Consider the following 144,179-nt stretch of genomic DNA (forward strand, 5'->3'; position numbering starts at 1 on the left):
CTTGATGACTTGGAAGATTAAGAAGTGAAATCATGAAAAGAAACAAAAGTTGTAAGTAAGTTTATATCTTGATTTAAGATAAATAACTTACATGAATTGAATCAAAGTTTAAACATAGTTTTACCTTGATTATGAAGCTAAAAGATGGTGAAAATGCTTGGAGATGATCAAGTATGATGTTAGGTGTATTTTTAGAGAGAATTTGGAGTGTAAGTATGAGAAAATGGAATGGAAAAATGGGGTGAAATCCTAAAAACGAATTTACTTGTTATATAGAAAAAAAATCCTTAAGTTCGTTTTTTAGCTCATTAGTCATACAAGTTGATAAATAATGGTTCTACATGTTTTTGACTCTAAGATGGCTGATAAGAATGAATGATTAAAGGTGTATATAACAATAGTAAATACATCTAGAAGCTGCGTACAATACGGTTACATATACCCTAGGTTTACGTGTAAAAATCTTAAGGAAACGGAACGAGAATTCAAATATAACTATCTTTTGTGAATATACTTATATTGTTTTATGTATTTAAGCCCTTTATGAAATGTCCCGTTCTTATTGATTAAAAACGTTCCATATTAATTGATTTCGTTGCGAGGTTTTGACCTCTATATGAGACGTTTTTCAAAGACTGCATTCATTTTAAAACAAACCATAACCTTTATTTCATCAATAAAGGTTTAAAAAGCTTTACGTAGATTATCAAATAATGATAATCTAAAATATCCTGTTTACACACGACCATTACATAATGGTTTACAATACAAATATGTTACAACAAAATAAGTTTCTTGAATGCAGTTTTTACACAATATCATACAAGCATGGACTCCAAATCTCGTCCTTATTTAAGTATGCGACAGCGGAAGCTCTTAATAATCACCTGAGAATAAACATGCTTAAAACGTCAACAAAAATGTTGGTGAGTTATAGGTTTAACCTATATATATCAAATCATAATAATAGACCACAAGATTTCATATTTCAATACACATCCCATACATAGAGATAAAAATCATTCATATGGTGAACACCTGGTAACCGACAATAACAAGATGCATATATAAGAATATCCCCATCATTCCGGGACACCCTTCGGATATGATATAATTTCGAAGTACTAAAGCATCCGGTACTTTGGATGGGGTTTGTTAGGCCCAATAGATCTATCTTTAGGATTCGCGTCAATTAGGGTGTCTGTTCCCTAATTCTTAGATTACCAGACTTAATAAAAAGGGGCATATTCGATTTCGATAATTCAACCATAGAATGTAGTTTCACGTACTTGTGTCTATTTTGTAAATCATTTATAAAATCCTGCATGTATTCTCATCCCAAAAATATTAGATTTTAAAAATGGGACTATAACTCACTTTCACAGATTTTTACTTCGTCGAGAAGTAAGACTTGGCCACTGTTGATTCACGAACCTATAACAATATATACATATATATTAAAGTATGTTCAAAATATATTTACAACACTTTTAATATATTTTGATGTTTTAAGTTTATTAAGTCAGCTGTCCTCGTTAGTAACCTACAACTAGTTGTCCACAGTTAGATGTACAGAAATAAATCAATAAATATTATCTTGAATCAATCCACGACCCAGTGTATACGTATCTCAGTATTGATCACAACTCAAACTATATATATTTTGGAATCAACCTCAACCCTGTATAGCTAACTCCAACATTCACATATAGAGTGTCTATGGTTGTTCCGAAATATATATAGATGTGTCGACATGATAGGTCGAAACATTGTATACGTGTCTATGGTATCTCAAGATTACATAATATACAATACAAGTTGATTAAGTTATGGTTGGAATAGATTTGTTACCAATTTTCACGTAGCTAAAATGATAAAAATTATCCAATCTTGTTTTACCCATAACTTCTTCATTTTAAATCCGTTTTGAATGAATCAAATTGCTATGGTTTCATATTGAACTGTATTTTATGAATCTACACAGAAAAAGTATAGGTTTATAGTCGGAAAAATAAGTTACAAGTCGTTTTTGTAAAGGTAGTCATTTCAGTCGAAAGAACGACGTCTAGATGACCATTTTAGAAAACATACTTCCACTTTGAGTTTAACCATAATTTTTGGATATAGTTTCATGTTCATAATAAAAATCATTTTCTCAGAATAACAAGTTTTAAATCAAAGTTTATCATAGTTTTTAATTAACTAACCCAAAACAGCCCGCGGTGTTACTACGACGGCGTAAATCCGGTTTTACGGTGTTTTTCGTGTTTCCAGGTTTTAAATCATTAAGTTAGCATATCATATAGATATAGAACATGTGTTTAGTTAATTTTAAAAGTCAAGTTAGAAGGATTAACTTTTGTTTGCGAACAAGTTTAGAATTAACTAAACTATGTTCTAGTGATTACGAGTTTAAACCTTCGAATAAGATAGTTTTATATATATGAATCGAATGATGTTATGAACATCATTACTACCTCAAGTTTAGTAGGTAAACCTACTGGAAGTGACAAGAAATGATCTAGCTTCAAAGGATCTTGGATGGCTTGAAAGTTCTTGAAGTAGGATCATGACACAAAAACAAGTTCAAGTAAGATTTTTGCTCGAATTAAGATAGTTTATAGTTATAGAAATTGAATCAAAGTTTGAATATGAATATTACCTTGAATAAGAAAGATAACCTACTGTATATAACAAAGGTTTCTTGATCTTAGATGATTACTTGGAATGGATTAGAAAGCTTGGAAGTAAATTAGTAAACTTGAAGGGATTTTTGAAGTATTCTTGAAGTGTTCTTCCTATGATGATTATAGCTTGATTCTTGAAGTGATTTTTGATGAAGATGATGATTAACTACTGGAAAAATACGTTCATAATAGTGTGGGTGTGTTGAGAGAGAATTAGAAAGAGATTTGGAAGTGAAATGGAGTGAATGATGAGTGTTAATTGGTGAGTGGTGAGTGGGGTTAAAAGGAGTTCTAGTTAGTTGACTAGCTCATGGTAGAAGTTAAAATTAATTAGTCATACATGACATAATCAAGAGTGGAATCCCATGCTAGTTCCTATTGGTATATACCCATAGTAAGTACGTTTTGAAGCTGTGTATAATACGGGTAAGAATACGACTAGAATTCTTGATGAAAGAAAAGAATGGGAAAGTAACTGTAACCATTTTCGTTAAGTATGAGTGTTTCGATATATGTCTTGAAGTCTTCCAAAAGTATTTTAATACATCTAAATACACTACATGTATATACATTTTAACGGAGTCGTTAAGTCATCGTTAGTCGTTACATGTAAGTGTTGTTTTGAAACCTTTAAGTTAACGATCTCAATTAATGTTGTTAACCCATTGTTTATTATATCTAATGAGATGTTAAATTATTATATTATCATAATATTATGATATATTAATATATCTTAATATGATATATATACATTTAAATGTCGTTACAACGATAATCGTTACATATATGTCTCGTTTAAAAATCATTAAGTTAGTAGTCTTGTTTTTACATATGTAGTTCTTTGTTAATATACTTAATGATATGTTTACTTATCATAATATCATGTTAACTATATATATAACCATATATATGTCATCATATAGTTTTTACAAGTTTTAACGTTCGTGAATCACCGGTCAACTTGGGTAGTCAATTGTCTATATGAAACCTATTTCAATTAATCAAGTCTTAACAAGTTTGATTGCTTAACATGTTGGAAACGTTTAATCATGTAAATATCAATCTCAATTAATATATATAAACATGGAAAAGTTCGGGTCACTACAGTACCTACCCGTTAAATAAATTTCGTCCCGAAATTTTAAGCTGTTGAAGGTGTTGACGAATCTTCTGGAAATAGATGCGGGTATTTCTTCTTCATCTGATCTTCACGCTCCCAGGTGAACTCGGGTCCTCTACGAGCATTCCATCGAACCTTAACAATTGGTATCTTGTTTTGCTTAAGTCTTTTAACCTCACGATCCATTATTTCGACGGGTTCTTCGATGAATTGAAGTTTTTCGTTGATTTGGATTTCATCTAACGGAATAGTGAGATCTTCTTTAGCAAAACATTTCTTCAAATTCGAGACGTGGAAAGTGTTATGTACAGCCGCGAGTTGTTGAGGTAACTCTAGTCGGTAAGCTACTGGTCCGACACGATCAATAATCTTGAATGGTCCAATATACCTTGGATTTAATTTCCCTCGTTTACCAAATCGAACAACGCCTTTCCAAGGTGCAACTTTAAGCATGACCATCTCTCCAATTTCAAATTCTATATCTTTTCTTTTAATGTCAGCGTAGCTCTTTTGTCGACTTTGGGCAGTTTTCAACCGTTGTTGAATTTGGATGATCTTCTCGGTAGTTTCTTGTATAATCTCCGGACCCGTAATCTGTCTATCCCCCACTTCACTCCAACAAATCGGAGACCTGCACTTTCTACCATAAAGTGCTTCAAACGGCGCCATCTCAATGCTTGAATGGTAGCTGTTGTTGTAGGAAAATTCTGCTAACGGTAGATGTCGATCCCAACTGTTTCCGAAATCAATAACACATGCTCGTAGCATGTCTTCAAGCGTTTGTATCGTCCTTTCGCTCTGCCCATCGGTTTGTGGATGATAGGCAGTACTCATGTCTAGACGAGTTCCTAATGCTTGCTGTAATGTCTGCCAGAATCTTGAAATAAATCTGCCATCCCTATCAGAGATAATAGAGATTGGTATTCCATGTCTGGAGACGACTTCCTTCAAATACAGTCGTGCTAACTTCTCCATCTTGTCATCTTCTCTTATTGGCAGGAAGTGTGCTGATTTGGTGAGACGATCAACTATTACCCAAATAGTATCAAAACCACTTGCAGTCCTTGGCAATTTAGTGATGAAATCCATGGTAATGTTTTCCCATTTCCATTCCGGGATTTCGGGTTGTTGAAGTAGACCTGATGGTTTCTGATGCTCAGCTTTGACCTTAGAACACGTCAAACATTCTCCTACATATTTAGCAACATCGGCTTTCATACCCGGCCACCAAAAATGTTTCTTGAGATCCTTGTACATCTTCCCCGTTCCAGGATGTATTGAGTATCTGGTTTTATGAGCTTCTCTAAGTACCATTTCTCTCATATCTCCAAATTTTGGTACCCAAATCCTTTCAGCCCTATACCGGGTTCCGTCTTCCCGAATATTAAGATGCTTCTCCGATCCTTTGGGTATTTCATCCTTTAAATTTCCTTCTTTTAAAACTCCTTGTTGCGCCTCCTTTATTTGAGTAGTAAGGTTATTATGAATCATTATATTCATAGATTTTACTCGAATGGGTTCTCTGTCCTTCCTGCTCAAGGCATCGGCTACCACATTTGCCTTTCCTGGGTGGTAACGAATCTCAAAGTCGTAATCATTCAATAATTCAATCCACCTACGCTGCCTCATATTCAGTTGTTTCTGATTAAATATGTGTTGAAGACTTTTGTGGTCGGTATATATAATACTTTTGACCCCATATAAGTAGTGCCTCCAAGTCTTTAATTCAAAAACAACCGCACCTAATTCCAAATCATGCGTCGTATAATTTTGTTCGTGAATCTTCAATTGTCTAGACGCATAAGCAATCACCTTCGTTCGTTGCATTAATACACAACCGAGACCTTGCTTTGATGCGTCACAATAAATCACAAAATCATCATTCCCTTCAGGCAATGACAATATAGGTGCCGTAGTTAGCTTTTTCTTCAATAACTGAAACGCTTTCTCTTGTTCATCATTCCATTCAAATTTCTTCCCTTTATGCGTTAATGCAGTCAAGGGTTTTGCTATTCTGGAAAAGTCTTGGATGAACCTTCTGTAGTAACCAGCTAGTCCTAAAAACTGGCGTACGTGTTTCGGAGTTTTCGGTGTTTCCCACTTTTCAACAGTTTCTATCTTTGCTGGATCCACCTTAATACCTTCTTTGTTCACTATGTGACCGAGGAATTGAACTTCTTCCAACCAAAATGCACACTTTGAAAACTTAGCGTACAATTCTTCCTTCCTCAATACTTCTAACACCTTTCTCAAATGTTCACCGTGTTCTTGGTCATTCTTTGAGTAAATAAGTATGTCATCAATGAAAACGATGACAAACTTGTCAAGGTATGGTCCACACACTCGGTTCATAAGGTCCATGAACACAGCTGGTGCATTAGTTAAACCAAACGGCATGACCATAAACTCGTAATGACCGTAACGTGTTCTGAAAGCAGTCTTTGGAATATCATCTTCTTTCACCCGCATTTGATGATACCCGGAACGTAAGTCAATCTTTGAATAAACAGACGATCCTTGTAGTTGATCAAATAAGTCGTCGATTCTCGGTAGTGGGTAGCGGTTCTTGATGGTAAGTTTGTTCAACTCTCGGTAGTCGATACACAACCTGAATGTACCATCTTTCTTCTTGACAAACAAAACAGGAGCTCCCCACGGTGATGTGCTTGGTCGAATGAAACCACGCTCTAAAAGTTCTTGTAATTGGCTTTGCAGTTCTTTCATCTCGCTGGGTGCAAGTCTGTAAGGAGCACGAGCTATTGGTGCAGCTCCTGGTACAAGATCTATTTGAAATTCAACGGATCGATGTGGGGGTAATCCCGGTAATTCTTTCGGAAATACATCGGGAAATTCTTTTGCAATGGGAACATCATTGATGCTCTTTTCTTCAGTTTGTACTTTCTCGACGTGTGCTAGAACAGCATAGCAACCTTTTCTTATTAGTTTTTGTGCCTTCAAATTACTAATAAGATGTAGCTTCGTGTTGCCCTTTTCTCCGTACACCATTAAGGGTTTTCCTTTTTCTCGTATAATGCGAATTGCATTTTTGTAACAGACGATCTCTGCTTTCACTTCTTTCAACCAGTCCATACCGATTATCACATCAAAACTCCCTAACTCTATTGGTATCAAATCAATCTTAAATGTTTCGCTAACCAGTTTAATTTCTCGATTCCGACATATATTATCTGCTGAAATTAATTTACCATTTGCTAATTCGAGTAAAAATTTACTATCCAAAGGCGTCAATGGACAACTTAATTTAGCACAAAAATCTCTACTCATATAGCTTCTATCCGCACCCGAATCAAATAAAACGTAAGCAGATTTATTGTCAATAAGAAACGTACCCGTAACAAGCTCCGGGTCTTCCTGTGCCTCTGCCGCATTAATATTGAAAACTCTTCCACGACCTTGTCCATTCGTGTTCTCCTGGTTCGGGCAATTTCTAATAATGTGGCCCGGTTTTCCACATTTATAACAAACTACATTGGCATAACTTGCTCCGACACTACTTGCTCTGCCATTACTCGTTCCGACACCATTTGTTCCTTTCGTTCTATTAACCCCTGGTCCGTAGACCTCACACTTCGCCGCGCTATGACCATTTCTTTTACACTTGTTGCAAAATTTGGTGCAGAACCCCGAGTGATTCTTTTCACACCTTTGGCATAGCTACTTCTGATTGTTGTTTTTGTTGCGGTTATTATTGTTGTTAGGATGATTGTTGTAGTTGCTGTTGTTGTTGTTGTTGTTGTTGTTGGGCCGTTTGTTGTAGTTGCGATTGTTGGGATAATTGTTGCGATTATTGTTGTAATTGCTGTTGTTGCTGTATTGGCGATTCTTATCACCGTTTTCCTCCCACTTTCTTTTGACTTGCTTCACATTGGCCTCTTCAGCAGTCTGTTCTTTAATTCTTTCTTCAATCTGGTTCACTAGTTTGTGAGCCATTCTACATGCCTGTTGTATGGAGGCGGGCTCGTGTGAACTTATATCTTCTTGGATTCTTTCCGGTAATCCTTTCACAAACGCGTCGATCTTCTCTTCCTCATCTTCGAACGCTCCCGGACACAATAGGCACAATTCTGTGAATCATCTTTCGTACGTGGTAATATCAAATCCTTGGGTTCGTAACCCTCTAAGTTCTGTCTTGAGCTTATTGACCTCGGTTCTGGGACGGTACTTCTCGTTCATCAAGTGCTTGAATGCTGACCACGGTAGTGCGTACGCATCATCTTGTCCCACTTGCTCTAGATAGGTATTCCACCATGTTAATGCAGAACCTGTGAAGGTATGCGTAGCGTACTTCACTTTGTCCTCTTCAGTACACTTACTTATGGCAAACACCGATTCAACCTTCTCGGTCCACCGTTTCAATCCGATCGGTCCTTCGGTTCCATCAAATTCCAAAGGTTTGCAGGCAGTGAATTCTTTGTAGGTGCATCCTACACGATTTCCTGTACTGCCAGATCCAAGGTTATTGTTGGTATATAGCGCAGCCTGTACTGCGGCTATGTTTGAAGCTAGAAAAGTACGTAATTCCTCTTCATTCATATTCACGGTGTGTCGAGTAGTCGGTGCCATTTCCTTCAAAATAGTCAAATGGAACAAGTTAATCATATAGAATATTAAGAGTAGTTAATAATATTTCGTAGCATAATATGAACTCATTTATAAAAGATTTTTCTTCATATTAGCGTTTTATAAGTTTAAATTCGGGTAGTACCTACCCGTTAAGTTCATACTTAGTAGCTAATATACAATTCAACTACTACAATTCTATATGAAAAACTGATTATAATAATATTTCGCGTTCAAACTTTTATACAATATTTTACAAACTTACAATACCGCTTATTTTACATAAAGCATGAAATATAGCACACAATAACTTTGATACAAGATAGTTGTGAAGATAATTCTAGCTAGTACACAAGTTGTTCAGCAAAGGTAATAAAGACACGTAATTCATACGTCCAGAAACAAGTCATGCATTCTGGTTTTACTAGGACTACTTCCCATCCTTGGTCTTGTGGAACATAACCGTTATGGCCGTTGATAAGACAGCGTGTTGTAACGTCGTCAAAGGGACGAGGGTTACGTAATGACCAACAGTCTCGTAATAACCTAAAAACCTCATTTCTTACCCCAATTACCGACTCCGTCACTTGAGGGAACGTTTTGTTTAATAGTTGTAGCCCGATGTTCTTGTTCTCACTTTGGTGAGAAGCGAACATTACTAACCCGTAAGCATAACATGCTTCTTTATGTTGCATGTTAGCCGCTTTTTCTAAATCACGAAGTCCTATATTTGGATATACTGAGTCAAAATAATTTCTTAACCCGTTGCGTAAAATAGCATTTGGGTTCCCCGCAATATATGCGTCAAAGTAAACACATCGTAACTTATGGATTTCCCAATGTGATATCCCCCATCTTCCAAACGAAAGCCTTTTATAAACCAAATCAATCTTGGAACGTTCTTCGAATGTCTTACAAACTGATCTCGCCTTAAATAGTTGTGCCGAGGAATTCTGACCGACTCTAGACAAGATTTCATCAATCATGTCTCCGGGTAGGTCTCTTAAAATATTGGGTTGTCTATCCATTTTGTGTTTTTATACTGTAAAATAGACAAAAGTTAGATTCATAAAAAAAAAAATACTTATTAATACAAGCAATTTTTACATATATCATAAAGCATAAGCACACTATATTACATATATTACACCACACGAATACAACTATCTTATTCCGACTCGCTTGTTTCTTCTTCTTCGGTTTTGGTTCGTTTTGCCAAGTTTCTAGGGATATATGATGTTCCCCTAATACGAGCCGTAATTTTCCACATTGGTTTAGAAAAACCTGGTGGTTTAGAGGTTCCCGGGTCATTGTTACAACTTAAGGACTTCGGGGGTTGACGATACATATAAAGTTCATCGGGGTTGGAATTAGATTTCTCTATTTTTATGCCGTTTCCCTTATTATTTTCTTTTGCCTTTTTAAATTCAGTTGGGGTAATTTCTATAACATCATCGGAATTCTCGTCGGAATCCGATTCATCGGAGAATTGGTAATCCTCCCAATATTTTGCTTCCTTGGCGGAAACACCATTGACCATAATTAACCTTGGTCGGTTGGTTGAGGATTCTCTTTTACTTAACCGTTTTATTATTTCCCCCACCGGTTCCGATTCTTCTTCCGGTTCCGATTCTTCTTCCGGTTCTGATTCTTCTTCCGGTTCCGACTCTTCTTCCGGTTCCTCTTCGGGAACTTGTGAATCAGTCCACGAATCATTCCAATTTACATTTGACTCTTCATTATTATTAGGTGAGTCAATGGGACTTGTTCTAGAGGTAGACATCTATCACATAATATCAAACACGTTAAGAGATTAATATATCACATAATATTCATATGTTAAAAATATATAGTTTCCAACAAAAATGTTAAGCAATCATTTTTAAAGAAAACACGGTCGAAGTCCAGAATCACTAATGCATCCTAACAAACTCGATAAGACACACTAATGCAAATTTTCTGGTTCTCTAAGACCAACGCTCGGATACCAACTGAAATGTCCCGTTCTTATTGATTAAAAACGTTCCATATTAATTGATTTCGTTGCGAGGTTTTGACCTCTATATGAGACGTTTTTCAAAGACTGCATTCATTTTAAAACAAACCATAACCTTTATTTCATCAATAAAGGTTTAAAAAGCTTTACGTAGATTATCAAATAATGATAATCTAAAATATCCTGTTTACACACGACCATTACATAATGGTTTACAATACAAATATGTTACAACAAAATAAGTTTCTTGAATGCAGTTTTTACACAATATCATACAAGCATGGACTCCAAATCTCGTCCTTATTTAAGTATGCGACAGCGGAAGCTCTTAATAATCACCTGAGAATAAACATGCTTAAAACGTCAACAAAAATGTTGGTGAGTTATAGGTTTAACCTATATATATCAAATCATAATAATAGACCACAAGATTTCATATTTCAATACACATCCCATACATAGAGATAAAAATCATTCATATGGTGAACACCTGGTAACCGACAATAACAAGATGCATATATAAGAATATCCCCATCATTCCGGGACACCCTTCGGATATGATATAATTTCGAAGTACTAAAGCATCCGGTACTTTGGATGGGGTTTGTTAGGCCCAATAGATCTATCTTTAGGATTCGCGTCAATTAGGGTGTCTGTTCCCTAATTCTTAGATTACCAGACTTAATAAAAAGGGGCATATTCGATTTCGATAATTCAACCATAGAATGTAGTTTCACGTACTTGTGTCTATTTTGTAAATCATTTATAAAATCCTGCATGTATTCTCATCCCAAAAATATTAGATTTTAAAAATGGGACTATAACTCACTTTCACAGATTTTTACTTCGTCGAGAAGTAAGACTTGGCCACTGTTGATTCACGAACCTATAACAATATATACATATATATTAAAGTATGTTCAAAATATATTTACAACACTTTTAATATATTTTGATGTTTTAAGTTTATTAAGTCAGCTGTCCTCGTTAGTAACCTACAACTAGTTGTCCACAGTTAGATGTACAGAAATAAATCAATAAATATTATCTTGAATCAATCCACGACCCAGTGTATACGTATCTCAGTATTGATCACAACTCAAACTATATATATTTTGGAATCAACCTCAACCCTGTATAGCTAACTCCAACATTCACATATAGAGTGTCTATGGTTGTTCCGAAATATATATAGATGTGTCGACATGATAGGTTGAAACATTGTATACGTGTCTATGGTATCTCAAGATTACATAATATACAATACAAGTTGATTAAGTTATGGTTGGAATAGATTTGTTACCAATTTTCACGTAGCTAAAATGATAAAAATTATCCAATCTTGTTTTACCCATAACTTCTTCATTTTAAATCCGTTTTGAATGAATCAAATTGCTATGGTTTCATATTGAACTGTATTTTATGAATCTACACAGAAAAAGTATAGGTTTATAGTCGGAAAAATAAGTTACAAGTCGTTTTTGTAAAGGTAGTCATTTCAGTCGAAAGAACGACGTCTAGATGACCATTTTAGAAAACATACTTCCACTTTGAGTTTAACCATAATTTTTGGATATAGTTTCATGTTCATAATAAAAATCATTTTCTCAGAATAACAAGTTTTAAATCAAAGTTTATCATAGTTTTTAATTAACTAACCCAAAACAGCCCGCGGTGTTACTACGACGGCGTAAATCCGGTTTTACGGTGTTTTTCGTGTTTCCAGGTTTTAAATCATTAAGTTAGCATATCATATAGATATAGAACATGTGTTTAGTTAATTTTAAAAGTCAAGTTAGAAGGATTAACTTTTGTTTGCGAACAAGTTTAGAATTAACTAAACTATGTTCTAGTGATTACGAGTTTAAACCTTCGAATAAGATAGTTTTATATATATGAATCGAATGATGTTATGAACATCATTACTACCTCAAGTTTAGTAGGTAAACCTACTGGAAGTGACAAGAAATGATCTAGCTTCAAAGGATCTTGGATGGCTTGAAAGTTCTTGAAGTAGGATCATGACACAAAAACAAGTTCAAGTAAGATTTTTGCTCGAATTAAGATAGTTTATAGTTATAGAAATTGAATCAAAGTTTGAATATGAATATTACCTTGAATAAGAAAGATAACCTACTGTATATAACAAAGGTTTCTTGATCTTAGATGATTACTTGGAATGGATTAGAAAGCTTGGAAGTAAATTAGTAAACTTGAAGGGATTTTTGAAGTATTCTTGAAGTGTTCTTCCTATGATGATTATAGCTTGATTCTTGAAGTGATTTTTGATGAAGATGATGATTAACTACTGGAAAAATACGTTCATAATAGTGTGGGTGTGTTGAGAGAGAATTAGAAAGAGATTTGGAAGTGAAATGGAGTGAATGATGAGTGTTAATTGGTGAGTGGTGAGTGGGGTTAAAAGGAGTTCTAGTTAGTTGACTAGCTCATGGTAGAAGTTAAAATTGATTAGTCATACATGACATAATCAAGAGTGGAATCCCATGCTAGTTCCTATTGGTATATACCCATAGTAAGTACGTTTTGAAGCTGTGTATAATACGGGTAAGAATACGACTAGAATTCTTGATGAAAGAAAAGAATGGGAAAGTAACTGTAACCATTTTCGTTAAGTATGAGTGTTTCGATATATGTCTTGAAGTCTTCCAAAAGTATTTTAATACATCTAAATACACTACATGTATATACATTTTAACGGAGTCGTTAAGTCATCGTTAGTCGTTACATGTAAGTGTTGTTTTGAAACCTTTAAGTTAACGATCTCAATTAATGTTGTTAACCCATTGTTTATTATATCTAATGAGATGTTAAATTATTATATTATCATAATATTATGATATATTAATATATCTTAATATGATATATATACATTTAAATGTCGTTACAACGATAATCGTTACATATATGTCTCGTTTAAAAATCATTAAGTTAGTAGTCTTGTTTTTACATATGTAGTTCTTTGTTAATATACTTAATGATATGTTTACTTATCATAATATCATGTTAACTATATATATAACCATATATATGTCATCATATAGTTTTTACAAGTTTTAACGTTCGTGAATCACCGGTCAACTTGGGTAGTCAATTGTCTATATGAAACCTATTTCAATTAATCAAGTCTTAACAAGTTTGATTGCTTAACATGTTGGAAACGTTTAATCATGTAAATATCAATCTCAATTAATATATATAAACATGGAAAAGTTCGGGTCACTACACTTTAAAAGTAATTAAATACGTATTTATACGATACTTATATAAGCATTATAGGTTATAGGTATATATATCAAAGAACGTTACGTATAGTTACCGTTTTGAAAACTTTAGTTAGTAGTCTCAAAGTATACTTATAACTCATTGTTATTAGTACACATGATATGTTAAACCATCCTTAGGTCATGTTAAATATGTATAAATATGTATATGTACTCAATCGTATAATTATCGTATGTTATATAGTTCGTGATAACATCGGTCAAATTGGACGGTCAAACGTTGTGTAAAACTCTTTTCAAAAACACAAGACTCAACAATTTGGATTGCTTATCATGTTGGTAATGTTTAATTTATGTAAATATTAATCTCATATGTATAAAACGATCGGAAAAATCTGGGTCGTTACAGTACCTACCCGTTAAATAAATTTCGTCCCGAAATTTTAAAGTTGTACCTATTTTGTGTTCTCGGGAAACAAATGTGGGTACTTTTGTTTCATCTGATCTTCTCATTCCCAAGTAAACTCGGGACCCCTTCGTGCATTCCAATGAACCTTAACGATTGTTATGTTGCTCTGCTTGAGTTGTTTAACTTCACGGTCCATGATTTCGACTGGTTCTTCTATGAATTGTAGTTTCTCGTCGACTTGGATTTCTTCAAGAGGAATGGTGAGGTCTTCCTTTGCAAGACACTTCTTAAGGTTTGAAACGTGAAATGTATTATGTACTCCGGCGAGTTGATGTGGTAACTCGAGTCGATAAGCTACCGGTCCAATGCGTTCGATGATCTTGAACGGACCTACATACCTTGGGTTCAGTTTACCCCTTTTTCCAAAACGTATTACACCTTTCCAAGGTGACACCTTTAGCATAACCATGTCACCGATCTGAAACTCTAATGGTTTCCTTCGGACATCGGCGTAGCTCTTTTGGCGACTACGGGCTGTTTTCAATCTCTCCTTGATTTGTACTATCTTCTCAGTAGTTTCGTGTATGATCTCGGGACCAGTTAATCGTCGATCTCCTACTTCATTTCAACAGATAGGGGATCTACACTTCCTTCCATACAGTGCTTCGAATGGTGCAGCTTTAATGCTCGCATGATAACTATTATTATACAAGAATTCTGCTAATGGTAGATATTTATCCCATCCGTTTCCAAAATCGATCACACATGTCCTGAGCATGTCTTCAAGAGTCTGAATTGTTCTTTCACTCTGCCTATCAGTTTGCGGATGATATGCGGTGCTCATATTCAAACGAGTTCCCAGGGCCTTCTGTAGTGATTGCCAGAACTTTGATGTAAATCTACTATCACGATCGGATATAATGGAAATAGGTATTCCATGCCTTGAAACAATTTCCTTTATGTATAATCGTAATAGTTTCTCCATTCTATCCGTTTCCTTTATAGGCAAGAAATGTGCAGATTTGGTGAGACGATCAACTATTACCCAAATGGTGTCATAACCCCATGCAGTCTTAGGTAACCTCGTGATAAAATCTACGGTAATACCGTCCCACTTCCATTCTGGGATTTCTGGTTGTTGAAGTAACCCTGACGGCTTCTGATGTTCTGCTTTGACTTTGGAACAAGTTAAACATTCCCCGACATATGTTGCAACATCTGTCTTTAAATTAGGCCACTAATAATGCATCTTAAGATCTTGATACATCTTTCCAACTCCAGGATGTATCGAGTATCTTGTCTTATGTGCCTCGTTCAATATCAACTTCCTTAATCCACCCAACTTTGGTACCCAAATACGTTTTGCAAAATATCGAATTACATCTTCCTGTATAACAAGTTGCTTCTCATACTTCTTCATTATTTCATTTCCTATGTTTTCTTTAGTAAGAGTTTCTCGTTGAGCCTCTTTGATTTGTGAGTTAAGATTCATGCGAATTTTTATGTTCATTGCTCGTACTCGAATTGGCTCTCATTCCTTTCTGCTTAGAGCGTAGGCCATTACATTCGCTTTCCCGGGATGATAGCGAATCTCACAATCATAGTCGTTTATCAGCTCGACCCATCTGCATTGCTTCATGTTCAGCTGTTTCTGATCGAAAATATGTTGAAGGCTTTTATGATCGGTAAACACAGTGCATTTAACCCCATATAAGTAGTGTCTCCATATCTTCAATGCAAACACGACTGCTCCCAGTTCTAGATCATGCGTCGTATAATTTCGCTCGTGAATCTTCAATTGTCAGGATGCGTACGCAATAACTTTCTTTCGTTGCATAAGGATGCAACCAAAACCTTGTCGCGAAGCGTCACAATATATCTCAAAATAATCGTTCCCTTCAGGTAACGATAAAATAGGCGCCGTAGTCAACTTCTTCTTCAGTAATTGAAATGCACTCTCCTGCTCAGAGGTCCATTCGTACTTCTTCCCTTTTTGTGTTAACGCTGTTAATGGTTTAGCTATTCTAGAAAAATCTTGAATAAACCTTCTATAATAACCGGCTAGGCCCAAAAATTGACGTATCTGCATTGGTGTCTTAGGAGTCTCCCATTTTTCAATGGCCTCAATTTTAGCTGGATCAACCTGAATTCCTTTGCTACTAACAACGTGGACAAGAAATTGCACTTCTTTCAACCAAAAAGCACATTTAGAAAATTTGGCATATAACTGTTCTTTTCTTAACAATTCTAATACCAACCTTAAATGCTGCTCATGCTCTTGCTCATTTTTAGAATAGATGAGAATATCGTCAATGAAAACGATAACAAACTTATCTAAATACGGACTACAAACTCGATTCATGAGGTCCGTGAATACAGCTGGCGCATTCGTCAATCCAAACGGCATGACCAAAAATTCATAATGACCGTAGCGTGTCCGAAAAGCAGTTTTTGGAATATCTTCTTCTTTGACGCGTAGTTGATGATAGCCTGATCTTAGGTCGATTTTCGAATAAACACATGATCCTTGCAGTTGATCAAATAAGTCGTCAATTCTCGGTAGTGGATACCGATTCTTGATAGTTAACTTATTTAATTCACGGTAATCTATACACATTCGGAAGGATCCATCTTTCTTCTTGACGAATAAAATCGGAGCTCACCACTGTGAAGTGCTTGGTCGAATGAACCCACGGTCCAGTAATTCTTGTAACTGGCTTTGTAACTCTTTCATCTCATATGGTGCAAGTCTGTATGGAGCACGAGCCACTGGTGCAGCTCCTGGTACTAGATCTATTTGAAATTCTACAGATCTAAATGGAGGTAATCCCGGCAACTCTTCCAGAAAGAATTCAGGAAAATCTCTTGCCACAGGCACGTCATTGATGCTCTTCTCTTTTTCCTTCGTTTTGACTTTATTAACATGTGCTAAGATTGCATAGCACCCTTTCTTCAAGCACTTTTGGGCTTTCAAACAGCTAATGAGTTTTAGCTTTGAGTTACCCTTCTCTCCATAAATCATTACCGGCGTTTTATCCTTACGAGGAATGCGAATTGCCTTCTTGGCACACACAACTTCAGCTCCTATTTTGGACATCCAGTCCATGCCAACTATTACATCAAAACTTCCTAATTCTACGGGTATCAAATCAATTTTAAACGTTTCTCCGGCTAAATTTATTTTACAATCACGGCAAATTTTATCGGCTTTAATTAGTTTACCATTAGCTAACTCAATCATGTACTTAGCATCTAGAGGTAATGATGAACAATTCAATTTAGCGTAAAAGTCTCTACACATATAACTTCTATCGGCACCAGTATCAAATATAATAGATGCTGATAAGTTATTAATGGTAAACGTACCCGTAACAAGCTCCAGGTCTTCACGCGCCTCTCTAGCATTAATAATAAATGCTCTTCCACGTGCAGGTCCGTAATTCTTCTCTGGATTCGGGCACTGGCTCTTATAATGACCCTGTTTCCCACACCCATAACAAGTAACAGTGGCCAAGGCAGTTCTATTTGCATTGGTGGCAGGAGTCTTGGTGTCATTTGTAATTGTAACGGGAACCCTACAATCTTCAGTAAGATGACCCCTTCGATTACAATTGTTGCACACCACATTACAATAACAGAGTGATGTTTGTGGCATCTGTTACATAAAGGATTTCGTCCCTTATAACCTGAGCTCGAACCGCTACCCGCACCTTACGTGGTTTCTTGTTTCTTGTTGGATTGTTGATGATTACCTTCCCACTTTCTTTTGTTTCACGATGTCTTGACATCGGTGTTCTTATCCAGAATAATCTGGTCCATCAACTCGTTTGCCATAGTGATGGCTTCATGAATAGTCTTGGGTTTCGATGCTGTAACATTTGTCTTGACATTTTTAGGCAACCCATCTTTGTACAGTTCAATCTTCCGTTCTTCGGTTGGTACCAATTCAGGACATAGCAAAGCTAATTCCATGAATCGCTGATTGTAGTTGGTGAGTTCAGTACCAACAACTTTCAGGCTTCGTAATTCAGTTTCCAACTTCCTAACCTCGTTCCTTGGACAATACTCATTGATTAGCATTGTTTTGAATTCTTCCCATGGAGTATCATAAGCTACATCTCCTCCTACGGCCTTCACATAGTTTTTACACCATGTGAGTGCACTATATTGTAGGGTGCTCGATGCATACTTGGTCATGTCCTTCTCGATACAACCACTGATTTTAAACACAGACTCAATCTTTTCGATCCACCGGGTTAAATCGACCGGTCCTTCTGTTCCAATGAATGATGAGGGCTTGCAACCTTGAAAAGTTTTGTAGGTGTATCCCACACGAGGATTTGGGTTAACTGCAGTACCTCTTGCATCCTTGACCCATAACATGCTGTCGTTCACTCACTGATTGATGAGTTCCTAGATTTCTTGTTCCGTCATTCGGTTCAATCGCGTCATAATCTTCAATAAGAATGAAAAAAATAATTATTCACATGAAATATTATAGATGTAGTGTGTATTTACAGTACATCGTAGCTTATTAATAATATGAACCAGTTATTATTATAAAAGCCTTTTCTTCTTATTAGCGTTTTATAATTATATCTAGGGTAGTACCTACCCGTTAAAGTTCATACTTAATAGCTTAGTACGAAAATCAATTACTACCACCCAAATAATACTCAACCATGGAAAATTATTGCATTTCACACTTCACTATTTTACATATGCTTATCTTACATCAAACATTAAACAAACCACACTAGTAATATTATACAAAACGTTATATGACCCCATGGTTTAAAACAACAACGCATCATTTAACCCAAAACGTTTGTGTTCAAAGAAATCGCTTAAAGGTTATCCTGGCTGTCTCCCTGCGTTTTGGCTGAGGGACCGAAGAACTGGATGTCGGGATAGAACTAATAGGAATAGCGGGAATAGGGGTGGAAGTGTCTGGTGGAGTTGGTGCCACAACATCCTCACTAAACTCGGGATTTGGATTTTCCAATTCAGTAGCCTTTCGTTTCTTTCCTCGTTCGAACTTGTCTTTCGTAATTTCCTGTATTTCTTCCTCAAAATGCAAATTTTCTGGTTCTCTAAGACCAACGCTCTGATACCTGATGGAATTCAACATACCAACAAGTTCATAATGTTAACTTGATCATAAAACCCATTCATGTAAAGTTATAACAAGCGGAAGCATGATTATTAAGAAAACAAGTTTATATGTTTAACCATTTAAATTGAATTCCATTTAAATATCAAGTCTTGAAATATGCTTACATATAACAACAAGTAAGTAAGAGTTATACCTCCTCAAGCTAGTTGAGGGTTGTTTCAAAGTTGCAAGATGAAGATGGAGATGAAGAAGAATGGAGCTTCAAAATGATGAAACCTCAAGGAGAAATACCCCAAACTTATACACTAACACTTAGCCTTTAGTTAGGATTTAATTAGACACATAAATTACTTGTAAAATGAGCTTGAATAATTCCCTTTGGAGCTCCAAACCTCACGGCCAAAACTGTAGCAGAATGCAGTTTTTTTTTTGCACTTAAGCTTGATATGTTCTCATGTGTGCATGGCTTTTAGTCAACGAGCATGCTTATAGAAACTTGGAAAAGTATGGGCCATTCAATGAAAAATCTCTAACATGTGTCTTGAACCTCCAATGCCACTACCAATGATCTTATTATAATATACTTTTATAAAAAAACTGAATTTATAAAATCAGTTTTTATAAAACATGATTTTATAAAACACATTTTATAAACTTGTATATTATTTGTTATGTATATTTTATAAAACCAAATTTATAAAATGTAACATAACTTAATTAATTATTTAATCTATAAATAATTAAATCCTTGTTATATAAGTTATTCCATAACTTATATAAACATATCAAGTAAAATTATTTAAGAAACCTTTTTCTTAAAATTCAAGTGTCGCGTATTCAATCAATGATACAATTGTTAAGATCAAATACAAATAAAGTGTCGGTAAGTTTGTTATTGGGTATGACCCGACTTGGATCATAACACATTAGCCGCATTACTTTAATATGTCTCTCGGGCATACGAAATACCTTCAATCTCCCACTTGCACGAGAAACATAATAAATTAATGCAAGCGATGGATACCACCTAACGACCGTCCATCACCCCCAATATGTCATGACTTTATGCCATTCAATAACATCATCCCTTTCGAGTTCCCATCTCGAATATGAATAGGTGAATCTTTCATTCTATCCTTTCGTCCTAGATGTCATGTTAAATCCAAGAGACACAGAGTGATCACTCTCTTTTAGATTTAACTTTATCAGGCCTTAGACATCTGACTCTCAACGGATAAGAGGGACAAATTCCATCTTGATTACATATGTCCTAGATATATACTTTGCATTACACCTGAGCTCTTCCTTATGAACTACCATATTTCAGAATAGTGAAGGAAAGAATCAAGGCACAATACTTGGTAAATATCTGAACCCAATATGTATCTCAAGTCAGAGGATACAATGATATTCGCCTTTACTCAAGATTACATGTGATCAACCACAAAGGCTCCATTTAGTAAATCTTGAGGGCGGGTCTTCCAATATTTGTATCCCACAAATATCTATGAATCTTGATTGCAACCTTGCCCCACATTTATCCCGTGAATGTATACCAATCCAAGTTCATAATAGTCTAAACCTCACACTTGCTCCCACAAATGTGATCGACTACGGAATTTAGAATAATAGCTTATTCATGGATAAAATATGCAAAATAGGAACCTGACTCAAGATTAATAAATTAACACCATAATTATATTAATGAGTTTGAACAATTTCGTTCCGTTACAATACTTAAAATAGATCATGACCAATCACTAGAATATCGAAGCCCTAAAGCACAAACATGTCCTGCATGTTTTGATCCATGTAAGAGCTTCGTGAGTGGATCCGCTATGTTAAGATCTGTGTGAACTTTTCGAATACATATCTTTCCCTTTTCAACTTCATCCCTTATATAGTTGAATCTTCGCTCAATGTGACGGGTCTTTTGGTGAGCACGAGGTTCTTTGATTTGAGCAATCGCACCCTCGTTGTCACAAAAGATCTCAAGAGGGTCCTGAATGGAAGGGACTACTCCTAAGTCGTCGATGAATTTCTTCATCCATGTAGCTTCCTGAGCTGCCAATGATGCGGCGATGTACTCCGACTCTGTAGTGGATAAAGCAACAACATCCTATTTTGAACTCTTCCAAGAGACCGCACCTCCATTTAACGTGAAGACATAACCGGATTGTGATCGAGAATCATCTCGATCAGTTTGGAAACTCGCATCCACGTAACCTTTTACAGCGAGTTCCTCCTCACCAGAGCCATATATCAGAAACATATCCTTAGTCCTCCTAAGGTATTTCAATATACTTTTGACAGCAATCCAATGACTGTTTCCTGGGTTATTCTGGTTTCTAATTGTCAGGCTAAGAGCGCATGACACATCCGGTCTAGTGCATATCATTGCATACATGATTGACCCAATGGCAGACGCATATGGGACTTTCTTCATTCTCTCCTGTTCATCTTTCATGGTGGGGCACTGAGATGAACTGAGAAGTGTTCTCTTTTGAATAGGTACCAAACCTATCTTAGAGTTCTCCATCTTGAACCTTTTCAAGATCTTTTCAATGTATGCACTTTGATTCAAACCTATCAGTTTCTTGGATCTATCCCTGTAGATCCCAATCCCCAAAACGTATTGTGCTTCTCCAAGATCCTTAATGGAGAAGCATTTACTTAGCCAAGTTTTAACACCTTGCATTTCCGGAATATCGTTCCCAAATAATAATATATCATCCACATATAATACAAGGAACATGATAGTGCTCCCACTAGCTTTCTTGTATACACAGGCTTCATCACCATTTTTAATGAAGCCAAATTTCTTGGCCTCCTCATTAAATCGATGATTCCACATTCTAGATGCTTGTTTCAATTCGTAGATTGACTTCTTTAACTTGCATACCTTTTTAGGATATTTCGGATCAACAAAACCTTCAGGCTGAACCATATAGATATCTTCCTCAAGATGTCCATTTAGGAAAGCGGTCTTGACATCCATTTGCCATATTTCATAATCATAATGAGCAGCAATGGCAAGTAATATCCTAATAGACTTTAGCATTGCTACAGGCGAAAAGGTTTCATCATAGTCAACCCCTTGAGTTTGAGTGAAACCTTTTGCTACAAGTCTAGCTTTATATGTATCCAAGTTTCCATGTATGTCGGTTTTCATTTTGAAAAGCCATTTACAATCAACTAGCCTAGAGCCAGGAGGTTGCGCAACAAGTTCCCAAACTTGGTTGTCATACTTGGATTGCATCTCAGCGTTCATGGCTTCCTGCCATTTATCTTTATCAATCCTTGATAAAGCATCTTGGTAGTTTGTTAGTTCATCCAAATCAACCACATAGCAACCATCCATGAGAAACCCATATCTGTCAGGAGGATTACTAATCCTACCAGATCTGCGAACGTCTTGTGTATTTTGATCATCCATTTGATCATTCTCAACATTTTCATGTTGAGTGCTAGTGTCAACCAATTGTGTATCATCTGCTTGATCTTGAACCTCTTCAAGATCTATCTTCCTTTCACTATTTCCTTCCATTAGGAACTTAGTTTCAAGGAATTCAGCCTTTCGAGCAACAAATATATTTTGCTCGGTTGGATCATAGAAATAGTATCCCATATCATCCTTGGGATATCCTATGAAGATACACTTCGTGGATCGAGCATTCAACTTATTAGGGACGTAACACTTAGGAGAAGCTTCACATCCCCATACCTTTAAGTATGATAGGGATGGAGGTTTTCCAAACCACATCTCATGAGGAGTTCGTTCCACTTTCTTGGTTGGGGCCATATTTAGAATACGAGCCGCGGAGCATAGACAATAACCCCAGAATGATAGAGGTAACGAGCTTCTAGCCATCATAGATCGAACCATATCCATTAAGGTTCAGTTCCTCCTTTCGGACACACCATTAAGTTTTGGTGTCCCGGGTGGAGTAAGTTGCGAGATAATCCCACAACTTCTAAGATGATCTTGGAAAGCATCGCTTAGGTATTCACCTCCTCTATCGGTACGAAGTACCTTGATTGTCTTATTGAGTTGATTTTGTACTTCGTTTTGATATTCCTTGAATGCTTCAAAAGTTTCGTCCTTATGTCTTAACAAGTAGACATATCCGAAACGACTAAAGTCATCAATGAAAGTAACAAATTATTTTTCACCTTTCCTAGTCATGGGCTTAAAAGGTCCACATACATCCGAATGTATTAATCCTAATAAGTCTTTAGCCCTTTCATAGGTCCCTTTGAAAGGTGCTTTAGTCATTTTGCCTTGTAAACAAGATTCACATACATCAAATGAGTCTAGTTCATTTGATTTCAAAAGTCCATTCTTTTGAAGTGTATGCATTCGATTCTTGTTTATGTGACCAAGGAGGCAATGCCATAAGTAGGAATCACTCAAATCCCTTTTGAGTTTCTTGGTGTTTGCATGGAACACTAAGCTATTGTATGATGTGTCATCATGAACCAATTCATAAATACCATTCGAAGGCGAAGCCTTGAAATAGAACACATTATCTAAAGAAACATGGATATCATCATTAATGAAATTAAGATTAAAACCATATTGTTTCAAACGGGATACAGAAATAATGTTTCGAGATAAATCGGGTGCATACAAAACATTTTTCAAAGTAAGCTCCAGCCCACTTGGAAGCTTTAAAACAAAGTCTCCTTGAGCTTTCACTTGCACCCTTGCTCCATTTCCCATGAAGAGACTTGTTGTTCCCGCATCTTGATCACTTCTTTTGAACTCCTGCAAAGAATTGCAAATGTGAGTTCTACATCCTGTGTCTAATACCCATGTATTAGAAGAAGTAATACTAAGCTCAATGTATACCATATATACATTACCCGAGGTTTGCCCTGCATCCCTCTTTTCCTTCAACTCCTTTAGGTAGACCGGACAGTTGCGTTTCCAGTGACCCATTTCACCGCAACCAAAACACGGATCTTCCTTGGGGTTAGCCTTTCCGGTAACCTTTTGCTTCTTGTTGTTGATGGTTGGGGTAACCATCTTCCCCTTTCCTTTTCCCTTGCCTTGGAAGGCAGGTCCTTTCCTCTTAGCCGCCTCCGGCTTGGAAGTGTTATTATTTTTGGACCCGCCTTCATTGATCGTAAACACGGGTGAAACCCTTTTACCCATGCTTGCTTCTGCCGTCTTAAGCATGGCGTGTAATTCGCCAATGCTCTTATCCCATCTATTCATGTTGTAATTCATTACAAATGTGTCAAACCTCTTTGACAAGGAATTTAGGATAAGGTCCGTGGCTAATTCATTAGACATGTTGCAATTTAGATGATTTGCTCGATCAATTAGGCTTTTCATCTTAAGGACATAAGATGAAACGGATTGGGAGTCGTCCATCCGACATGCATGAAGCGCTCGGACCGTTTCAAAGCGCTCGACACAAGCTTGTTAAAGGAACATCTCCTTCAACTGTGTGATCATGTCGTATGCACTATGATGCTCGAAATCCTTTTGGAGTTCGGGTATCATAGTCCCAAGCATTAGGCTAGAAACTTGCAACGAATCGGTGCAATATTTCTCCCAATAAGCTATGCCTTCCGTATCATCCTCGTCCAGTTGATCGAGAATGGGGTCTTCCAACACATACGCCCTATCCTCAAGTTTGAGGACAATTCTTAGATTGCGGAACCAATCCATGAAGTTCGTATGGTTGAGTTTTTCCTTTTCGAGGATTGACCTCAACGATAGGTTGTTAAAGTTGATAGGTGCGTTTGGAATGTTGTTGTTATTATTGGCGGCCATCTACAAAATTTAACAAAGTTGTTTAAGTATTAATTTTAATTTAACAATCAATACCCTTTAAATCCAATTGATATTTATTAAATTTTAGAATCCAACGGTAAACCAAATTTCGGTTAGGTGACCTTTATCCCGTCATTTGATTTAGCTAGGTAGTCATTGCGTGACAATTGCAATCCTCTTGCAACTTCTAAGTTATGGGATCATGCAATCCTTTTGCATGGCATATTTATCCCATCAACGCCTATTTGTTTCTCATGCTTCGGTGACCCTAAGTTCATGATTCCCAAATCAAGTCGTCCTACTTGTGTAAATGTGTAAATTTAACATACAAGTGGTTAGGTGACCTTTATCCCTCAAGTGTGCGAAATTCACCTTAATCATATTAGTTTGCTCATAACGGTTATGTGACCTTTATCCCATTATGAGTTTCCTAATATTTTAAGTGTTGTACAAAAGGAGGGCGTTTAACTTGTTTACCTTATTAATAAGTGATTTTAAGTTTTCATTAATTCTAGTTTGAGAAAACAATCATGCCATACACCAACATGCATTTAGTGTATGGTTCATTTGAAATCCATTTTCAAGTCTTGTAATTTTAGCCAATTACTTGATATAAACCATTTTATATATATGATCCTTATCATGTTCTTAACAACCGATTATTAATGTCCTTTTAGCCATTTTTAATTTAACCATTCAAATTGACGTTTTGCATGTCGTTAATAATGTTTTAATTTAACCAATTAAATTGCCATTTTCCAGTTGTTGACTTGTGTGATTAACTTGTAGCATACAAACATACAATCCACATAATCATACAAAACAACCACGCATGCAAAATCATATGTTCACAATCAAACCATTTTGGTGGACATTTGTTTAGCCGAAAACAAATGTCACCGGTAAAGGGGTTATAACACAAAGTAGGAGATTTTAAATCTCCCACTTAATCTTGCATCTAAATGCTTCTTCATGCATTCTTCAAGTCTTCATCATCTTCATCATTTTACAAAATATATCCTAATACATTTTGTCTAAAAAAATGAAAATACAACCTAATCTATTTTACATACCAAATATAAAATAAATTACATAACCAAATGAATAATTATTACAAACCAAATTGAATAAACCAAATGAATAATTATTACAAACCAAATTGAATAAATTATTACAAACCAAATGAATGAATAAATCAACCAAACGAACATCCATTCAAACACAAGGTCGTAGCTATGATTGTGAACAACAAATATGACCAAAATGGAACAACCTAAAACCCATTTTGGGTGTCCAAGAATTTGGCCAAACCAAGCAACCCTCCAAACCCGAAAAGTTTTTGTAATCTACTTTCATGCATGTTTATAGATTACAAAATTCATGGGTTTATAAACCATATAAGTGTTGGGTTTAACAAGTTGCATAATACTTAGAACATTTTAAGAAACAAATTAAAGCGGAAGCATGTAAGTATTAACATTTGGAACTTGTAAACCTTTAACCAATTAAAGTTAAAACCCAATTAGGATCAAGTTATGAAATATGCTTACAAACTACAAGCAAGTAAAGAGATTATACCTTCTCCTAGCTTGTTGTTAGATGATGATGAAGATGATGATGAATGGAGCTCCAAAACAATGAAACCTCAAGTAGCTATACCCCAAGCTTGACACCAACACCTTGTACTTTGGTTAGGATTTAATTAACACTTGAATTAGCTTGCAAAAAAAATGAAATGAACCCTCTTTGTTGCTCAAAACCCCACGGCAGTTTCAGCTCAAAGGGAGCAGATTTTTGCAAGTTTTTTTCTCGTATTTTGATGTGTATAGCATGTGTTTTTAGTCTCCCACATTCCTTGGTACTTATGCCCATGATACTTGAAGAAACCATACACATGGCTAGTCAAAGTGCATGCTCCAATGCCACTTACTAGTTAGTTTTTAAATAAGTTTTATAAAAGTTAAATTTTTATAAAACTAATTTATAAAACTTCCATCTTTAATTTATATACACATTACATTATATAAAACCAATTTATATAAAATGTAATATAAGTTAATTAATTATTTAACCTATAAATAATTAAATCCATATTATATAAATTATTCCATAATTTATATATATATACACATCAAGTAATATTTAAGAAAACCATTTTTCTTAAAGTTCAAGTGTCGCGTATTTGATCAATGAACCAATCGTTAAAATCAAATACTAATAAGGTGTCGGTAAGCTTGTTATTGGGTATGACCCGACTTGGATCATAACATGTTAGCCACATTAATTTAATATGTCTCTCGGGCATACAGAAAAACCTACAATCTCCCACTTGCACGAGAAACATAAGAAATTAATGCAAGTGATGGATACAGCCTAACACACCGTCCATCACCCCTAATATGTTATGACTTTGTGCCATTCAATAACATCATCCCTTTCGAGCTTCCTACTCGAACTGATATATGTAGGTGAATCTTTCATTATATCCTTTTGTCCTAGATGTCATGTTAAATCCAAGAGATACAGAGTGATCACTCTCTTATAGATTTAACTTTTCAGGCCTTAAACATCTGACTCTCAACGAATAAGAGGGACAAATTCCATCTTGACTACATACGTCCTAGATATACACTTTGTAATATACCTGAGTTCTTCCTTATGTACTACCATGTTTCAGAATAGCGAAGGAAAGAATCAAGGCACAGTACTTGGTGAATATCCGAACCCAATATGTATCTCAGGTCAGAGGATACAATGATATTCGCCTTTACTCAAGATTACATGTGATCAACCACAAAGGCTCTATACAGTAATTCTTGAGAGCGGGTCTTCCAATATTTGTTTCCCACAAATATCTATGAACCTTGGTTGCAACCTTGCCCCACATTCAACCTATGAATGTATACCAATCCGAGTTCATAACAGTCTGAACCTTACACTTGTTCCCACAAATGTGATCGACTACGGAAATTTAGAATAATTGCTTATTCATGGATGAAATATGCAAAATAGGAACATAACTCAAATAAATTAACACCATAGTTATATTAATGAGTTTGAATAATTTCGTTCCGGTACAATACATAAAATAGATCATATCCAATCACTAGAATATCGAAGCCCTAATGCACAAACATGTCCCTCATGTTTTGGCCCATGTAAAAGCTTCGTGAGTGGATCTGCAACATTTTGATCTGTATGAACTTTGCGAATACATATCTTTCCTTTTTCAACTTCATCCCTTATGTAGTTGAATCTCCGCTCAATGTGACGAGTCTTTTGATGGGCACGAGGTTCCTTGATTTGAGCAATCGCACCCTCGTTATCACAAAAGATCTCAAGAGGGTCCTGAATGGAAGGGACCACTCCTAAGTCGTCGATGAATTTCTTCATCCATGCAGCTTCCTGAGCTGCCAGTGAGGCGGCAATGTACTCCGACTCTGTAGTGGATAACGCAACAACCTCCTGTTTCGAACTCTTCCAAGAGACCGCACCACCATTTAACATGAAGACATAACCGGATTGTGATCGAGAGTCATCTCGATCAGTTTGGAAACTCGCATCCACGTAACCTTTTACAGCGAGTTCCTCCTCACCAGACCCATATATTAGAAACATATCCTTAGTCCTCCTAAGGTATTTCAATATGCTTTTAACAGCAATCCAATGACTGTTTCCTGGGTTATTCTGGTATCTACTTGTCAAGCTTAGAGCGCATGACACATCCGGTCTAGTACATATCATTGCATACATGATAGACCCAATAGCAGATGCGTATGGGACTTTCTTCATTCTCTCTTGTTCATCTTTCGTGGCAGGACACTGAGATGAACTGAGAACGGTTCCCTTTTGAATAGGTACCAAACCTCTCTTAGAGTTTTCCATCTTGAACCTTTTCAAGATTTTATCAATGTATGTACTTTGACTTAAACCTATCAATCTCTTGGATCTATTCCTATAGATTCCTATCCCCAATATGTATTGTGCATCTCCAAGATCCTTAATGGAGAAGCAACTCTTTAGCCAAGTTTTGACTCCTTGCATTGTGGTAATATCATTCCCAAATAATAATATATCATCCACATATAGTACAAGGAATATGATAGTGCTCCCACTAGCTTTCTTATATACACAAGCTTCATCACCATTTTTAATGAAGCCAAATTTCTCAGCTTCCTCATTAAAACGATGATTCCACATTCTAGATGCTTGTTTCAATCCGTAGATTGACTTCTTTAACTTGCATACCCTTTTAGGATATTTTGGATCAACAAAACCTTCAGGCTGGACCATATAGACATCTTCCATAAGATATCCATTTAGGAAAGCGGTTTTGACATCCATTTGCCATATTTCATAGTCGTAGTGAGCAGCAATGGCAAATAATATCCTAATAGACTTTAGCATTGCCACTGGCGAGAAAGTTTCATCATAATCAACCCCTTGAGTTTGAGTGAAACCTTTTGCTACAAGTCTAGCTTTATATGTATCCAAGTTTCCATGTATGTCGGTTTTCTTCTTGAAAATCCATTTGCAGTCAACTAGCTTAGAGCTAGGAGGTTGCTCAACAAGTTCCCACACTTGATTTTCATACATGGATTGCATCTCGGCGTTCATGGCATCCTGCCATTTATCTTTATCAATCCTTGATAAAGCATCTTCGTAGTTTGTCGGTTCATCCAAATCAACCGTATAGCAACCATCCACGAGAAACCCATATCTCTCGGGAGGATTACTAATCCTACTAGATCTTCGAACGTCTTGTGTATTTTGATCATCCACTTGATCATTTTCAACATCCTCATGTTGAGTACTAGTGCCAACCAATTGTGTATCATCGGCTTGATCTTGTACCTCTACAAGATCTATCTTCCTTTCACCATCACCTTCCATAAGGAACTTGGTTTCAAGGAATTCCGCCTTTCGAGCAACAAATACCGTTTGCTCGGATGGATCATAGAAGTAATATCCCATGTCATCTTTGGGATATCATATGAAGATACACTTTGTGGATCGATCATGTAGCTTATTTGCTACATAACGCTTAGGATAAGCTTCACATCCCCATACTTTCAAGTATGAAAGAGAAGGAGGTTTTCCAAACCACATCTCATGAGGAGTTCGTTCCACTTTCTTGGTTGGGGTCATATTTAAAATAAGAGCCGCGGAGCTTAGACAATAACCCCAAAATGATAGAGGCAACGAGCTTCTTGCCATCATAGATCGAACCATATCCATTAGGGTTCGGTTCCTCCTTTCGGAAACTCCATTAAGTTGGGGTGTTCCGGGTGGAGTAAGTTGTGAGATAATCCCACAACTCCTAAGATGATCTTGGAAAGCATCGCTTAGGTATTCACCTCCTCTATCGGTACGAAGTACCTTAATTGTCCTATTGAGTTGATTTTGTACTTCGTTTTGATATTCTTTGAATGCTTCAAACGTTTCGTCCTTGTGTCTTAATAAGTAGACATATCCGAAATGACTAAAGTCGTCAATGAAAGTAACAAAGTATCTTTCACCATTCCTAGTCATGGGTTTAAAGGGTCCACACACATCCGAATGTATTAATCCCAATAAATCTTTAGCCCTTTCATAAGTTCCTTTGAAAGGTGCTTTAGTCATCTTGCCTTGTAAACAAGATTCACATACATCAAACGAATCCATTTCATTTGATTTCAAAAGTCCATTCCTTTGAAGTGTATGCATTCGGTTCTTGTTTATGTGACCAAGGCGACAATGCCATAAATAGGAATCACTCAAATCCCTTTTGAGTTTCTTGGTGCTAGTGTGGTATATAGAGCTTGATGATGCGTCATCATGAACCAATTCATAAATTCCATTTGAAGGTGAAGCCTTGAAATAGAATACATTATCTAAATAAATGTGGATATCATCATTAACAAAATTAGGATTAAAACCACATTGTTTCAAACGGGAAATAGAAATAATGTTTCGACATAAGTCGGGTGCATACAAAACATCATTCAAAATAAGTTCCAAGCCACTTGGAAGTTTTAACACAAAGTCTCCTTGAGCTTTCACTTGCACTTTAGCTCCATTCCCCATGAAGAGACTTGATGTTCCCGTTTGCTTGTTACTTCTTTTGAACCCCTGCAAAGAATTGCAAATATGAGTTCCACATCCCGTGTCTAATACCCATGTATTAGAAGAAGTAATACTAAGCTCTATATATACCACATATATATTACCTGAGGTTTTCCCTGCATCCCTCTTGTCCTTCAACTCCTTAAGATAGACCGGACAGTTTCGTTTCCAATGACCCATCTCACTGCAACCGAAACATGGGTCTTCCTTGGGGTTTGCCTTCTCGGCTACCTTTTGCTTCTTAGCCTTGTTGATGGTTGAGGTAACCATCTTCCCCTTCCCTTTGCCTTGATAGGCAGGTCCTTTTCTCTTAGCCACCTTTGGCTTAGAGGTCTTACCTTTGGACCCACCTTGATCGATTGCTAACACGGGTAAAGCCCTTTTACCCATGCTAGTTTCCGCCGTTCTAAGCATACCGTGAAGCTCACCTATGCTCTTATCCATCCCATTCATATTGTAATTAATTACAAATTGATCAAACCTTTTTGATAGGGAGTTAAGGATAAGATCGGTGGCTAACTCATTTGATATGTTCAAGTTAAGACGGTTAGCTCGATCAATAAGGCTTTTCATCTTAAGTACATAAGATGAAACCGATTGGGTGTCGTCCATACGACAAGCATGTAGCGCCCGAACCATTTCGAAGCGTTCGACACGCGCTTGTTGGAGGAACATCTCCTTCAATTGCGTTATCATGTCGTATGCACTATGATGCTCGAAATCCTTTTGGAGTTCGGGTATCATAGTCCCAAGCATTAAGCATGAGACTTGAAGGGAGTCGTGGCAATACTTATCGTAAAAGGCCATTGCCTCCTCATCATCCTCATCCGGTTGATCGGGAATGGGGTCCTCAAGTACATACGCTTTATCCTCTTGTTTGAGGACAATCCGAAGATTGCAGAACCAATCCATAAAGTTGGTATGGTTGAGTTTGTCTTTCTCTAAGAGAGACCTTAATGATAGGTGGTTTAGGTTAAGTGGTGCGTTTGGAATGTTGTTGTTGTTATTGGCGGCCATCTACAAAATTAACAAAGTTCGTTTAAGTATCGATTTTAATTTAACATTCAATACCCTTTAAATCAAATTGAATTATTAAATTCTAGAATCCAACGGTAAACCAAATTTCGGTTAGGTGACCTTTATCCCGCAATTTGATTTAGCTAGGTAGTCAATAAATGACAATTGCAATCCATTTGCAACTTCTAGAGTATGGGATCATGCAATCCTTTTGCATGGCATATTTATCCCATTAACGCCTATTTGTTCCTCATGCTTCGGTGACCCTAAGTTCATGATTCCCAGATCAAGTCGTCCTACTTGTATAGACTTGTAAATTTAACATACATGTGGTTAGGTGACCTTTATCCCACAAGCATGCGAAATTTACCTTAATCATATTAGTTTGCTCATAACGGTTAGGTGACCTTTATCCCATCATGAGTTCCCTAATACTTTTAAGTGTCACACAATAGGATGGCGTTTAACTTGTTTGCCTTGTTAATAAGGGATTTTAAGTTTTCATTAATTCTAGTTTGAGAAAACTTTTGCACCATACACCAACATGCATTTAGTGTATGGTTTATTTGAAAATCCATTTTCATGTTTTGTAATTAAGCCAATTACTTGATATAAACCATTTTATATGTATGATCCTTATCATGTTCTTAATAAGCGTTTATTAATGTCCTTTTACCATTTCAATTTAACCATTTAAATTGTCGTTTTGCATGTTGTTAATAGCGTCTAATTTAACCAATTAAATTTTAGTTTTGTTTGTTGTTTACATGTGTGATTAACTTGTAGCATACAAACATACAATCCACAATCATACAATAACAACCAAGCATGCAAAACAATATGTTCACAATCAAGCCATTTTTGGTAAGCATTTTGTTTAGCCGAAAACAAAATGCCACCGGGTAAGGGTAATAACACAAAGTAGGAGATTTTAAAACTCCCACTTAATCTTGCATCCAAATGCTTCTTCTTGTGTTCTTCATCTTGCATCTTCATTTTTACAAAAAATATATCCTAATACATTTTTCTCTAAAAAATGAAAATACAACCTAATCTATTTTACATACCAAATATAAAATAAATTACATAACCAAAGTAATAATATTACAAACCAAATTGCATGAATATTACAACCACATGAATGAATTAATATTACATACCAAATGAATGAATTAATTCAACCAAACATGCAACCATTCAAACAAAAGGCCAAGGCTTGATTGTGAACTTCAACATACAACAAAATGACCAAAATGGAGCAACCAAAACCCATTTTGGGTCCATACAAATTCGGCCAAAAAATTAATCCCACCCAAACCCAAAGTTTTTGCATTTTACTTGCATGCATGTTCATAAAATGCAAAATATAGTGGGTTTAATAAATCATCTCGAAGCATATTTCAACAACTTCGGCTCTAGATACCATTGTTGGGTTTAACAAGTTGCATAATACTTAGAACATTTTAAGAAACAAATTAAAGCGGAAGCATGTAAGTATTAACATTTGGAACTTGTAAAACTTTAACCAATTAAAGTTAAAACCCAATTAGGATCAAGTTATGAAATATGCTTACAAACTACAAGCAAGTAAAGAGATTATACCTTCTCCTAGCTTGTTGTTAGATGATGATGAAGATGATGATGAATGGAGCTCCAAAACAATGAAACCTCAAGTAGCAATACCCCAAGCTTGACACCAACACCTTGTACTTTGGTTAGGATTTAATTAACACTTGAATTAGCTTGCAAAAAAAATGAAATGAACCCTCTTTGTTGCTCAAAACCCCACGGCAGTTTCAGCTCAAAGGGAGCAGATTTTTGCAAGTTTTTTTTCTCGTATTTTGATGTGTATAGCATGTGTTTTTAGTCTCCCACATTCCTTGGTACTTATGCCCATGATACTTGAAGAAACCGTACACATGGCTAGTCAAAGTGCATGCTCCAATGCCACTTACTAGTTAGTTTTTAAATAAGTTTTATAAAAGTTAAATTTTTATAAAACTAATTTATAAAACTTCCATCTTTAATTTATATACACATTACATTATATAAAACCAATTTATATAAAATGTAATATAAGTTAATTAATTATTTAACCTATAAATAATTAAATCCATATTATATAAATTATTCCATAATTTATATATATATACACATCAAGTAATATTTAAGAAAACCATTTTTCTTAAAGTTCAAGTGTCGCGTATTTGATCAATGAACCAATCGTTAAAATCAAATACTAATAAGGTGTCGGTAAGCTTGTTATTGGGTATGACCCGACTTGGATCATAACATGTTAGCCACATTAATTTAATATGTCTCTCGGGCATACAGAAAAACCTACAATAAGAAGCATATTCCAAAGACCTCGGCTCTAGATACCATTGATGGAATTCAACATACCAACAAGTTCATAATGTTAACTTGATCATAAAACCCATTCATGTAAAGTTATAACAAGCGTAAGCATGATTATTAAGAAAACAAGTTTATATGTTTAACCATTTAAATTGAATTCCATGTAAATATCAAGTCTTGAAATATGCTTACATATAACAACAAGTAAGTAAGAGTTATACCTCCTCAAGCTAGTTGAGGGTTGTTTCAAAGTTGAAAGATGAAGATGGAGATGAAGAAGAATGGAGCTTCAAAATGATGAAACCTCAAGGAGAAATACCCCAAACTTATACACCAACACTTAGCCTTTAGTTAGGATTTAATTAGACACTTAAATTACTTGCAAAATGAGTTTGAATAATTCCCTTTGGAGCTCCAAACCTCACGGCCAAAACTGCAGCAGAATGCAGTTTTTTTTTTGCACTTAAGCTTGATATGTTCTCATGTGTGTATGGCTTTTAGTCAAGGAGCATGCTTATAGAAACTTGGAAAAGTATGGGCCATTCAATGAAGAATCTCTAGCATGTGTCTTGAACCTCCAATGCCACTACCAATGATCTTATTATAATATACTTTTATAAAAAAACTGAATTTATAAAATCAGTTTTTATAAAACATGATTTTATAAAACACATTTTATAAACTTGTATATTATTTGTTATGTATATTTTATAAAACCAATTTTATAAAATGTAACATAACTTAATTAATAATTTACCCTTTAAATAATTAAATCCTTGTTATATAAGTTATTCCATAACTTATATAAACATATCAAGTAAAATTATTTAAGAAACCTTTTTCTTAAAATTCAAGTGTCGCATATTCAATCAATGATACAATTATTAAGATCAAATACAAATAAAGTGTCAGTAAGTTTGTTATTGGGTATGACCCAACTTGGATCATAACACATTAGCCGCATTACTTTAATATGTCTCTCGGGCATACGAAATACCTTCAATACCACCTGAAGCATCCCGTTCATATCGAATATAAACGTCACGTACTCATTGGTGTCATTGCGAGGTATTGACCTCTATATGTGATATTTTTCAAAATCTGCATACGTTTTTATAATACAAACCATAACCTTTATTATAATCGAAGGTTCAAACAGCATAATAATGATTATAATTTAGTGATAATCTTAGTTTTACAAACTTTACATTTGATAATAACAATACGATTTCCAACATATTTCACATTACAAATCTTTCGATATGCAGTTTTATTTTTGACACAAATATGCATACTCCAAATCTTGCTTAAATTAAGCATAATGCAGCGGAAGCTTTTAATTATCACCTGAGAATAAACATGCTTAAAACGTCAACATAAAGTTGGTGAGATATAGGTTTAATGCTAGCAGCGTTATAAATATAGACCACAAGATTTCATATAAACAAACATTTTAATAAAAATATTCTAAGTGGTTGAGCACTTGATAACCATACTTAACATTTAATCAACGTCGCATATTTCCTTTATTATGAAATCTCACTACACCGTACCAAGTATAGTTACCGAAACGAAGTACTGTGCAACCGTTGAATATTGGTCGTCCAGTCCGGTTGGGGTTGTCAGGCCCGATAGATCTATCAGCAGGATTCGCATTTACAATACCGCATGTAAATACTAGTTACCAAGTTACAGGGAAGTATGCCAGTGGTACAACTCAACGTAGAATATATATATTTTTATCACTTGTGTCCATAACGTAAATCATAAAATGCATGTATTCTCATCCCGAAATATTTAGAGTTTAAAAGTGGGACTATATACTCACTTTTGTCTTGAAGATATACGACTTGGTCTCCGATAGATATCACGAACCTAACCATATATAATATATCAACATGTTTTCTTTTCAAATAATCGTTACATGTATACTTATAATACTTTTAATATCTAATTGTCTGTAATTAACAGTCCGATATTAGTGGTCCACAATTAGTTGTTCAATAAAATAAATAAAGACCCCATCATATTCTTATTGATCGAAATTAATCTCGACCCATGGTACCATGTTGTCAAATAACGTGTTGTGTACATAAAGTACCGTGTTGTCAAATGACGTGTTGCGTACTGTAACGACCCGTCAAAATCGCTATTGACGCGGCACGTTAATCATTGATTCCACAGTGAGGTTTTGACCTCTATATGATACGTTTTGATAAAATATTGCATTCATTAAAATAAGTGACTTTCTAAACATAGAAAGTTATAAACATGTGGGCGAGTGCTTAGGTATAAGCAAAACCCCGAAATACATAAGTCTTTAATTTACAGGTTGACATCACAGTCCAATTATTTATTACACAACGCAGTTTTATTTTGAATGCAACAAACTTTGTACAAAGCATGAGAGACTCCATGCAGGCAACAAGCACATCACAGCGGAAGCATTCTAAGGACCTGAGAATAAAACATGCTAAAAAGTCAACACGAATGTTGGTGAGTTATAGGTTTAATTGCTCGAGTCATAAACATATATAAAGATATTCCACAAGATTTCATCAAAAGCTTATCAATAGATTCTACGTAATAGAGCACCCTGGTAACTAAACTTAACGCTATAGTGATAATTACCCCATTCGTTTTAATACACGCAAACCAACGTGTCTTAAACTCAAATAACATACGTCCGTTAAAAGGCTAGCGCTCTAACTCGGACAGGGATGTCAAGCCCTATGGATCCATATACAATTATTCGCTCCCACCAGTCCATATCCTATGTACTGGCAGCTACTAGTTACCAGAGCTAAGAGATTTTCGGTTTAACTCAGTGTAGAATTTAGTATGAACTTGTGTCTTATCGCGTTTAAAATAAATTGCATGTATTCTCAGCCCAAAAATATTTAAAGTATTTAAAAAGGGAGACTATAACTCACAGTTCAATATTGCGATTCAATATTGTAGGCAAATTACGTAGACGTAATGATGGTAGACGACTGTATGGTTGGCCTTGGATTCAAGAACAATACCCCGAATAATAACCAATATTTCCTTAGCTTAAAGCGGTTTGAAACCCGAAATAAAATGCCCTCGAATATACTTTATTATTATTAAACTTAAATTTAAAATTATAATTATAATATAATTATAAATAAATTACAGAAGAATGATTATGAAAAATTCGTCGAGCAAAACTGACCTTTTATAGTACTTTTCGATTTATTGTAGCTCATGCGATCACATGAGTTTTCAGTGTTTTTGCCATGCGATCGCATGGCCGCCTTTTCCGTTTTTGTTTGCTAGTTCGTCGACATCAAATAGTGTACTGTAGCAAATAGTGCACTGTAGCAAATAGTGTTTACTGTAGCAAATAGTGTTTACTGTAACAAATCACTGTAACAAAGTCGTTTTCACTGTAGCACTGTAGCAAAATACGGTTTCACTGTAGCAAATAGTGTTTTACTGTAGCAAAGTCATTTTTACTGTAGCAAAGTCATTTTTACTTGTACATATATATATATATATATACATACATATATATATATATATATATATATATATATATATATATATATATATATATATGTATATGTATATGTATATTTACATAATATTAAATCATATAGAGAATTGGTTTAAATTAGTCGAAATTTTCCGGGTCATCACATAACCTCCCCGTTAAAGAAAATTTCGTCCCGAAATTTTGAGTAGTACCTGTTTCATGAGCGATATCAGTGAACAAATGTGGATACTTTTGCTTCATTTGATCCTCACATTCCCAAGTAAACTCGGGTCCTCGTCTAGCGTTCCAACGAACCCTAACTATTGGTATTTTGCTTTGTTTTAATTGTTTGACCTCACGGTCCATGATTTCAACAGGTTCTTCGATAAAATGAAGTTTATCATTGATTCGTATTTCGTCAAGAGGAATTACGACATCCTCTTCAGCTAAACATTTCTTCAAATTTGACACGTGAAATGTGTTGTGAACACTACTAAGTTCTTGCGGTAGCTTTAATCGATAAGCAACTATTCCAATTCTTTCGGTGATTTCAAAGGGTCCTACGTACCTAGGACTTAGCTTTCCTCGTTTACCGAATCGTACAACGCCTTTCCAGGGTGACATTTTCAACATGACTTTTTCGCCCACTTGAAATTCTAGCAGTTTTCTTCTTACATCAGCATAACTCTTTTGGCGACTCATGGCCGTTTTCAATCGCTGTTGTATTTGAATGATCTTGTCGGTGGTTTCATGAATAATTTCTGGTCCAGTAAGTTGTCTTTCTCCTACTTCACTCCAACAGATAGGAGATCTGCACTTTCTACCGTAAAGTGCTTCAAATGGCGCTGCGTTGATGCTCGTATGATAGCTGTTATTGTATGAAAATTCTGCCAACGGTAAGTGTCGATCCCAACTGGTTCCAAAGTCAATCACGCATGCCCGTAACATGTCTTCCAATGTTTGTATTGTTCTTTCACTTTGACCATCTGTCTGTGGGTGATAAGCGGTGCTCATATCTAATCGAGTTCCCAATGCTTTTTGTAATGACTGCCAAAAATGTGATGTGAATCGGGTGTCGCGATCAGATATGATGGAGATAGGTACACCATGCCTGGAAACTACTTCCTTCAAATATAGGCGTGCTAATTTCTCCATACTGTCTGTCTCTTTTATTGGTAAAAAGTGAGCTGATTTAATTAGACGATCAACTATCACCCAAATAGTATCATGACTACTTGCAGTCCTTGGCAATTTCGTAATGAAATCCATGGTTATTCTTTCCCATTTCCACTGCGGAATTTCCGGTTGTTGCAGTAATCCTGACGGCTTTTGGTGCTCAGCTTTGACCTTCGCACATGTCAAACATTTGCTTACATAAGTAGCAATTTCTGTCTTCATATTAGGCCACCAATAGAACTTCTTGAGATCGTGGTACATTTTCCCATTTCCTGGATGAATTGAGTACCTCGTTTTGTGTGCTTCATCCAGTACTAGTTGCCTTAGGTTACCATGTCTTGGTACCCATATCCTACCAGCAAAATACAGGGTTCCATCGGCTTTTACTTCAAGTTGTTTTTCTAACCCTTTGCTCATTTCGCCTTTTTCGGTTTATGCTTTTAAAGCCTCTAACTGTGCTGCTTGAATTTGTTTTGTGAGATCAGTACGAATTGTAATATTCAAAGCTCGGACCCTAAGAGGTTTTACTCTTTCTTTCTAACTTAGGGCATCAGCTACAACATTAGCCTTTCCGGGGTGGTAACGGATTTCACAATCGTAATCGTTTAACAACTCTACCCAGTGACGTTGCCTCATATTGAGTTGTTTTTGATCAAAAATATGCTGAAGACTCTTATGGTCAGTGTACACTGTACACTTGGTGCCATATAGATAGTGTCTCCATATTTTGAGTGCAAAAACTACTGCTCCAAGTTCCAAATCGTGCGTCGTATAGTTCTTTTCATGAATTTTTTGTTGTCGTGAGGCATATGCGATAACTTTTGTGTGTTGCATTAATACACATCCTAAACCTTGGCGCGAAGCATCACAATAGATCACGAAATCATCATTTCCTTCCGGTAATGACAAAATGGGTGCAGACGTTAACTTCTTCTTTAATAACTGGAATGAGGATTCCTGTTCCGTGGACCAATCATACTTCTTTCCCTTTTGAGTCAATGCAGTTAAGGGTTTGGCGATTCTAGAGAAATCTTGAATGAATCTTCGGTAGTAACCAGCAAGACCTAAGAATTGGCGGATTTGTGTTGGAGTCTTCGGTGTTTCCCATTTACTAATGGCTTCGATCTTGGCAGGGTCAACTTTAATTCCATGTTTACTGACAACATGGCCCAAAAACTGTACTTCTTGTAACCAAAAATCACACTTCGAAAAATTTGCGTGCAGTTCTTCTTTCTTGAGTATCTCCAGTACCAGTCTTAAGTGTTGTTCATGTTCTTCCTTGTTCTTCGAGTAAATCAATATGTCGTCGATAAAAACAATGACAAATTTGTCTAAATACGGTCTACAGATGCGATTCATTAGATCCATGAATACTGCTGGAGCATTAGTCAATCCAAAAGGCATGACTAAAAATTCATAGTGACCGTAACGGGTTCTGAACTCGGTTTTAGGAACATCTTCTTCCTTCACTCTCAGCTGATGATATCCGGAGCGTAGATCAATCTAAGAATAAACACTTGATCCTTGCAATTGATCAAACAAATCATCAATCCTCGGTAATGGATACCGATTCTTGATCGTTAATTTGTTTAATTCTCGGTAATCTATGCACATTCTCATAGATCCATCCTTCTTCTTGACGAACAGAATAGGAGCACCCCAAGGTGAAAAACTAGGACGAATAAATCCACGGTCCGATAATTCTTGCAACTGGTCTTGTAATTCTTGCATTTCTGAAGGTGCAAGTCTATATGGAGATCGGGCTACAGGTGCAGCTCCTGGTATGAGATTAATCTGGAATTCTACACATCTGTGTGGAGGTAGCCCCGGTAATTCTTCTGGAAATACTCCGGGATATTCTCTTACAACCGACATGTCATCAATGCTTCTTTCTTCAGTATTGATCTTCTTTACGTGTGCCAGAATAGCATAACAACCTTTTCTTATAAGTTTCTGGGCCTTCATACAGCTGATAAAGTTCAGCTTTGAGTTGCTCTTCTCCCCATAAATCATTAATGACGTTTCATCCTTACGAGGGATGCAGATTGCTTTCTCAGCGCAAATAACTTCCGCTCTTGTTTTGGACATCCAGTCCATGCCAACGATTAGGTCAAAACTTCCTAATTCTACGGGTATCAAATCGATTTTGAAGGTTTCACCAGCGAGATTTATTTCGCAACCATGGCAAATTTTATCGGCTTTTATCAGTTTACCATTAGCTAATTCAATAGTATATTTATCGTCTAGAGTCAATGATGCACATTTTAGTTTAGAACTAAAGTCTTTACACATATAACTTCTATCAGCACCCGTATCAAACATAATAGAAGCTAGTTGATTCTTAACGGTAAACGTACCCGTGACAAGATTAGGATCCTCACGTGCTTCACTGGTACTAACATTAAATGCCCTCCCACGTGCGGGTTCTTTGTTCTTCTCCTTATCAGGGCATTGATTTATAAAGTGACCAGACTTCCCGCATCTATAACATTTCTTGACATCGGTCCATTTTTTCTTTACTTCAGAAACGGTGGCATAACAATCTTTCGCCACATGTCCTTTCTTGTTGCACTTATCACAGACCACTTGGCAATAACCTGCATGATGTGTGTAACATCTTTTGCAGAACGGATGGGGTCCCTTATAGTTTGGACTAGCAGTTGCCCCATCTTGTTTACCTTTAAAAGTTTCTTGTTTCTTCAGTTGAGTACTTTTGCCCTTATAGTCTTCCCATTTCCTCTTTCCTTCAGTTGTCTTGACTTCGGTAATTGGTACCTTAATCGAACTCTCTGTGATCTGGTCCATGAGTTGGTGTGCCATTGTCATGGTTTCCTGCATCGTATTTGGTTTGGACGATGTAACATTTCCTTTAATATTGATCGATAAACCGTCAATATACATTTCCATCTTTCGTTTCTCGTTTGGCACCAATTCGGGACACAACAAGGCTAGTTCCATGAAACGCTTTTCATAGTTATTGAGATTCGCGCCGATAACCTTCAGATTACGTAACTCAGATTCCATTTTTCTGATCTCGTTTCGAGGACAGTACTCCTCGATTAGCATCTTTTTCAGTTCTTCCCAAGAGATATCATATGCCGTATCTATTCCTTCTGCTTTAGCATAATTGTTCCACCAAGTAAGTGCATCGTCTTGCAACGTGCACGAAGCATACTTTGACTTGTCTCCGTTCGCACAATTACTGATTTTGAAAACGGACTCCATCTTTTCAAACCATCGGGTTAGACCGACTGGTCCCTCGGTTCCACTAAACGTCTGTGGTTTGCATCCTTGAAAAGTTTTGTATGAGCATCCGTTTCGTGAGTTTGTGTTTACGGCTGCTGCTTTGGCTGCTGCTTCGGCTATTGCTTTTTGCTGCCTCGGCTGCAGCAATTCTTTCATTCACACGTTTCTCGACTAGTTGCTCAAACTCAGCATCCGACATTTGAGACATGTTTCTTCAATAAACACAACAGATATAATTTAATCATATAGAATATTATAGGTAAAATGAGTTGTCAATAGTTAATCGTAGCATATTAATAATATGAACCGATTATTATAAAAGCCTTTTCTTCTTATTAGCATTTTATAATTATTTCTAGGGTATTACCTACCCGTTAAGTTCATACATAATAGCTAGTTCAAGGAATTAACTACTAAAATCCTAATAATATTCCACTATGAAAAATTATAGCGAGTTATTATGTAATAATAATAATAAGAAGTAGTAATAATACAAATAATCATTCCATGCATTTATTATTAATAAACTAAAATAATACAATACCATACAATACCGATATTTTACATATGCTTATTTTACATAACAAGATCGAGTAGCACACATAAGCAATAAAATAGCGTATGGAAGATTTATGGTTGCGAGGTCGTTTATTCAGAACTATTAGAAACTTCTTCCCATTTGGTTCTCTCTGCCAATTGTTTGTGTGCACATGGTCTGACAGACATTCTGGCAGTGTATTTTATTTTTGGTTGGGGTTTTGAGGTACCCGTTGCCTCAGTTTGTTTAACACAATAAGGGTGGTTACGGATCGAATGGTCATGTTCCTTTTTAATAATTAAGGACTTTTTATTATTATGGTTGTTTTTATTATCTATAGCAAGTTGGAATTTCTCCTTAGTGACCTCTTTTATTTCATTAGCGAAATCCTCCTCCTTACTGATTTCATCTGATGACGAACTGTCTGAGTCATGCATAGGAGAATATGATGACGAACTGCGAGAATATGTACCGGTGGTCATGAACCAAAATCTGCCAGGCGTAATCGGCACAACCCACCCGTCGGTGGTATATCTGGACCAATGTCCATATTTGTTTAGAAATGGACGATCCTCGTTTACTCCAAGGATCATGGGTCCATGCCAACAATACTGTGGCTCCGGAAAACTAAAGCTGAGTGGAGCTGGAACCTCCTCTGGGTTTACCGGGAGTTGAGATTCCCCGGCTAACACAATTTCTTCTTTAATAGGTATTGGAACGCCCTTTTCAGTTGTGGATAGAATAGATTCAGTGTCCGATTCCGAGTTGTACAAAATGATAGGATTAGAAGAAGTCATCTATCACATAATTGAAACAACAATTACGTTAGCATATAAATATATCACATATAATGTTTTTGACCAAATAATAAGCAAAAATCTGTAAAAACAGATATGGTCATAGTCCAGACTCACTAATGCATCCTAACAGTTACCAGTTAAACACACTAATGTAATTTCTGGTTCCCTATGACCTCAAGCTCGAATACCAACTGTAACGACCCGTCAAAATCGCTATTGACGCGGCACGTTAATCATTGATTCCACAGTGAGGTTTTCACCTGTATATGATCCGTTTTGATAAAATATTGCATTCATTAAAATAAGTGACTTTCTAAACATAGAAAGTTATAAACATGTGGGCGAGTGCTTAGGTATAAGCAAAACCCCGAAATACATAAGTCTTTAATTTACAGGTTGACATCACAGTCTAATTATTTATTACACAACGCAGTTTTATTTTGAATGCAATAAACTTTGTACAAAGCATGAGAGACTCCATGCAGGCAACAAGCACATCACACCGGAAGCATTCTAAGGACCTGAGAATAAAACATGCTAAAAAGTCAACACGAATGTTGGTGAGTTATAGGTTTAATTGCTCGAGTCATAAACATATATAAAGATAGACCACAAGATTTCATCAAAAGCTTATCAATAGATTCTACGTAACAGAGCACCCTGGTAACTAAACTTAACGCTATAGTGATAATTACCCCATTCGTTTTAATACACGCAAACCAACGTGTCTTAAACTCAAATAACATACGTCCGTTAAAAGGCTAGCGCTCTAACTCGGACGGGGATGTCAAGCCCTATGGATCCATATACAATTATTCGCGCCCACCAGTCCATATCCTATGTACTGGCAGCTACTAGTTACCAAATCTAAGGGATTTTCGGTTTAACTCAGTGTAGAATTTAGTATGTACTTGTGTCTTATCGCGTTTAAAATAAATTGCATGTATTCTCAGCACAAAAATATTTAAAGTATTTAAAAAGGAAGACTATAACTCACAATTCAATATTGCGATTCAATATTGTAGGCAAATTGCGTAGACGTAATGATGGTAGACAACTGTATGGTTGGCCTTGGATTCAAGAACAATACCCTGAATAATACCCAATATTTTCTTAGCTTAAAGCGGTTTGAAACCCGAATTAAAACACCCTCGAATATACTTTATTATTATTAAACTTAAATTTAAAATTATAATTATAATATAATTATAAATAAATTACAGAAGAATGATTATGAAAAATTCGTCTAGCAAAACTGACCTTTTATAGTACTTTTCGATTTACTGTAGCTCATGCGATCGCATGAGTTTTCAGTGTTTTTGCCATGCGATCGCATGGCCGCCTTTTCCGTTTTTGTTTGCTAGTTCGTCGACATCAAATAGTATTTTGCTATAGCAAATAGTGTTACTGTAGCAAATAGTGTTTACTGTAGCACTGTAGCAAAATACGGTTCACTGTAGCAAATAGTGTTTTACTGTAGGAAAGTCATTTTTACTGTAGCAAAGTCATTTTTACTTGTACACATATATATATATATATATATATATATATATATATATATATATATATATATATATATATATATATATATATATATATATACATACATACATACATATATATATATGTATATTTACATAATATTAAATCATATAGAGAATTGGTTTAAATTAGTCGAAATTTTCCGGGTCATCACACGTACAATCATGAGGTCTTATGATTAATCTTCTCGTGTTGTTTACGGGTGGTCCTGAAATATGTAGAATTAAAACATGAGTAAATATATATGAAATATCATATTAATTAGCAAAGATATGATTAGTTTAGTTTTACTCCAATTAATTTCGTAGCTAAACTAGCTTCGGATACTCAATTTTGTTTTAGCCGTAGTTTCTTCAATATAACTCCGTTTTTGTTGGTTCAACTTGCCACTTCCTTGGATCGAGTCATTATTTATGAATATGAACTGTAAATACCTTAGTTTGCATTCGAAATCACATGTTATAGGTCAAACTTTGGTGAATCTTATGAAAGTGATCATTTCCGTTGTAAAAACAACATCTAGATGATCATTTTTACAAAAATACTTACACTTTGAGTTACACCATGAGATTTTTATATATTAACATATTCATAAGAAATATCATTTTTCCGGAATATAAACTTCCAATTCAAAGTTTAAGATGGTTTTTAATTATCCAACCCAAAACAGCCCCCGGTTGCACTCCGACGACGTAGATTCAGTTTTAAGGTGTTCTTTGTAAAATCAAGTTGTATCTTGTTAAGTTAGCATATCATTATGATATATTACAGGTCTTGCAGTGTTTTAAAAGTCAAGTTAGAAGGATCTATTTAGTTTGCGAACAAGTTTGAAATCATTAAAACTATGTTCTTGTTGTTATATATATTCGTAGTAAGATAGTCATATATGAATTGAACAAGATGATGAACCAAGGTTATACCTCAAGTATGATGAAGAAAGTTACTGAATAAAGAAGATATGAACTTGTTCTTAATGACTTGGAAGATTAAGAAGTGAAATCATGAAAAGAAACAAAGGTTGTAAGTAAGTTTATATCTTGATTTAAGATAAATAACTTACATGAATTGAATCAAAGTTTAAACATAGTTTTACCTTGATTATGAAGCTAAAAGATGGTGAAAATGCTTGGAGATGATCAAGTATGATGTTAGGAGTATTTTGAGAGAGAATTTGGAGTGTAAGTATGAGAAAATAGAATGGAAAAATGGGGTGAAATCATAAAAACGAATTTACTTGTTATATAGAAAGAAAAAATCCTTAAGTTTGTTTTTTAGCTCATTAGTCATACAAGTTGATAAATAATTGTTCCACATGTTTTTGACTCTAATATGGCTGCTAAGAATGAATGATTAAAGGTGTATATACCAATAGTAAATACATCTAGAAGCTGCATACAATACGGTTACATATACCCTAGGTATACGTGTAAAAATCTTGAAGAAACGGAACGAGAATTCAAATATAACTATCTTTTGTGAATATACTTATATTGTTTCCCTTTAAAAGTAATTAAATACGTATTTATACGATACTTGTATAAGCATTATAAGTTATAGGTATATATATCAAAGAACGTTACGTATAGTTACCGTTTTGAAAACTTTAGTTAGTAGTCTCAAAGTATACTTATAACTCATTGTTATTAGTACACAATGATATGTTAAACCATCCTTAGGTCATGTTAAATATGTATAAATGCGTATATGTACATAATCATATAATTATCGTATGTTATATAGTTCGTGATATCATCGGTCAAATTGGACGGTCAAACGTTGTGTAAAACTCTTTTCAAAAACACAAGACTCAACAATTTGGATTGCTTATCATGTTGGTAATGTTTAATTTATGTAAATATTAATTTCATATATATAAAACGATCGGAAAAATCCGGATCATTACAAATGGCATGATAAAAGAATCAGAATTTCCAAAGAATTTAAGGAAGGCGATAGAGTCCTTCTTTTCAATTCACGATTCAAGCTATTTCCTGGAAAATTAAAATCAAGATGGTCTGGACCATTCATAGTTAAAAGAGTTTTCCCATATGGAACAGTAGAATTAATAAATTCAAATGGGATTGAATTTAAAGTTAATGGTCACAGAGTTAAACATTACATAGATAATCCAATGGAAGTTGAAGATGAAGTTAATCACAATTTCGACACCACAGCTAACTAAGTGTGGGAAGATTCGAATCTTTTAAGGGTAATATGTATTTCTGTTAGAGTTAGATGTTCTATTTTCGTGTAGCTCTCGAAAATGGAATCCGAATGGTCTTTCCCTAGCAGACCCTAAAGAACTAGTCTTCTCCCTCCATTCTGAATTTTTATTTCTTTTAGGTTTTACGAGATGAAGAATTCCTTTGATTTGAACCATGATCTACTACTACACGCTATGATTACTAAACATAATAATGACACCCTCTCGAGTGAAGTGGTATCATTCATAAGAGGCAAAATGGACGAAGTAAGGAGAGAACTCGGGAACAATCATAATAAGACACATTTTGGTAAAGGAAAATCAAAATCCGCAGCGAAAAGAAGAGCACGACACCTTGAAAGATGTCATAAATGCGGAAAATGGTCACACGAAGGGAAATGTTCGAACAATCAGACACATTCTAATACCGAGTTCGTTACTTTATGCAGAGAAGGACCGTTCATATGTTTAGAAGAAAATTTATTGAAAATTCGCGGATACGCTTACATAGCTATGGAAAACCAATTCGTACGACTCTTCTATGAGTCGGCTAAAGCAGGTCTCTGAGAATTCTATCTCACATGTAAGTATGTACAGTTTTATTTTTATTTTTTTTATTGCTTTTAACCTTTTGATAATAAACGCTGAATTGTTCGCTATAAAGTATTACATTGATATTCAATAAAATTAGGTATTAAAACCGAAATTATTGATATCATACAAAAATTTAAAGCATCACTGCGAAATTTACCGTTTATTCATAAGGTATAAATATCTTTAATCAATCAATCCAAATATTTCAAAAATTTGTCAAGAGTAAAACTAGGTAATATAGCCGAAATTACTTTACCCAAAAGAGGGACGTATATTTTTGATAATATTTGATTGATTAAAATGGGATAAAAGACCAAAAAAAATTTTATTTTTATTTTTACCTTGTTTTCAAAATTAATATATAGATATTAAATTATATTTGTAATATTTTAAAACCAATATATAATTATAATATTTTGTAAAATTAATGTATATAAATATTAATAATATTTATATGAAATTTTATGCATTTTAAATTTAAGTTTGGTGTGAATTTAAAAACAAAATTTACTTTATTTCATTAAGTTAAAAAATTTTGATTTCTAAAATTCGTCATGAGTTGAAGACTAGGTTATGAAACCGAAATTGCTTTACCCAAGGACGGGACGAGAAATTTTGTTATCATTATTTTTAATCTTATTGAATTAAAGTCTGCCAAAAACATTTAAAAACCTCAAAAATCTTTGCTTTTAAAACAAACGCTTTAAAATGACAAATTTTAAAATTTTGCCAGGGGACGGACTAGGTAAACGTACCGAAACAACCTCTGCCTATATAAAAAGGAAACAAAATTTTAAAAATTAATTAATTAATTGTTTTAGTAGTTAAAAGATTTTTTTAAGAAAAACATAAAAAATCCGCACTCGCGGAGCTTTTAGGGGTACCCATATCCGCACTCGCGGAGCTGGAAAATTTCAGACCAGATAAAATAGTCGACTGACCAGTCCCAAACACACACATACACCTATTTTCTGCGAAAAAACCCTCAAAAACACTCTCAAATTTGCGATTTTTCACCGTTAATCATCAATTTTTTTGCTAAAATCATGTTGAGAAGAATCCTACCAAGAAGTTTTTCAAGGAGATCGGTAATTTCTACATACAAACACTCTTTAATCCAGATTTTTAGTGTACTTGAGAAAAATTATTCCTAATTTGATTTTGATGATTTTTAGTCTAATTGTGCTTAAATTGTTTGTATATTATGCTTGTATAACCTATATTGATGCTATTTAACATTATTAGAAGCCTTAAACTTCAAATTTTGAGTAATCTAGGGTTTGTGTTCTTGAACAAAATTAGGGCTTTTTGATATAAACGGGTTATGGCCGAATTTTATTGTTAGTTTATGCTAAATTAAGTAGTGTAACATGTTTAGGTTGCTAAATGATTGAAACTTTGATCCTAAACATAATTTTTGAGAAAAATTGTTGACTTTTTAAGTAAAAAATGTATGAACTCGATTTAATTGATATAAATGACATTTGGAACTCCTTTAATTGCTATAATGATTATTTTTGACATGTTTTAGAAGTTAAATGCTAAGGAACATTGTATACATTTTCATATATGTTTATTTGAAAAAGTGTAGAATTGTGAATATTATGAAAATGTGTATAAGTTTAATATTGTCAAAATATGTCATTATGGTTATTTTAATGATTTTGCTAACACTAATGCATAGTTGGATGCACAAAAATTATGTTTAATGTGTTTTGCAGACTGAAAGGGTGAATCTTCATCCGCATCCCAGGCTCACAATGCTCCTCCTGAGAATGCAGACGAACAGGAGATTAACAACCAATACAGAAAAAATCTACCTCATCCAGTCATTTCATTTTCAAACATGCATGAGGCAGATTTACATCCTAACTTAAGGTTTGATAGATTTTGGAAAGATTATCCAAAATATCAGAGGAACTTACACACTCTTTAGTCTAATAATGTTGAAGTGCCCAGGGTAATAGATTGGGAACCGTTAGAAACAGTGGGATTGGCCAAGCCAATCAGAGAATTACTTACACAAAGGTATCGTAATTCTACTTTTAATGATTGGGAATGTTTATTCAATATACATAGGCCTGTATATAGAGAATGGTGTGTGGAATTATTATGTAGTGTTGAAATAAATGATCGGGTAACTAGATTAACCGATCGGAGTTTTATTAGATTTTTGTTAGGATGTGTGATGCGCGATATGTCTTTACTAGATATGGCTCAGGCTTTGTGTATATATACGCCTGAGGAACTAGCATCTACTGATTGCCAGAGGTTGATATATAACGGTAGAAGGGTTGATGAAAATTTTGATATGAATGGAATATGGAGTAGAATGACTAGCCATAACCGATTTCATGGGGGAACTCACTCGTATACCGATATTAATAGAGTTGAGCTTAGAGTGATCCATAGGTATTTAGCAAACTCGATTACACAGCGAGGTAGGAACAAAGAAAAGGTAAATGAAAATGATTTATTTTACCTCATGTGTATTCGAGACCCACAGAGCGTTGTGAACATACCTTATTGTATGGGTTATTACTTATCGGTTATTATGAGGGGTATGCGGCCTAATAGTATAATAGGAGGTGGATTTTTATTACTTTAATTGCTGAGTATCTCAATGTTGATAGAAGTCAAGGGGGATTATTAGTTGCAGTACCAGAACCCCGTGATACAATTGGTTTGAAAGTATATCATGGTGCAAAGGTTTTAAAGAAACGACATAACGCTGCAGTACCATATGATGGCGCGCATCCACATGTAGAGCGAGATCAGGAGCAATGTAATGTGGGTGGGGGAAACCAGATGACAGATATTCAACGAATAATGTCCCAAAATGCATACCAACGTGTGACGACCCGGAAATTTCCGACTAAATTTAAACTTTATCTTTATATTATTCTGACACGATAAGCAATGTTTGTTAAGTTAAATCTCAAGGATTTTAAACTATGTTTATACATTCATTTAAACCTCGACCAAATTCCAATGATTTACGAACCATTAAATGAACATATATGAATATGTATGTATATGTGTATATGTTATAAATTGAAAATGTCAACAAAGTATTTAAAAGTATAATGCTTTATATGAACGTATTTGTTTCAATATGATTATCGACGAAATTAAAAAAATATATATTAAATGATTGAATTATCAGAAACATTGAATTATGATTACAAGTCTCTGTTGAGAGGTCCACTATGATTTGAGAAATCTATTCCTCTTAACGATATTCGGAATAATTTGTAAAGCTATTTATAAATAAAAATAAAAAGTGTCATTTACGAAAGTTAGACAAAAGCTAGTGGAGAATTGGTTTCCATAATATTCTATTAATCTATTTTCAAACGTACAAAAACGTTTTCAGTTTAAAAAAAAACTTTATTATTAAACTTTTATAAATATCTAGAATCACTTTTGACAACTCATTACTTAACCAGTATAATAAATATAACGATATTTATATTTTATTTCATTAAATATATATAACGATTTAAATTAATATTATATATATTTATACGCGTATTATACATACATAGTTTTTATACTTTTACTATACTTTAACTTTACCTTTACTTTACTTTTACTTTACTTTAACTTTAATAATTCACTTTAATAATTCATACTTTAATAATTCACTTTAATAATTCATACTTTAATAATTCACTTTAATAATTCAAAAATCTATTATAAATAGAATTCAATAGGTTTCATTATTTCATAGAAACTTGAAAATATATTTCTCTAAACTCTCTCAATCGATTTACATATATATATATATATATATATATATATATATATATATATATATATATATATATATATATATATATATATATATATATATATATATATATATATATATATATATATATATATATTTGCTCTGTATTATTTCAAGATATTATTAGTATACATAAAATATTACGACGGAGTGATGTCCGAGTGATTTCAAAATAGTTTTTTGAATGAGTCGAAGCTAAGGAAATTATGGGTTATAGCTATGGAAGTGATGGGTATGGTTCATGGGTATGCTCGTGAGGTCAATCTAGTGTTTATCATCTCCGTTGCGTCTACGTACTTTCCTGCAATATTGAATCTCAATATTGATACGTGAGCACTCATAACTTAACTTTTATATATCAATAGTGTATCCCTGACTAGTGCTCGAGTATATAGGATTATGCATGCTTGTACATTCGATATTGTCCTTAGATAGGTTTGTTGAATCCTGAATTAGATACATATGCTACTGAGATAGGGTATATGATATGCATGTCATTGGAAAGCTAGCGAAAAATTAAGAACTTTTCATTTAGATATCGAATGGTTTCGATGAACGGATTTGAAGTTATAGTCAACTGAATTTTAGTATTATTGTTAAAATGATTATTATTACTATCGTCGTTATTATTTTAATAGAAATATCATTGTTATTATAAAATAGCATTATTACTATTATGTTAGTATTATCATTTTATCATAATAACATTTTTAGTAAATATAAATATTGTTATTTTTTTATAGAATAATAATAATTATTATTATTATTACAAAATAATACAACTTTTACTTATTATTATTATGATCAATATTATTTTATCAAATAAATAGGGGATACAAAGATATTTTTCACCACGCGTAATATAATTACATTAATAATACTTACCACTATAGTTTTAAGATATTAAGTGAACTTTATAAATTTTACTACTTAAGATATATAAAAGTATATTTTATCATATATAAACGTTAATATAAATTTTTATTAATAAATGACTTTTATTATTATAAAATCTAATAAATATATTTAAATATATAAAACGACTATAGTTAAGTTATATAATAAACACGTATAAATTTTAGAAGTCATTTTGGGTCAAGTTGACTTTTGTTGACTTTTGCATATTAGTCTCGAGCATTAGGATTGTGGTACACTATGACTTGACCAAAAATTGTTAGACAAATATTGACCAACATATAAATATATATAATTAATATAGGTTTGTGAATCCGAGGCCAACCTTGCACTTGTTAAATGACGTTATATGTATTTTTACTACGAAATACAGTATGGTGAGTTTCATTTGTTCCCTTTTATATATATTTTTGGGACTGAGAATACATGCGATGTTTTTATAAATGTTTTACGAAATAGGCACAAGTACTAAAACTAATTCTACGTGGGTTTAAACCAGAAATATACCCTTAGCTTGGTAACATTAAACTACTTGTCTATGTACGGTAGGCGCGAATCCTAAAGATAGATCTATTGGGCCTGACAAACCCCATCCTTACTATGGGATGCTTTAGTACTTCGAGGTTATTTTAAACACACCTGATCTGGTGTACTTCAGAGGGTAAAACATGAACGTTAAGGCTTGTTACCGGGTGCCTACAACTTATAGAATAATTTTATACACTTGCGAGTGTACATATATTTATAAACGGAAATCTTGTGGTCTATTAATATATTGAAATGATTGTTATGATAAACCTATGAACTCACCAACCTTTTGGTTGACACTTTAAAGCATGTTTATTCTCAGGTATTAAAGAAATCTTCCGCTGTGCATTAACTCATTTTAAGGATATTACTTGGAGTCATTCATGGCATATTTTGAAAGATGTTGCATTCAAGTCATTGAGTTCATCAAGATTATTATTAAGTCAATTATAGTTGGATGTATTATGAAATGGTGTGCATACCGTCAATTTTTGTTGTAAAGAAAGTTTGTCTTTTAAAAACGAATGCAATGTTTGTAAAATGTATCATATAGAGGTCAAATACCTCGCGATGTAATCAACTATTGTGAATCGTTTATAATGTGTATGAACGGGTCCTTTCAGTTGGTATCAGAGCGGTGGTCTTAGCAAATCAGGTCTTGCATTAGTGTGTCTAACTGATAGTTGTTAAGATGCATTAGTGAGTCTGGACTTCGACCGTGTCTGCATGTCAAAAGTTTTGTTTATCATTTTTAGTCAGAAATTATCTACTTACCATCGTTAGGAAATTACCTGCTTATCATTCTTAGTCTAGACACGTCTTGCTGCATTGATTGCATGAATAGTGTATAGATAAAATTCATATCTTAGCGTATCTGCTAAATCATATCTTATCGTATCTATTACCGTAAACTTTGCCTGACATATTCCGTAAATTCCTCCGTAATCTATGAAATCTTTTGATCTATATATATAGATATTCTATGTAGTTAGAATACCACCCGATAACCGGAAAATCATTTCGTATCAAAAAATCCTTTATCAAATCGTACGAAATGGAATTCGTCATCAGTTCAAGTTCCCCGGATTCCGAAATGGAATCCCACTCAAGCTCCGAAAGCAGTGTGACTGGAATGGATTAACCAATCAGCCATCATCTATTCTGAATGAATTGGGGATGGGTTCGTAGCCTCCTTAATCATTGGAGACAAGAAGAAGGTGATCCTTTCCATCCACCACATTGCCCTCTTGGCAATGAACCTGAAGCACTTACCGGCGAACCTGTCTGAAACACCATTTTCTTTCTCATTTCCAGAGTATCTCGTCATGATTATATACTACACCAAATTCTAGATCTTATTTATCCGCTCGTCCGAACCGACAATCACCCCGGTGTAATAGAAGAAGTCAACGAGCTTCGCGCTCGGATAGTGGCTTTGGAGAATATGGTGCAAAGGTTACAAACACCAGCAGCAGCACCAGCAACATAACCAGTACCACCATCAACAACATCAACAGTACCATTACCACCACCAACAACAACCGCATCGCAAACCTCAACTTCACAATCTGTCCCATGAGCATCGACGTCATACGCTCTGTAGATACTAAGGAATACCACAACGATAAAGTATTGATTCATAACTTCATTGGGAAAATATTCTACGATGATTATGTAATTTCTAAAGTTTAGAAATTATCTATCCTAGCCTTAACCATAAATCAAGTGAGTTTAATTTAATATTAACTCATTAAATCTATATTACATCTGAAGAAATATACACATATATTTCCATAAAGACTGTAATAAAATTCTTTTGTACAAAATATTAATTGTGACATTTTTTTAACGGGTAGGTAATACCCGAGAGATATATAAATTCACAATTAATATGTTACATTCTTCGAATCTGATTCAGCAAATCATCCATTATACTCCCTACTTTCACAACAATATACATTCTTTTATAGAAATCAAAACAACCATACTCATTCAAAAATCTAATTACATATTCTGATTTTGAAATCGCCGAATTCAATTCAAGTTATAAACGATATCATCACTCTTAGATTCTTACATCTTTCAAAGCTATACTTTAACTTCAAAACTGTGTTAGAACATCGTATGTATATTAACGATTATAATCTGTGTTCAAGCCCTTCGAAATACCTGAAGACACTTCAAATAATGAACAATCGAGATGATGATCCAACCACATGTTATCCACAGTTACGTACCTGAAAAACTCTTGAAACCAAAGTCATAATTTAACATGTATCCATGTCAGACCTTTTGGCATTTACTAGCTAAAATAACTTTTCAATCCCTTCTAAAAATAGACGATTTTGTCACAGCTCCAGCAAACCAACTTCAATTGTTCATTCGAATAAGCCTTATTATAATGATTACCCCTTCATCATTATTACCGGGGAACCTTTCATATCTCGCCACATTAGCAGTAAACTTATTAACAACTTCATTGATCTTTGACTTTCCGAAAAATCTTTATATTTATCAAAATCCCATCATTTACTCATCTGCATCTTGTAACGAGAATTGCCATATGAATCATCAGAAATTAGCAATCAGTATTTTGAAATCTCGCAGCATGTCTACGCCAACAATTATATGTGTCTATCTTCTGGACTTATATACTTTGAATGTGAATTTTCTGAAAAACACCCTAAACTGCGAACTAGTTTGTAACACCCTAGGCAAATCCCACATCGCCCACGAACATGAGTGATCATGGGATTATAAGGTAATACTCACGCTTAAATGACACAACGCGTTTTGGGACCACAGGTTGAGTAGAAGTGCGAGTACGCTGCAGTTAAGCGTGCCCGGGCGAGAGTACTACCAGGATGGGTGACCTCCTGGGAAAGTGCTTCTCGTGTGTGGTTGCCAAGAAAAAGCCGTGCGCCTGCGGGCAAAGCGGACAATATTGTGGTCATGTTAAGCTGGGGTGTTACAGAATGGTATCAGAGCCACTCATGTACCGTTGGGAGTGGTGGGGCAAACCTCATCGAGGACGATGAGTCCCTAAGGGGGGGTGAATGTAACACCCTAGGCAAATCCCACATCGCCCACGAACATGAGTGATCATGGGATTATAAGGTAATACTCACGCTTAAATGACACAACGCGTTTTGGGACCACAGGTTGAGTAGAAGTGCGAGTACGCTGCAGTTAAGCGTGCCCGGGCGAGAGTACTACCAGGATGGGTGACCTCTTGGGAAAGTGCTTCTCGTGTGTGGTTGCCAAGAAAAAGCCGTGCGCCTGCGGGCAAAGCGGACAATATTGTGGTCATGTTAAGCTGGGGTGTTACATAGTTCTCGAAATACTGATGAAGCATCAAAAACTGTAAACGATCTTAACAGTAAAAAGTTTGATGACAAAGAATAGTAAGGTGGAAAAGCTGAGAAAAAGAGAAGGTTTGGAACTGGAAAACGGATTGAACAGACTATGAAGGAGGCTGTGGACAAATCACAAAGACTAAATCTGCCTTTAAAGAATCCAAATGATTCAGTGCCTGCTAAAGTCATTAACGAATACCTTACTCTTTATTCTAAACCTTTACAGACAAATCTTCATCATCATCCATCAATATTAGAAATTCTAAGATATTATCATATCTTTCATTATAAATATCCGCGATATTTCTGAAGATATTTTCACAACTAATCTTATCTGAAGTCATTTATCTCTTTGCGCTATCAGTGTTACATCATATAAGAAACTATTAGTTTCTATATTCTATAAACTTTCGAGTTTAAATTATGAATGTTTTGAAGTAGTGTTGGGAACTGAAGTATGAGTTAGTATAATATAATGACACTTGATCAACGTGATTATATTACAGTAAGTCATGCTGAGTTTCTAATGGGACATGACGATTCACAGACCATGCTGTCATCATGTTCCATGTTACACGACTCTTGTATTCTATTTAATCTCTAAAAATATCAAGAATATATTTTCTTGATGATTCGGTCTTTTCAGGGTATTCTGGTAAATTAACAAATCAAGATCGTGCCATTACCATTTCCTTCTTAGAACATTAACTATGTTCATTCTGAAATTCATATCTGCGAATACTGGACCATTACAAACGTTGCTTAATCGCAAGAAGAAGAAACGAAAGTACAAAACTCCAAAATAGAAATTGGAGTATAAATCGCAGCAAATAGAAGGGAGCATTAACTGTGGATGTCAATGATTATAGAAGACAAAAGCAGGGGCTTTGAAATATAAGGGAAGATATAAAACCCAACAACCACCCAAAAATTATAAACCGTATATATCGATGCATATAGCAATATAAAGACACGGAAGAACTAAAAACACTATAAAACCGAGAGTATAGTAGAAGTAAATAGATTCTTCCGGAGGCAGATGAAAAAGAAGAACGACAGATATGAAAGTGAGGAGTATATCGAGAATCAGTACTGGATGAAGCATATTGACAAATACTTTAAAATATGAGTTGAGGGAGAAAGAATAGAAGGTGTGAGTTGTAAGGAAACGAAAGTGGTGGATTTATAGTGAAATACCCGACAGAGAAATCAAGATGGATTATTGTATTAATTCGAAGAGAATCATAATCTCCTTAATCACCGAAGCATCAAATCCAACATAGATTACAAAGATTTTCTTTAAATTCGGAGATCAATTGTGATGACGTAAAAAGATATGACGAATCACTATAATCTTATTTCCTTCATTTACGATAACTTCCCTCATACGCTTTGAGTAATCGAATTATTTTATCCATACTTCTTAGACATGATAAAACTTTATAATCGTCATAATAACATTCTCATTGTTAGCCATAACGACCTCTATCAAATTTCGGGGACGAAATTTCTTTAACGGGTAGGTACTGTGACGACCCGGAAATTTCCGACTAAATTTAAACTTTATCTTTATATTATTCTGACACGATAAGCAATGTTTGTTAAGTTAAATCTCAAGGATTTTAAACTATGTTTATACATTCATTTAAACCTCGACCAAATTCCAATGATTTACGAACCATTAAATGAACATATATGAATATGTATGTATATGTGTATATGTTATAAATTGAAAATGTCAAAAAAGTATTTAAAAGTATAATGCTTTATATGAACGTATTTGTTTCAATATGATTATCGACGAAATTAAAAAAATATATATTAAATGATTGAATTATCAGAAACATTGAATTATGATTACAAGTCTCTGTTGAGAGGTCCACTATGATTTGAGAAATCTATTCCTCTTAACGATATTCGGAATAATTTGTAAAGCTATTTATAAATAAAAATAAAAAGTGTCATTTACGAAAGTTAGACAAAAGCTAGTGGAGAATTGGTTTCCATAATATTCTATTAATCTATTTTCAAACGTACAAAAACGTTTTCAGTTAAAAAAAAAACTTTATTATTAAACTTTTATAAATATCTAGAATCACTTTTGACAACTCATTACTTAACCAGTATAATAAATATAACGATATTTATATTTTATTTCATTAAATATATATAACGATTTAAATTAATATTATATATATTTATACGCGTATTATACATACATAGTTTTTATACTTTTACTATACTTTAACTTTACCTTTACTTTACTTTTACTTTACTTTAACTTTAATAATTCACTTTAATAATTCATACTTTAATAATTCACTTTAATAATTCATACTTTAATAATTCACTTTAATAATTCAAAAATCTATTATAAATAGAATTCAATAGGTTTCATTATTTCATAGAAACTTGAAAATATATTTCTCTAAACTCTCTCAATCGATTTACATATATATATATATATATATATATATATATATATATATATATATATATATATATATATATATATATATATATATATTTGCTCTGTATTATTTCAAGATATTATTAGTATACATAAAATATTACGACGGAGTGATGTCCGAGTGATTTCAAAATAGTTTTTTGAATGAGTCGAAGCTAAGGAAATTATGGGTTATAGCTATGGAAGTGATGGGTATGGTTCATGGGTATGCTCGTGAGGTCAATCTAGTGTTTATCATCTCCGTTGCGTCTACGTACTTTCCTGCAATATTGAATCTCAATATTGATACGTGAGCACTCATAACTTAACTTTTATATATCAACAGTGTATCCCTGACTAGTGCTCGAGTATATAGGATTATGCATGCTTGTACATTCGATATTGTCCTTAGATAGGTTTGTTGAATCCTGAATTAGATACATATGCTACTGAGATAGGGTATATGATATGCATGTCATTGGAAAGCTAGCGAAAAATTAAGAACTTTTCATTTAGATATCGAATGGTTTCGATGAACGGATTTGAAGTTATAGTCAACTGAATTTTAGTATTATTGTTAAAATGATTATTATTACTATCGTCGTTATTATTTTAATAGAAATATCATTGTTATTATAAAATAGCATTATTACTATTATGTTAGTATTATCATTTTATCATAATAACATTTTTAGTAAATATAAATATTGTTATTTTTTTATAGAATAATAATAATTATTATTATTATTACAAAATAATACAACTTTTACTTATTATTATTATGATCAATATTATTTTATCAAATAAATAGGGGATACAAAGATATTTTTCACCACGCGTAATATAATTACATTAATAATACTTACCACTATAGTTTTAAGATATTAAGTGAACTTTATAAATTTTACTAGTTAAGATATATAAAAGTATATTTTATCATATATAAACGTTAATATAAATTTTTATTAATAAATGACTTTTATTATTATAAAATCTAATAAATATATTTAAATATATAAAACGACTATAGTTAAGTTATATAATAAACACGTATAAATTTTAGAAGTCATTTTGGGTCAAGTTGACTTTTGTTGACTTTTGCATATTAGTCTCGAGCATTAGGATTGTGGTACACTATGACTTGACCAAAAATTGTTAGACAAATATTGACCAACATATAAATATATATAATTAATATAGGTTCGTGAATCCGATGCCAACCTTGCACTTGTTAAATGATGTTATATGTATTTTTACTACGAAATACAGTATGGTGAGTTTCATTTGTTCCCTTTTATATATATTTTTGGGACTGAGAATACATGCGATGTTTTTATAAATGTTTTACGAAATAGGCACAAGTACTAAAACTAATTCTACGTGGGTTTAAACCAGAAATATACCCTTAGCTTGGTAACATTAAACTACTTGTCTATGTACGGTAGGCGCGAATCCTAAAGATAGATCTATTGGGCCTGACAAACCCCATCCTTACTATGGGATGCTTTAGTACTTCGAGGTTATTTTAAACACACCTGATCTGGTGTACTTCAGAGGGTAAAACATGAACGTTAAGGCTTGTTACCGGGTGCCTACAACTTATAGAATAATTTTATACACTTGCGAGTGTACATATATTTATAAACAGAAATCTTGTGGTCTATTAATATATTGAAATGATTGTTATGATAAACCTATGAACTCACCAACCTTTTGGTTGACACTTTAAAGCATGTTTATTCTCAGGTATTAAAGAAATCTTCCGCTGTGCATTAACTCATTTTAAGGATATTACTTGGAGTCATTCATGGCATATTTTGAAAGACGTTGCATTCAAGTCATTGAGTTCATCAAGATTATTATTAAGTCAATTATAGTTGGATGTATTATGAAATGGTGTGCATACCGTCAATTTTTGTTGTAAAGAAAGTTTGTCTTTTAAAAACGAATGCAATGTTTGTAAAATGTATCATATAGAGGTCAAATACCTAGCGATGTAATCAACTATTGTGAATCGTTTATAATGTGTATGAACGGGTCCTTTCACAACGGGCTATGCAACAAGAGTTTCAGGCTTGGCAATATCATCAAAATCAAATCAAAGCCTATTTAGATTCCCAAGGTAGGAACTACATTCCTACTGAATCGGCCTACTTTCCTCCATAGACCGACGATACACAACCACCTTTTCCTACATATGACCCATTCCAAGCGTATCAAAACATATACCACGAAGCTTGGAACCCCTTCTGGTATCAGCATCAACCCTAGTTTTCTTAGTTTTATTTATTTTATTATTTATAATGTTACTACTTTTAATACTTATTTCGGTATTGTAATAGTTTTTATATTTTTCTAACATTTTAATTATTAGATTTTTATAAATTTTTGAATGTGGGGTAATATTCCAAACTTCAAAAATATGTATATATGTTTGTAGTTTATCTCATATACAAAACAGGGTAAAACAAGCGCACTTTCAAAGACTGGCATTAAGTTCAGCAAAAGCTACTAATTTTGACGACCAAACGAAAAAAAATGTGATGTAACCAATGACGAAATGAACAAAATGATGTGCACCATTTATCATTCAAACAAATAATAATATGTTTGGAAACTTTGGTAAAATTTTAATCATTTTTCTATGTTAATTACCCTCAATAATTTAAATTGTTACTGATTTTCTGCAAATGAGGGTATTACAAGATCTTAAGTGTGGGAAGGGATTAAATTCTTTCGGTTTATAAATTTAATTTATACACTTAGTTTAATTGCCAAATTTTGTGAAAATTTGAAAAATTTTCAACTAAATGAATTCAAAATCATGTTTATACATATTTATGAACGATAAAACTAGGTGTTAACACCGAAATTATTGTTACCTCAAAAAGGACATAAATTGAGAAACAACCTAAAATGCTTGAATTCATTTAAAAATGGAATAGAGGAGAATAAAAAGGCAAAGAAAAAAATAAATAAAAGCTAAGTGTGGGAAGAATTTACCAAATTCTTTAAAACATATATCACATATCTGTACAAGCTTATTGCGGGTACTTTTGTTTTGAACTAAACTAATCAAGTTTTACCCTGTTTACTATAATATATTTGAATAAAAAGATGGATCTACACGATGAATCAATTCCATCATTAAAAGGAAGTAAAGTCTTCCGAAAAAGACACGCGCTTCTTGATTTAGGTCAGGAAGTTGTCGTCCAGACCAGCTGTAAGTTGACAAAAAATCTAGAAAAGTCATCACTAAAATCAGCAGGAAATTCACGGACCTCAGCATCAAACAGGGTCACCAAGTGGTCAGACTTATCCTAACCATGAGAGGACCTGTCTCGTAAAATGGGGAGGGCGCCGTGCAAATTAGCTTGATAAGACTAATGAATCAGACCCCAGAAATGATAATCTCCTTAAAGATCAAAAATCAGCTTTTAAGCTTGATATTACTCAATCCTTGAGATTGACCTTAAAGATTGAGAATTACAAACTCATGGAATTCAATGATATCTAAACTCGATCTTGAACGAGAAAATATTTTGATCAAAATACAAACCGATTTGTTTTTTGAAAACCCATTTTCAATGCGTTCATTACCATTGAAGGTAAAATCCTAGGAATTCACCTGGAATTCATTAGGTTGCCTGAACCAAATCGGGTCTCAACCGTAAGAACGGTGGTTGCATAGCATGGTAGAAGACAGGACCTTGTGCCAGATCGAAAAATTATAGGGTGATCTTTACTATTGCTCCTACAAAGGATAGTAATTGCATTCGACACGTTTTAGACCATGATTAACTGCATGTTATTAGACATTGCCTTAACAGTTTCTTGTTCATCGCTTTCCTTTACAACCGGACGGTAGTTTACCAAAAGGTAATATACGGGACAAGTAACTGGACGTGTTGCTTTCCTAATACATGGTTAGCAAGTGGGTGACACAAAATCATAAGTTTTGAGCTAAAATTTTCAAATCTGAAACCCACAAAACCCACAAAAACAATTTGCGAACACCGGTGAAGGGTTATTCCAGAAAATTTGTCTAGGGTAAAAACTAGCATGTATTTTCAAAAGATCAAATGTTTTCATAAAGATCCAATTTCCTAACGGATCTAAATTTTTATAGTCATGTGGGACTGTAAAACACAATGTTACTACCATTGTTCATACCGCCGTATCAAAATCACTGATGTATAAAGTGTGAAGAATAAAGAAGTGATTCAAGTATGTTTTTATTCAAGGTCTATATTGCTTGAGGACAAGCGACGCTCAAGTATGGGAATATTTGATAATTGTAAAAACTAACATATATTTTATAGCATTATCCTTCAAGAAAGACAAGCTTTTAGTTGTAATTGTTGTAATTCCAAGTAATATTCGTTTAAATAATAAACGGTGAAGATAAAAGACAGAATCGACGATTTGAAGAAGCAAATGACCAAAAAGCTCAAATGTACAAGATACAATCCAAGTGGTTCAATTTATTGATGAGAAACATCTAAAAATTACAAGAGTACAAGAAGCGAAATGCAAAGTACAAGATATCTAAATGTACGAAATAACATTCGAAAATCCAGAACCGGAACCTGAGCCAACTATCAACGCGCGACACAACGGACCTAAAATTACAAATTAACTATGCACATAAATATAATATAATATATAATTAATTATGTAAATTATATATATATATATATATATATATATATATATTATATTTATATATTATAAAAATAATCGTCGGCAAGCTAGGATCCAAATTGTGTGAGCTGGAAATGGAAGCTCCGCACTCGCGGAGCTGTGAGGCACAAAACCTCCGCACTCGCGGAGCTGTACAGTTCAAAGTGGGCCTATAAAAGGCGTGCATTCTGCTCGATTGAACACACCTTTTTCTTTTCCTTTCTCATATCATATACGATATATATATATATATATATATATATATATATATATATATATATATATATATATATATATATATATATATATATTATAATTTTAATTTTAATTTAAGTTTAATAATAATAAGGTTATTATATCGAATGTTTTAAGGTTTTGTAAGTCGAAACTCTGTCCGTGTAACGCTACGCGATTAATACTCATTGTAAGTTATGTTTGATTTTTTTAATTAATGTCTCGTAGCTAAGTTATTATTATGCTTATTTAAGCCGAAGTAATCATGATGTTGGGCTAAATATTAAGATTGGGTTATTGGGCTTTGTACCATAATTGGAGTTTGGAAAAAAGACCGACACTTATGGAAATTAGACTATGGGCTATTAATGAGCTTTATATTTATTTAACTGAATGATAGTTCATTAATTTAATATAAAGATTTACAATTGGACGTACTTATAAATAACCACATACACTCGATCGGACACGATGGGCGGGATATTTATAAGTACTAATAATCGTCCATTTAACCGGACACGGGGATGGATTAATAGTCAATGGACTCACTAAAACAGGGGTGAATTACATACAAGGAAAATTGGTGTAATTGTTAACAACGTATTAAAACCTTGGGTTACACGCAGTCGATAACCTGGTGTAATCATTAACAAAGTATTAAGACCTTGTTACAGTTTAAGTCCCCAATTAGTTAGAATATTTGACTTCGGGTGTAAGGGTAATTTGACGAGGACACTCACACTTTATATTTATGACCAATGGACTATTATGGACAAAAACCAGATGGACATATCAATTAAAATAGGATAAAGGACAATTAACCCTTGGTAATAAACCAAAATCAACACATCGAACATCATGATTACGGAAGTTTAAATAAGCATAATTCCTTTAATTTATATCTCATCGTACTTTTATTTACTGTCATTTAAATTATCGCACTTTTATTTATCGCACTTTATTTATCGTCATTTACTTTACGCTTTAAAATAAGTTATATTTATATTTAATATTTTGCATTAGGTTTTAACTGTGATATAAGACTTAAAATCGACAAACCGGTCATTAAACGGTAAAACCCCCTTTTATAATAATAATAATATTACTTATATATATTTTTGTACAAATATAGTTTAAAATAAATATAGCGTTAAACTCAGCTAGCTCCCTGTGGAACGAACCGGACTTACTAAAAACTACACAACTCTACGATTAGGTACACTGCCTATAAGTGTTGTAGCAAGGTTTAGGTATATCCCATTCTATAAATAAATAAATAATTTGTGTAAAATTGTATCATATTTAATAGTATTTTGTAGTAAGAATATAACTATTTCGTACTACCCCTCGCACACATCAAGTATTTTTGGCGCCGCTGCCGGGGAACATCTTAACGCCGAAGCGAAACACTATAAAAAAAGATTTTTATTAAGTTTTAATCTATTTTTGTAAAAACATAAGTTTTAAATATTAAAAACAAAAATATAAAAACATAAAAAAGAAAAATATATATCTATATTTTTAAGTGTTTAAAATAAAAAAGTTTATATTTATTAAAAGTTATAAAAGCTAATAAGTAATATTTTTTATATAAGTTTTATCATATATTATATAAACTAAAAAGTTAAAATAATAATAATAATAATAATAATAATACATTAAAAACTGAACCTGCGTAATTTGAGCCTTTAAATCATTTGAACCTGCATACTCCGCACTCGCGGAGCTTTATTGGCAGCAAGCATCCGCACTCGCGGAGACGTCTGACAGTTGCAACCTTGTACGCATTAATTACGCAGATTAGGGTTTTATTATTAATTATTATTATTTAAACCTAATTAGGGTTAATTATTTAATAATTAGTATTTAGTTTTTAGTTTTAATTTATAATTAGTAATATTAAGTTTTAATATTATTATTAAATATATAAAAATAATACTTTTATAAAAATAATAATATAAAAATAATATTTTTATAAAAATAAGTAATTTTATCATTTTTTTTTGTTTCTTTTTTATAAATTGTATATTTTAAACTTAGTGTTTGCCGTAGTTATTTTATATTTATAGATTTTTAGGCTTTGCCGTAAAATCCCTTAAGGGCTTTTTCTTTAGATTAAGATTTAGACGCTTTGGAATTTTGCGACGCCGTTTTAAGTTTATAAATTTTAGTACCTTTTTAAGAAATTGCCGTTTTGGATTTAGAATTCCTTTAAGCTTTAATACCTTTAGACGCAACTTTTAGTCTTAAATTTTTAGACTTTTAAGTTTCGACGCTTTACTTTCTTATTTATTTATCGACTTTTTGTTTTTCGACGATTGTTTTTCGACCTCTTATTTTTCTACGCGCATACTTGAAAAGACCGTTGGTGGAAATCCAAAAGAGTGGTCTGTTAAGTTAAACGATGCATTGTGGGCCTTTCACACAGCCTACAAAACACCTATTGGAACCACTCCTTTCCGTATGGTATACGGGAAAGCATGCCATCTCTCTTTGGAGATTGAACACAAAGCGCATTGGGCGCTAAGTGCATGTAATTTGGATTACAAGGAGGCGGGTCAGTTACGTTTGACCCAGTTGAATGAATTAGACGAGTTGAGGCTTGAAGCCTATGACAACTCTCTAATTAACAAGAAAAAAACCAAACAATGGCACAACAAGCGATTTAAAAGTCTAAAAGAATTTATGGAAGGAGATCGTGTCCTTATTTATAATGCCCGTTTTAAGTTATCACTAGGAAAGCTTAAGTCCTGATGGTCGGGACCATTTGTTTTTAGAAGAGTGTACCCTTATGGTACAATTGAAGTGGTGAACTAGAAGGGCGACATTTTTAAAGAGAATGGCCACCGGGTCAAACACTATGTCGATGGTCCCCTGGAAATCGAAGACGAGGTTAGCCTCAACTTCGAGAACAAGGCTTAAATTAAAATGGGGACGAGTTGGGTGAACGACTCGTTAAAGAAGGTTCGCACATGTAAATAGTTTGAATTGAGTGTTTTATGATTGGTTTGATTGTTTTTAATGTACAAAATGATCTATGATGGTAATACGAGTTTGTGTGTGTTAAAAATGGAAATTTTTATGAGTTTTATTATAATTTGAGCCATCAGAACATTGGGACACCGTCCAAAATATTTTGGACGCCGTCCAATTTCAAAGGATTTTCTTAAAAAGAGGTCAGTAGGTTTTAATGCATTTGGACGCCGTCCAGTATCTTGGACGCCGTCCCATTCTTCTTTACTGGATGCCGTCCAGTATCTTGGACGCCGTCCAGATGTCTGACCCAAAATAAAATAAAACATGTTTTAAGGCTTATCCACCCCATTTTTTCAACCACACACACTTTCAACTCAGTTTTTCTCTCCCACAAATGAACCAACACTTCCAAAACCCTAAAATATTCTTCTAATTTCGCGATTTATACTTCAAATTCGTTCTTGAATCATGACTTCTAGGGTAATACTACTTCTTTTTACACTTTTCTTTCTTGATTTCTCAATTTATATGCTTGTATGTATGATTATGTGAAAGATAAGTGTGGGGTGTTTGATTTGCATGATTCTTACTTTAATTGACATGCCTTAGTGATTTATTTACCCATTATGTCTTGATTTTGCACTTATGTACATGTTTAATGGGTGTTTACATGAATCTAGAGTTTTGTAGAGATTAAATCCGAAATTAGGGCTTTTAATGTAGAATATTGGGTTTGTTTGAGATGTTTATAAAGCTTGTGTAATGTTTAATTATTATTGATGATATAGATGTCAATGTGGCCGAGTCATGAATTAAATTTTCTTGAAATTCTAGCATACTTTGAATTTTGATGTTCTTATGAAAGATGTATGCTTGATTTTCACATGTTTAGACCTATTGAATTGAATTGATAGTATTGTATGTGATAATGTAGTTGCGAGATGAGAAGTTAATGGTCATTTTGAATTAAATTGTGATCTTGTGTATGCTTGTAACGGAAATAATTTGAATACAAGTTCTACATGTTATGACCTAGGTTTATGAACGCAACATGCTTGAGTCCTAAGTTGATGCTTAATTGTGAATTCTGTGATCCACATTTTTGGAAGTGTATATACGAGTTTATGTTGACTTACGTTGACTTTGGTCAATTATTTTGAAAATACACTTTTTCTTATATGAATCACAATGCTTATGAACTTTGAATGGAATGACTAAATCTACTTGCTACTCGGTTATGTTTATAGCTAACTCTAACATAACGGTTTCTATGTTCTTTTGGTTTAGTGTTATTGTGTTTTGTAGGGACAATCTAGCCGAGGGGGACAACCAAAGAGAGGGAGAACCTCAAGAAATTTTCCACCACCACCACAGGTTCAACAACAATACTCATCATCATCTGCCGAAGAAGAAGAGGATCAAATTAATCCTATACTATGGTTAGAACATCTTCGGGACAACGATGATTACGGGGAGACTTTTGCTCGGATTACCCATAGACCGATAAATGCTACATGGTATTTCGATTGGGCTCCTTTGGATGAGGTGGGTATGCACAACCATGTCTCTCGTTTGTTAGCTCTTCCGTACAATAACATAGTGACCTATGCATGGGAACACACCTTCAGTCTCCACGATCAAGTGTTTCCTGTGTTATGTAAAGAATTCTTCTCAACCTTCCGATTTAATAATGTTCGTGATCCACTATCGGATGTTTTTTTTTAGATTCCGACTAGGTGGTGAGGAAAGAAGTTTGAGTAGTGTTGGTTTATGTAGAGTTTTGGGCATTTTCAGCGAGCTTACTGACTCTCAATTGAGGACATACTTGATAAGCTCCGATTATCATGGAAGAGTGGGTTTCAATGAACAATCCTTTTGGCGAAGGATTAGGGGTCCAAATGCATCTAGCCCGTTTAAATCTAGCAGGCACCGGTATACTGAAATCGCAACCCCTGATGATAAGCTTCTTCATCGACTTATCGCATGTACTTTTAATGCGAGAGTCGAGGGACATGAGAAGGTAAAATCATTGGATCTATGGATAATGGATCAAATCAAACAGGGTTGTCAAACTGATATTCCGGGTTTAATTGGCAATTATTTGCTTGGCATCGCCACTGATGCATGAAGAGACAAACCGCTTCTTGGGGGCCACTACATTACGAGAATTGCTCGTCACTTTAATATTGATCTCAATCGCTTGATAGAATGTGACCTTGCAATGAAAGCCTTGAAAAAGGTTTCTTATGTCAACGCCGAGATTCTTATGTACGACGAAAATAGGCGTTTGGTGCCTTTTGTAGCAGGTGGAGCGATTGGTAGTGGAGCAAACGTTCAACAAGAACAACAAGAAGAAGAAGAAGCGGAAATGGATGCTTAGACTAATGTTCATGATCAAGATCCTTGGAATCCATCCCAATCTAGTTGGGATAGTTTGGTTAATAGTGTGAATAACATGAGGTTGAGTCCGGGTGAACAAAGGACTCATAACAATTGTATGTGGGAGAGTCAGCAGAGAATGGAGCAACGCCAGATTGCTCAAGTACATGATCAGGGGTGGAACAGTTATGGTATTGATTGGAATAACCATAACACTGAGTTATTTTCTTCTGACCCCGATCATTACCATGGGACAACACGCCTGACACCCACTTACTACACTGATCCACAAAACCCACCTCCTCATTATCCAATTTATGATACTAACGCTTCGATGCAGGATGCAAGGACCAGGTTTGAGCAGCAATACCCGCAGGGACGCCCAAGCAGAGATGGCTTAGGGAATTACTTTTGGCCTTACAACAACTGAAGGCATGCGTGCCTATTATCAGTTTGTTACATTACTTTGATACTATCTATTTATTTGTTATGGTGTGTATTAAAACAATGTTTGGTTTGTAATATTAACTAATTTGAGAATGGTTGTGGTTGTAAAAACACCGTTATTTTTGGTATTATTTGTTTGGTCTGTTATTGTTTGCAGCGAGATTGAACTTCAAAAGACTGGCATTAAGTTCAGCAACATTTGATATTATGATGTATGTATGATGATAATGGCAGAGTGGACGATGCTACTATGATGGCAGTAAGTTCAGCGGCATCCGTCTACTTGTTCCATGATTTACAGGTTAAAAATTTGAAAATTTCTACAATCACCCTATCACTTTGCCCTCTAAATTTAATTATTTTTCTGATTTCATGCAATGAGGGCCTTGCATGATCTCAAGTGTGAGGTGGGAGATAGAAATTTATCAGGAATTCGTTTTACAAAAATTAAGACGTTTATGATTAAAATTTTAAAATTTTTAGGTAGCCTTAGAAACGAAAATTGTCCAAAAACCATGTTACATATATTGTGTTCTAAAAACTAGAAAAGAAATGTTGAGTTATGTTTTAAATTATTAATATTCTTTGAAGTTGCACTATCATTCAATTATTTGGATGAAAATCCTACTAGTTTAGTAAAGCTAACTTGTAGGTCACTTGTACTAAAACGAGTGTAAACCGTGAGAGAGCGGTGATTGCATAGCGTGGTCGGAAACCGGATCCCGCGCTAGATAAAAAAACTAAAACAGGATGATCCTCATTGTTTCTCCTAACAAGAACAATGTTGCATCTGACCACTTTATTATTACCCATAGGATGTATCCATTCCATCCTCAATGAAGTAAAGTCTTCCGAATGACACACTTGCTGATTTAATTCAGAAGATGTAGTCCAGACCAGCTGTAGGGTGACGAAAAATCTTGAAAAGTCATTACCAACATCGACTGGAAATCTACCAGACCTCAACGTCAAGCAGGGAAAATGGTAGTCAAAGTTTATCTCAATGAGGGAGATTTACTAGTAAAACGGGGGGCACCATGTATACACAAAATGTTAGTGATTTATCAGATACCCGGACGGATAATCTCCGTAAAGATTAATCAGCTTTTAGGCCTGATAATCCTCAATCTCTATGATTGATTTAACGGATTAGATGATTACCTCATAATTATCGATAATATTCTGACGTAATGTGTATCCTCCTAAACACATTATTTTCTTACCAACATCTAGCGATGTTAGGTACTGTGGGAGGGATTGGCTTGACCAATAGCAAGAAACCTGCACTCATTTTTTTAAAATTCAGAAAAGCCGACAAAATCAGAAAACGTGCCTAGTGTAAAAACTAGCATGATATTTTCAAAACCATAAAACGTTTTAATAAGATCCTGATTTTCCTAAGATCAAATTTTTCGGATGCTTGGCTTTAAACTCACAAAAATATGTGTGTGTGTTCTCAAAGTGTATATAGCGTGAGTGTGATTACAATAATGGTGTGTTATACTTAAAGCGTGTGTTTCAATTAAATGTGTGTGTTTCGCGTAAATTATTTAAGTGTGTTTGATAGGTTTCTACTTTGTAAGAATGAATTGCTTGAGGACAAGCAAGGTGTAAGTGTGGGGTGTTTGATATTGCTCAATTTCACTATATATATCTATCGCAATATCGTAATTAATGCTCTCGAATCAAAGATGGTTAAGGCGTTTTCTTCCATAAATCACGAAGGTATGAATATTTGAATCGGAAACTGATTTATGAAGAGTTTTGATGATTTATGACCATTATATGAGTTGTAATATCATAATGGTTGATTCCGATACAAGTTATGGTCAAATTAGCGCTCTAAAATGATAAAACAAGGCTTCAGATATGTTGGACGCCGTCCAAAATGATTGGGACTCCGTCCAAATTGAGGGAGATTATGAAAAAACGAGACAGTTGTAACGACCCGGATTTTTCCGATAATATATAGAAGATTAATATTTACATAATTAATGTTTCCAACATGTTAAGCAATCAAACTCATTAGGATTTGGTTATTTGAAATAAATTTTATACAAATGTTTGGCCACCCAGTTTGTCTGACGATTCACGAACGTCATAACTCGAAATAATTATATAATGATGTATATATAGATATATAGATATATACTTATGATTTGATCAAATGATATTTAAGTATCTCATTACATATAATAACAATTCGTTATATACATAAAATGAGATTACTAACTAAAAGACTTCAAGACTATATACATATATAGAACGATTATCGTTATAACAACGTCTTACTAAATACGTATGTATCATATTAAGATATTGTTACACTATATTTAAAATGATAAAATGATAATTATGTATATCATTAAGTATGTTAACAACGAACTACATATGTAAAACAAGACTACTAACTTAAGAATTTCAAAACGAGACATATATGTAACGATTATCGTTGTAATGACAATTTAATGTATATATATATCATATTAAGATATATTCATACCTCATAATATCATGATAATGTAATAATTTAACATCTCATTAGATATAATAAACAATGGGTTAACAACATTAAATGAGATCGTTAGTTTAAAGCTTTCAAAACAAAACTTACATGTAACGACTAACGGTGACTTAACGATTCAGTTAAAATGTATATACATGTAGTATTTTTAAGATGTATTCATAAACTTTTGAAAGACTTCATGACACATATTGAAGTACTTTTACTTAACAAAAATGCTTACAATTACATTCTCGTTCATTTCCATCAATACGTATGCACCCGTATTAGTACTCGTACAATACACAGCTTCTAGATGTACATACTATTGGTATATACACTCAATCGTTAGCTCTTTAGCATCCCATGTGAGTCATTAAACATGTGAGAACCATCATTTGGCAACTAGCATGAATGATTACACAAAATTACAAAAATATTATAAATTATTTACATGAAAACAAAATTACACATCCTTTATATCTAATCCATATAACAACGACCAAAAACACCTACAAACACTTTCATCCTTCAATTTTATTCATCTAAATGATCTCTCTCAAGTTCTATCTTCATGTTCTAAGTGTTCTTCATAAATTCTACAAGTTCTAGTTTCATAAATATCAAGATAACCTTCTAAGTGTACAAGTTTACTTCCAATCTTTCAATCCAACTCCACGACTCTTTAGAATTCATAATCTTACTTTCATTTCAGTAGATTATCATATAATAATCAAGGTAAGAATCATATATAAACTTTGGTTCAATTTATATACTTATAACTATCTTAATTCAAGATAGAATTCTTATTCGAACTTTTGTTCATTCCATGTTTATACTTCAAGAATTCCAAGCCATCAAGGGTATCTTTAAACTCAAGATATTCTCCTTATTTCTCCAGCAACTTTATTCATTTTATTTGAGGTAGTAACCTTATTCATAATCGTATTCGATTCATATTCATATAGCTATCTTATTTTGAGTTTATAACTAATAACAACAAGAACATAGTTTAGATTATTTCTATACTTGTTTGCAAATAAACTTAATCCTTCTAACTTGACTTTTAAAATACTTCAACACATGTAATGTGACTGTATGTCAAGCTAACATAAGGATATAAAACTTGTAAACACGAAGAACACTTTAAAATTGAATATACATCGTCTTAGTCAAACGGGGGCTGTTTTGGGTTTAATTTTAAAAACCTATCTTAAACTTTGGATTAAAAGATTTTCTTTGGTGAAAAATCTTATTTTATATGAATATGAAACATATCCAAAATCCATGGTTAAACACCAAGTGGAACTATGTTTTTCAAAAGGGTCATCAAGATGTCGTTCTTACGACGGATATGACTACCTTCTCTTATTTGACACCTAAGCTGTATTTTTGACTATAAACATATACTTTTTCTGATTAGATTAATAAATAATGGTTCGATATAAAACCATGGCAAGTCGAGTCACTCAAAACGGATTTTTAATGAAGAAATTATGGGTAAAATAAAATTGGATATTTTTGCTTGTTTTTAGCTACGTTTTGATTAATAAAAATGGATGCTAACCTTATCCTTGCTAACTTACCTTGTATCCTACATGTATTTATACATGTCTTGTTCCTGTACTAATGGAAATACAATTTATACTAGTCGTGATTAAGTTATACGACAATATATTATAGTCTTAATAAAGATCGTAAGGCACCATATACATATATGACTTGATCACCGTGGATCCGTATACAGTGTTTTGACATATCATTTTGATTTCTTCTATATATATTATTAGAACGAACTATAAGACACCATTGGCAGTAATTTCGAGTTAGCTGTGGGTCGAAGTGGATTCCAAAATAATATATATACTTTGAGTTGTGATCGAGCCTGAGACATGTATACAATGGATGATTGCTTCAGACAATATACATATTATGTGTATTACTATATTAAGACAATATATTATAGTGTTAGTAAATTCTAACACAATATACGCATTTATATTTATATATATTTATACTGTTGGACTATCGGACTATTGGACTACGAACATTGGACTACTAACAATGGACAATTAAAATTATCACAAGTATCATAAGTATGGAATATTAATTATATATATATATATCTTGACACAAGAATATTATTATTAGGTTCGTGAATTTTTCAAAGGCCAAGCCTTATTACCATCTATTCGGAAATCATCACAAGTGAGTTATAGTCCCATTTTTACTATCTAAATTATTTTGGGATGAGAATACATGCATATTTATAAATGTTTTACAAAATAAGCACAAGTTCATGAAACTACATTGTTTTGTTATACCGGATATCTGTACTTATTATTATTATGCTTGGTAACCTAAGAATTAGTGAAAAACACTAATTGGCGCGAACCCTAAAGGTAGATTTACGGGCACCAACACCCCCATTTTAGAATAGTGGAAATGCTTTAGTAATTCGAAGGGTTCATGTCTAGATTTGAATAGTGGAATGTATGATGCCAGATATCTTAAGCGCTCCATGTTAAGGTCGGTTACCAGGCGACTCATCGTATGAATAATTTTTGCAGTTGTAATGATCATTCGCATTTAATTAAATGAAATCTTATGGCTTATTAAATATTATGATTATTATATAGAAATTAAACCTATGAATCACCAACATTTTTTTTGACGTTTTAAGCATGTTTATTCTTAGGTGAATATTAAAAATGCTTATGCTGTTGTATGTCAACCCAAGGTCAAGATTTGGAGTCGGCATAATTGTTTATATTGTTTAAACTCGCATTCGGAGTGTTTGTTGTAATATATTTGATCATATTATAATGGGTTATGTAAAAACTTAATTATTTGAGGAGATTATCTTTGATAGACAATCTAAATTATGTCATTAAGACCTTTATTCAATAATAAAGGTTATGGTTGTTTTTAAAAATGAATGCAAGATTTGAAAAACGTCTCATATAGAGGTCAAAACCTCGCAAAGAAACCAATTAATATGAAACGTTTATAATTAATATGAACGGGGCATTTCAACAGTGAACTTCAGCACAACTGGACGCCGTCCAGCCCTTTAGTACTAAACGCCGTCCAATAAATGGGACGCCATCCAGTCCTTTATTACTTGACGCTGTCCAGATTTTGGGACGTCGTCCAGTAGTAGGTTTCAGCCTAGTTTTGCTTTTTGACCCACTTTTACCACATTAAAAGTGAATGATTGGGAGACCAGTTTGGGATACGATCAAATACGAACCAGAAGAGTTAGGAGACAATTTTAGGAGCTATTTTGGAGAACTCCAAGCTCTTTGAAGAGGCTTAACATCCAAGAATCAAGATTCCACACCTTCTCCATTCAAGATTCATTCTCTATTAGGTTGATTTCTTGTTCTTAACAATGAATTCTACTTATTAATTAATTGCTATTTTGTTTGTTAATATGATTGTTGGCTAAACTCTATAATGTTTGTCTAGATTAATAACTGAGGTATTGGATGTAATCTTATGGATTGATTGTATTTTGTGTGATAGTTTTAAGCTTGACTCAAGAACATGCTTATTGATGTTAAAAATCATTTGTAACTAGTTAATTGATATGTTGTTGATAAAGAGAACTCTTGTTGATTTATCATATTGATTTACAATCAACTTGTCTTAGATTGATTGTTTACTAAACCGGACCAAGGGGGTAAATTAGATTCAATGGTTAGACGATATAGTGATGAATTGTATGTAACGAACGTTTGTACAATTATTGATAACTATGAACATAGAAGTCAAGTTTCAAGCCTTAGAACTAGTTAAGTTATCCGATTACAAATACAAGAACTATAGTGAAAAGGGAACCCTTGATCTTGTAATTGTGTTTGCGTGTTTACTAAAGAGAACTCTTGGTGAACCTATTAGATAACTTACACACATATTCATTCAATCGGGTCTTAACAATATAACTTACATCCAATACCGAGGGTAAAATATCTAGATGAACATTTCGTCTTTTTGATCTAAATCAAACTATCTTATTTGCTTTCTTTGCACTTGTTTTCATTATATAAACTTAAAAGACCAAACATATTGTTTTTACTTTTAATCTTCTCTGATTTGGCTAATCGTTAAATAGCCACAAAACCATAATATCTTGTACCTTTAAGTTTCATTTACTTAGTTAATCATAATATAGTTTCTAATTCTAGTTTGACTAATACAACTGTCCTTGGAACGATACACGGAATTTACCATTTAGTATACTACTACACGATTGGGTACACTGCCCGTTAGTGTGTAACAATCTTTAATCGGTATTTTTCCATACTATTTCATACAATAATTCATATACCACGTTTTGCACATCAAGTCCAGACAATTGAAGAATCACGAGCAAAATTATACGACTCACGATTTGGAATTAGGCGTTGTTGTTTTTGCATTAAAGACTTGGAGGCACTACTTATATGGGGTCAAAAGTATCATATATACCGACCACAAAAGTCTCCAACATATATTTGATCAGAAACAACTAAACATGAGGCAGCGTAGGTGGATTGAGTTGTTGAATGATTACAATTTTGAGATTTGTTACCACCTAGGAAGGCGAATGTGGTAGCCGACACTTTGAGTAGAAAGGACAGAGAACCTATGCGGGTAAAAGCTATGAATATAATTATTCGTACTAACCTTACTACTCAAATAAAGGAGGCGCAACAGGGGGTTGTAAAAGAAGGAAATTTGAAGAATGAAATACCTAAAGGATCGGAGAAACATCTTAATATTCGGGAAGACGGAACTCGGTATAGGGCTGAAAGAATTTGGGTACCAAAGTTTAGAGATGTGAGAAAAATGGTACTTAGGGAAGCACATAAAACCAGATACTCAATACATCCCGGAGCGGGGAAGATGTACCAAGATCTCAAGAAACATTTTTGGTGGCCGGGTATGAAAGCTGATATTGCTAGATATGTACGAGAATGTTTGACGTATTCTAAAGTCAAAGCTGAACATCAGAAACCATCAGGTCTACTTTAACAAACCAAAATTCTGAAAAGGAAATGGGAAAACGTTACCATGGATTTCATTACTAAATTGCCAAGGACTACAAGTGGTTATGATACTATATGGGTAATAGTCGATTGTGTCACCAAATCAACACACTTTCTGCTAATGAGATAAGATGATAAAATGGAAAAGTTGGCACGTTTATACTTGAAGGAAGTCGTCTCCAGACATGGAATACCAGTCTCTATTATCTCTGATAGGGATGGCAGATTTGTTTCAAGATTTTGGCAGACGTTGCAACAAGCATTGGGGACTCGTCTAGACATGAGTACTGCCTATCATCCACAAACTGATGGGCAGAGTGAAAGAACGATACAGACACTTGAAGACATGCTACGAGCATGTGTTATTGATTTTGGAAACAGTCGGGATCGACATCTACCATTAGCAGAGTTTTCCTACAACAACAGTTACCACTCGAGTATTGAAATGGCACCGTTTGAGGCACTTTATGGTAGAAAGTGCAGGTCTCCGATTTGTTGGAATGAAGTTGGGGATAGACAAATTACGGGTCCAGAAATTATCTAAGAAACTACCGATAAAATCATTCAAATTCAACAACGGTTGAAAACCGCCCAAAGTTGACAAAAGAGCTAGGCGGACATTAAAAAAAAAGATATAGAATTTGATATTTTAGAGATGGTCATGCTTAAGGTTTCACCTTGGAAAGGCGTTGTTCAATTTGGTAAACGGGAAAAACTAAACCCGAGATACATTGGGCCACTCAAGATTATTGATCGTGTCGGACCGACAGCTTATCGACTTGACTTACCTCAACAACTCGCCGGCTTACATAATACTTTTCACGTCTTGAATCTGAATAAATGCGTAGCCAAAGAAGATCTCACTATTCCTTTAGACGAAATCCAAATCAATGAAAAACTTCAATTCATTGAAGAACCCGTCGAAATAATGGATCGTGAGGTTAAAAGACTTAAGCAAAATAAAATACCAATCGTTAAGGTTCGATGGAATGCTCGTAGAGGACCCGAGTTCACCTGGGAACGTGAATATCAGATGAAGAAGAAATACCTGCACTTATTTCCAGATGATGCGTTAACACCTCCAATCGCTTAAAATTTCGGGACGAAATTTATTTAACAGGTAGGTACTGTAGTGACCCGAATTTTTCCATGTTTATATATTAAATGAAAACTATATTTACATTATTAAATGTTTCCAACATGTTAAACAATCAAACTTGTTAAGACTTGATTATTAGAAATGAGTTTCATGTAGACAGTTGACAACCCAAGTTGACCGGCGATTCACGAACATTAAAACTTGTAAAAACGACATGATAATATATATATATATATATATATATATATATATATATATATATATATATATATATATATATATATATATATATATATATATATATTTTTAACATGATATTATGATAAGAAAATATCTCACAAAGTATATTAACAAAGATTTATATGCATAAAATGAAACTACTAAATTAAAGAAACTCAAAACGATATATATACAACGATTATCGTTATAACAACGATTTAATTAAAATAAATACACCATGTATTGTATTAGGATATTACCACACCATGTTTAACATGATAAAATGATAATTATATATATCATTAAGTGTATTAACAATGAACTACACGGGTAAGACTAGACTACTAACTTAAGAATTTCGAAACAATATATATATGTAACGATTATCATTGTAATAACATTTTAACATATATAGATGATATTAAGATATATTCATACACCATGTTATCATGATAATATGATAATTTAACATCTCATTAGATATAATAAATAATGGGTTAACAACATTAAATGAGATCGTTAACTTAAAGGTTTCAAAACAACACTTACATGTAACGACTAACGATGACTTAACGACTCAGTTAAAATGTATATACATGTAGTGTATTAAGATGTATCAATACACTTCTGGAAGACTTCAAGACACATATCAAAACACCCATACTTATCAAAGTTGGTCACAATTACATTCTCATTCGTTTTCATCAACAATTCTACTCGTATGCACCCGTATTCGTACTCGTACAATACACAACTTCTAGATGTATTTACTATTGGTATATACACTCCAATGATCTGCTCTTAGCAGCCTTAGTGAGTCACCTAAACATGTGGGAACCATCATTTAACATCTAGCATGAAATATCTCACAAAATTACAAACTAATGGAGCCTATATGGAAGCACCCATTCACGTGAACTTATACACACACAAACACATTTTGATTTCAACTTCCATGCATTAAACTACTCTCTCTCAAGTTTTATCTCATTGTTCTAAGTTTTCTTCATCATTTTCTTCATAATCTAGCTTAATCTAGCTCAATCTAGTTAATCTAGATCAACTTACAAAACAACTACTCAAGAACATACCATGAACACTTTCAAGTTTGCAAGTCTACTTCCAAGCTTTCAAATCCATTCTAAGTAATCATCCAAGATCAAGAAACCTTTATTATTTACAGTGAGTTATCTCTCTAATTTAAGGTAATACTCATATTCAAACTTTTATTCAATTTCTATAACTATAACAATCTTAATTCGAGTGGAAATCTTACTTGAACTTATTTTCGTGTCATGATTCTACTTCAAGAACTTTCAAGCCATCCAAGATCCTTTGAAGCTAGATCATTTCTTGTCACTTCCAATACGTTTACCTACTAAACTTAAGGTAGTAATGATGTTCATAACATCATTTGATTCATATATATAAAACTATCTTATTCGAAGATTATAACATGTAATCACTAGAACACAGTTTAGTTAATTCTAAACTTGTTCGCAAACAAAGTTAATCCTTCTAACTTAACTTTTAAAATCAACTAAACACATGTTCTATATCTATATGATATGCTAACTTAATGATTTAAAACCTGGAAACACGAAGAACACCGTAAAACCGGACATACGCTGTCGTAGTAAAACCGGGGGCTGTTTTGGGTTAGATAATTAAAAAATATGATAAACTTTGATTTAAAAGTTGTTCTTCTGAGAAAATGATTTTTCTTATGAACATGAAACTATATCCAAAAATCATGGTTAAACTCAAAGTGGAAGTATGTTTTTCAAAATGGCCATCTAGACGTCGTTCTTTAGACTGAAATGACTACCTTTTACAAAAATGACTTGTAACCTGTAACTCTGACTATAAACCATCACTTTTTCTGTTTATTTTCATAAAGTTAAGTTCGATACAAAACCATAGAAACTTGATTCACTCAAAACGGATTTAAAACGAAGAAATGATGGGTAAAACAACATTGGTAAAAATTACTAGTTTTAGCTACGTAAATTTTATAACAAATCTATACTAACCATAACTTAACTAACTTATATTGTATTATACATGTATTCTAACATATATTATGTAATCTTGATAGACTATAGACACGTATACAATGTGTTGACATATCATATCGACGTCATCTATATATATTATTTGGAATAACCATAGACACTCTATATGCGGTAATGCTCGAGTTAGCTATATAGGGTTGAGGTTGATCCCAAAATAATATATATACTTTGAGTTATGATTGAGTCTGAGACTTGTATACACTGGGTCGTAGATTGATTCGAGATAATATATATTGATTTATTTCTGTACTACTAACTGTGGATAACTAATTGTGGACTACTAACGTTGGACTGTTAACTTAACAAATTTAAATCGTTAAAACGTAATAAAATATGTTGTGAATATATTTCGATCATACTTTGATATATATGTTGAAATGTCCCGTTCTTATTGATTAAAAACGTTCCATATTAATTGATTTCATTGCGAGGTTTTGACCTTTATATGAGACGTTTTTCAAAGACTGTATTCATTTTTAAAACAAACCATAACCTTTATTTCATAAATAAAGGTTTAAAAAGCTTTACGTAGATTATCAAATAATGATAATCTAAAATATCCTGTTTACACACGACCATTACATAATGGTTTACAATACAAATATGTTACATCGAAATCAGTTTCTTGAATGCAGTTTTTACACAATATTATACAAACATGGACTCCAAATATTGTCCTTATTTTAGTATGCAACAGCGGAAGCTCTTAGTATTCACCTGAGAATAAACATGCTTTAAACGTCAACAAAAATGTTGGTGAGTTATAGGTTTAACCTATATATATCAAATCGTAACAATAGACCACAAGATTTCATATTTCAATACACATCCCATACATAGAGATAAAAATCATTCATATGGTGAACACCTGGTGACCGACATTAACAAGATGCATATATAAGAATATCCCCATCATTCCGGGACACCCTTCGGATATGATATAAATTTCGAAGTACTAAAGTATCCGGTACTTTGGATGGAGTTTGTTAGGCCCAATAGATCTATCTTTAGGATTCGCGTCAATTAGGGTGTCTGTTCCCTAATTCTTAGATTACCAGACTTAATAAAAAGGGGCATATTCGATTTCGATAATTCAACCATAGAATGTAGTTTCACGTACTTGTGTCTATTTTGTAAATCATTTATAAAACCTACATGTATTCTCATCCCAAAAATATTAGATTTTAAAAGTGGGACTATAACTCACTTTCACAGATTTTTACTTCGTCGGAAGTAAGACTTGGCCACTGGTTGATTCACGAACCTATAACAATATATACATATATATCAAAGTATGTTCAAAATATATTTACAACACTTTTAATATATTTTGATGTTTTAAGTTTATTAAGTCAGCTGTCCTCGTTAGTAACCTACAACTAGTTGTCCACAGTTAGATGTACAGAAATAAATCGATAAATATTATCTTGAATCAATCCACGACCCAGTGTATACGTATCTCAGTATTGATCAAAACTCAAACTATATATATTTTGGAATCAACCTCAACCCTGTATAGCTAACTCCAACATTCACATATAGAGTGTCTATGGTTGTTCCGAAATATATATAGATGTGTCGACATGATAGGTCGAAACATTGTATACGTGTCTATGGTATCTCAAGATTACATAATATACAATACAAGTTGATTAAGTTATGGTTAGAATAGATTTGTTACCAATTTTCACGTAGCTAAAATGAGAAAAATTATCCAATCTTGTTTTACCCATAACTTCTTCATTTTAAATCCGTTTTGAGTGAATCAAATTGCTATGGTTTCATATTGAACTCTATTTTATGAATCTAAACAGAAAAAATATAGGTTTATAGTCGGAAAAATAAGTTACAAGTCGTTTTTGTAAATGTAGTCATTTCAGTCGAAAGAACGACGTCTAGATGACCATTTTAGAAAACATACTTTCACTTTGAGTTTAACCATAATTTTTGGATATAGTTTCATGTTCATAATAAAAATCATTTTCCCAGAATAACAACTTTTAAATCAAAGTTTATCATAGTTTTTAATTAACTAACCCAAAACAGCCCGCGGTGTTACTACGACGGCGTAAATCCGGTTTTACGGTGTTTTTCGTGTTTCCAGGTTTTAAATCATTAAGTTAGCATATCATATAGATATAGAACATGTGTTTAGTTGATTTTAAAAGTCAAGTTAGAAGGATTAACTTTTGTTTGCGAACAAGTTTAGAATTAACTAAACTATGTTCTAGTGATTACAAGTTTAAACCTTCGAATAAGATAGCTTTATATGTATGAATCGAATGATGTTATGAACATCATTACTACCTTAAGTTCCTTGGATAAACCTACTGGAAAAGAGAAAAATGGATCTAGCTTCAACGGATCCTTGGATGGCTCTAAGTTCTTGAAGCAGAATCATGACACGAAAACAAGTTCAAGTAAGATCATCACTTGAAATAAGATTGTTATAGTTATAGAAATTGAACCAAAGTTTGAATATGATTATTACCTTGTATTAGAATGATAACCTACTGTAAGAAACAAAGATTTCTTGAGGTTGGATGATCACCTTACAAGATTGGAAGTGAGCTAGCAAACTTGAAAGTATTCTTGATTTTATGAAACTAGAACTTTTGGAATTTATGAAGAACACTTAGAACTTGAAGATAGAACTTGAGAGAGATCAATTAGATGAATAAAATTGAAGAATGAAAGTGTTTTTAGGTGTTTTTGGTCATTGGTGTATGGATTAGATATAAAGGATATGTAATTTTGTTTTCATGTAAATAAGTCATGAATGATTACTCATATTTTTGTAATTTTATGAGATATTTCATGCTAGTTGCCAAATGATGGTTCCCACATGTGTTAGGTGACTCACATGGGCTGCTAAGAGCTGATCATTGGAGTGTATATACCAATAGTACATACATCTAAAAGCTGTGTATTGTACGAGTACGAATACGGGTGCATACGAGTAGAATTGTTGATGAAACTGAACGAGGATGTAATTGTAAGCATTTTTGTTAAGTAGAAGTATTTTGATAAGTGTATTGAAGTCTTTCAAAAGTGTATAAATACATATTAAAACACTACATGTATATACATTTTAACTGAGTCGTTAAGTCATCGTTAGTCGTTACATGTAAGTGTTGTTTTGAAACCTTTAGGTTAACGATCTTGTTAAATATTGTTAACCCAATGTTTATAATATCAAATGAGATTTTAAATTATTATATTATCATGATATTATCATGTATGAATATCTCTTAATATGATATATATATATTAAATGTCTTTACAACGATAATCGTTACATATATGTCTCGTTTAAAAATCATTAAGTTAGTAGTCTTGTTTTTACATATGTAGTTCATTGTTAATATACTTAATGATATGTTTACTTATCATAGTATCATGTTAACTATATATATATATCCATATATGTCATCATATAGTTTTTACAAGTTTTAACGTTCGTGAATCACCGGTCAACTTGGGTGGTCAATTGTCTATATGAAACATATTTCAATTAATCAAGTCTTAACAAGTTTGATTGCTTAACATGTTGGAAACATTTAATCATGTAAATATCAATCTCAATTAATATATATAAACATGGAAAAGTTCGGGTCACTACAGTACCTACCCTTTAAATAAATTTCGTCCCGAAATTTTAAGCTGTTGAAGGTGTTGACAAATCTTCTGGAAATAGATGTGGGTATTTCTTCTTCATCTGATCTTCACGCTCCCAGGTGAACTCGGGTCCTCTACGAGCATTCCATCGAACCTTAACAATTGGTATCTTGTTTTGCTTAAGTCTTTTAACCTCACGATCCATTATTTCGACGGGTTCTTCGATGAATTGAAGTTTTTCGTTGATTTGGATTTCATCTAATGGAATAGTGAGATCTTCTTTAGCAAAACATTTCTTCAAATTTGAGACGTGGAAAGTGTTATGTACAGCCGCGAGTTGTTTAGGTAACTCAAATCGGTAAGCTACTGGTCCGACACGATCAATAATCTTGAATGGTCCAATATACCTTGGATTTAATTTCCCTCGTTTACCAAATCGAACAACGCCTTTCCAAGGTGCAACTTTAAGCATGACCATCTCTCCAATTTCAAATTCTATATCTTTTCTTTTAATGTCAGCGTAGCTCTTTTGTCGACTTTGGACGGTTTTCAACCGTTGTTGAATTTGGATGATCTTCTCGGTAGTTTCTTGTATAATTTCCGGACCCGTAATCTGTCTATCCCCCACTTCACTCCAACAAATCGGAGACCTGCACTTCCTACCATAAAGTGCTTCAAACAGCGCCATCTCAATGCTTGAATGGTAGCTGTTGTTGTAGGAAAATTCTGCTAACGGTAGATGTCGATCCCAACTGTTTCCGAAATCAATAACACATGCTCGTAGCATGTCTTCAAGCGTTTGTATTGTCCTTTCGCTCTGCCCATCAGTTTGTGGATGATAGGCAGTACTCATGTCTTGACGAGTTCCTAATGCTTGCTGTAATGTCTGCCAGAATCTTGAAATAAATCTGCCATTCCTATCAGAGATAATAGAGATTGGTATTCCATGTCTGGAGACGACTTCCTTCAAATACAGTCGTGCTAACTTCTCCATCTTGTCATCTTCTCTTATTGGCAGGAAGTGTGCTGATTTGGTGAGACGATCAACTATTACCCAAATAGTATCAAAATCACTTGCAGTCCTTGGCAATTTAGTGATGAAATCCATGGTAATGTTTTCCCATTTCCATTCCGGGATTTCTGGTTGTTGAAGTAGACCTGATGGTTTCTGATGCTCAGCTTTGACCTTAGAACACGTCAAACATTCTCCTACATATTTAGTGAAATGTCCCGTTCTTATTGATTAAAAAAAATTCCATATTAATTGATTTCGTTGCGAGGTTTTGACCTCTATATGAGACGTTTTTCAAAGACTGCATTCATTTTTAAAACAAACCATAACCTTTATTTCATAGATAAAGGTTTTAAAAAGCTTTACGTAGATTATCAAATAATGATAATCTAAAATATCCTGTTTACACACGACCATTACATAATGGTTTACAATACAAATATGTTACAACAAAATAAGTTTCTTGAATGCAGTTTTTACACAATATCATACAAGCATGGACTCCAAATCTCGTCCTTATTTAAGTATGCGACAGCGGAAGCTCTTAATAATCACCTGAGAATAAACATGCTTAAAACGTCAACAAAAATGTTGGTGAGTTATAGGTTTAACCTATATATATCAAATCATAATAATAGACCACAAGATTTCATATTTCAATACACATCCCATACATAGAGATAAAAATCATTCATATGGTGAACACCTGGTAACCGACATTAACAAGATGCATATATAAGAATATCCCCATCATTCCGGGACACCCTTCGGATATGATATAAATTTCGAAGTACTAAAGCATCCGGTACTTTGGATGGGGTTTGTTAAGCCCAATAGATCTATCTTTAGGATTCGCGTCAATTAGGGTGTCTGTTCCCTAATTCTTAGATTACCAGACTTAATAAAAAGGGGCATATTCGATTTTGATAATTCAACCATAGAATGTAGTTTCACGTACTTGTGTCTATTTTGTAAATCATTTATAAAACCTGCATGTATTCTCATCCCAAAAATATTAGATTTTAAAAGTGGGACTATAACTCACTTTCACAGATTTTTACTTCGTCGGGAAGTAAGACTTGGCCACTGGTTGATTCACGAACCTATAACAATATATACATGTATATCAAAGTATGTTCAAAATATATTTACAACACTTTTAATATATTTTGATGTTTTAAGTTTATTAAGTCAGCTGTCCTCGTTAGTAGCCTACAACTAGTTGTCCACAGTTAGATGTACAGAAATAAATCGATAAATATTATCTTGAATCAATCCACGACCCAGTGTATACGTATCTCAGTATTGATCAAAACTCAAACTATATATATTTTGGAATCAACCTCAACCCTGTATAGCTAACTCCAACATTCACATATAGAGTGTCTATGGTTGTTCCGAAATATATATAGATGTGTCGACATGATAGGTCGAAACATTGTATACGTGTCTATGGTATCTCAAGATTACATAATATACAATACAAGTTGATTAAGTTATGGTTAGAATAGATTTGTTACCAATTTTCACGTAGCTAAAATGAGAAAAATTATCCAATCTTGTTTTACCCATAACTTCTTCATTTTAAATCCGTTTTGAGTGAATCAAATTGCTATGGTTTCATATTGAACTCTATTTTATGAATCTAAACAGAAAAAATATAGGTTTATAGTCGGAAAAATAAGTTACAAGTCGTTTTTGTAAATGTAGTCATTTCAGTCGAAAGAACGACGTCTAGATTACCATTTTAGAAAACATACTTTCACTTTGAGTTTAACCATAATTTTTGGATATAGTTTCATGTTCATAATAAAAATCATTTTCCCAGAATAACAACTTTTAAATCAAAGTTTATCATAGTTTTTAATTAACTAACCCAAAACAGCCCGCGGTGTTACTACGACGGCGTAAATCCGGTTTTACGGTGTTTTTCGTGTTTCCAGGTTTTAAATCATTAAGTTAGCATATCATATAGATATAGAACATGTGTTTAGTTGATTTTAAAAGTCAAGTTAGAAGGATTAACTTTTGTTTGCGAACAAGTTTAGAATTAACTAAACTATGTTCTAGTGATTACAAGTTTAAACCTTCGAATAAGATAGCTTTATATGTATGAATCGAATGATGTTATGAACATCATTACTACCTTAAGTTCCTTGGATAAACCTACTGGAAAAGAGAAAAATGGATCTAGCTTCAATAGATCCTTGGATGGCTCGAAGTTCTTGAAGCAGAATCATGACACGAAAACAAGTTCAAGTAAGATCATCACTTGAAATAAGATTGTTATAGTTATAGAAATTGAACCAAAGTTTGAATATGATTATTACCTTGTATTAGAATGATAACCTACTGTAAGAAATAAAGATTTCTTGAGGTTGGATGATCACCTTACAAGATTGGAAGTGAGCTAGCAAACTTGAAAGTATTCTTGATTTTATGAAACTAGAACTTTTGGAATTTATGAAGAACACTTAGAACTTGAAGATAGAACTTGAGAGAGATCAATTAGATGAAGAAAATTGAAGAATGAAAGTGTTTGTAGGTGTTTTTGGTCGTTGGTGTATGGATTAGATATAAAGGATATGTAATTTTGTTTTCATGTAAATAAGTCATGAATGATTACTCATATTTTTGTAATTTTATGAGATATTTCATGCTAGTTGCCAAATGATGGTTCTCACATGTGTTAGGTGACTCACATGGGCTGCTAAGAGCTGATCATTGGAGTGTATATACCAATAGTACATACATCTAAAAGCTGTGTATTGTACGAGTACGAATACGGGTGCATACGAGTAGAATTGTTGATGAAACTGAACGAGGATGTAATTGTAAGCATTTTTGTTAAGTAGAAGTATTTTGATAAGTGTATTGAAGTCTTTCAAAAGTGTATAAATACATATTAAAACACTACATGTATATACATTTTAACTGAGTCGTTAAGTCATCGTTAGTCGTTACATGTAAGTGTTGTTTTGAAACCTTTAGGTTAACGATCTTGTTAAATGTTGTTAACCCAATGTTTATAATATCAAATGAGATTTTAAATTATTATATTATCATGATATTATCATGTATGAATATCTCTTAATATGATATATATACATTAAATGTCTTTACAACGATAATCGTTACATATATGTCTCGTTTAAAAATCATTAAGTTAGTAGTCTTGTTTTTACATATGTAGTTCATTGTTAATATACTTAATGATATGTTTACTTATCATAGTATCATGTTAACTATATATATATCCATATATATGTCATCATATAGTTTTTACAAGTTTTAACATTCGTGAATCACCGGTCAACTTGGGTGGTCAATTGTCTATATGAAACATATTTCAATTAATCAAGTCTTAACAAGTTTGATTGCTTAACATGTTGGAAACATTTAATCATGTAAATATCAATCTCAATTAATATATATAAACATGGAAAAGTTCGGGTCACTACAGTACCTACCCGTTAAATAAATTTCGTCCCGAAATTTTAAGCTGTTGAAGGTGTTGACGAATCTTCTGGAAATAGATGCGGGTATTTCTTCTTCATATGATCTTCATGCTCCCAGGTGAACTAGGGTCATCTACGAGCATTCCATCGAACCTTAACAATTGGTATCTTGTTTTGCTTAAGTCTTTTAACCTCACGATCCATTATTTCGACGGGTTCTTCGATGAATTGAAGTTTTTCGTTGATTTGGATTTCATCTAACGGAATAGTGAGATCTTCTTTAGCAAAACATTTCTTCAGATTCGAGACGTGGAAAGTGTTATGTACAGCCGCGAGTTGTTGAGGTAACTCAAGTCGGTAAGCTACTGGTCCGACACGATCAATAATCTTGAATGGTCCAATATACCTTGGATTTAATTTCCCTCGTTTACCAAATCGAACAACTCCTTTCCAAGGTGCTACTTTAAGCATGACCATCTCTCCAATTTCAAATTCTATATCTTTTCTTTTAATGTCAGCGTAGCTCTTTTGTCGACTTTGGGCGGTTTTCAACCGTTGTTGAATTTGGATGATCTTCTCGGTAGTTTCTTGTATAATTTCCGGACCCGTAATCTGTCTATCCCCTACTTCACTCCAACAAATCGGAGACCTGCACTTTCTACCATAAAGTGCTTCAAACAGCGCCATCTCAATGCTTGAATGGTAGCTGTTGTTGTAGGAAAATTCTGCTAACGGTAGATGTCGATCCCAACTGTTTCCGAAATCAATAACACATGCTCGTAGCATGTCTTCAAGCGTTTGTATTGTCCTTTCGCTCTGCCCATCAGTTTGTGGATGATAGGCAGTACTCATGTGTTGACGAGTTCCTAATGCTTGCTGTAATGTCTGCCAGAATCTTGAAATAAATCTGCCATTCCTATCAGAGATAATAGAGATTGGTATTCCATGTCTGGAGACGACTTCCTTCAAATACAGTCGTGCTAACTTCTCCATCTTGTCATCTTCTCTTATTGGCAGGAAGTGTGCTGATTTGGTGAGACGATCAACTATTACCCAAATAGCATCAAAACCACTTGCAGTCCTTGGCAATTTAGTGATGAAATCCATGGTAATGTTTTCCCATTTCCATTCCGGGATTTCGGGTTGTTGAAGTAGACCTGATGGTTTCTGATGCTCAGCTTTGACCTTAGAACACGTCAAACATTCTCCTACGTATTTAGCAACATCGGCTTTCATACCCGGCCACCAAAAATGTTTCTTGATATCCTTGTACATCTTCCCCGTTCCAGGATGTATTGAGTATCTGGTTTTATGAGCTTCTCTAAGTACCATTTCTCTCATATCTCCAAATTTTGGTACCCAAATCCTTTCAGCCCTATATCGGGTTCCGTCTTCCCGAATATTAAGATGCTTCTCCGATCCTTTGGGTATTTCATCCTTTAAATTTCCCTCTTTTAAAACTCCTTGTTGCGCCTCCTTTATTTGAGTAGTAATGTTATTATGAATCATTATATTCATAGATTTTACTCGAATGGGTTCTCTGTCCTTCCTGCTCAAGGCATCGGCTACCACATTTGCCTTCCCCGGGTGGTAACGAATCTCAAAGTTGTAATCATTCAACAATTCAATCCACCTACGCTGCCTCATATTCAGTTGTTTCTGATTAAATATGTGTTGAAGACTTTTGTGGTCGGTATATATAATACTTTTGACTCCATATAAGTAGTGCCTCCAAGTCTTTAATGCAAACACAACCGCGCCTAATTCCAAATCATGCGTCGTATAATTTTGTTCATGAATCTTCAATTGTCTAGACGCATAAGCAATTACCTTCGTTCGTTGCATTAACACACAACCGAGACCTTGCTTTGATGCGTCACAATAAATCACAAAATCATCATTCCCTTCAGGCAATGACAATACAGGTGCCGTAGTTAGCTTTTTCTTCAATAACTGAAATGCTTTCTCTTGTTCATCATTCCATTCAAATTTCTTCCCTTTATGCGTTAATGCAGTCAAGGGTTTTGCTATTCTGGAAAAGTCTTGGATGAACCTTCTGTAGTAACCAGCTAGTCCTAAAAATTGGCGTATGTGTTTCGGAGTTTTCGGGGTTTCCCACTTTTCAACAGTTTCTATCTTTGCCGGATCCACCTTAATACCTTCTTTGTTCACTATGTGACCGAGGAATTGAACTTCTTCCAACCAAAATGCACACTTTGAAAACTTAGCGTACAATTCTTCCTTCCTCAATACTTCTAACACCTTTCTCAAATGTTCACCGTGTTCTTGGTCATTCTTTGAGTAAATAAGTATGTCATCAATGAAAACAATGACAAACTTGTCAAGGTATGGTCCACACACTCGGTTCATAAGGTCCATGAACACAGCTGGTGCATTAGTTAAACCAAACGGCATGACCATAAACTCGTAATGACCGTAATGTGTTCTGAAAGCAGTCTTTGGAATATCATCTTCTTTCACCCGCATTTGATGATACCCGGAACGTAAGTCAATCTTTGAATAAACAGACGAGCCTTGTAGTTGATCAAATAAGTCGTCGATTCTTGTATGTGGGTAGCGGTTCTTGATGGTAAGTTTGTTCAACTCTCGGTAGTCGATACACAACCTGAATGTACCATCTTTCTTCTTGACAAACAAAACAGGAGCTCCCCACGGTGATGTGCTTGGTCGAATGAAACCACGCTCTAAAAGTTCTTGTAATTGGCTTTGCAGTTCTTTCATCTCACTGGGTGCGAGTCTGTAAGGAGCACGAGCTATTGGTGCAGCTCCTGGTACAAGATCTATTTGAAATTCAACAGATCGATGTGGGGGTAATCCCGGTAATTCTTTCGGAAATACATCGGGAAATTCTTTTGCAATGGGAACATCATTGATGCTCTTTTCTTCAGTTTGTACTTTCTCGACGTGTGCTAGAACAGCATAGAAACCTTTTCTTATTAGTTTTTGTGCCTTCAAATTACTAATAAGATGTAGCTTCGTGTTGCCCTTTTCTCCGTACACCATTAAGGGTTTTCCTTTTTCTCGTATAATGCGAATTGCATTTTTGTAACAGACGATCTCTGCTTTCACTTCTTTCAACCAGTCCATACCGATTATCACATCAAAACTCCCTAACTCTACTGGTATCAAATCAATCTTAAATGTTTCGCTAACCAGTTTAATTTCTCGATTCCGACATATATTATCTGCTGAAATTAATTTACCATTTGCTAATTCGAGTAAAAATTTACTATCCAAAGGCGTCAATGGACAACTTAATTTAGCACAAAAATCTCTACTCATATAGCTTCTATCCGCACCCGAATCAAATAAAACGTAAGCAGATTTATTGTCAATAAGAAACGTACCCGTAACAAGCTCCGGGTCTTCCTGTGCCTCTGCCGCATTAATATTGAAAACTCTTCCGCGGCCTTGTCCATTCGTGTTCTCCTGGTTTGGGCAATTTCTAATAATGTGGCCCGGTTTTCCACATTTATAACAAACTACATTGGCATAACTTGCTCCGACACTACTTGCTCCGCCATTACTCATTCCGACACCATTTGTTCCTTTCGTTCTATTAACCCCTGGTCCGTAGACCTCACACTTCGCCGCGCTATAACCATTTCTTTTACACTTGTTGCAAAATTTGGTGCAGAACCCCGAGTGATACTTTTCACACCTTTGGCATAGCTGCTTCTGATTGTTGTTGTTGTTGCGGTTATTATTGTTGTTGAGATGATTGTTGTAGTTGATGTTGCTGTTGTTGTTGTTGTTGTTGTTGTTGTTGTTGTTGTTGTTGGGCCGTTTGTTGTAGTTGTGATTGATGTTGCGATTGTTGGGATAATTGTTGCGATTACTGTTGTTGTTGTTGTTGTATTGGTGATTCTTATCACCGTTTTCCTCCCACTTTCTTTTGACTTGCTTCACATTGGCCTCTTCAGCAGTCTGTTCTTTAATTCTTTCTTCAATCTGGTTCACTAGTTTGTGAGCCATTCTACATGCCTGTTGTATAGAGGCGGGCTCGTGTGAACTTATATCTTCTTGGATTCTTTCCGGTAATCCTTTCACAAACGCGTCGATCTTCTCTTCCTCATCTTCGAATGCTCCCGGACACAATAGGCACAATTCTGTGAATCGTCTTTCGTACGTGGTAATATCAAATCCTTGAGTTCGTAACCCTCTAAGTTCTGTCTTGAGCTTATTGACCTCGGTTCTGGGACGGTACTTCTCGTTCATCAAGTGCTTGAATGCTGACCACGGTAGTGCGTACGCATCATCTTGTCCCACTTGCTCTAGATAGGTATTCCACCATGTTAACGCAGAACCTGTGAAGGTATGCGTAGCGTACTTCACTTTGTCCTCTTCAGTACACTTACTTATGGCAAACACCAATTCGACCTTCTCGGTCCACCATTTCAATCCGATCGGTCCTTCGGTTCCATCAAATTCCAAAGGTTTGCAGGCAGTGAATTCTTTGTAGGTGCATCCTACACGATTTCCTGTACTGCTAGATCCAAGGTTATTATTGGTATGTAGCGCAGCCTGTACTGCAGCTATGTTTGAAGCTAGAAAAGTACGGAATACCTCTTCATTCATATTCACGGTGTGTCGAGTAGTCGGTGCCATTTCCTTCAAAATAGTCAAATGGAACAAGTTAATCATACAGAATATTAAGAGTAGTTAATAGTATTTCGTAGCATAATATGAACTCATTTATAAAAGCTTTTTCTTCATATTAGCGTTTTATAAGTTTAAATTCGGGTAGTACCTACCCGTTAAGTTCATACTTAGTAGCTAATATACAATTCAACTACTACAATTCTATATGAAAAACTGATTATAATAATATTTCGCGTTCAAACTTTTATACAATATTTTACAAACTTACAATACCGCTTATTTTACATAAAGCATGAAATATAGCACACAATAACTTTGATACAAGATAGTTGTGAAGATAATTCTAGCTAGTACACAAGTCGTTCAGCAAAGGCAATAAAGACACGTAATTCATACGTCCAGAAACAAGTCATGCATTCTGGTTTTACTAGGATTACTTCCCATCCTTGGTCTTGTGGAACATAACCGTTATGGCCGTTGATAAGACAGCGTGTTGTAACGTCGTCAAAAGGACGAGGGTTACGTAATGTCCAACAGTCCCGTAACAATCTAAAAACCTCATTTCTTACCCCAATTACCGACTCCGTCACTTGTGGGAACGTTTTGTTTAATAGTTGTAGCCCGATGTTCTTGTTCTCACTTTGGTGAGAAGCGAACATTACTAATCCGTAAGCATAACATGCTTCTTTATGTTGCATGTTAGCCGCTTTTTCTAAATCACAAAGTCCAATATTCGGATATATTGAGTCAAAATAATTTCTTAACCCATTGCGTAAAATAGCATTTGGGTTCCCCGCAATATATGCGTCAAAGTAAACACATCGTAACTTATGGATTTCCCAATGTGATATCCCCCATCTTTCAAACGAAAGTCTCTTATAAACCAAGACATTCTTGGAACGTTCTTCGAATGTCTTACAAACTGATCTCGCCTTAAATAGTTGTGCCGAGGAATTCTGACCGACTCTAGACAAGATTTCATCAATCATGTCTCCGGGTAGGTCTCTTAAAATATTGGGTTGTCTATCCATTTTGTGTTTTTAAACTGTAAAATAGACAAGAGTTAGATTCATAAAAAAAATACTTATTAATACAAGCAATTTTTACATATATCATAAAGCATAAGCACACTATATTACATATATTACACCACACGAATACAACTATCTTATTCCGACTCGCTTGTTTCTTCTTCTTCGGTTTTGGTTCGTTTTGCCAACTTTCTAGGGATATATGATGTTCCTCTAATACGAGCCATAATTTTCCACATTGGTTTAGAAAAACCTGGTGGTTTAGAGGTTCCCGGGTCATTGTTACAACTTAAGGACTTCGGAGGTTGACGATACATATAAAGTTCATCGGGGTTGGAATTAGATTTCTCTATTTTTATGCCCTTTCCCTTATTATTTTCTTTTGCCTTTTTAAATTCAGTTGGGGTAATTTCTATAACATCATCGGAATTCTCGTCGGAATCCGATTCATCGGAGAATTGGTAATCCTCCCAATATTTTGCTTCCTTGGCGGAAACACCATTGGTCATAATTAACCTTGGTCGGTTGGTTGAGGATTTTCTTTTACTTAACTGTTTTATTATTTCCCCCACCGGTTCTATTTCTTCATCCGGTTCCGATTCTTCTTCCGGTTCCGATTCTTCTTCCGGTTCCGACTCTTCTTCCGGTTCCTCTTCGGGAACTTGTGAATCAGTCCACGAATCATTCCAAATTTACATTTGACTCTTCATTATTATTAGGTGAGTCAATGGGACTTGTTCTAGAGGTAGACATCTATCACATAATATCAAACACGTTAAGAGATTAATATATCACATAATATTCACATGTTAAAAATATATAGTTTCCAACAAAATTTGTTAAGCAATCATTTTTCAAGTAAACACGGTCAAAGTCCAGACTCACTAATGCATCCTAACAAACTCGATAAGACACACTAATGCAAAATTCTGGTTCTCTAAGACCAACGCTCGGATACCAACTGAAATGTCCCGTTCTTATTGATTAAAAACGTTCCATATTAATTGATTTCGTTGCGAGGTTTTGACCTCTATATGAGACGTTTTTCAAAGACTGCATTCATTTTTAAAACAAACCATAACCTTTATTTCATAGATAAAGGTTTTAAAAAGCTTTACGTAGATTATCAAATAATGATAATCTAAAATATCCTGTTTACACACGACCATTACATAATGGTTTACAATACAAATATGTTACAACAAAATAAGTTTCTTGAATGCAGTTTTTACACAATATCATACAAGCATGGACTCTAAATCTCGTCCTTATTTAAGTATGCGACAGCGGAAGCTCTTAATAATCACCTGAGAATAAACATGCTTAAAACGTCAACAAAAATGTTGGTGAGTTATAGGTTTAACCTGTATATATCAAATCATAATAATAGACCACAAGATTTCATATTTCAATACATATCCCATACATAGAGATAAAAATCATTCATATGGTGAACACCTGGTAACCGACATTAACAAGATGCATATATAAGAATATCCCCATCATTCCGGGACACCCTTCGGATATGATATAAATTTCGAAGTACTAAAGCATCCGGTACTTTGGATGGGGTTTGTTAAGCCCAATAGATCTATCTTTAGGATTCGCGTCAATTAGGGTGTCTGTTCCCTAATTCTTAGATTACCAGACTTAATAAAAAGGGGCATATTCGATTTTGATAATTCAACCATAGAATGTAGTTTCACGTACTTGTGTCTATTTTGTAAATCATTTATAAAACCTGCATGTATTCTCATCCCAAAAATATTAGATTTTAAAAGTGGGACTATAACTCACTTTCACAGATTTTTACTTCGTCGGGAAGTAAGACTTGGCCACTGGTTGATTCACGAACCTATAACAATATATACATGTATATCAAAGTATGTTCAAAATATATTTACAACACTTTTAATATATTTTGATGTTTTAAGTTTATTAAGTCAGCTGTCCTCGTTAGTAGCCTACAACTAGTTGTCCACAGTTAGATGTACAGAAATAAATCGATAAATATTATCTTGAATCAATCCACGACCCAGTGTATACGTATCTCAGTATTGATCACAACTCAAACTATATATATTTTGGAATCAACCTCAACCCTGTATAGCTAACTCCAACATTCACATATAGAGTGTCTATGGTTGTTCCGAAATATATATAGATGTGTCGACATGATAGGTCGAAACATTGTATACGTGTCTATGGTATCTCAAGATTACATAATATACAATACAAGTTGATTAAGTTATGGTTAGAATAGATTTGTTACCAATTTTCACGTAGCTAAAATGAGAAAAATTATCCAATCTTGTTTTACCCATAACTTCTTCATTTTAAATCCGTTTTGAGTGAATCAAATTGCTATGGTTTCATATTGAACTCTATTTTATGAATCTAAACAGAAAAAGTATAGGTTTATAGTCGGAAAAATAAGTTACAAGTCGTTTTTGTAAAGGTAGTCATTTCAGTCGAAAGAACGACGTCTAGATGACCATTTTAGAAAACATACTTCCACTTTGAGTTTAACCATAATTTTTGGATATAGTTTCATGTTCATAATAAAAATCATTTTCCCAGAATAAAAACTTTTAAATCAAAGTTTATCATAGTTTTTAATTAACTAACCCAAAACAGCCCGCGGTTTTACTACGACGGCGTAAATCCGGTTTTACGGTGTTTTTCGTGTTTCCAGGTTTTAAATCATTAAGTTAGCATATCATATAGATGTAGAACATGTGTTTAGTTGATTTTAAAAGGCAAGTTAGAAGGATTAACTTTTGTTTGCGAACAAGTTTAGAATTAACTAAACTATGTTCTAGTGATTACAAGTTTAAACCTTCGAATAAGATAGCTTTATATGTATGAATCGAATGTTGTTATGAACATCATTACTACCTTAAGTTCCTTGGATAAACCTACTGGAAAAGAGAAAAATGGATCTAGCTTCAATAGATCCTTGGATGGCTCGAAGTTCTTGAAGCAGAATCATGACACGAAAACAAGTTCAAGTAAGATCATCACTTGAAATAAGATTGTTATAGTTATAGAAATTGAACCAAAGTTTGAATATGATTATTACCTTGTATTAGAATGATAACCTACTGTAAGAAATAAAGATTTCTTGAGGTTGGATGATCACCTTACAAGATTGGAAGTGAGCTAGCAAACTTGAAAGTATTCTTGATTTTATGAAACTAGAACTTTTGGAATTTATGAAGAACACTTAGAACTTGAAGATAGAACTTGAGAGAGATCAATTAGATGAAGAAAATTGAAGAATGAAAGTGTTTGTAGGTGTTTTTGGTAGTTGGTGTATGGATTAGATATAAAGGATATGTAATTTTGTTTTCATGTAAATAAGTCATGAATGATTACTCATATTTTTGTAATTTTATGAGATATTTCATGCTAGTTGCCAAATGATGGTTCTCACATGTGTTAGGTGACTCACATGGGCTGCTAAGAGCTGATCATTGGAGTGTATATACCAATAGTACATACATCTAAAAGCTGTGTATTGTACGAGTACGAATACGGGTGCATACGAGTAGAATTGTTGATGAAACTGAACGAGGATGTAATTGTAAGCATTTTTGTTAAGTAGAAGTATTTTGATAAGTGTATTGAAGTCTTTCAAAAGTGTATAAATACATATTAAAACACTACATGTATATACATTTTAACTGAGTCGTTAAGTCATCGTTAGTCGTTACATGTAAGTGTTGTTTTGAAACCTTTAGGTTAACGATCTTGTTAAATGTTGTTAACCCAATGTTTGTAATATCAAATGAGATTTTAAATTATTATATTATCATGATATTATCATGTATGAATATCTCTTAATATTATATATATACATTAAATGTCTTTACAACGATAATCGTTACATATATGTCTCGTTTAAAAATCATTAAGTTAGTAGTCTTGTTTTTACATATGTAGTTCATTGTTAATATACTTAATGATATGTTTACTTATCATAGTATCATGTTAACTATATATATATCCATATATATGTCATCATATAGTTTTTACAAGTTTTAACATTCGTGAATCACCGGTCAACTTGGGTGGTCAATTGTCTATATGAAACATATTTCAATTAATCAAGTCTTAAAAAGTTAGATTGCTTAACATGTTGGAAACATTTAATCATGTAAATATCAATCTCAATTAATATATATAAACATGGAAAAGTTCGGGTCACTACATTTAGCAACATCGGCTTTCATACCCGGCCACCAAAAATGTTTCTTGAGATCCTTGTACATCTTTCCCGTTCCAGGATGTATTGAGTATCTGGTTTTATGAGCTTCTCTAAGTACCATTTCTCTCATATCTCCAAATTTTGGTACCCAAATCCTTTCAGCCCTATACCGGGTTCCGTCTTCCCGAATATTAAGATGCTTCTCCGATCCTTTGGGTATTTCATCCTTTAAATTTCCCTCTTTTAAAACTCCTTGTTGCGCCTCCTTTATTTGAGTAGTAAGGTTATTATGAATCATTATATTCATAGATTTTACTCGAATGGGTTCTCTGTCCTTCCTGCTCAAGGCATCGGCTACCACATTTGCCTTCCCCGGGTGGTAACGAATCTCAAAGTCGTAATCATTCAACAATTCAATCCACCTACGCTGCCTCATATTCAGTTGTTTCTGATTAAATATGTGTTGAAGACTTTTGTGGTCGGTATATATAATACTTTTGACCCCATATAAGTAGTGCCTCCAAGTCTTTAATGCAAAAACAACCGCGCCTAATTCCAAATCATGTGTTGTATAATTTTGTTCGTGAATCTTCAATTGTCTAGACGCATAAGCAATCACCTTCGTTTGTTGCATTAATACACAACCGAGACCTTGCTTTGATGCGTCACAATAAATCACAAAATCATCATTCCCTTCAGGCAATGACAATATAGGTGCCGTAGTTAGCTTTTTCTTCAATAACTGAAACGCTTTCTCTTGTTCACTATTCCATTCAAATTTCTTCCCTTTATGCGTTAATGCAGTCAAGGGTTTTGCTATTCTGGAAAAGTCTTGGATGAACCTTCTGTAGTAACCAGCTAGTCCTAAAAACTGGCGTATGTGTTTCGGAGTTTTCGGGGTTTCCCACTTTTCAACAGTTTCTATCTTTGCCGGATCCACCTTAATACCTTCTTTGTTCACTATGTGACCGAGGAATTGAACTTCTTCCAACCAAAATGCACACTTTGAAAACTTAGCGTACAATTCTTCCTTCCTCAATACTTCTAACACCTTTCTCAAATGTTCACCGTGTTCTTGGTCATTCTTTGAGTAAATAAGTATGTCATCAATGAAAACAATGACAAACTTGTCAAGGTATGGTCCACACACTCGGTTCATAAGGTCCATGAACACAGCTGGTGCATTAGTTAAACCAAACGGCATGACCATAAACTCGTAATGACCGTAACGTGTTCTGAAAGTAGTCTTTGGAATATCATCTTCTTTCACCCGCATTTGATGATACCCGGAACGTAAGTCAATCTTTGAATAAACAGACGAGCCTTGTAGTTGATCAAATAAGTCGTCGATTCTCGGTAGTGGGTAGCGGTTCTTGATGGTAAGTTTGTTCAACTCTCGGTAGTCGATACACAACCTGAATGTACCATCTTTCTTCTTGACAAACAAAACAGGAGCTCCCCACGGTGATGTGCTTGGTCGAATGAAACCACGCTCTAAAAGTTCTTGTAATTGGCTTTGCAGTTCTTTCATCTCGCTGGGTGCGAGTCTGTAAGGAGCACGAGCTATTGGTGCAGCTCCTGGTACAAGATCTATTTGAAATTCAACGGATCGATGTAGGGGTAATCCCGGTAATTCTTTCAGAAATACATCGGGAAATTCTTTTGCAATGGGAACATCATTGATGCTCTTTTCTTCAGTTTGTACTTTCTCGACGTGTGCTAGAACAGCATAGCAACCTTTTCTTATTAGTTTTTGTGCCTTCAAATTACTAATAAGATGTAGCTTCGTGTTGCCCTTTTCTCCGTACACCATTAAGGGTTTTCCTTTTTCTCGTATAATGCGAATTGCATTTTTGTAACAAACGATCTCTGCTTTCACTTCTTTCAACCAGTCCATACCGATTATCACATCAAAACTCCCTAACTCTACTGGTATCAAATCAATCTTAAATGTTTCGCTAACCAGTTTAATTTCTCGATTCCGACATATATTATCTGCTGAAATTAATTTACCATTTGCTAATTTGAGTAAAAATTTACTATCCAAAGGCGTCAATGGACAACTTAATTTAGCACAAAAATCTCTACTCATATAGCTTCTATCCGCACCCGAATCAAATAAAACGTAAGCAGATTTATTGTCAATAAGAAACGTACCCGTAACAAGCTCCGGGTCTTCCTGTGCCTCTGCCGCATTAATATTAAAAACTCTTCCGCGGCCTTGTCCATTCGTGTTCTCCTGGTTCGGGCAATTTCTAATAATGTGGCCCGGTTTTCCACATTTATAACAAACTACATTGGCATAACTTGCTCCGACACTACTTGCTCCGCCATTACTCGTTCCGACACCATTTGTTCCTTTCGTTCTATTAACCCCTGGTCCGTAGACCTCACACTTCGCCGCGCTATGACCATTTCTTTTACACTTGTTGCAAAATTTGGTGCAGAACCCCGAGTGATACTTTTCACACCTTTGGCATAGCTGCTTCTGATTGTTGTTGTTGTTGCGGTTATTATTGTTGTTGGGATGATTGTTGTAGTTGCTGTTGTTATTGTTGTTGTTGTTGTTGTTGTTGTTGGGCCGTTTGTTGTAGTTGCGATTGATGTTGCGATTGTTGGGATAATTGTTGCGATTATTGTTGTAATTGTTGTTGTTGTTGTATTGGTGATTCTTATCACCGTTTTCCTCCCACTTTTTTTTGACTTGCTTCACATTGGCCTCTTCAGCAGTCTGTTCTTTAATTCTTTCTTCAATCTGGTTCACTAGTTTGTGAGCCATTCTACATACCTGTTGTATGGAGGCGGGCTCGTGTGAACTTATATCTTCTTGGATTCTTTCCGGTAATCCTTTCACAAACGCGTCGATCTTCTCTTCCTCATCTTCGAATGCTCCCGAACACAATAGGCACAATTCTGTGAATCGTCTTTCGTACGTGGTAATATCAAATCCTTGGGTTCGTAACCCTCTAAGTTCTGTCTTGAGCTTATTGACCTCAGTTCTGGGACGGTACTTCTCGTTCATCAAGTGCTTGAATGCTGACCATGGTAGTGTGTACGCATCGTCTTGTCCCACTTGCTCTAGATAGGTATTCCACCATGTTAACGCAGAACCTGTGAAGGTATGCGTAGCGTACTTCACTTTGTCCTCTTCAGTACACTTACTTATGGCAAACACCGATTCGACCTTCTCGGTCCACCGTTTCAATCCGATCGGTCCTTCGGTTCCATCAAATTCCAAAGGTTTGCAGGCAGTGAATTCTTTGTAGGTGCATCCTACACGATTTCCTGTACTGCTAGATCCAAGGTTATTGTTGGTATGTAGCGCAGCCTGTACTGCGGCTATGTTTGAAGCTAGAAAAGTACGGAATTCCTCTTCATTCATATTCACGGTGTGTCGAGTAGTCGGTGCCATTTCCTTCAAAATAGTCAAATGGAACAAGTTAATCATACAGAATATTAGGAGTAGTTAATAGTATTTCGTAGCATAATATGAACTCATTTATAAAAGCTTTTTCTTCATATTAGCGTTTTATAATTTTAAATTCGGGTAGTACCTACCCGTTAAGTTCATACTTAGTAGCTAATATACAATTCAACTACTACAATTCTATATGAAAAACTGATTATAATAATATTTCGCGTTCAAACTTTTACATAATATTTTACAAACTTACAATACCGCTTATTTTACATATAGCATGAAATATAGCACACAATAAATTTGATACAAGATGGTTGTGAAGATAATTCTAGCTAGTACACAAGTCGTTCAGCAAAGGCAATAAATACACGTAATTCATACTTCCAGAAACAAGTCATGCATTCTGGTTTTACTAGGATTACTTCCCATCCTTGGTCTTGTGGAACATAACCGTTATGGCCGTTGATAAGACAGCGTGTTGTAACGTCGTCAAAGGGATGAGGGTTACGTAATGTCCAACAGTCCCGTAACAATCTAAAAACCTCATTTCTTACCCCAATTACCGACTCCGTCACTTGTGGGAACGTTTTGTTTAATAGTTGTAGCCCGATGTTCTTGTTCTCACTTTGGTGAGAAGCGAACATTACTAATCCGTAAGCATAACATGCTTCTTTATGTTGCATGTTAGCTGCTTTTTCTAAATCACGAAGTCCAATATTCGGATATATTGAGTCAAAATAATTTCTTAACCCATTGCGTAAAATAGCATTTGGGTTCCCCGCAATATATGCGTCAAAGTAAACACATCGTAACTTATGGATTTCCCAATGTGATATCCCCCATCTTTCAAACGAAAGCCTTTTATAAACCAAGGCATTCTTGGAACGTTCTTCGAATGTCTTACAAACTGATCTCGCCTTAAATAGTTGTGCCGAAGAATTCTGACCGACTCTAGACAAGATTTCATCAATCATGTCTCCGGGTAGGTCTCTTAAAATATTGGGTTGTCTATCCATTTTGTGTTTTTATACTGTAAAATAGACAAGAGTTAGATTCATAAAAAAATACTTATTAATACAAGCAATTTTTACATATATCATAAAGCATAAGCACATTATATTACATATATTACACCACACGAATACAACTATCTTATTCCGACTTGCTTGTTTCTTCTTCTTCGGTTTTGGTTCGTTTTGCCAAGTTTCTAGGGATATATGATGTTCCCCTAATACGAGCCGTCGTTTTCCACATTGGTTTAGAAAAACCTGGTGGTTTAGAGGTTCCCGGGTCATTGTTACAACTTAAGGACTTCGGGAGTTGACGATACATATAAAGTTCATCGGGGTTGGAATTAGATTTCTCTATTTTTATGCCCTTTCCCTTATTATTTTCTTTTGCCTTTTTAAATTCAGTTGGGGTAATTTCTATAACATCATCGGAATTCTCGTCGGAATCCGATTCATCGGAGAATTGGTAATCCTCCCAATATTTTGCTTCCTTGGCGGAAACACCATTGACCATAATTAACCTTGGTCGGTTGGTTGAGGATTTTCTTTTACTTAACCATTTTATTATTTCCCCCACCGGTTCTATTTCTTCATCCGGTTCCGATTCTTCTTCCGGTTCCGATTCTTCTTCCGGTTCCGACTCTTCTTCCGGTTCCTCTTCAGGAACTTGTGAATCAGTCCACGAATCATTCCAATTTACATTTGACTCTTCATTATTATTAGGTGAGTCAATGGGACTTGTTCTAGAGGTAGACATCTATCACATAATATCAAATGCGTTAAGAGATTAATATATCACATAATATTCACATGTTAAAAATATATAGTTTCCAACAAAATTTGTTAAGCAATCATTTTTCAAGTAAACACGGTCGAAGTCCAGACTCACTAATGCATCCTAACAAACTCGATAAGACACAGTAATACAAAATTCTGGTTCTCTAAGACCAACGCTCGGATACCAACTGAAATGTCCCGTTCTTATTGATTAAAAACGTTCCATATTAATTGATTTCGTTGCGAGGTTTTGACCTCTATATGAGACGTTTTTCAAAGACTGCATTCATTTTTAAAACAAACCATAACCTTTATTTCATAAATAAAGGTTTAAAAAGCTTTACTTAGATTATAAAATAATGATAATCTAAAATGTCCTGTTTACACACGACCATTACATAATGGTTTACAATACAAATATGTTACATCGAAATCAGTTTCTTGAATGCAGTTTTTACACAATATTATACAAACATGGACTCCAAATCTTGTCCTTATTTTAGTATGCAACAGCGGAAGCTCTTAGTATTCACCTGAGAATAAACATGCTTTAAACGTCAACAAAAATGTTGGTGAGTTATAGGTTTAACCTATATATATCAAATCGTAACAATAGACCAAAAGATTTCATATTTCAATACACATCCCATACATAGAGATAAAAATCATTCATATGGTGAACACCTGGTAACCGACATTAACAAGATGCATATATAAGAATATCCCCATCATTCCGGGACACCCTTCGGATATGATATAAATTTCGAAGTACTAAAGCATCCGGTACTTTGGATGGGGTTTGTTAGGCCCAATAGATCTATCTTTAGGATTCGCGTCAATTAGGGTGTCTGTTCCCTAATTCTTAGATTACCAGACTTAATAAAAAGGGGCATATTCGATTTCGATAATTCAACCATAGAATGTAGTTTCACGTACTTGTGTCTATTTTGTAAATCATTTATAAAACCTGCATGTATTCTCATCCCAAAAATATTAGATTTTAAAAGTGGGACTATAACTCACTTTCACAGATTTTTACTTCGTCGGGAAGTAAGACTTGGCCACTGGTTGATTCACGAACCTATAACAATATATACATATATATCAAAGTATGTTCAAAATATATTTACAACACTTTTAATATATTTTGATGTTTTAAGTTTATTAAGTCAGCTGTCCTCGTTAGTAACCTACAACTAGTTGTCCACAGTTAGATGTACAGAAATAAATCGATAAATATTATCTTGAATCAATCCACGACCCAGTGTATACGTATCTCAGTATTGATCACAACTCAAACTATATATATTTTGGAATCAACCTCAACCCTGTATAGCTAACTCCAACATTCACATATAGAGTGTCTATGGTTGTTCCGAAATATATATAGATGTGTCGACATGATAGGTCGAAACATTGTATACGTTTCTATGGTATCTCAAGATTACATAATATACAATACAAGCTGATTAAATTATGGTTGGAATAGATTTGTTACCAATTTTCACGTAGCTAAAATGAGAAAAATTATCCAATCTTGTTTTACCCATAACTTCTTCATTTTAAATCCGTTTTGAGTGAATCAAATTGCTATGGTTTCATATTGAACTTTATTTTATGAATCTAAACATAAAAAGTATAGGTTTATAGTCGGAAAAATAAGTTACAAGTCATTTTTGTAAAGGTAGTCATTTCAGTCGAAAGAACGATGTCTAGATGACCATTTTAGAAAACATACTTCCACTTTGAGTTTAACCATAATTTTTGGATATATTTTCATGTTCATAATAAAAATCATTTTCTCAGAATAACAACTTTTAAATAAAAGTTTATCATAGTTTTTAATTAACTAACCCAAAACAGCCCGCGGTGTTACTACGACGGCGTAAGTCCGGTTTTACGGTGTTTTTCGTGTTTCCAGGTTTTAAATCATTAAGTTAGCATATCATATAGATATAGAACATGTGTTTAGTTGATTTTAAAAGTCAAGTTAGAAGGATTAACTTTTGTTTGCGAACAAGTTTAGAATTAACTAAACTATGTTCTAGTGATTACAAGTTTAAACCTTCGAATAAGATAGCTTTATATGTATGAATCGAATGATGTTATGAACATCATTACTACCTTAAGTTCCTTGGATAAACCTACTGGAAAAGAGAAAAATGGATCTAGCTTCAACGGATCCTTGGATGGCTCGAAGTTCTTGAAGCAGAATCATGACACGAAAACAAGTTCAAGTAAGATCATCACTTGAAATAAGATTGTTATAGTTATAGAAATTGAACCAAAGTTTGAATATGATTATTACCTTGTATTAGAATGATAACCTACTGTAAGAAACAAAGATTTCTTGAGGTTGGATGATCACCTTACAAGATTGGAAGTGAGCTAGCAAACTTGAAAGTATTCTTGATTTTATGAAACTAGAACTTTTGGAATTTATGAAGAACACTTAGAACTTGAAGATAGAACTTGAGAGAGATCAATTAGATGAAGAAAATTGAAGAATGAAAGTGTTTGTAGGTGTTTTTGGTCGTTGGTGTATGGATTAGATATAAAGGATATGTAATTTTGTTTTCATGTAAATAAGTCATGAATGATTACTCATATTTTTGTAATTTTATGAGATATTTCATGCTAGTTGCCAAATGATGGTTCCCACATGTGTTAGGTGACTCACATGGGCTGCTAAGAGCTGATCATTGGAGTGTATATACCAATAGTACATACATCTAAAAGCTGTGTATTGTACGAGTACGAATACGGGTGCATACGAGTAGAATTGTTGATGAAACTGAACGAGGATGTAATTGTAAGCATTTTTGTTAAGTAGAAGTATTTTGATAAGTGTATTAAAGTCTTTCAAAAGTGTATAAATGCATATTAAAACACTACATGTATATACATTTTAACTGAGTCGTTACATGTAAGTGTTGTTTTGAAACCTTTAGGTTAACGATCTTGTTAAATGTTGTTAACCCAATGTTTATAATATCAAATGAGATTTTAAATTATTATATTATCATGATATTATCATGTATGAATATCTCTTAATATGATATATATACATTAAATGTCTTTACAACGATAATCGTTACATATATGTCTCGTTTAAAAATCATTAAGTTAGTAGTCTTGTTTTTACATATGTAGTTCATTGTTAATATACTTAATGATATGTTTACTTATCATAGTATCATGTTAACTATATATATATATATCCATATATATGTCATCATATAGTTTTTACAAGTTTTAACGTTCGTGAATCACCGGTCAACTTGGGTGGTCAATTGTCTATATGAAACATATTTCAATTAATCAAGTCTTAACAAGTTTGATTGCTTAACATGTTGGAAACATTTAATCATGTAAATATCAATCTCAATTAATATATATAAACATGGAAAAGTTCGGGTCACTACATATGTATATATTTGTTATAGGTTCATGAATCGACCAGTGGTCAAGTCTTATTTTTCGACGAAGTGAAAATACGTGAAAGTGAGTTATAGTCCCACTTTTAAAATCTAATATTTTTGGGATGAGAATACATGCAGTTTTATAAATGTTTTACAAAATAGACACAAGTACGTGAAACTACATTCTATGGTTGGATTATGGAAATCGAATATCGCCCTTCAAGTCTGGTAACCTAAGAATTAGGGAAATGTCCCCTAATTGACGCGAATCCTAAAGATAGATCTATTGGGACTAACAACCCCCATTCATCTCTATGGATGGCTTTAGTACTTCGAGATTATTATTATACAGACGAGATGTCTGTGGGGATATTCTATGCATTAAGGTTAATGTCAGTTACCAGGTGTTCAATTCATATGAATGATTTTTATGCAAATGGCTATATGCATGCATGATGTTTATGAAAAATGAAAATATGAAACCTTTTAGTCTATTATTACGATTTGATAAATAGGTTAAACCTATAACTCACCAACATATTTTGTTGACGTTTTAAGCATGTTTATTCTCAGGTGATTATTAAGAGCTTCCGCTGTTGCATACTAAATTAAGGACAAGATTTGGAGTCCATGCTTGTATGATATTGCTTAAAAACTTCATTCAGGAACTTATTTTGATGTAACATATTATTATTGTAAACCATTATGTAATGGTCATGTGTAAATGGTATATTTTAGATTATCATTATTTGATAATCTACGTAATGTTTTCTTTTAAACCTTTATCGATAAAATAAAGGTTATGATTGTTTTAAAAACGAGTGCAGTCTTTGAAAAACGTCTCATATTGAACGGGACATCTCATATTTTTCGTTGAGAGTGCCGATGTCTGTGCTCAGAATCAGAACTTGCTTTAGATCTGCATTTCCAAGTAACGAAACGTGATTCGGTTATATTCGGAAGAGCTAGCCATTTGTCAAAACAACCCTCTCACACTTCCATTTCTTCTACCTCATCCACACCATCTTCACTATCAATTGAAAATCCAGAAAATGAGATTCCTTCCGTAAACCCGATGTTACAAACTTCTCAAGTATCACGGCAAAGGTCTTGAAAAAGTTTACCGGTAAAAAGTTTCTCGAGATGAAATCTCAAAAAAAAAATTTAAAGTTCTGATAAAAAGAGCAGAACTTATAAAGAGAAACGTCGAAGAAGAACTTGACCACAAATGCTTATCGCTTCAAAAAAAAGAAGTATAGTTCAAACATGCTTCTCAAAAATACCAGCACTCCTATCTATCTTAAATTTTTCAAAATAAAAAGTCTTTTGAGACTATGTAACCCTATTTCACCCCTTAAAACAACTTCACCACCACTCCAAAATTCCTTTTCATCACTGACAAATGACCTAGATGCTATGGTTACTACCGATTTCACATTAGTAGCAAGGATTTGAGTCTTTATCAAGCCTATGACAATGAGTACAACATGACTGGCTATGAGTGAAATTCATTTCTTTGATCTATAGAGAACCCTAAACACTTGAGTGATTTGAGTGACCCGTGAAAGCTAGCCTAAGTCATGTAACCTCCTCGAATGCTTACAGAGATAGTTTCATCCCTAACATAAGATGACTCATCTTATCTTTTGCTCTTATAATAAAAAGCAGACTGCTTAGGCTATTAGAAAAGAAACTCTAAAAAGATTTCTTGAAGTAAAAACGAGAAGTTTGCATGAGGACAAGCAAAGTCTAAGTGTGGGATATTTGATATCGGCTAAAAAGTCACGTTTTCACCCCGGTATTAAGGCCTAAAAACAAGAAAGATTTGTACTTTATTCGAGTCGGTTAGAATTGAAGAACAAGTAATTACGAAGACGATGCAAAAAGAATCAAGAGAATCGGAGCTAAAACGAAGATTCTAGAGCGAAATCGGTGAAAGACAAGAAATCAAGTTACGATCCAGGGAATTAGCAACGGCCTGCCAATGTGGAAAACGGCCTGCCAAATGACCAGATCAAACGGCCTCAGTAAACGGGCTGCCTCAGCAAACGGGCTGGCCAAACGGCCTGCCAAACGGCCTGTAAGCCGTTTGCAGGCAAAAATCAAGTCTATTTAAAGGGCATTTGTCATTTATTTTCAACACACACTTCAATTCACTTCTTTCTCTCTCTTGTACAATATTAGTCATACTTTCAAGGTCTTCGACTTGTGCGGGAAACCTAGTACCCGGAGAAGAACACCGAAGATTGTATTAGGAGCGGTCTGGAGTCTTGAAGTTGTCACTTTTGTATTCATAACTCGTTTAAACTACTAGTAATTCTATCCCTTGTCTTTATATAATGTCTTCCATTATTATGCTTTGCGATATTGTTGCCATGATTAGCGAGTAGTTATCTTTAGTGTATGTTATGACGTAATCAGTTATAATGCCGAAATTATATTATGGCTTGTGTATGTTGTCAAAATGCTTTCCGATTATGCTTTGAACTCAATCGCTTTTCCAACTAATAGAACGTAGTTATTGGCTCTGTTATTGGGAAGTCACGAACCCCGATTCAGAGTACACTATCTGTGTCATCCCTTGGTAAGAGAAGTCTATCGGATACAACGTGAGTTTGACGGAGGCACACCGGTTGTAGTAAGTCCACCGAGCCTTGGATTCCGACTGAGGACTCTTTCGCAGTGAAACATCTGACTAGATCCCTAGTACATTATCGGTCCAAAACCATACTAGTGTAGTCACCAAGCATATAAACTTCGTACGTGCACGCTGAAGCACAACGGTTGTTGTAAGTGGTACCTCTGCTAAGTAAGGTCATGGAACACGGTTAGTGTTGAATAGTACACTTCACCATAACGCGGTCTTAAGCATTGCACCCCGCTTGAGGGATTCTTAGTTAATTAAGGAACTGTTTGTTCGAAAGCATAAAGGATTGGACCGTTAGGATAACCGAACGTTTTCCTGGAAGTCAGCTTAACTTGGCCATGGTGTTCTTTATGGTTGAACTCTTTCAAGGGCCTAACTATCTTCTAAACCAATCATTAATGAAAGCATTGCGACCCATCACGTCTCTCAGATATGGAAAACCATGTATTCTATTATACTTAAGAAAGTTTAGACCATTTCGGAATGTTAATACGTCACCCAACCGAGTCGCTCAATTGGATGAGCCGTCTGAACGTGTATGCCTGTAGTCAGACTGCACGAGCGTCGAGGGTAAGGGACGTTGTTGTCTATTTAGAATGTCTAAGCCTATCGCATTACCCAGTGACATGTCTTATCACAGGGGAGTTTAGGACTAGTGTAGTAAATACAGGGTCACTGCCTATCCATGAGCCAGCATTCCATAATACCGGCAAAGTAACTGATGAAATCATAGCCTGCACTTGTTTTAATCTTATCTAAATTACAAATTTTATCGTATTTACTTTACTTTACTTTAATCTAGAAAATCCAAAATTAGGTAATCACCCACTACTCTTGCACCTTAGAATTATCTTAAGCTTTAGATATAGGTTCGATTCTACTGATATCTCAAAAATACGAATCTAGGTCATACTTCCCTTACTCATAATAAGGAGTAGTACGATTTAGGCCCCGCTAAATATAAATTTAAAACAAGTACCTCCCTCTTGGTGGCCAGCTCTGACGCGCCGCGACCTAAAGACATCGCGCAAAATAAAACCGTCCGTTTCGGTCATATCAAGAGGGAACCTAGTTTTTGGCGCCGCTGCTGAGGAACTGGTATCAGACAATACTGCTTTCTATCAAACTCATTCACAAACATTTAAGTGGTGTCTAAGAAAGACAATTATACACGGACTTGGTTGTTGGATTTTTCGAACAGTCTCCAATTATATTGGAACCAAAAGGATCCTGCCTCTCCGTAGTCGGCCTGGCCACTTGGTTTGTTGAATAGTTTGTACGAAGCTCTATTATCGAAATACCAGGGAATCAGTAGCAAGAACCAAAAACATATCTATAATTAGGATAATACCTAAGCCTAGAATACCTTAGACTACTTTAGAATAAGATTACCCTAGAATACCTTAGATTACTTTAGATTAATCATTAGCTTAGACTAAATTAGAAACCTAGTTTATCTGTTTAATATTTAAAACAACAAAAAGAGGCATACCCAGTGTATGACCCAAACCCGATCTAGACCATGGCCGTTGTTGATCCAGATGCCATAATCTCTAAAGCACGCAAGGAAGCAAGAATCAGAAAACAAATGGCGTTACGCGTTACTTTAGCAGAAAACACTAAACCCTCGATTGAAGGTCAAGGAGAACCAATCAGATTCTCAGAGATTCAAGGAAACTCGTTCGAGTTAAAATATCACATCATTCAACTCATTCAGAATGGCTGTCAATTCCATGGATTACTGAATGACGAGCCTAATTCTCACCTTGATAAATTCATATCTCTCTCAAACTCCTACAAGCAGCCAGGGATAGGACAAGATATAGTTCGGCTATACTTATTCCCATATTCTCTCACTCATCATGCACATACATGGTTCGAAGGACTGAAAAAGACTCCATCACGTCTTGGACGAAAATGGCTACTAAATTCCTAACCAAATATTTCCCTCCTTCTAAACAAACCAAGCTAAAGAATGACATCATTAACTTCAAATAAAGTTATGATAAATCTCTTTACACTGCATGGGAGCGATTCAAAACCCTGCTAAAGAAATGCCCTAATCACCAGCTAGAACGGTCAGCCCAAATCTGCACCTTCTACAATGGTCTTACGGTAAATCATAGGATAGCGATCGATGCCGTCGCTCAAGGAAATTTGATGAACCAAACCGCAGACGAAGCATGGGAATTGCTCGAGAACATGACAATGCATCATCATGACTGGAATAGTGGTGAAACAACTTCATCATCTGCACCACTCTCCACACTTAACAATCAAACGGAGGCCATTAAATCTCTCACAGACAAGATGGAGTCTCTTGCCAAACAACTCGGAGAATTGAAGACGCAGCGGCAGCAAGTTAACCAGGTCCAGGCCTGTGATGTATGAATAGTAACTATAAAAGAGAAGAAATAATAATTCCAAAAAATAAAGGGTTCAGTGTCTCAAACTCGTAACCTTTCCTCTATGAATGGAATAACTATTAGTCTACATGAGTATTACCCTATATATTTAAATGGCATAGCTAAAATGAATAGTAAATCTTCAATCCTTTACAAATGCACACTTGAAACGACCCGTCCATATTACTATAAACGTGGTACGTTGTTCATTGGTCCCATAGTGAGGTATTTGACCTCTATATGATACGTTTTAGAAAATATTGCATTCGTTTCATAAAAAGCACACTATTATTATACATAATGCATGTTTTAAACAAGTAGTCGATTATTTAAGAAATAATCCCCATAATACATCGGTTTCCAAAAACTACACACGTGACATAACGGTCGAATATAATACATGATAAAGGTTTTATTGAATGCAACACTTCATTTAAACAAAAGCATGAGACTCCATGCACAGCTTGCTCAGATAATGCAACAGCGGAAGACTTTCTTAAGGACTTGAGAATAAACATGCTTAAACAGTCAACACAAAGGTTGGTAAGATATATAGGTTTAAAGCTAGCATCGATATAAATATAGACCACAAGATTTCATAGTTATAAATATTTCAATAAAGATATTCTATAAGTTGTTGAGCGCCTCGGTAACCATACTTAACCATAAATGTAGCATATTTCCTTTATTATGAAATCTCCCTACACTGTACCAAGTGTAGTAACAACGAAGTACTATGCAACCGTTTACGATACTAGAGTGACTAGCCCGGTTGGGGTTGTCAAACCCGTTAGATCTATCAATAGGATTCTCGCTTACATGTTCTTACAACATGTAAATATTAGCTACCAAGCTATTAGGAAAGATAAGCAATGTGGTACAACTCAACGTAGAATATATTTTAAGTACTTATGTCCATGGCGTAAAACATAAAATGCATGTATTCTCATCTCAAAATATTTTTAGAGTTTAAAAATGGGACTATATACTCACGGTAGTAAAAGTATATTCATAATAAGTTTTCAGCTTATTAAAAATATGGCCATCATCCTTGGATTCACGAACCTATAACAATAATAATGATTCAGATAATAATACGACATGTGAATAAAATAAAACAAGTTCATAGAATTAATTTTTAACATTTTTATGTTAGTAGTCCTTTGTTAGTAGTCCAAAATAGTCCGAAATGTCCAACAGTCCAATAATCGGTGTGTGTATATATATATATATATATATATATATATATATATATATATATATATATATAATCTTAGAATTACCCCACGACGTATTGTATACATATTGTCTTTGCATCAACCCAGAGACTTATTGTATACGTATTGTCTTAGAATTAATTAAGACGTATTGTGTACGTGTTGTCTTAGGATTTATCAAAACGTATTGTATACTTATTGTATTAGGACGTACCAAGAATATTATTATACATATATACAATCACAGAATTAACCAAGATTATAATATTTTGTTATACTACTGATAACATGTCCAAATATATATAGGATATAGGAAAAGTTAACAAGGATATGGTTAATATAGTTTTTATAATATAAATTTTGTCCATACAACGTTAATTTTAGCAGATTTTGTTTTGCTCGCCAAATATTCATTACAACTCCGTTTAAAGTGAATCAAATTGCTATGGATTCCTTAAGAAGTAAATTTTACAAAACTAATTCGAAAATTTCATCCCAAGTAGTAATTTTTAGAGTTTTATCCTCTTTTTGTGTCGGTAGACAGATTTGGAAAAATCCCGGCGTCCACCCAATATATGATTTTTGATAAAATACTTCCACTTTGTCTAAAATCATGAAAAAAATACTGGAAGTCTTATTTAAATATATTAACATATTTCCAAAGTATTAGCCTAGAACTCAAAGTCTAAAATAGGTTTTTAATTCCCAACCCAAAACAGCCCGCTTTTTACCGAATGGAGATTAAACGATATATGTTAAGTTTCAAGGTGTTCTTCATATGTATAAGTTATAAGTTCTAATATTAACTTAATATAACATCATAATACATATAAATAAGTGTTATTAGAGTTAAGTTAGAAAGATTCGATTAGTTTTTCAAACAAGCTTGGTGTTCACCAAAACAATTTCAAGTTTTTACAAGTTTTATAAGTATAATAAGATAGCAACTATACAAGGAATTGAACAAGGATTTTGAGAAGTATTTTACCTTGATTATGAATGAAAAGTTACTGAGATTAAATGGAAGTTCTTGATCTCTGATGAGTTGTTGGATTGGATTAAAAAAATTGGAAGTAATCTTGCAACTTCTTGATTCTAGGTTGTTTTTATGATGATTAAAGCTTGTAATTGAAGCTAAATGATGGAAAAAATGCTTGGAGATGATCAAGTATGAAGTTAGAAGTATTTTGAGAGAGAAATGGGAGTGTATGTATGAGAAAATGGATTGAAGAAATGGTGTGCATGCATAAATACTTTTTTAGTTTATAAAGAAAGAAAAGATTCCTAATTTTGTTTTCTTGCTAAATAAATCACGCTACTTGACAAATGGTTGGTTCCACGTGTTCTTTAATCATTTAAGACTTCTAAGGAGAATATTTTTATTGGTATATACCAATAGTAGATACATCTAGAGGCTGGGTATAATACGAGTGCAAATACCGAACGAATACGAGTAGAATTCTTGATGAAAACAAATGGGAATACAATTGTGATTATTTTTGTTAAGTACAAGTATTTTGATATATGTACTTAAGCCTTTAAAAAGTGTATTAATACATCTTAATACACTTCATATATATACATTTTAATTAAGTCGTTAACTCATCATTAGTCGTTATATGTATGAGTTGTTTCGAAGCCTATAAGTTAACGATCTCGTTTAATGTAATTAACCTATTGTTATTATATCTAATGAGATGTTAAATTGTTATATTAACATTATAACATAGTGTATTAATATATCTTAATACGATATATATATATATATATATATATATATATATATATATATATATATATATATATATATATATATATATATATATATATATATATATATATATATATATATATATATATATATATATATATATATATATATATATATATATTAAGACGTTAATGCAACGATAATCGTTACGTATATATCGTTTCGAAATTCTTAAGTTAGTAGTCTCATTTTATGTATATAACTTATTGTTAATATATTTAATGAGATACTTAGTTATCATTTCATCATGTTATACACACACACACACACACACATATATATATATATATATATATATATATATATATATATATATATATATATATATATATATATATATATATATATATATATATATATGTTCATACATATTTATTATCATGTTATTTACAAGTTATAACGCTCATGAATCATCGGACAAATTGGGTGGTCACACGTTTACATAAATTTCATTTCAATTAATCAAGTCTTAAAAAGTTTGATTGCTTAAGATGTTGGAAACATTTATTCATGTAAATATTAATATCGTTCAATATATAATCATGGAAAAATTTGGGTCATGACAGTACCTACCAGTTAAATAAATTTCGTCCCGAAATTTGAAGTAGTACCTATTCCATGGGCGGTGTTTGTAAACAGCTGCGGATATTTCTGTTTCATCTGGTCCTCTCTTTCACAAGTGAACTCAGGACCTCTTCGAGCATTCCAACGAACCCTAACTATAGGTATGTTGCTTTGCTTGAGCCGTTTGACTTCACGATCCATGATTTCGACAGACTCTTCTATAAAATGCAGTTTCACGTCGATTTGGATTTCTTCAAGAGGAACATTGAGGTCTTCTTTTGCAAGGCATTTCCTTAGGTTCGAGATGTGAAAGGTATTATGTACTCCAGCAAGTTGTTGTGGTAGCTTAAGTCGATAAGCCACCGGTCCAATACGTTCGATGATCTTGAATGGTCCTACGTATCTTGGGTTCAATTTACCCCTCTTACCAAAGCGTATCACACCTTTCCATGGTGACACCTTTAACATAACCATGTCATCAACCTAAAATTCTAACGGCTTCCTTCGAACATCAGCATAGCTCTTTTGACGACTTTGAGCGGTCTTCAATCTCTCCTTGATTTGCACAATCTTTTCAGTAGTCTCCTGTATGATCTCGGGACCAGTCAGTTGTCTGTCACCTACTTCGTTCCAACAGATAGGGGATCTACACTTTCTTCCATAAAGTGCTTCGAATGGTGCAGCATTAATACTCATGTGATAACTATTGTTATACGAGAATTCTGTCAATGATAAATATTTATCCCATCCGTTTCTGAAATCGATCACACATGCTCTAAGCATGTCTTCAAGAGTCTGAATGGTCCTTTCACTTTGCCCATCGGTTTCAGGATGATATGTAGTGCTCATATCCAGACGAGTCCCTAGAGCTTCATGTAGTGATTGCCAAAACCTTGACGTAAACCTACTGTCGCGATCAGATATAATAGAGATAGGTACTCCATGTCTTGAAACAACTTCCTTCTTGTATAATCGTACCAATTTCTCCATCTTATCCATTTCCTTCATAGGTAAGAAATGTGCAGATTTGGTGAGATGATCGACAATTACCCAAATGGTGTCGTAACCCCATGCAGTCTTTGGTAGCTTCGTGATGAAATCCATGGTAATACATTCCCATTTCCATTCTGAGATTTTTGGTTATTGAAACAAACCTGATGGTTTCTGATGTTCTGCCTTGACTTTGGAGCAAGTCAAACATTCTCCAAAAGTGTGCTTTTAGATCTTAATACATCTTTCCAGCTCCTGGATGTATCGAGTATCTCGTCTTATGTGCCTCATCCAAAACTAATTTTCTTAACCCTTTAAACTTCGGTACCCAAATGCGTCCAGCGAAGTATCAGGTTCTGTCTTCTCGTGTAACAAGCTGTTTATCTAACCCTTTAAGCATCTCATTTCCAAAGTTTTCTTCAGAAAGAGCTCCTTGTTGAGCCTCCTTAATTTGGGTAGTGAGGTTCGTACGAATCTTCATATTCATTGCTCGTACTCGAATCGGCTCTCTTTCCTTCCTGCTTAAAGTGTCTGCTACTACATTTGCTTTCCCGGGATGATAGCGAATTTCACAATCATAGTCGTTTATCAGCTCGACCCACCTACATTGCCTCATGTTCAGTTGTTTTTGGTTGAAGATATGTTGAAGGCTTTTATGATCGGTATACACAGTACATTTAACCTCGTACAAGTAGTGTCTCCAAATCTTTAATGCAAACACCACTGCTCCAAATTCTAGATCATGAGTCGTATAATTTTGTTCATGAATCTTCAATTGTCGGGATGCATATGCAATAACCTTCTTTCGTTGCATGAGGACACAACCAAAACCTTGTCGCGAAGCGTCACAATAAATTACAAAATCATCGTTTCCTTCAGGTAACGACAGAATAGGCGATGTAGTCAACTTCTTCTTCAATAACTGAAATGTGGCTTCCTGCTCAGAAGTCCATTCGTACTTCTTCCCTTTATGTGTTAATGCTGTCAATGGTTTGGCTATCTGTGAAAAATCTTGAATAAACCTTCTGTAATAGCCAGCAAGACCCAAAAATTGGCGTATTTACGTCGGAGTCTTTGGGGTTTCCCATTTTTCAATGGCTTCGACCTTCTCGGGGTCGACCTAAATTCCTTGACTGCTAACGATGTGACCAAGGAATTGTACTTTCTTTAACTAAAAGGCACCTTAGAAAACTTTGCGTATAACTGTTCTTTCTTCAACAGTTCCAGCACCAAACTTAAATGTTGCTCATTTTTTGTTCATTTTTGGAATAAATAAGAATATCATCAATAAATACGATAACAAACTTATCCAAATACGGACTGCATACCCGATTCATGAGGTCCATAAATACAGCTGGTGCGTTTGTCAGCCCGAACGACATGACAAAAAATTCATAATGACAGTAGCGTGTCCGAAATGCGGTTTTTGGAATATCTTCTTCTTTGACACGCAACTGATGATAACCCGATCTCATATCAATTTTGGAGTAAACAAGTGATCCTTGCAGCTGATCAAATAAGTCATCGATTCTCGGTAATGGATACCGATTCTTGATAGTTAACTTGTTTAATTTGTGGTAATCTATACACATTCGGAAGGATCCATCTTTCTTCTTGACGAATAAAATCGGAGCTCCCCACGGTGAAGTACTCGGTCGAATAAATCCACGATCTAGCAATTCTTGCAACTGGCTTTGTAGTTCTTTCATTTCCGACGGTGCGAGTCTATACGGAGCACGAGCCACAGGTGCAGCTCCCGGTACTAGATCTATTTGAAATTCTACAGATCTATGCGGAGGTAATCCCTGTAATTCTTCCGGAAACACTTTGGGAAATTCTCTTACCACAGGAACATCGTTGATGCTCTTCTCTTTCTCCTTCATTTTGACTTTATTAATATGTGCTAAGATAGCATAGCACCCTTTCTTCAAGCACTTTTGGGCTTTCAAGTAGCTAATGAGTTTTAGCTTTGAGTTACCCTTCTCTCCATGAATCATTATTGACGTTTTATCCTTACGAGGAATGCGAATTGCCTTCTTGGCACACATAACTTCAGCTCCTATTTTGGACATCCAGTCCATGCCGACTATTACATCAAAACTTCCTAATTCTACGGGTATCAAATCAATTTTAAATGTCTCTCCGGCTAAATTTATTTTACAATCACGGCATATTTTATCGGCTTTAATTAGTTTACCATTAGCTAACTCAATCATGTACTTAGCATCTAGAGGTAATGATGAACAATTCAATTTAGCGTAAAAGTCTCTACACATGTAACTTCTATCGGCACTAGTATTAAATATAATAGATGTTGATAAGTCATTAATGGTAAACGTACCCGTAACAAGCTCTGGGTCTTCACACGCCTCTCTAGTATTAATATTAAATGCTCTTCCACGTGCAGGTCCGTTGTTCTTCTCTGGATTTGGGCACTGGCTCGTAATGTGACCCTGTTTCCCACAGCCGTAACAAGTAACAGTAGCCAAAGCAGCTCTATTTGCATTGGTGGCAGGAGTCTTGGTGCCATTTGTATTTGTAACGGGAACCCAACAATCTTCAGTAAGATGACCCCTTCGATTACATTTGTTGCACACCACATTGCAAAAACCAGTGTGATGTTTGTGGCATCTGTTGCATAAGGGATTTTGTCCTTTGTAACACGAGCTTGTACCACTACCCGCACCTTGTATGGTTTCCTATTTCTTAATAGATTGTTGTTGGTGACCTCGATCACGGTTTCCATCCACTCTCTTTTATTATCTGATACCTTGGCATCGGTATTTGATGCGTTCTTATCCAGAATGATCTGATCCATTAGCACGTTTGCCATGGTGATAGCTTCATGAATTGCCTTGGGTTTGGATGCTGTAACATTGGTGTAACGACCCTGGATTTTCCTACTTTTAATTATTAATATTTATTATTAATACTTGTGTTTTGATAAATGTATTTTTATACATTTACTTGTTATCGTATTTAACTTTACTTGGCCCGACTAGTCTTTGTGACACGCGTACTTTTCACGAATAATATTTTTGAATATTATTTACATTCATGATTATTTATTATTAATCATTTTTAATTAACTAAAGTAACTAGTTAATTACTTGGGCTTGATTTATTTAATTGTTGCATACTTGGGCTTTTTATTTAATTGTTGATTACTTGGGCTTGGACTTTTATTACTTGGACTAGTAAGCCCACCCTACACCCATAATGGACTTGTAAGCCCATCTTTCATGTTAGTATTACATTAAGGTTAATCATGGTTAATTAAGTTAATTTAAAGACAAAACACTTCAAGCATGTAAGAGTCTTTTAACCTTATTACTCTTCCTAGCTTTTCCCATCCTTCCCATGCTAGAAAGTTTCTTGTTTGACTCCCCCATTTAGCCAAGAAAAGCCGTAGGCCTTGTGGGGTGTGGAGGAGTTCAAAATTCATTTTCTTTTGTTACATATTTACTTGCATTTCATTCCCTTTTCACACACTTACTTGCTCCTACTTTTCTCTCTAGCATTTTCTCTCAAAACTAGTAAGTAACAACAAAATTTTTCTTCTTCCTCCTCTCTAAAACCCGTAGCCTACAACTCATCATCATCATTCTTGCTTGTTTGTTACTTGATTGTTGTTTGTTGGTTGTTATTCAAGATCAAACTTCCTAGTTTGAATCTTCATGGATCTTGGTTACTTCCATCTCTTTATTTTTTTATGAAGAACCAAGAACAAGAACTCAAACTTGTTAGTTTGTAGTTCCATACTTAAGTATTTTCAAGATCTAGAGTTCATAAACTTGATGATCTTCTTTGTTTTCATGTTTGTAGACTTAAATATTCAAACTTTGATTTGAATCTTCCTAAGTATGAAACAAACATGAATATTATACTTGTAGATCTAGTTTATTTCTTCATTTTTACTTACTTTAAATTCATGATTGTTCATTATGGTCAAGTATTACTAGTTAAAACTTGATCTCATACTTCTTGAAACTAAAGTTAACTTTGAAAGTTCAAGAACATGGAAGTGTAACTTTCTAGTTACAACTTCATATACTTTTGATAGATCTAAGTTTCTATAGCTTATGGTCTTCTAATTTTGTTGTAAACAAGAGCTTATGAGCTTACATACACTTTACAAGATGAGATCTAAGTTCCATAACTTATGGTTTCATTAAAGTAAAGATGCAAGTGTTATGACTTAGGATTTAACTTAGTAACTTTAGATCTAGACTTTTGGGTCTTGGATCTTCAAGATCTAACTAAGAACTATGTTTTACAATTTAAGATCTTGATTATTTAGTTTACTTTCAAGTTTATAGCTTAATATTACTAGTATAACACTTGTATGTGTCGAATCTAAGATCTTGATGTAACTTTGGTTCATCAAACTACATGCAACCCTTAATTGTGTTGTGCTACATATCTTAGACTAGCACTTGTGTTATAAAGGTCAAAACTTGGTAAATATGATGCAAACACATCAACGAGTTGTACACTTGAAGCTATAACCATCAAGGATGAGAACCGTGATGAGCATCAGGCACCAAGAACCCACCGGAACACTTAGCTTACTGTTTTTTAGGTCTGACCCGACCACCTGGGCTACTGTAAAGATGATTTTAAGTTAGCTCTGTTCTAGTAGATAATTTTTCGTTTAAGACTCGTCTTAATCCGAGTTACGGTTTAGGATTTATGGCCCTCCGAGTGTCACCATGTCCTTTTAACGTTGTGCTGAAAATTCTGACCTACTCGCACTTAAACAGTCGCCACGGTCAAACAAAGACGAGTTTGTTTCTGGAATTTTTACAGAAACTAAAGGACTCATATACGGAGCCATGGCTACTGGTCTCACCTCAATTCAGTTTGTGTAGAGGCCGTGGTGACTGATCGAAGTCAGCCTTTGTTTCAAACTCTTTTCTTGAATGAAAACTTACTTTACCCTTTTGACTTAATGATGAATGATGATGATACTTAAGACCTAATTTACATACTTAGAAACTTATTGATACGATTTACTGATTTAGTAACTTTTGACTTAGGTTGAGGACCCGTTTGGACAAACATACTTGCTTACTTTCCCGAATCAACTTTACTACTACTTTACACTGTGAGTTATACCATCCCTTTTTACTTTAACTATTTTGGGACTGAGAATGCATGCGTGTTTTGCGTTTTACATACTTGGCATGAGTACTTAAACTTATATATGTGTGGGTTATACAACGGCATAAACATTCCCTTTAGCTCGGTTATGTTTAGTCATTGGTTTTTGAACTGGTGAATGCGAATCTTAGATATGGATCCATAGGGTATGACATCCCCACTCGGGCTAGTCGCGCTAGCATTTAATGGGTGTTTAATACTTCGTAAACATACGCACTCGCCAAGTGTACTTATAGGGGGTTATAAACGTTAAGTTAGTTACCAAGTGCCTACGGTTAAACATATACTTTACATACTGTTTTGAAACGCTCTTTGTAGCACTGAAATCTCATGGCCTACCTTACATTACTATTATACTTAAACTATAGCTCACCAACCTTTGTGTTGACATTTTTAAGCATGTTTTTTCTCATGTGCTTAAGGTTTGCTTGCTTCCGCTATTGTACTAGTCATGCCTTGTAGACTCCGCTACGCTTACTAGAGATGTCACCGCATGTAACATTTATTTGCATTCAAACTTTATTACTTTTGAAATGATGATTTGTAACGACCTAATGGTCACGTACTATTAACTTTGCTTCTATTCCTAGAAGCGTACTTTTGGTTGTAAAACATTTGACGTTGGTTATGACGTCACCTTTTATCACGAATGCAAACTTGTTTTGAAAATGCATATAGTGTTTGACCTTGTAATGATCCTGTTGTTGATGGTCCGTACATGTTGATTTAGTACGGGGCGTCACATTTGGTATCAGAGCATTGGTTGTAGAGAATTAGGTTGCATTAGTGAGTCTAGACCGGACCAAGTAGGATTCACTAATAGGACTAATCTACAACTTGCTAGTTTATTTATTTCCGCGAAACTTACTGCATGCTGCTGCTTACTTTTACTGCTATATGACGTATACTGCTACTTGATTTTCACTACTGCATGACATTATCTGCGTTCGATTGCATGATACTTCTGTACGATTTGCTATTATTGCCATGCTATTTACTGCTATAGATGATCTAGACTGTCGTAGTTATTTTGCCTAATACGTGCTTGCTTTATGACTTACTGACATGGAAAAAGTTATTTTTCCTTGTTCAGATATCGGATGTATCACCTATCATCATCTTGGAGAGCAGTTCAGACTCGTCCGCCACCTCACCGACCATTGTTGCCGATTCCCAGATGCCGTCGTTGACACCTTCCAATGACGCTGGCGCTTCATCCTCGGGAGCTAGTAGCTAGGCACCTGCCCCAGTGGTTACCTCAGACGGAGCCCAAGACCCCCTGGAGATTCCAGCTCCACTTGCCCCAGGACCCTCGGAGCCACAACCCCACTCCGGTGGTGCTGTGATTTCCGCGGAACTTGGGGAAGGTCCGTTCCGTAATCAGTATAACCATTGGTGCCGACGCACTCCTGATGGACGCCTCGTGACGATCGGGCCCACCAGATACCGACAGATGATGGCCGCTCGAGGAGAGCCACCCGTGTAGCCACCCCCAGCCGATCTAGATGACCCATCATCCGACGATTCTTCATCCGACGACTCATTCTCCGACGACTCCAGTGACGAGGATTCAGATGAGGACCCGGATGATGCACCTGTACAGCCACCCTCTACCCCGTCGAAGAAGCAGTACCGTTTCGATGGTACCATCATTCCAGGGATCAACGGAGGTCGAGCATTCACTGACACATATGGTCGGCGTCGTAAGGTTATCGCCTGTAAGCGGCTTATGCCGTACCCTGCTGATCCTTTTGTGCGTAAGCCTTACCACCTTGCAGCCTCTACTTCTGGAGCCGGACCATCTGCACCACCAGCACCACCTGCATCACCAGCACCGCCTGCCCCACCATCTCCCACTGTCGAGGAACTGACAAGGGAGGTGGAGATCCTCTGTGCTCGGGTAGCTGAGCTCGAGGACCAGATGTCTCACGTATTGGACATCCTGCACCCACCTTCACCATAGGACACTTGTAGTAGATTTCATTATGTAACCTAGTTGTAGTTTCATGTATTACTTATGTATTGTACGAACCTATGCGGATGTATGAAACTTATTATTAATGAATGGAAACCTTGTGTTGTTTAATTCTTTCACGGTGTTCTATTTACGTTACTGTATGATGATTCTGTGGTATTTGTACCTAGTTGCATTACTTAATTAACATGTGATGTGTTGATTCCATGTTGATTGCTATATACTGTATTATTATCTATTGAATGCTGGATTTTGACTTGAGTCAAAATTTTTGTTTGGAACATCAATGGCCAACGGACGATCAACACCCACAGCTGCCCAAATAGAGGAAATGATCAATGAACGAGTAGCCGCGGCCTTAGCGGAAATGAACCCCCAAGTTCCACCGCCACCGGTTATCCAGCCCATTCGTAATGGGTGCACATACAAAGAGTTCCAAAGCTGCAAGCCACACAACTTTAGCGATACCGAGGGGCCAGTTGGTCTCACTAGGTGGTTTGAAAAACTAGAATCTGTGTTCCGCGTTAGCAACTGCTCAGAGGCAAACAAGACCAAGTTTGCCTCATGTACGCTGTCTGATGGCGCACTTACCTGGTGGAACACAATGGCTCAAGCAAAGGGTATTGATGAGGCTTATGCCACCCCGTGGGAAGAATTCAAGGGGGCCATGATTGAAGAGTATTGCCCGAGGACTGAGATATAGAAAATGGAGATTGAGTTTATGCAGTTGAAGGCCGTTGGAAACGATCTTGATAGTTACAACCGGAGGTTTTTGGAATTAGCCCTGATGTGTCCGACGATGGTTACCCTGGAGTTTAAACGAATGGAAAAGTAATTCTGGGGACTTCCTAAGAGCTTTAAGGGAAATTTCACCTCATCTAAGCCACCTAACATCCCGGAAGCAATGCGCATGGCGCATACTCTCATGAACCAAATTATCAGCGAGGAACCGGAAAAGGCTAAGTCTGAAGTGGGTAGTAGTGACAAGCATAAGTGGGATAACTACAAGGGGAGAGCCTATGATCAAACCCCCGCCAAGAGGCACAACGATGGGAGAAACCCCAACCCAAACAAGAGCTCAAACTCGAACTACAAGGGTACCCTACTACAGTGCAAGAGGTGCTACAAGCACCATACCGGGTATTGTAATGTTGTCTGTGAAAAGTGCCAACGGACTGGGCATGTCGGCAAGGACTGCAAGGTCACCACTCTGAATGTGAAGGCGAACCCGAATGGACCGAAAAAGTGCTACGAATGCGGAAAGATGGGCCACTTCAAAAATGAGTGTCCCAATAAGCGAAAGGACGGCGGACCACCGCGTGGTAGAGCCTTCAATGTCAATGCAAGGGATGCACGTGAGAACCCCGACTTGGTGACGGGTATATTCACTATCAACAATCTACTTGCTTCTGTCTTATTTGATACTGGTGCTGATAGGAGTTATGTATGTAGACACTTTTGCGATAAGATAAATTGGTCGTTAGTTCCTTTAAAGAAAAGTATGCTTGTCAAGGTATCCAACGGTAAACTTGAAAAGGTTGACCAAATTGGCCGAGGAGCTATTATTAATATAGCTGGTGCGGATTTCAAAATTGACTTGATACCTATCAAATTGGGAAGTTTTGACGTGATCGTCGGCATGGATTGGTTGACCAAAGTAAGGGCCAATATTATCTGTGGAGATAAAGCTCTTCGTATACCACAAGGAGATGGTGAGCCACTGATCATTTATGGGGAGATATGTATCTCGAAGTTGAACCTCATTAGTTGCGTGAAAGCGCAAAAGATCATGAAGAAGGGACGTCTTGCTGTTCTAGCACATGTGAAAACGGTAGAAACCGAGGTAAAGAGTGTGAACGATGTACGTATTGTGAACGAGTTTTCCGATGTCTTCCCGAAAGAATTTCCTGGATTACCGCCAACGAGAGCAGTAGAGTTTTAGATCGATTTAGTGCCAGGAGTTGCAATTGTAGCTCGTGCACCTTATCGACTTGCACCTTCAAAAATGTAAGAGTTACAAAGTCAACTACAAGAACTACTAGACCGTGAATTTATCCAACCGAGTTCTTTGCCTTGGGGCGCGCCTGTTTTGTTTGTGAAGAAGAAGGACGGATCTTTCTGCATGTATATCGATTATCGTGAGCTGAACAAGTTGACGATTAAGAATCAGTATCCCCTTCCCAGAATTGACGATCTTTTCGATCAGCTGTAAGGATCCAGCGTTTACTCAAAGATCGATTTGCGATCAGGTTATCACCAATTGAGGGTGAAGGAGAGTGATGTGATGAAGACTGCGTTTAGAACCCGTTATGGTCATTATGAGTTTCTCGTGATGCCATTCGGTTTAAGCAATGCACCTGCCATATTTATGGACCTTATGAACCGTGTCTGCAAGCCATACTTGGATAAGTTCGTTATAGTCTTCATAGATGATATCCTCATATACTCCAAAAGCGAAGAAGAGCATGAGCAACACATGCGACTAGTGCTTGAACTCTTGAGACAAGAGCAACTTTACGCCAAATTCTCCAAGTGCGAATTTTGGTTGAAGGAAGTCCAATTTTTGAGTCATGTTGTGAGCGACCAGGGTATCAAGGTTGATCCCATAAAGATTGAAGCTATCAGCAAGTGGGAAACCCCCACTACTCTGACTCACATTCGCCAATTTCTAGGTCTCGCCGGTTACTACCGAAGGTTTATTGAAGGTTTCTCTCTGATTGCGCATCCTTTGACCGCACTGACTCACAAGGGAAAGAAGTTCATTTGGGAACCCGCACACGAATTAGCGTTTCAAACCTTGAAGAAGAAATTGACCACCGCACCTATTTTATCACTCCCTGAAGGCAGTGACGACTTTGTTGTCTACTGTGATGCCTCAAAAAATGGTTTTGGTTGCGTATTGATGCAACGATCGAAGGTTATTGCCTATGCTTCTCAGCAATTGAAGATTCATGAGCGGAACTACACTACTCACGATCTCGAACTTGGAGCCGTTGTTTTTGCGCTTAAATTGTGGAGACACTATCTGTATGGAACAAAAAGTACTATCTTCACCGACCACAAGAGTCTCCAACACATCTTTGACCAGAAGCAACTGAATATGAGACAGCGTCGATGGATCGAGATGCTGAACGACTATGATTGTGAACTCCGTTATCATCCTGGCTAGTCCAATGTTGTAGCTGACGCTTTGAGCTGAAAGGAGAGGATGACACCTCTTCGTGTTCGGGCACTAAACATCACCATTCATTCAAATCTCAACAGTCAGATCCGAGTAGCCCAAGATGAGGCTCTCAAGGAGGAGAATATTTCTCATGAACACTTGAATATTATCGTCTCTCGATTCGAGGTTAAGGAGACTGGACTTCGATATTTTGCCGGAAGGATTTGGGTACCTCTTTACGGAGATCTACGGAACTTTATACTAGATGAAGCCCACAAGTCGAGATATTCGATTCATCCCGGAGTGGGCAAAATGTACCACGATCTCAAGGAACAGTATTGGTGGCCTAATCTTAAGAAGGACATTGCAACGTATGTTGGTAAGTGTTTGACTTGCTCGAAAGTTAAGGCCGAGCATCAGAGGCCCTCTAGATTACTTCAGCAACTGGAAATCCCGCAATGGAAGTGGGAAGGGATAACAATGGACTTCATTACGAAGCTGCCAAAGATGGTGGGCGGATACGATACCATCTGGTTATCATTGACCGTCTCACTAAATCTGCACACTTCCTAGCTATGAAAGAAACGGATACAATGGAGAGACTCGCTCAACTATACATCAAAGAGGTTGTATCTCGTCATGGTGTACCTTTATCGATCATCTCAGATCGCAATCCCCGATTTGCCTCTAGATTTTGGCGTTCTTTACAAGAAGCCATGGGAACCCGTCTCGACATGAGCACTGCGTATCACCCACAGACCGATGGTTACAGTGAACGAACGATTCAGACTTTGTAGGACATGTTGCGTGCATGTGTTATCGATTTCGGAAAGGTTTGGGAAAGGCATTTGCCACTAGCTGAATTCTCCTACAACAACAGTTATCATTCAAGTATTAATGCCGCACCTTTTGAAGCGTTGTATGGCCGTAAATGCCGATCTCCTATTTGTTGGGCTGAAGTAGGCGAAAAACAAATCACCGAACCCGAGGTAGTCCATGAAACAACGGAGAAGATTGCCTAGATTCAAGCAAGACTTAAGACGGCCCGTGATCGTCAAAAGAGCTATGCAGACCTAAAATGTAAAGACTTTGAATTCAACGTGGGTGACCGTGTAATGTTGAAGGTTGCACCTTTGATCCGTTTTGGAAAACGTGGAAAGTTAAACCCACGATAGATTGGTCCTTTTAAAATCTTGGAACGTGTTGGACCCGTTGCTTACCGTTTGGATCTTCCAACTCAATTGAGCTCAGTTCATCCTACCTTTCATGTATCGAATTTGAAGAAGTGTCTTGATGCACCCGAACTTGTCATACCACTGGAAGAACATACGATTGATGACAAACTCCACTTTGTGGAAGAGCCTGTCAAAATTATGGACCGTGAGGTCAAAACTTTGAAACGTAACAAGATTCTGATCGTCCGAGTACGATGGAATGCCAAACGAGGACCTGAGTTTACCTGGGAGCGAGAGGATCAAATGATGCAGAAGTATCCTCACCTTTTCCCAGCTCCTCCATCTACCTCAGCTTAAAATTTTGGGACGAAATTTTCTTTGACATGTGGGTGATGTAACGACCCTGGATTTTCCTACTTTTAATTATTAATATTTATTATTAATACTTATGTTTTGATAAATGTATTTTTATACATTTACTTGTTATCGTATTTAACTTTACTTGGCCCGACTAGTCTTTGTGACACGCGTACTTTTCACGAATAATATTTTTGAATATTATTTACATTCATGATTATTTATTATTAATCATTTTTAATTAACTAAAGTAACTAGTTAATTACTTGGGCTTGATTTATTTAATTGTTGCATACTTGGGCTTTTTATTTAATTGTTGATTATTTGGGCTTGGACTTTTATTACTTGGACTAGTAAGCCCACCCTACACCCATAATGGACTTGTAAGCCCATCTTTCATGTTAGTATTACATTAAGATTAATCATGGTTAATTAAGTTAATTTAAAGACAAAACACTTCAGGCATGCAAGAGTCTTTTAACCTTATTACTCTTCCTAGCTTTTCCCATCCTTCCCATGCTAGAAAGTTGCTTGTTTGACTCCCCCATTTAGCCAAGAAAAGCCGTAGGCCTTGTGGGGTGTGGAGGATTTCAAAATTCTTTTTCTTTTGTTACATATTTACTTGCATTTCATTCCCTTTTCACACACTTACTTGCTGCTACTTTTCTCTCTAGCATTTTCTCTCAAAACTAGTAAGTAACAACAAAATTTTTCTTCTTCCTCCTCTCTAAAAACCGTAGCCTACAACTCATCATCATCATTCTTGCTTGTTTGTTACTTGATTGTTGTTTGTTAGTTGTTATTCAAGATCAAACTTCCTAGTTTGAATCTTCATGGATCTTGGTTACTTCCATCTCTCTTTTTTTTTTGATGAAGAACCAAGAACAAGAACTCAAACTTGTTAGTTTGTAGTTCCATACTTAAGTATTTTCAAGATCTAGAGTTCAAAAACTTGATGATCTTCTTTGTTTTCATGTTTGTAGACTTAAATCGTAAGATTCAAACTTTGATTTGAATCTTCCTAAGTATGAAACAAACATGAATATTAAACTTATAGATCTAGTTTATTTCTTCATTTTTACTTACTTTAAATTCATGGTTGTTCATTATGGTCAAGTATTACTAGTTAAAACTTGATCTCATACTTCTTGAAACTAAAGTTAACTTTGAAAGTTCAAGAACATGGAAGTGTAACTTTCTAGTTACAACTTCATATACTTTTGATAGATCTAAGTTTCTATAGCTTATGGTCTTCTAATTTTGTTGTAAACAAGAGCTTATGAGCTTACATACACTTTACAAGATGAGAATCTAAGTTCCATAACTTATGGTTTCATTAAAATAAAGATGCAAGTGTTATGACTTAGGATTTAACTTAGTAACTTTAGATCTAGACTTTTGGGTCTTATATCTTCAAGATCTAACTAAGAACTATGTTCTACAACTTAAGATCTTGATGATTTAGTTTATTTTCAAGTTTATAGCTTAATATTACTAGTAGAACACTTGTATGTGTCGGATCTAAGATCTTGATGTAACTTTGGTTCATCAAACTACATGCAACCCTTAATTATGTTGTGCTACATATCTTAGACTTGAACTTGTGTTATGATGGTCAAAACTTGGTAAATATGATGCAAACACATCAACGAGTTGTACACTTGAAGCTATAAGCATCAAGGATGAGAACCGTGATGAGCATCAAGCACCAAGAACCCACCGGAACACTTAGCTTACTGTTTTCTGGGCTACTGTAAAATAATTTTCAGTTAGATCTATTCGAGTAGATAATTTTTCATTTAAGACTCGTCTTAATCCGAGTTACGGTTTAGGATTTATGGCCCTCCGAGTGTCACCATGTCCTTTTAACGTTGTGCTGAAAATTCTGACCTACTCACACTTAAACCATCGCCACGGTCAAACGAAGACGAGTTTGGTTATGGAATTTTTACAGCAAATAAAGGATTCATATACGGATCCATGGCCACTAGTCTCACCTCAATTCAGTTTGTGTAGAGGCCGTGGTGAATGATCGAAGTCAGCCTTTGTTTCAAACTCTTTTCTTGAACGAAAACTTACTTTATCCTTTTGACTTAATGATGGATGATGATGATACTTACGACCTAATTTACATACTTATAAACCTATTGGGACGATTTACTGACTTAGTAACTTTTAACTTAGGTTGAGGACCCGTTTGGACAAACATACTTGCTTACTTTCCCGAATCAACTTTACTACTACTTTACACTGTGAGTTATAGCATTCCTTTTTACTTTAACTATTTTGGGACTGAGAATGCATGTGTGTTTTACGTTTTACATACTAGGGACGAGTACTTAAACTTATATATGTGTGGGTTATACAACGGCATAAAAATTCCCTTTAGATCGGTAACGTTTAGTCATTGGTTTTTGAACCGATAAACGCGAATCTTATATATGGATCCATAGGGTTTGACATCCCCACTCGGGCTAGTTGCGCTAGCATTTAATGGGTGTTTAATACTTCGTAAACATACGCACTCGCCAAGTGTACTTATAGGGGGTTATAAACGTTAAGTTAGTTACCAAGTGCCCACGATTAAACATATACTTTACATACTGTTTTGAAACGCTCTTTGTAGCACTGAAATCTCGTGGCCTACCTTATATTACTGTTATACTTAAACTATAGCTCACCGACCTTTGTGTTGACGTTTTTAAGCATGTTTTTCTCAGGTGCTTAAGGTTTGCTTGCTTCCGCTGTTGTACTAGTCATGCCTTGTAGACTCCGCTGCGCTTACTAGAGATGTCACCGCATGAAACGTTTATTTGCATTCAAACTTTATTACTTTTGAAACGATGATTTGTAACGACCTAAGAGTCACTTACTATTAACTTTGCTTCTATTCATAGAAGCGTACTTTTAGTTGTAAAACATTTGACGTTGGTTATGACGTCACCTTTTATCATGAATGCAAATTTGTTTTGAAAACGCATATAGTGTTTGACCTTGTAATGATCCTGTTATTGATGGTCCGTACATGTTGATTTAGTACAGGGCATCACAATTGGCCTTGATGCTCTTTGGTCGACCATCTTTGTACAATTCAATCTTTCGCTCTTCCGTTGGTACCAATTCAGGACATAACAAGGCTAATTCCATAAATCGCCTATTGTAGTTAATAAGTTCCGTGCCAACAACTTTCAGATTTTGTAGCTCGCTTTCCATATTCCTGACCTCATTTCTTGGGCAGTATTCGGTGATTAGCATATGTTTCAACTCCTCCCAAGGAGTATCATATGCTTCATCACCCCCTACAGCTTTTACATAGTTTTTCCACCATGTAAGTGCACCATCCTGTAATGTGCATGAAGCATACTTCTTCCTATCCCCTTCCGCACAATCACTAATTTTAAATATGGACTCCAGCTTTTCGAACCATCGGGTTAAACCGACTGGTCCCTCTGTTCCGCTGAATGATGAAGGTTTGCAACCTTGAAATGCTTTATATGAGCATCCAACACGAGGGTTTGTGCTGTTTGCTGCTGCTCTTGCCGCTTCGACCCAAAGCATACGGTCGTTTACGCGTTGGTTGATAAGCTCCTCAATTTCTTGTTCCGTCATTCGATTTAATCGAGCCATGTTTCTTCAATAAACATATAAGATAATTAATCACATAGAATATTATAGATGTAGTGAGTAATTAATGGTACATCGTGGCATATTAATAATATGAACCAATTATTATAAAAGCATTTTCTTCTTATTAGCGTTTTATAATTGTAGCTCGGGTAGTACCTACCCGTTAAAGTTCATACTTAATAGCTAGTACACAAATTAACTACTACAATCATGATAATATTCTATCATGAAAAACTTAATGCATTAATACTTCACGCTTATTCTTTTGGTACAATATTTTACAATAACTCAATACCACTATTTACATAAAACATATGTAAGATGAAATATAGCACATGATATATTATTATATAAGGCGTGAAGTCGAATAGTTGCAAAAACAGATTAGAAACGATGAGGCTTCCTTGGGAATTCAAAGAAATCTGGGAAATCATAGATTTTTCGCTTCCCTACTGTCAGAGTGCGTATTTCAGCGGTAAGTCTAGGTTTTGGTTGGGGTTCAGTAGATGAAATTTCTGTAGTATTGGTAAGACATGGTTGACTAGGTGTGGTAGTATCGGGAGCACCTGGTGCAATAATTGTTTTATTAGTTTCTACTTTTAGAATTTCTGGGTTGTCGATTATAGGTTCCTCTTATGGTTCCTCCGGGAATTGTGAGTCTTCCAAAAATGCATCCGAATCCAGGTCATCATCATCATCAGTTATATAGATGATTGATACACCTTCCTTCGGGTCATCGTCGTTATCAGATAAGTCGATGATTGGTACTTTTGCTGGAGATTCAACTTCGGAGTCGCTAAATGTGATAATGAGATTGGTGCTAGAAGTAGACATCTATCACACATTAACTACCACATTAGTGATATATCACATAATATTTTCATGTTAAAATATTCAATTTTTGACCAAAAATGATAAGTAATGGTTTTCAAAAACAAGTTCGGTCAAAGTCCAGACTCACTAATGCACCCTAACAAATACCGGTCAGACACACTAATGAAATTTCTGGTTCGCTAAGACCTCTGCTCTGATACCAACTGAAGCGACCCGTCCATATTACTATAAACGTGGTACGTTGTTCATTGGCCCCATAGCGAGGTATTTGACCTCTATATGATACGTTTTAGAAAATATTGCATTCGTTTCATAAAAAGCACACTATTATTATACATAATGCATGTTTTAAAAAAGTAGTCGATTATTTAAGAAATAATCCCCATAATAAATTGGTTTCCAAAAACTACACACGTGACATAACGGTCGAATATAATACATGATAAAGGTTTTATTGAATGCAACACTTCATTTAAACAAAAGCATGAGACTCCATGCACAGCTTGCTCAGATAATGCAACAGCAGAAGACTTTCTTAAGGACCTGAGAATAAACATGCTTAAACAGTCAACACAAAGGTTGGTAAGATATATAGGTTTAAAGCTAGCATCGATATAAATATAGGCCACAAGATTTCATAGTTATAAATATTTCAATAAAGATATTCATAGTTATAAATCTTCAAGCCTATCGCATTACCCAGTGACATGTCTTATGACAGGGGCGTTTAGGACTAGTGTAGTAAATACAGGGTCACTGCCTATCCATGAGCCAGCATTCCATAATACCGACAAAGTAACTGATGAAATCATAGCCTGCACTTGTTTTAATCTTATCTAAATTACAAGTTTTATCGTATTTACTTTACTTTACTTTAATCTAGAAAATCCAAAATTAGGTAATCACCCACTACTCCTGCACCTTAGAATTATCTTAAGCTTTAGATATAGGTTCGATTCTACTGATATCTCAAAAATACGACTCTAGGTCATACTTCCCTTACTCATAATAAGGAGTAGTACGATTTAGGCCCCGGTAAATATAAATTTAAAACAATGCAACACCCCGTTTTTCCGTACGCGTTTAAAGGTACAACCTTATTTATTAGCACGCTTATAACTTGTTCGTTTGTGTGAATAAGTGAGCCAAGTGTTAGTTTTTGTGTAAGTACATGTATGTATATGTATATATATAAATATATATATATATATATATATATATATATATATATATATATATATATATATGCTGTCGCGATGGTGTTGAGTCATGTGAGACTTAAGGGCGAAGCTTAGACGTGCATTGGAATAGTGAACGAGGTGTGCTAGTTGTATGAACCTTCGTTTTATGATTTGTTGTCAAAGTGACCAGGAACAGGCCAATGCCGCGCTGCGAGGAATGGGGCCACGACGCGACAAACAAAGCAAATCCAGATCAGAACTTGAGTTAAGAAGGGTCATTTCTCCTTCTTTATGTCACACCGCGACAAAGGAGCCGCGCCGCGACACCTCTGCAATTCTGACTCCGAATTCTATTCAAATTAAATAGGGTTTAGGGGTAATTTGGTCTTTTTGTGTGTAGATCTGGTTGGAGCTTTAATATCAACCACTTATCTTATTTTTCTTATTTCTTTTCCATTTTTCTTTCACATTTTCCTCTCAAATCCTAAAACCCACTTAGATTAAACTCAAGATTTGAAGGTGAAGTTTTGTGAATCAATCCTAGAAGCAAGAATTAAAGTTTCTCTCCTTGTTATTAGCTACAAGAGGATAGTTTTGGTAAGCCTCAACTCTAAGTTTTGAGTTTTAATTAGTTTAAGCTAGGGTCGGTTCATATGGAACTAGTGTGACCCATTTGAGGGTTAAATGGGTGGGTTTTTGGGTTGGATTGTTGAAAGGAAACCCTAAATAACTATTATCTAGGGTTTGGTCTTATGATTTGAGGTTGTAAGTGCTAAATGATGTTGTTAGTCAATAATGCACTTTTAAAATGATGAAAGAGTTGTTATTGTGTAAGTTTGACTTGATTTGTGAGTCAAAGAGTCAAAAGAGCACTAGTTAACCTAATCGGGCGAAATGGTTATGAAATACACCAAGTTTATGTTAGTTGATGTTATTAAACCCTAATCACTAGCTTTTGGTGATTTATGACGAGGCATGGCCATTAATGGGCGATTTTGGTGTAGTTGAGTCAATTAATGCAAAAGGGTCATTAAATGCTCAAGGGTTAGTGGTTGGCATTTAATTCAACTAGATTGTATGTTAATAAATTCATAATGTAATAGGTACGTTACATTAAAGGGTTGCGAGCTCGGTTAGCTTTCACAAGGGACTTGAGGTGAATGGAATATCTATATATGTATGTATATGATTTATGTGCCGTATTGATGGTGTCACATAGCCGTTTTGTGACCATAGTTGCGGGACGTAGCCGTTTTGGTCTACGTATTTTATTTATGCACATAGCCGTGTTTGTGCATATAGTGGCGAGTAATAGCCGTGTTTTACTCCCACGTTGTTATCCGTGTTATTTGTGCACATAGCCGTGTTTGTGTATAAGATTGTGAGTAATAGCCTTGTTTTACTCACATGTTGATCAAGTGATGCGATAGCCATTTTTGGGAACACTTGAGGGTGATGCCATAGCCATTTTTGGAACACCTCGGGGGTTAGTATACCATAGCCGGGTTTAGGAGCTAACGGTTGTTATGAACATCGATGACTTGTTTCGCAAAGTCATTCCCCTTGCGAAGGATTATGTTTAACCATGGTTTATAGTTGGTGATGCTAGCATTTGATTTATGATTATGATATTTATGTTATTAATGTGGCTAGTTGTACGGTTTGACGATACTAGCTTATTTATCGAGATGTTATGCGATTGTGTGCGTTATATGATATCGTGGATGCGTGTGGGTAAGTCTTATATGCATGTATATATTTATTCTACTCACTAAGCTTTGCTTACCCCTCTCGTTTTTTATCTTTTTAGATGCAGGCGCGAACAAGGGCACGGGGGTCGTTGGGCACTAGATGTCCCTTGTTGTTGTTATGTTGGAGCTTTTGGAAGTTGGCCTAGTTTAGGGTAGTTTAGTCCCAAACCATGCTCGGAACGTTGTTTGGTTTATAAACTATCATTTGTAATGGGTCAAACTTGTACTAAACTTTATTCGTGGCCCTCGCGCCTATTGTAAACAATTAATTGTTGTGCGTTTTAAATAGAACTCGTGAAATGGGTTACATATTTAATTGGCGTGTAATTGTGTTGTATAAAAAAAAGATTTTATCGTAAGGATTACGAGTTGGGTTGTTACAAGTGGTATCAGAGCATGGTCTAAGGGATTTAGGTGACTTGAGATAGGCGCCTAGACTTAGACTGTTGTGTTGTGGAATTATATGCGGGACTTGTAGGATTGCGGGTCAGTGCGGGGTTTGATTAGTTCTTTGATACATAAGTGGACAACTATGCTATGTTATGATGTTACTGATCGTGTGTTATTGTTTTGAACATCGAACAAGATGGTTGTGATACGTTTGAGCATGGTAAGGCATGTGAGCGTAATAGTGAGTCGCGACCACTATTACGGTTGCAAGCCAAGTCGAGCAAGGATGTGCGACAAGTATCGAGCTAGATGTGGTGTGTGTGCGGTCATATGCATAGGTATATATGTGTATTAAATTGTTGGTGATGTCTAATCCATTTTTAATCTTTAGAATGAAGACGAGAAACGGAACGAATACAAATGGCAATGGTGGTCCCTCTTATGTGGAGGAAGATGAGATGACTACCAAGATTGAGACCGCTTTAGAAAACTATGTTTTGGTTTTCTCACGAAGGGTTAAACAAATATTCGAAGAGTCGGTTTCGGAACAAATTTTCGATATGATTCAAGAATGGATGACAAATGCCGTTAAATAAGAAGTTGAAAGGAGGTTTCCTAGACCTCAAAATGTGGGCGAGTTGGAGTTTAGCTATAAGAACTTCTTGGCGACTAAGCCTCCTCACTTTCACGGGGATCCCGACCCCATGAAGAGTGCGTCTTGGATTTCCGATGTTGAAGGTTGTTTTTGCACGACCGAGTGCCCTCCCAAAAAGAAAACAAGGCTTGCTACTAGTTTGTTAAGGGGCCATGCTAAAGATTGGCTCGATGGCAAGATTGATATGGTGGGTGATGGGGCCTTTGTGGGGTTATCTTGGGCGGATTTCAAGAAGGAGTTTTTCCTTGAATATCGTACGCAAGTGGATCTTTCCAAATTGCGCAACAAGTTAAGGAACATGCGTCAAGGGTCTTTGGACCTCAATACTCTCAAAACCAACTTTCTCGCCAAGGCACGTTTTTGTCCCGAGTATGCGGGAAATGATCAAATGCTAATGGAAGACTTTCATGCAACCTTTAGAGATGATTTAAAGGGTAACATTAGTAATGGTCATGTTGAAACTTTCGCTAAGCTGTTGGCGGTGGCAAAAGGGTTTGAAGCACAAGCTCCGAGTCCGGTTCCGGTTAGTTATGGGTCGAGCAAAAGAAAATTTGGAGCGCCTAGTTACTCCAACAAGAATAGCAAAGGTGTGTCCGAAAGCGTCAGAAGTATGAAGAAGGGTGGTTCGAATACTTTTACGCCTACTTGTTATAGTTGTGGGAAGCCGGGTCATTACGCTCGTGATTGTTTGACCAAGGCGGTCACGTGCTTTAATTGTCAGAAGACGGGGCACCGGAAGGCGGAATGTCCCGAATTATCAAACGACCAAGTAAAGAGGCTAGAGAAGGCGGCGGGGTCGGCTAGGGGGCGTAACTACTTGATGACGAATGATGAAGCCAAACAATCCAACGAAGTCATCTCAGGTACTTTCATGGTTAACTCTAATCCGGCAAGGATTCTATTTGATAGCGGTGCAAATTTATCGTTTGTTTCACCAAAATTTGTGCCTAAACTTAATAAACCGTTAGCTAAGTTAAGTCGTCCGGTAGAAGTTGAAATAGCGGATGGCAAGGCGATTCTAGTAGTTGATGTGTGTAAAGATTGTAATGTGGTGTTTGGTTCTGAGAACTTTAAAATTGATCTCATCCCGATGACCTTGGGTGATTTTGATATCGTGGTTGGTATGGATTGGCTCGATCATTATAGGGCCTATATTGCATGCCATGAGAAATCCATTCGTGTGAAGACCCCTAGTGGGAGAGAGCTAATTATTCATGGTGATAAATGAAGGAGACCGGTGCCGATATGCACTTTTGCATGGGCACGTCGTCTCGTTGTTACCGGTGGCATGGCTTTCCTTGCTCATGTTGTTGATACTCGTAATGAGCCACCACCCATTCGTGAAATTCCGGTGGTAAGTGAGTTTGATGATGTTTTTCCGGATGAGTTACCGGGTGTTCCGGTGGAAAGACAAGTCGAATTTCGCATTGAGTTGGTTCCGGGAGCAACTCCCATTGCTAAAACTCCTTATCATTTAGCACCGATGGAAATGCAAGAATTATTGAATCAAATTCAAGAGTTACTTGAGAAGGGTTTTATTCGACCAAGTGCTTCGCCTTAGGGCGCTCCGGTCTTGTTCGTGAAGAAGAAAGATGGTAGTATGCGTATGTGCATTGATTATCGGGAGTTGCATAAAGTGACGATCAAGAATCGTTATCCATTGCCTAGGATTGACGATTTATTTGATCAACTCCAAGGTGCGACATATTTCTCTAAAATTGACCTACGATTCGGCTATCATCAAATGCGGGTCCGTGAGGAAGATATCGAGAAAACGGCCTTTCGAACGCGTTACGGGCATTTGGAGTTTGTGGTGATGCCTTTTGGTCTTACGAATGCGCCGGCGGCATTCATGGATCTTATGAACCGAGTGTGCCAACCTATGTTGGACAAGTCGGTAATTGTGTTCATCGACGACGTACTTGTCTATTCGAGGAGTATGAAGGAACATGAAAATCATTTGAGTAGTGTGTTGAGGACTTTAAGAAAAGAGAAGTTATATGCTAAGTACTCAAAATGTGAATTTTGGCTAAGGGAGGTTCAATTCCTTGGCCATATTGTGAACAAGGATGGTATTCAAGTAGATCCGGGGAAGATAGAAACGGTGAAGAGTTGGGGACAACCGACTACGCCTACAGAAATCCGAAGTTTTCTCAGATTGGCCGGTTACTATCGTCAGTTTATCCAAGACTTTTCCAAGATTGCTTCGCCATTAACTAAGTTGACAAGGAAGAATACGAGATTCAATTGGGAGAATGAGCAAGAAATCGCTTTTCAATTGTTGAAAGAGAAATTGTGTAAAGCTCCGGTCTTAGTATTGCCGGAAGGTGTGGATGATATGACGGTCTATTGTGATGCTTCTTTGAATGGGCTCGGGTGTGTTCTAATGCAACGAGGTAAAATCATCGCTTACGCCTCTCGCCAATTAAAGGAACATGAAAAGAGATACCCGACTCATGATCTCGAATTAGCAGCGGTGGTCCATGCTTTGAAAATTTGGCGCCATTACTTGTATGGTGTCAAGTGTACGATTTATTCGGATCACAAGAGTTTGAAACATCTTTTTGATCAACGGGATTTGAATTATCGTCAACGTAGATGGATGGATGTGGTGAAGGATTATGATTGTGAGATACTTTATCATCCGGGCAAAGCGAATGTAGTCGCGGATGCGTTAAGCCGAAAGAGTCACCACCCGGCGTTACGATTGGGATTGTTACGTATGATTATTACTAACGATTTTCTTGAAAAACTTGGTGTGATTCAAATAGAGGCTTACGTTCACAACACGCATGCGGAACGAATTGTGGGGCAATCGGAATTCATTACGATGGGTTCGCGTGGTTTATTGTCTTTTCAAGAAAGAGTGTGGGTGCCTAGGATGGGTGAATTCCGAAAGGTGCTTCTTGATGAGGCGCACAAGTCTAAGTATTCCATACATCCGGGTGCGACAAAGATGTACCATGATTTGAAGAAAGATTATTGGTGGCCGGGCATGAAACGCGACGTTGTTAATTATGTTCAGCAATGCGTCACGTGTTTGCAAGTTAAAGCCGAACATCAAAAGCCGTATGGTAAGTTGCAACCGCTAGAAATTCCGATGTGGAAGTGGGAGCATATTACCATGGATTTTATTACCAAGTTGCCAAAAACGGCAAGAACCCAATTTGATACTATTTGGGTGATTGTTGATAGATTGATGAAAAGTGCATTGTTTCTTCCTATTAAAGAAGCGATTACATCGGAGACACTTGCGAAGATGTTCATTAAGGAGGTGATATCAAGACACGGCGTTCGCGTCTATCGTTTCGGATCGGGACACGCATTTTACTTCTCAATTTTGGAAGAAGTTTCATGAAGATATGGGTACGAGGGTAAATATGAGTACGGCGTACCATCCTCAAACGGACGGTCAAACCGAACGTACGAATCAAACATTGGAGGATATGTTACGTGCGTGTATCATTGACTTCGGTGGTAGTTGGGATGAACATTTACCTTTGGTGGAATTCTTGTACAATAATAGTTTTCACTCTAGTATTGGAATGCCACCGTATGAGATGTTGTATGGTAGAAGGTGTCGAACCCCGATTTGTTGGGGCGAAGTGGGACAAAGGGAAGTTGGGAGCTCCGACTTGGTATTGGAGACAAATGATAAAATCAATATGATTCGGGAACATTTGAAAAAGGCGCAAGAAAGGCAAAAATCTTACGTCGATAAGCGTAGACGTTTGATCGAATTCCAAGAAGGTAATATGCTGATGCTCAAGGTTTCGCCATGGAAGGGTATTATTCGGTTTCGGAAGCGAGGAAAGTTAGCTCCTCGGTTTATTGGGCCGTTTAAGGTTTTAGCTCGTGTTGGTGAAGTCGCGTATCGTTTGGAATTATCCGAAGAACTTGCGGTGATCCATAACATATTTCATGTTTCCCACCTCCGTAAGTGTCTTGTGGATGATTCTTCATGGATGCCTTTAGACGAAATTGAGCTAAACAACAAGTTAGAATACGTTGAAGAGCCGATTGCTATACTCGATGAGAAGGTAAAAATGTTGTGTAACAAAGAGGTGAGGACCTTTAAGGTCCAATGGCATCGTAGTAACGGTTCCGAGTTTACTTGGGAGCCCGAAGAATTCGTGTTGGTTTACCTTCCCTCGTGTCATGCGGCATGGATCGCGAGGACGCGCTCCGATTTAAGTAGGGAAGAGTTGTAACACCCCGTTTTTCTGTACGCATTTAAAGGTATAACCTTATTTATTAGCACGCTTATAACTTGTTCGTTTGTTTGATTAAGTGAGCCAAGTGTTAGTTTTTGTGTAAGTACATGTATATATATATATATATATATATATATATATATATATATATATATATATATATATATATATATATATATATATATATATATATGCGAATGCGTGCGTATACGTGTTTATGTATGTGTCGCGATGGTGTTGAGTCGTGTGAGACTTAAGGGCGAAGCTTAGACGTGCATTGGAATAGTGAATGAGGTGTGCTAGTTGTATGAACCTTCGTTTTATGATTTGTTGTCAAAGTGACCAGGAACAGGCCAATGTCGTACCGCGAGGAATGGGGCCGCGACGCGACAAACAAAGCAAATCCAGATCAGAACTTGAGTTAAGAAGGGTCATTTTTCCTTCTTTATGTCGCGCCGCGACAAAGGAGCCGCGCCGCGACACCTCTGCAATTCTGACTCCGAATTCTATTCAAATTAAATAGGGTTTAGGGGCAATTTGGTCTTTTTGCATGTAGATCTGCTTGGAGCTTTAATATCAACCACTTATCTTATTTTTCTTATTTCTTTTCCATTTTTCTTTCACATTTTCCTCTCAAATCCTAAAACCCACTTAGATTAAACTCAAGATTTGAAGGTGAAGTTTTGTGAATCAATCCTAGAAGCAAGAATTAAAGTTGCTCTCCTTGTTATTAGCTACAAGAGGATAGTTTTGGTAAGTCTCAACTCTAAGTTTTGAGTTTTAATTAGTTTAAGCTAGGGTTGGTTCATATGGAACTAGTGTGACCCATTTGAGGGTTAAATGGGTGGGTTTTGGGTTGGATTGTTGAAAGGAAACCCTAAATAACTATTATCTAGGGTTTGGTCTTGTGATTTGAGGTTGTAAGTGCTAAATGATGTTGTTAGTCATTAATGCACTTTTAAAATGATGAAAGAGTTGTTATTGTGTAAGTTTGACTTGATTTGTGAGTCAAAGAGTCAAAAGAGCACTAGTTGACCTAATCGGGCGAAATGGTTATGAAATACACCAAGTTTATGTTAGTTGATGTTATTAAACCCTAATCACTAGCTTTTGGTGATTTATGACGAGGCATGGCCATTAATGGGCGGTTTTGGTGTAGTTGAGTCAATTAATGCAAACGGGTCATTAAATGCTCAAGGGTTAGTGGTTGGCATTTAATTCAACTAGATTGTATATTAATAAATGCATAATGTAATAGGTACGTTACATTGAAGGGTTGCGAGCTCGGTTAGCTTTCACAAGGGACTTGAGGTGAGTGGAATATCTATATATGTATGTATATGATTTATGTGCCGTATTGATGGTGTCACACAGCCGTTTTGTGACCATAGTTGCGGGATGTAGCCATTTTGGTCTACGTATGTTATTTATGCACATAGCCGTGTTTGTGCATATAGTGGCGAGTAATAGCCGTGTTTTACTCCCACGTTGTTATCCGTGTTATTTGTGCACATAGCCGTGTTTGTGTATAAGATTGTGAGTAATAGCCGTGTTTTACTCACATGTTGATCAAGTGATGCCATAGCCGTTTTTGGGAACACTTGAGGGTGATGCCATAGCCATTTTTGGAACACCTCGGGGGTTAGTATACCATAGCCGGGTTTAGGAGCTAACGGTTGTTATGAACATCGATGACTTGTTTCGCAAAGTCATTCCCCTTGCGAAGGATTATGGTTAACCATGGTTTATAGTTGGTGATGCTAGCATTTGATTTATGATTATGATATTTATGTTATTAATGTGGCTAGTTGTACGGTTTGACGATACTAGCTTATTTATCGAGCTGTTATGCGATTGTGTGCGTTATATGATATCGTGGATGCGTGTGGGTAAGTCTTATATGCATGTATATATTTATTCTACTCACTAAGCTTTGCTTACCCCTCTCGTTTTTTTATCTTTTTAGATGCAGGCGCGAACAAGGGCAAGGGGGTCGTTGGGCACTAGATGTCCCTTGTTGTTGTTATGTTGGAGCTTTTGGAAGTTGGCCTAGTTTAGGGTAGTTTAGTCCCAAACCATGCTCGGAACGTCGTTTGGTTTATAAACTATCATTTGTAATGGGTCAAACTTGTACTAAACTTTATTCGTGGCCCTCGCACCTATTGTAAACAATTAATTGTTGTGCGTTTTAAATAGAACTCGTGAAATGGGTTACATATTTAATTGGCGTGTAATTGTGTTGTATAAAAAAAAGATTTTATCGTAAGGATTACGGGTTGGGTTGTTACAAACAAGTACCTCCCTCTTGGTGGCCAGCTCTGATGCGCCGCGACCTAACGACATCGCGCAAAATAAAACCGTCCGTTTCGGTCATATTAAGAAGGAACCTAGTTTTTGGCGCCGCTGCCGAGGAACTGCTATCAGGCAATACTGCTTTCTATCAAACTCATTCACAAACATTTAAGTGGTGTCTAAGAAAGACAATTATATACGGACTTGGTTGTTGGATTTTTCGAACAGTCTCCAATTATATTGGAACCAAAAGGATCCTGCCTCTCCATAGTCGGCCTGGCCACTTGGTTTGTTGAATAGTTTGTGCGAAGCTCTATTATCGAAATACCAGGGAATCAGTAGCAAGAACCAAAAACATATCTATAATTAGGATAATACCTAAGCCTAGAATACCTTAGACTACTTTGGAATAAGATTACCCTAGAATACATTACATTACTTTAGATTAATCATTAGCTTAGACTAAATTAGGAACCTAGTTTATCTGTTTAAAATTTAAAACAACAAAAAGAGGCATACCCAG

This window comes from Rutidosis leptorrhynchoides, chromosome 6 (assembly GCF_046630445.1).
Source record: "Rutidosis leptorrhynchoides isolate AG116_Rl617_1_P2 chromosome 6, CSIRO_AGI_Rlap_v1, whole genome shotgun sequence".
NCBI classification, from domain to species: domain Eukaryota; kingdom Viridiplantae; phylum Streptophyta; class Magnoliopsida; order Asterales; family Asteraceae; genus Rutidosis; species Rutidosis leptorrhynchoides.